The sequence below is a fragment of the Lygodium microphyllum genome, chromosome 11, assembly GCF_053477565.2.
Source record: "Lygodium microphyllum isolate KBCC chromosome 11, Lygodium_microphyllum_v1.1.10, whole genome shotgun sequence".
NCBI lineage: Eukaryota > Viridiplantae > Streptophyta > Polypodiopsida > Schizaeales > Lygodiaceae > Lygodium > Lygodium microphyllum.
Window position 1 is genome coordinate 17,864,245 of NC_141145.1, and position 144,179 is coordinate 18,008,423.

General features: G+C 41.0%; 1 protein-coding gene and 2 pseudogenes across 1 annotated transcript; 1 reads left to right on the plus strand and 2 right to left on the minus strand.

The window, feature by feature from the left end:
- Nucleotides 1–10,264: 10,264 nt before the first annotated feature.
- On the plus strand, nucleotides 10,265–11,838 carry LOC148028584 (3-oxoacyl-[acyl-carrier-protein] synthase, mitochondrial pseudogene; annotated as a pseudogene).
- Nucleotides 11,839–48,290: 36,452 nt separating this feature from the next.
- On the minus strand, nucleotides 48,291–49,625 carry LOC148028585 (uncharacterized). Its single transcript, XM_087688578.1, has one exon. It carries the CDS (start codon nucleotides 49,509–49,511, stop codon nucleotides 48,936–48,938), a length of 576 nt encoding a protein of 191 aa, XP_087544704.1. The 5' UTR covers nucleotides 49,512–49,625; the 3' UTR covers nucleotides 48,291–48,935.
- Nucleotides 49,626–72,380: 22,755 nt separating this feature from the next.
- LOC148028586 (TOM1-like protein 1 pseudogene) lies at nucleotides 72,381–104,367 on the minus strand (annotated as a pseudogene).
- Between the last annotated feature and the right edge of the window lie 39,812 nt (nucleotides 104,368–144,179).

The following is a 144,179-nucleotide window of genomic DNA, read 5'->3' on the forward strand; positions in this document are numbered from 1 at the left end:
GCATTTCTATAGTTAGAGCCCTCAAAAATGATGCAAAAAAGGTTCAAATAAAAATTCATTGTATATGAACAACATTTGGACCATGAAACAACAAAAACAAGCAAATTTCTTCATAAAATTGGAGCATACCGCACGTGTCTTGCATGTTGCGGGTTTTTTAATAATTATTCTGGGCAACCCATAGATTGATCAACAACCATTATTCAGTGTTGAACCTCTTTCCTCAGCCTCCTCTTCATCTTGAAGCAATCCGATCACTGCCGGAGACAAGCATTCTTCAGCCCCTCTTCTTCTTGATTTCTTGCACATTAATAGCCTCTATGTAGGAGAGAGAGGGAGGAGAGAGAAAGATTGGTTTTTGATCTCCACAACCAGGGAGCCAATTGAGGAGCAGAGACTGGTAATGGAGAGTGAAGATAGGAAGAAGAACATCCATGAGATCAGTTGGGGGGTTGCTTGTAGGTGCCACAATCTCCCTTCTCATCAAACGTGGATATGGCGCTTTCATCCCTGTCACATGGCGAAAAAAACACACACACCCCCCCCCCCCCCCCCCAAATACTCACGAAAATTTTGGGGGGATCCCTCAAGGGAGCCCCCAAAGGTCACAACCTTTGGCATTTCTAAAGGTTATTCCCACTTGACTTTTTTGGCCTTGGCCTCCTAGGCACTTCCTTTTCCACGTCCGGTGTCCGATTCAGGATCCGAAAAATCATGGGCGTCCATCTTAAAGTCCTCCACTGCCGGACAGCTCCCAGGCTCTTGTCTCGCATGCGAAAAAATTGTGAAAAATCACCAACTATCGTTCAGTGGCTCTTTTAAGCATTTCTGGGCATTGCCGCTTAAAATCGTACTGATTGCCACCACTGCCTTTGACGAAGTCTATTTTTCCCCTGAAATTCGTAATTTTTGGCTATTTTTAAGCACTTCTCGACATAAAAAATCATCTGTCACATGTCTCAAGTGCCGGTCCCCAACAAACAAAAGAAAGCAACCCTTACATGCACGTATATCACTAATTGCTTAAGGGAAAAGACTCGAAAAGGGGACGAAACCACCTGGAATGGCCACAAGAAGCTCCTTCACAACAAAGGCTCCCTCCAATGACTTCGTCAACCTGTATGATGCAATCACTACAACAAAAAACCATTAATTGTACCTGCACCAAACAGACATAGGGCCCTCTTGGCCTAAAGAAATGGCACATTTCACTGCAAACTAGCTGGCCCTCTTAGCCTAAAGAAATCAAACATGACATGACAAAACTAACTGGCCCTCTTAGCTTAAAGAAATCAAGCAAACTAGCTCCTATAGATCCCTCCTTGAAAGAAGGCAGATATACAAAATTATGCTCCATTCCAAGGGGAAAAATAGGGCTCTCAGCCCTAAACTAAATGGATTAAGTTGTGATCTATACCTCCTGCATATATAGCAAGAGGCGTATGCATAACATGTCATCTGATCAACCTATGGGTCCAGGATAATAGTGATAGATGGGTCTCGGCCACCCTTCGCATTACCCATATCAACCATCGTCTGCCATATAACGCGTGGTCTGATAACATTCCCCACAAGCAACCAGGTCCCATCTCGTTATCAAGAGCGACATTCGGACTAGGACCACAGTTGAAGAAAAGGTCCTCTTCATAACAAAATTAGCTAAGGAATCAATAAACTGATTCCAATAATGTGGAATGAGTTGAAGAGATATACTCTCAAATTCATCAAGTAGGGTTATAGCAGTTTGATGATACATATGAAGGATGGGATTCCGGACTATATATGTCCCATTAAGTTGATTTAAGATTAGCTAGGAATCCCTCTTTACCAACAACCACCGAATACCATCTTTCTTGGTCCCATAATCAAGGCTTTATACTCTGTCACGTTGTTAGTGAATCCTACCTCGAGATAAATAGCTAATTTCATTGCAACCCTACGTCGGGGATCTCGGATAACTACTCCAACACTCCCTTTTTTATTAGGCCCTTGGGACGCTCCATCAAAGTATAACGTGTACATCCATGATGGGTTTACATAGCCAGCCATCAAGAACTCCCCTATTCATAATTATGATACTCGAAATTCAACATATTGAGAGGATGAATTGACGGCTCCATCCCACCTTCTTCATTAAACTCAATAGGGATGCTTGTCAAAATTTGCAAATAGTGATGTCAGAAAACTTTGATCTCCCACACAAAGGTGCCGTCTTCTTGCTCAATCACTTTGTATCCCTTACTCCACCAGATAAGCTTCCCCTGATGATATCTTTGCTCGAGATATGGGTGCTCCAAATAAGGGATCAACCGCCCCATCAACTAATTTAAGCTCTCATGCAGGTCTCAATCAACCCCAGCATAGACCTGTAATGCATTTAGCGCATTAGCATATTCAAAAATAATAAAGTTTAATATTATTAAGATTAACCTTATTCTTGAATTCCACTCCCTCTAGATCAGCTAATAAAAGCATGGACGTATTTTTACCTAACCGAACTATCTTCTAAGGGCCATCCCATCTAGGTTCCAACTTTCCTGGAAATAGCTCCCTACACGCATCATAGTATAGAACTAACTGTCCTTTCTCACTACAAGATATAGGCCTTATACCGACGTTAAAAGCGATAAAAATGTAAATAACAAAATTTGTCCCAGTCGTCGCAAAAAGCATCGTTATTGGCAATGCCATAGAACAGTCGGTATCAATATCATTATCAGCATCGGTATCAACATTGATATCGACGCAAATAACGACGTTGATAATGATGCTCTGTGATGCTAATAACGACGCCAATAACGACGCATGCAGGTAAATGTGCAACACTAATAACGACGGTAACAGGAAAAAAAAAATTGTGGCTTTGATATCGACGCAAATAACGACGTTGATAATGATGCTCTGTGATGCTAATAATGACGCCAATAACGACGCATGCAGGTAAATGTGCAACACTAATAGCGACGGTAACAGAAAAAAAAAATGGTGGCAGGACAGCACATATAGCACTGTGTGCTTTATTTGGGCCATACAAAATAGTTTTTGCACTATGTACAATGCTCGTATAAACAAAAACAAAGTGTACTTAAATCATAACACTGATACATGAAATAAATACATGATCGCATAATGAAAGTGACTGGTACAATCATGACAAGATATCACTACTACATAGAAAATGTCTACACAGATCAGGCGATCAAAAAAGAAGGGTGTGTGAGCTCCAAGGATCCAAGGGCGACCTATATATTCTCACATTCGAAAGCTCATCTCACTGTAAAGGAGCATCGAATGGACTCTGCAAAAAAAGAAACAACTACACATTAGTGCACCATACAATAATGCATTCTAATTAAACATGGTAACTACGGACAAGAAAGATGAGTGACTTATAGGGCCGCCGTGTCTATACAATCGGTCGATCAATGCATTGAGACCGTGCCTCTCTGCATATCAAGTCTCAAGGCCGTTCGGATCGTGATTTGTAATGGAGTGCTGCAAAGAAAAAAAATACTAACTGTTAGAAACATAATTGTCAGTACAAAGGATATTGCAAAAAATAAGCAAGCAAAACAAAAGAAAAACTTACAAAGTCCTCTAGATATGTCCTGTGGTCACCACTCCCAAGATGATGGACCACTCCGGCCTCTCGTCGTGGCCTCGCTGCCTCGCGCTCCTAACTCCAATGTCCCGGAGAATCTGTAGCCTCTTCCCCCAGTCGGCACCTGTCGTCCTCATCTAGCCACTAGGGCTTTGTAGGCCCACTCTTGAGTGCCTTGCATGCGTCCCATCGTCTGTGTGACATATATGCATGCATGCAGTCCATCATCTAGCCCGTAGAAAATCTATCTGCTGTGGCTAGAACCAGAAACTCCTCATACAAGGATGCTACTATGTAGTCCTTACTCCCCTCCGGTATGTTTTTTCAATGATCTAAGACGTTGTGCTAAAAAACTTGTTGGCACAACTCTCTCATGTGAGCCATCACCCTCCTCCCTTGATCATTCATGATGATGGCTCCTGACCTATCATCGACAAGATAGGCATATCCTTATGGGGTATGCCTAAGATGGGTCCTCTCCCACCTGCGACCACACTCTTGGGCATATCCAAGAGACCCCTGTACATCTGGTGTACCGATTGGGGTAGTATCTATTGGTGTAGCACCCATAGGGATGCCACCTGTAGACGACTAAGAAAAAGCCGGGGTAACTGGAGTAGACGTCCCCACAGGTTTGACAAATCCTGGAGGTGACACAACTCCAGTAGAACGACGAGACGGAGACATCGCGTCCGTGCCTCCACAGCAACCACCTGAGCTACGCTCCCTGGAACTGCCATGAGAGTGAGGAGTCGCACCTGTATCTCGTGCTGACTCTGAGCTCATTGCTTCTGTATCTCTACAGCATCCCCCTAACCCTGAAGCACTCCCTCCCTTTGGCCCAAGACTGGAGCGTCGACCTCATCTACTCAAAGCTGAAGCATCTGATCGCGCCGAAGTAGATCTAATAGAGCGGCCTGATGATATCCAAGACAGCTCCTGGTCCGCCATGTCTCTAAATCTCGCCATCTGATCTAGAGATATGCATGGGAAGATATCCTACAACTCCTTATCGCTCATCCCTCGACTCTGAAAAGGTCACCTGCACACAGACAAAAAATGATGTTAGCATAATCAATTTAAATCATACAAAGCACGATAATATAAATCCTAAAAAAATGATCTCACTTAAAATGCATATCTTATGTATCCTTATAAGTGATTAGTCAACGAATTGAGTAAACGGATGCTCCAAGTATGAACTATCCTATGGTCCCATGTCAATCTCCTGACACAACTTTGCATACACTGGAAGGTCGATAGACATGTCACCACAAAAGGATGAGTCCACCTCGTTCTCAAAGAATTCTTGGACTCCTGTATTTCCATCATTATTAGCCGATGTTGGCTCCTCTACATGCTCCAAGCTTTCGATGGCCTCCACCCCTTGCAATATTGACCCCTCTATTTGCATATTGTCCTCATCTATGCTCGGAACATTGCTTTGATCATATACTCTCGCACTTCGGGGAGCTGAAGGTATAACATACCACCATCGAGGTTGTCAAGGGTTTGGATAGAAGATTACATGTTCACAAACACGTACAAGAGAGATTAAACTATTGTGACATGTACCATGTCGTAATACAATTAACAAACAAATGAGTTCATGCACTTGTTCACAATGGGTCGGCAACACAAAGGTTGCGCAAATCCGTCCATTTTTTTTCAGAATCTATTTCTAGAAATCCAAATGGACCTCGTCGAACTATTGCTCCAGCTCCTTCAAGTACCACTTTTAGCCACTGCACATCGAATAGTATCATGGAGAAGCTACGGTAATCCATCGTAACAATACTTTGCAAGTTTCCAAAATACTCCATCTCATCTATAACCATGATTAGATCCGTTGCTCGTCGTCGGCTCTCCTGCGAACCTTGCCATGATACCACAGTCCATTGTGGAGCGCATTTTGTCAATATGCTCCATGCGGAAATGCCTTCCATGCGACCACGATGCACTATATATTTTGTACTGTACATTGAAATACTCAAATTAGTTGTCATATATAAAATATAGATACGACAAATCCTAAACACATCATCACCTTTGGACTACATCCCCTCGAGAATTCCCGCTCCCCAATTGAGACCTCTGCCCCTTCGCGAGATGCTGCGGTCAAAGCTCCATGCAACCATCGCATTGACATGAACCGCGGCATCTCCTCCATGTCCTCGAGATATCGAATCGGTCGATGGCGTGTACTATGTCGAAATTCAGATCATGCTTCCTCTCGATTTTGCCTAGCGATCTGGTACTTGGCGAGCCACGTCTCCATAGAGGCATGGTGCAACATACAAAAGCAATTCACCTTCTCCTCCATTGCAGCATCCATTCTTTTTTCTACCCCATTTCCAACCACCACATCTCCGGTCAGTCTATCATCATCCTTCAACGACCATAGCATTTTGTTGTTTGGATCCATCATTGGTAGCCATTGTGAAATATGCACTAGTGCCTCAGACACCAACCAATCTTCAGCCATGCTACCTTCTGGCCGAGCTCATTGTCGCACAAAGCCTTTCAAGGTTTTCATAAAGCGCTCCAAGAAGAACAACCATCGCGTATGGACACGCCAGCAATCTCCACTTCATCTACAAGACGCAGAAGAAGGTAGATTTGTATCGTGAGCATGCTGGTAGGCAGGTATTTCTCAAAGAGACAGACCGTCTTCACTACTCCCCGCCTCATGGATTCAATAGAGGAAGTCTTAATCTCCTTCTGTGAGATCCATTGCACTAAAGTTGACAACTTGTAAATGGCCCCCCGTATTTCTGGAGTAAGGCATCCTGCGATCGCGATCAGTAGTACAAACTGCCACAAATGAGAACGCATTATGAACAATGGCTACACTCCAAATAGCAAAATGTGCATGCCAATTACAATCCATTCGTAGTACAAACTTGACATATCTTATGCCAATCATGGGATTCTAGCCCTGATAATTGGTCGTCTTTAGAAAATGTAGACATCATACCCGTCGAAGTGCGGATAGACTTGACTACTTGCTTCACAATGCGCTCTTCTTTAGTGGACAAAACCCAAGGAGCATGAGGTAGCTGCACACGACCATCAGCACTCTCGATTGTGGCCAAAGTGCCTCTATCTTGCCTACCTCCTTCAAATCCATTCCTGCCCCTATAGTGTCTCTCTTTCCTGTGATGTGGTCCCATAGCAAGCTGCCCACATTCTTGAAAATATGCATGGGATTCAACAAGTGGTTGATCTATAAGTGCGTCTAATATGGCAACTCATAGAAAACTGAGAACCGTTGCATTTCGTTTGGATGTGACTCCGCGTGGACCATTTTCAGCTCGTACCAGCTTGCGGCATTCATACGTGTTGGAGGTCATCCAAGAAAACCTTCCTTGAGTTCATGACCCTCTGGCAAGAAAGCGGCGTGTCCTTGATGTACCATCTTCTTCATGGTTCGTGACCTTCGAGAGTCTAACTGTGGCCCGCACAATGGACATGCATGATAACCTGAGGTAACCAGACCTGTTCCAACACCTCTATCCAGTGAATAGAAACTTGAACGAGATAAAATATAGATATTACCAATGAGAATGGAAGCCTATTTACCTGAGCACTCTCCGAATCCTGAAAAGTCATGCATTGTCCACATGAGAATGGCTCGAATATTGGTGGACCTCGACCATCACGCTTGCTCATATCTTACACAGTGACCCCCTCCTCCCATAAAATCTTAAGCTCATCGACTAATGGACGAAGGTACATGTCCATATTTTTGACTTTGTAGTGGCCGGGGACGAGTAAGCTAAGGATGAGATGTCATTTCTTCATAGAAAGCCATGGAGGGATATTGTAGTTGACCAAGACTATAGGCCACACACTGTAAGAAGTTGAGTGCAGACCGAATGGGTTCATGCCATCCATTGCAAGACCAAGCTGAAGATTCATTGGCTCTCGAGCAAAGCCTGGGAAGGTAGAGTCAATGTGGCTCCATGCGCATGAATCCGCTGATATTCATTGAACTCCATTTGTGGACCTATTATGGGCATGCCACATTGTCAAGCTCGCCATGCCAGACGTACTAAACATGTGGTTTATGCTGGGGATAAGCAGAAAGTGTCTAATAACTTTTTGAGGGATGGTTTGCCCTTGCAAGTTCTGTCAATACCTGTGAGCACCACACTTTGGACATGTCTCCATAGTCTTATATTCTCCTCAAAACAGTATGCAATCGTTGATACATGCATGGATGCTATTGTAGTCCATGCCAAGCTTTCGTAGAACATGTTGTGCATCATCACAAGACTCGGGCATGGTATTTGTAGGTGGTAATATATGATATTTCAGTAACCTGAAAAAAAATCATAAAACACCTTGAAAAAACACAATTTTTTTTAATGATAGTGCTGAAAAGAAATCAACGAAGTGTACGTACAAGGTACCTGAACAACTCGGCCAAACTCGCATCACTCCACCCATATTTTGCTTGCACACTTAGGAGTGCAAGCAGTATCTTCAGGCGAGATACTCGGCACCCATCATATAATGGTATAGATGCTTCCTCTCTAAGCGGATCAGAAGTCTCGACATCCATGGGAATCAATGCATTAATCATTGCCCCCATCTCAGGCTCCAAGATTGTAGGTAGGTCTGGAAGGTTGTATGTCTCCTCTGGTATTGACGGTATAGATTCGATAGTGCCTTGCAAGTGGTGGATTGGCTCATGCACTCCATCCATCACACACATCTCTCCCAACTCTTTGACTTGGCGCTCCACGTTTTCCCTCTCAAACATAGATAAGTGATAGGGAGGTTTGTTGATGGGCTTTGTATTGGGCAACAAGTTGATAGGATAGTCAATCTCTTATTTAGGAGGCAAGGATGATGGTGGCTAAAAAAAATCCTTATATTCCTCCAATAGCTCTTCTAATATTGGGTTCTTTTTCTTTGAAGAAGAAGATAATTGATTTGATGGTTAATCTTTATCTAATTTTGCAAGAAAAAAAGTGAAAATGCATAACTTGGCATTGATTTCCTTCTCTAATTTCTTCAAGGAGATGAGCTTTATGTGTTTGTGGCCAATGCCCTTCAATTCTATGTGCTACCCATGCCAATTAAATTCCATATACTTTTGTTCCAAATCCAAAGTAAAATTGCTAAGAGTTTTCAGCCAATTACAACCAATAACAACATCAATTAGCCCCATATCCAAAGCAATTGAATCCACTTTTATGGTGCAATTAGGAGACAATTCAATAGGAATACATGGACACACTTATTTACTAGACTTACAGATACCATTTGCAACTTGTATCCGCAATGATGATTCCATATCAGTGGAGTAGTAACTTCAGTCCCCCTCAAGGAGTTGGTATTGACAAAGTTATGAGTGCTACCTATATCCACAACAATATGTGGAATGTTACCATTAATGATACCTTTGATTATAAGTGTATTTTCTCCTTTTTAGCCCATCCATGCATCATGTGAAATCACACATAAGAAAGAATGAGAATCATTGGTGCCACCTAGATTGAATGGAAACCCATCCATAGGATCATAAAATTTCTCATTGGTGACATCATCTTATTCATTCATTTCTTCCACCATTGGATAAGCATCAAATGAAATAAATTGTCCTCTTGTTCCTCTTCTTCTTCAACTTCCACATCTTGAGTAATAACCATGGTGATTTTGAAATTTTTGGCTTTGCACTTTAGCTTGTTAAACAACACAAATCTTGAGTATGGTCTAGCTATGGAGGATAGAATACATAGACATGAACCATGATGACATATACAAGAGACAATGACTATTACTCAAGTGAATTAGTTCCAAGATTAAGTGCTTGTACTAATAAACACAATCTTGAGTAGAATATGAAAATGATCAAAAGGATACAGTACAATAACATTGCATTGAATTAAGAACCAAGTACATGCTTATGTAGCCTTTGGGTTGTTCCATTCTCCTCACTATGCTTATGGGACATGGAGCATCTCTTCCTAGAGCATACATCATTTGTCATATCTTTCAACACCCCTCCTATTGAGATATTTACAATCACACCTAGTGTAGCCTCTTTGTATGAGGCAGTTTAGGCTTAGGGCATGCAGGAAGAGTGAATCCCATATGACAGAGAGAGGGAAAACTCCTACTCATCCAACAACTATAAAGAATTGTACTTGACTACCATTTTTCATATGGAATGAATACAATGTCATGATTCTTTGTACTTTTAGTTAAGTATCTTGTCTTTGTCAGTCCTACACAAGATTGTGTTTATGAGTCCAAGCTACCATCTTGGAACTTGATTCACTTGTGTAACAATTTGTATCTACTTGTCTATGTCATCATGAGTTTGGTCTTCATCTTCCATCCGCCATAGCATCTGCCATGCTCTAGATCCATGCCTTTTGACACGGTATCAGAGCCCAGTCAGCATTGCATGACTCCTTTCTTTGATCTCTCAGTCCCTCTTAACCTCAAGTTAGCTCAAAGAGATTATCTCTCAACTCATCTCCACCTTGGCAGCCATAGCCAACAAAATGGTGAGGCTACAATGAGGGTTTAATTAGTGTACATATCTCGATCTTCGAGAAGAAGTGAACTGATCAGGAAACTACATGACGCCTTGTTTTCCATGATCAAGCGGTATATCTATCTTGCAACCCCTACTACTAAAGAGACATGAGAGGTCATCTATTGTCCCTCCACAGGCTATGCTTGGCTGTCAAGAAGCAATTTTCTCTGAGATGCACAACCAGAATCTTCGGTGAACCTCCTTGCCTTCCCCACCATAGAGTCATTGTGAGAGGAGTGTCGATTTGAGGTGGAATAGGTTGCATAAATGAAATAATGGAAGCTTATTTTGTAGTAGTGTATGAAACTTCTAAGCCCCTTTTTTGTCCCTCACATGGCAGATGGATATGTGAGTATGAAGTATGGACTTGAGGGTTCAAATCATGTGGTAGTCACTACCTGTGCAACTAGTGCACATTCAATAGGGGATGCCTACCGAATGGTTAGTTTTGGTGATACAGATGTCATGGTTGCTAAGGGAACATAGTGCAGCATTGATACCCTTTTTAATTGCAAGATTTGCACGGGCTAAAGCATTAAGCACAAGATTTAACGATGATCTAGAACATGCTTCAAGACCATTTGACTCTCAGTGTGATGGATTTATCATAGGTAAGGGTGTTGGCATAATGGTTTTAGATATTTGAAACATGCAAAAAAACACGTGGCACAAAAGTGTTGTTGAAGTGAGAGGCTATGGCATGTTAGGTGATGCACATCATATTACCGAGCCTACTGAGGATGGTCAGGAAACCTTATTGGCTATTCAACGAGCTCTAAAACAGGTAGGGTTGAGGCCAGAACAAGTGGACTATGTCAATGCACATGCAACATCCACATTGTTGGGGGATGCTATGGAAGGTAGAGCAATAAAAGCATTATTTGCTGAGCACGCACTCTCTGGAAACTTGCTTTTATCATTTATTTATAAGGGCACAACAGGTCATTTAGTAGGAGTAGCTGGAGCTATTGAGGCTAACTTTTCAGTGCCAATTGTTCATCATGGTGTTACTCCTCCAACTTTAAATGTGGAAATCCCTGATCCGGTCTTTGAAAGGGAGTTCACACCATTGACCAAAGCAACAAAAAGGCCTGTATATGCAGCATTGATGAACTCATTTGGTTTTGGGGGGATGGATGGATTTCCTTGTTCTAAAGAGCTATCAATGAGTCTATTAGAAGATTTTGAAGTCATTTCTGCTGCCTCAAAGATGATACCTTTGCTTGAGGGGGTAATGGACATGAAGACTAATGCAACTAATGCAAGCAAAGTCAATAAAGAAGATGACCAGGAGAACCTAGAGGACCAAAAGATCAAAGCGGTGGACATTGAAGCTGCAAGCAAAGTGAAGAACAAGTACAACATCAAAGAGAGCAAGCTGGAATACATCGACAAGAAGACCTACAATGAATTGAATATCTATGTAAAAAGAAATGTTGAAAACTGCAAGGACATGACAGTCCTTGACCCAAATTTTTTACTAAGCAAAGTCAATAAAAAAGATGACCAGGAGAACCTAGAGGACCAAAAGATCAAAGCAGTGGACATTGAAGCTGCAAGCAAAGTGAAGAACAAGTACAACATCAAAGAGAGCAAGCTGGACTACATCGACAAGAAGACCTACAATGAATTGAATATCTGTATAAAAAGAAATGTTGAAAACTGCAAGGACATGACATGACAGTCCTTGACCCAATTTTTTACTAGACCTTTTTAGCCTTGTAATGCCTAGCCCTAATGCTTCTGACATAAGATTGTAAACTCCTCATGTAGCCCTTGTACTACAGCCTCTGTACACTTTGTGAGGCCCCTGTTACAATCTCTAGATGACCATCATGTTTGTGGTACCCACACTTAGCCTTTTCTATGCAACAGCCTCTAGTGTTTTGCCATGTTTATGGTGTGCCCACACATTGCAGGTGTTACTTTCACTAAATCCACTACATACTTTGTACTTTCTAGTTGTGATTGAGGAGGGGTGTTGAGATATTTACAATCACACCCACAGTGGCCTCTTTGTATGAGGCAGTTTAGGCTTAGGTAATGCAAGCAGACTAAATCCCATATGCATAGAGAGAGGGAAAACTACTACCCACCCAACAACTATAAAGCATTGTACTTGACTACCATTTTTCATATGGAATGAATACAATGTCACGATGTTTTGTACTTTTTGTTAAGTATCTTGTCTTTGCCATTCCTACACAAGATTGTATTTATGAGTCCAAGCTGTCATCTTGGAACCTAATACACTTGTGTAACAATTTGTATCTACTTGTTTATGTCATCATGAGTTTGGTCTTCATCTTCCATCTTCCATAGCATCTGCCATGCTTTAGATCCACGTCTTTTGACAACCTCAAATGATGAGTTTCTACAATTGCTACCTTTTTCCTTGCTACATGATGACATGGCTCGTTAGGCTAGCTCATTAGCAGCCTAGTCAAGTTAAAGCTTGAAACTATACATCTTTGGCAAGGGTTTTTACAAAACATCATCCACTAAAGGAAACAAAATCCACTATGGAAAACAAAAGATCCACTACGGGAAAGATACAATGAAAAATTCTTCAAAACAACCTATCAAAGTTGTTGATAATGGAAGCATATTCTTCATTCATGAATTGATTTTGATGGTTACTATTCTACACCTATTGTGCTCTTTTACTGTGGAAACATTCACTAGTCATGTGGCCACTCTTACCACAATAATGACATGTGACCCAGTCTTTTTTGTCGGAGTTAAATCCTCAGCCTCGGCCCTTTGCTCCATAATTTCCTTTGGTGTACAACAAACTATTTCTTTATGTTGAGACAAATCCCTTTGTATCTTTTTTTTAATGTTTAGTTTCTTAATTGAGTATAGAATGCTCAATGTCTTTAAGTGATAGTTTTGGAACATTACTGAAGGTAGATATAAGGTTCTCATAAGGCTCTTGGTTTACACTTGCTAGCAAAACTGCTATGGTTTCATCTTCATCAATGTTATTCTTGAGAGTTGCAGGTTGAGTTTTTAGGCTCTTACTTATTAATGTGCATGGTCATAGAAGAATTATCTTTTACATCCACCTTGTAGAATTGCATGAGTAATTTTACCTTGGAGTTTTTAGCTTGAATCCCAACAAAATTTTCAAGTTCCTTCCAAGTTGTTTTAGCATCTCCGATGCCAAAGATATGCTGCAACACATCATAACTTAGTTCCCAGACAATGATGTCTAGAGCCATGTTATTCATCCTCTTCCATTCTTTGGTTTTTGGTGGAGCTACTACAAGGATCCCACTTTTTGAATCTTCTTTCCTACCATTTGTATCACCTGGATCATCTTCAAAGAGATCCTAGAGGTCTTTCCTCATGAGATGGTACATGGTCTTTTCCTTCTAGGCATGAAAGCCTTCACCATTAAATTTTGCTATTTGTTCAAGTTCAAACATTTTGCGAGAATGAGGTCTTACCATGATTTTACGAGATACTCAAGCAGTTTCTATCCATTTACAATGTCCAATAAGAGATTTGGAATTGATTGTGTAAAGGACACAAGAGCATTCGTGTCAATCAACACTATTTGAGTATCAAGAGATACTATGCATAAAGCTTGATGTTGATGTTGACTCTTCTTGTTGAGCTTGAATCTTCCCCTCCTTTCTAATTTGATGTGGCAATCCTCAATGGTACACTAGATGAGAGTGGTAGGGGTTTCAATGTACCAAGTAGATGAGAGAAATGAAGAGTTTTAGGAGCTTGAATGAAACTATTATGGCTTCCTACATTAGGCTTTTGTAGGTGACTAGTCTTTTCCTTACAACAATGTGTAGAAGTGATCATTCAAGGAAATATTTTATGGGGAGAGAGCTTGGATATGGAGCTTCAAAACTTATGACCGCATGACAAAAGGTGGCCTGTATGCACATCGATGACTGTATGACCACAAACTAGCAGAATCTAATTAGCAACCACAAATTCTTGCAATGCTAGGCAAGAGGGAGGCCAACGTTCCACTATGATGTAACAAGGAGAAGCTCCACGAGTAGAAAAGAAATATTTATAAGAAATTTGAGTGAGATATACCCTAGTTTAGGAGATCCAACTCATGCAATGTAGGCAAGGTAGGTGCTCACTACGGTAGACAAGAGAGAGTGTATAAAAATGAAGTAAGAATCATGTCATGAGCTAAAATTTTGAGTTGAGGAGAGTTGAAGCAACAGATAATTGAGCTAGAATCATGTTCACCATGGCTCTAATACCATGTTAAACAACACGGATCTTGAGCATGGTTTAGCTATGGAGGATAGAATACATAGACATGAACCATGATGGCATAGACAAAAGACACTGATTGTTACTCAAGTGAATTAGGTTCCAAGATTAAGTGCTTGGACTCATCAATACAATCTTGAGTAGAACATGACAATGATTGAAAGGACAAAGTACAATAGCATTGCATTGAAATAAGAACCAAGTATATGCTTATGTAGCCTTTGGGTTGTTCCACTCTCTTCACTATGCTTATGGTGATACAGAGCATCTCTTCCTAGAGTGTACACCATTTGTCATATCTTTCAACACAACTTGTGATCTTGGAACCAATTCTCTCCACATTTAGAGAACAATCATTTGTCATGCATTTCCCTAAACTTGCCATGAGAGGGAGGAAGTTGCTGTTGGAACTATTCTGGGTCAATTTTGGAGCACTTTCAGCCCTTGAAAATTTTCCTTTTGCCCTCAGCCATATTTTTGAAATTTTGTCATTGTTTGGAGCATAATTTCCACCCTATTTAGAAGCATAAACAGTGGGAAAAGTTGGCACTTTACTGTAAACCATTGTTTTCTCGCTTGAAATCCTCTCTCATTTGGCTGAAAACTTCTCCACATCTTGTAGGTTAATTGGAGGAGTTACTCCCCTAACTTCTTTGTTGAAAATTCCTTGCATCTCTCGTGTATTTCTGAGAATATATTTCAGCCAATTGAACTACTTCATGTAAACTTTTGGGTCGTTGAGCTCCCACTTTCGATGACAAGGTTGAGTCAATACCAACATACATTCAAGTTTCCAAGAGAGTGAAAATCCCTTCACAATATTGATGATATACCTCAATGTTGGCCAAACCTTAGTGGTGTGGCTTTACTCCCACCTTCCTTGAGTTGAATAAACCATAAACCCCATGTTGGAACCTCATTCAAGCAAAAATTTGAAGAAATTCTTGGTTGTCCTATTTTCCTCCAAATTGGAAGGAAGAAATTCCTTCAAATCTTGTCTAGAAGTTCCAATGTTAACTCAATGATGAATGTAGATGATTGTATTCAACTTCCTGAGGCACCAAGGAGTACAAAGCCCTTCTCAAATCTTCAAGAAATGATCAAAATATATTTGTTGTCCTAAATCTGCCATAGCTAGGGTTTTTATAAAGTTTCAAAGACTCAAGAGAAGAGAAGGAGCTTCAATATAGCTATCAAGAGCTCTTTATTAGAGAATATAGAGCCTAACTATAGCTCAAATGAAGTTGCAGGTGACATGTCTTGCTAAAGATGAGGCATTTGTTGGCTGAAATTTAGTGCAAATTGCACTGATCCATCCTAATATACATGTGATCTTATTCTCATCTTCCATAGCATGAATGGTGCTCAATGGGTAGGAGATAATGTCAAGAAGAATCCTATCACATCTTTAAAGGATAGAAGGAAGAAGGAAGAAAGATTGAAGCAAGAATTTCCATGAAAGCTTGTGAGAAAACTTGAGAGAGAGAAAGGTAACTCTTGATTAGTGAAAAATAAACCTGTTTAATCATTTTCCTAATCTTCATTAACCCCAATTATACCAAGTACCTCCACCATAATGGGCCTCTTCTTGACCAAAAATGGTCAAAATTGTTGAGAGTGGAAAAATACTGAATGTTTGACTGATTTTTTGTTGTTTTTGAGGTCTGAATGGTTGATTTTGGATAGATTTAGAGTGATGTATGGTTGATAATGGAAGTGTTTGAGAGTGTTTTGGATGATATTGATTATGTTTTGGAAGTTCATGATGATTCTTAGTAGAAATATAAAGCTTTGTGATGTTCTGATAGGTTTTGTTGAGGTTCTGCTTGGTTCTGATACCTTCTATATAGCTTCTGTTTTGTTCTAATTTTCTTCTCTATATGAAGTATGGATTGATGATTGATGAAGGTTGAAATCTTTTGAAAGCTTATTGAATAGTTTTTGATAGTTTGGAATGGTTTTAGCATGAGTTATGAGGATTTGATGTTCTCTGATGACCTTCTGTAACCCTTTGTAAACCTTCTGTAGAGCCTCTATCTCTATTCTGTATCTGTTCTATATCTACTCTGTTCTTGTTCTGTAGATCTTCTATAAGTGTTTTGTAGAATGTATGTGTGACTTTGGAAAAGTTTTCTAACTTTTGGAAATGATGAATCTAAGTTCAAAAGAGATAAAACAAATGGAAGAAGCAACTGCTGAAGCCTGGAGTGACAGTGATAGTAGTGAGCTATGAAGAGACACTGTAGTGGCTCTGGTGCCTCTTCACACTAGACATACCTCTTGGGAGGTGTATCCACGACCTAAGAAGGATGATTGAGAGTCATTATTAGAGTATTGTAGTGAGGAGATGATGTACTATTGAGAGAGAGAGAGAGAGAGAGAGAGAGAGAGCCAGAGATAGTCAATTTCTATCAAAATAGTGTATCTGTATATGAGAGATTGAGAGAGAAAAATATGAAGACATTGAAGATGAATACTATGTGACTTATTTCCATTCAAAAATGGTGTATTCTTTTATGTTCCTTTTTCTATTGATGGATTCTATGAAGAAGTTGAAGATTATGATTGATTTTATAAAATCCGTGGGAGATATCTACTATGATGTTGCGTGAAGATTTGTTGTTTTCTTTGTTTTGGTCATCAAAAGAATGAAATAAGAGCTTGTTGATGTTACAAGATAGATTTTATTGTAGTAGAATCACCTTTTCCTTGGTGTTCCTCTTGGGGCTCCATGTTTTTGGTGCGCAGCCGGGGAAACTTGCCATCAACAAGCATCAGAAGAGGCTGAAAATGAAGGAAATGGCATTGCCAAGAATAGAAGAATTCAATGGATGTTTGCAAAGTTCCTTCTTCCATTGAAGAGTTGGAGATTCTTATTGCCAAAGCCTCTTTCCACAAGAAGTTCATCCCACAATGGAAGAAACATATTACCATCATCATGCATGTTCTATGCGGTGGACTGTTTCCTCCTCCTGTTGAAGCAGCAGAAACTTGCATCTTGGTGGAAAATTGTTTGGGAACAAACTGAAGAGCAGAAGCAGAAAGAATGACTATCCATTGAAGATTTGGTATTCATTGAGAAGTTTCCAAACATCATCAAGTGGGAGGTCATGAAGAAGCTTCAGGGGTCGTGGTCTATGGAGGTTCACAAAAACAAGGAAAAGAGTTGGAATTTGTTCATGGATGCTCAATAGCAAGATATGTGGGATGCTTGGTGCACTGATAATCTTCTATTTATCCAATTAGCAACCCACTGGAAGTTGGTAGACAGAGTGTTTTTCACAACAACCTTCCAACGAGTAATGATGGCTGCCTTCTAGAATCATTTGCATGATTTCATTGAGGTGTATCTTGATGACTTTTGTGTCTATAGTTTGATTTGAGAGCACTGGGGACACCTAGAGCAATGTTTTGACAGATGCCGAGAGTATGGGATTTCTCTCAACCCCAACAAATGTGTCTTTGGCATCTCATCAGGAGTTCTTTTGGGCCATATTGTCTCTGCGCAAGGGATTGCAACCGACCCGGCGAAGATTGAGAAGAGTGCCGCCTTAACAACACCAACAAACCTCAAGTAGTTGAGAGGATTTCTTGGCCATGTGGGCTACTACCTCAGGGGGTTCACTATATATATATCCTCTACATAACGTGCGTTCATGGCCTATTTATAAATATCCTAATCTATGAATTTTTCTTGAATAAAACACAACCCTTTTCTATTCAATCTGTAAGTAACCCCTTTATATGACACCCTTCTGTATGTAAAAAATGTATAAAAATGGTGTTTTTAAAACCCTTTATTTTGAACTCATGTTATATATACATATATTTATGAGTGACCCCCCCGAGGCTACTACAGAAGATTTATTGCACATTTTTCAACCAAGGCAGCCCCTCTGCACAAGCTCCTAAGGAAAGATGTGGATTTCCTTTGGACTGATGACTGTGAGGAAGCCTTTAATACCCTAAAACAGTCCCTTATCAAAGTACCTATCTTGCAGTCTCTTGACTAGAAGAAGGAGTTTCATGTGCACACAGATGCATCAGTTAAAGGGCTAGTATACAGTGATAGAGCTTGAGTGCTTGGCAATGGTATTTGCACTAGAGAAGTTTAGATACTATCTATTGTCAATGCATTTCAAATTCTATGTGGATCATGAAGCCTTGTCCTTCCTGATGAACAAAGCAGATGTTAAAGGACAACTGATGAGATGGTTGCTCATACTATAGGAGTTTGATTTTGAAGTGGTCACTAAGCCTGGCCGTTCTGAGAGCGGAATTTTTGAGAGTGGAGTTTTGAGCCCAGAATATGCCTAAAATTTGCCAAAAAATCTGGAATTTAGGAAAAAAATATTCGACATCGAAGACGGCGGCTGCAGCTAGGACGATTTTAAGCACCAAGTGAAAGACGGCTTTTCAAAGGCGCCCGAGCAACACTTGTGGATTTTTGATAATTTTTCCGACTACCGTGCAGAATGCCGGGAGCTACCAGTCAGTGCAGGATGCCAAGATGGACGTGCAGGATTTTTCAGAGGTCGAAACGAAGCCGAGACGCGGAAGAGGCCAAAAATTGGCCAAGCATGAAAAGGTGGACAAAACATAGGCCAAAGGGGGGGTGCCCTTTCGGACCTTAACCCCCCCCCCCCCCCCTCCCTCAAATTTTTTCATGTGGATATGGCGGCAGCATGTCGTGAGTAGAATGGCGCCGAAAATTTCGCTACCCCCCCCCCCCCCCCCCCCTCCCCCACACAAATCGAATTTTGGGCTGTAAGCAACCCATGGATCAAACATTGGCCACCAACTTCTCCTTCTTTCCTGATCATATCACCGGTTTTCGCATGAGATATGGCTGTTTGGATGAAGAGATCAGAATCTAGTATTTCTCTCTCCTCCCTCTCTCTCCTCTTTATGGGCTATTCATGTGCACTATCTTGAAGGAGAAATCGGGAAGGAGATTGAAGCAAACAGTAATGGAGATTGATGGAGATGCTAAAGATTGATGTGCAGAATTGGATTGAGAGCAATGGAGGCTTCGTCCGCTTGTCATGTAGTCATTTAATGCGTCTCGGGTTTCGTAAAAACACGGTATGACCATTTTTATGAAGGAAAATGAAGTTTTTTGATAGTTTATGATGGTAATGATATTCTTATTGGATGAAAATTTGTTTGAGTGCTGGTTACATAATTATGAATTGCTGTTTATCAAAAAAATTTGATTTTGCAATGATTTACACACGCTATTTAATTCCTATAAACTCGAAATGCGGTTTTTAAGCGGTAAAATTGTAGTTTTATCGTTTTGGGTGGGTGAAATGTATTCCTATAGGGGGGAAATGGAAAATAAATTGAATGTTAGCATGCTAAAGTGATTGGAACAAGAAAAATCAGAAAATAGCATATTTTATTGTCAAATAAATCAAGAAAATAGGGAAAATAAGGGGAAAAATAGAAATACGCTTCACAAAAATAAGGAAAAATATAATGATTGTTTGTGGATGTATGGTAGTGGAAAAGCATCAGGTTTAGCCCAGTTTGCCCTATCTCCTTGTCAAAGTTTGTGATTTATCACTTTTCATACATCAAAACATGACAAAATGAACCTCCACATCTATGCAACGAAAGCAATACCTAAACGTAGGGGGTTTGGGATGTTTGAATGGTGCGATTTGCACGTTGATTATTGCTGATTTGCTGATGCATATCATGACATAGAGGTTGTGTATTTTAATTAAGAGGATAGTAGCACGAGTGTTGTCTCCGTGCTATCCTTATATCGCCGTAACGAGTTACTGAATGAGCATTGGAAAGCATGGTTGTACACAACATGTTTCTGATTGAAAATTATGTTTGAGCACTTTAGGATAATCCACTTTTGCATGTGCATGTCAACCATGGTATCAGAATACAAAGGACTGGATACATAGCACATGTTTTCGATTATGATGACCCACACTTGAGTGTGGAAAGGCAACCTAAGCCGTAGGATAGACGTTCGTTTCTTGGGGAATTATTTGGTAAAGACACATGGTATCTCCTAGAATACTTTCAAAATGAAAGAGTGGAGTTTGTTGGTTTGTTCTATATGTTGAGCAGCGCATCAAGGGGCTAATCCCTACGATGTAGGAGAGCTGCAGTAAAGCCGTGGTGATTCCACCAAGAGTTTGCCTCCCATGTATGTGATTATCATGGCATTTATTGCCAATGTGTATGGGTTCTCCCTCTGTGGAGTTTATAGAAAGGAAAACGTTGGACTACAAAACTATAAACGCATAGATTAGGCTTTAGGACAGTTCGTCTTTTAGCAGCAGATAGACGCTCCTGGCCCGCGAGGCCGTGAGGGTGTATTTGTTTGTTATGAGCATGAGGTCCAGCTAGTACCATAGCCAGTGCCGTCCCATTTGAGATCCCATCAGTGGTGCGTCTGTCGAGAGCTGCCAATAAGTGGTGATTCTCGAATCTAGGGTTTTTAGGGACCAAAAAAGTTGGTTTATGTCCTCTGACAAGGACCATCAAGCCAAAATACAAAAACCAGAATGTGCTGAGAGGGCTAGACGGCGGTTGGAGATTGTAAGTTGCTATTCTCCTCAAAGGAGCAGCCCGATACGCAAAAAGGCAATAGTCTTAGTAACCCAACTCCTGCACATAGTCCTTTAGGTGCAGGAGGAAGCGCAAGTTCTTCCTCTCTTCCACCAAGTCAACCCACTTCAAGTGGGGGTGTGATTCCATCAGTCCAAACTCCTATTGTCAATCCGATTGTCGTCATGGCACAACCCATTGCAATTCCTGCAGGGACGTCGGATCTGCTAGCTTTAGGAGTTCCTTTGCCCATTTTTAATGGGTTAGCCAAAGGAGATGCAGAGTTTTACATTTGTGAATTCCAAAGATTAATGTTTAATTACCGCATCCAAGATGAGGGACATCTTATGATCTTTAACATGACATTAAAAGGAAGGGCGGTAGTATGGTATCATAGCATAGAGACTGGAACCATAACCACAATCGATCAATTTTACGCAGCTTTTCGAGGAGAATATGCCCCTGAAAGAGGTGGCCAATACTGGTTGCGTGTTCTGAATGTAACACGCCAAGACCCCCATGAGAATGTGAACGCCTATGCCAAGAAGCTTAAGGAAGTGTTTCGTAAGTTACAAACTTACATTCCCATTCTGCCGGCTGACCAATTGCAATACTTCTTGCATGGATTGGATTTCAATATTCAGGTACAATTAAGCAGTGTGGCTTTGGCTGATATAGACACTGCCATCATGCGGGCAGAAGGATTAGAGTCACGATTACAAACGACCTACTCCTCTCAAATAAATCTTAATGCAGGTCTAGTACTTGGAGGCAATTTACCATTGATGAATGGAAGTCAAGGGATGCCTATGAATAACCCTAATGGGAGAGGAAGCATGGTTCAAAATGTACCTTTGCTGCTAGCTCCTCCCAGTGTGACTATGCCTATGGCTAGTCAACTGGCTCCACCAAATGTTGGAGGCCAAGTTTCAAACCCTAATATTGTTCCTGTGAGTCAACAACCAATGCCCAATCAAATTGTTAGGCCAATGGAATGACGGATAGACGATCAAGGCTATGAGTTGAGTGCCTCTAATGTCCTTGGCAAAGTTAAGGATATGATGAAGCACTACACCGACATGATTTTTGAACAATATCGGCAAATAGCTGTTGACGTTAATTTCCTGAAGAAGCAGCAGAATATGATAGGGAGTCGACGCCCTGAAGAGGGTGGTCCCTCAAGATTCAGTTGTAAGTGGTGTGGCGGACAACATTTCCCTAGAAACTGTCCAAATGTTAAATGTGATATTTGTGGGAAGTCGGGCCACTTAGCCGCTACCTATTGGAGTAAGATTAGTTCCCTCCAACAAGGGAGTAAACAGCCAGGTCCAGTTAATCATAGAGCGCAAGGTAGTAACCTCCAGCAAAATGATGGACCGAGACAAATACTGCAAAGGGAAAAGACCACTATAAAGGAGTTGCCACAAGGCAATGGAGTCAACCTTATCGAGGTTGTACGCATCAATGGCGCTGAAACCTCTAACCTACGAGCCGTGACAAGAGGCCAAAAGGCTAAAGAGGGTGATAAAGATAATGCAAAATTGGTCGAGGAAAACCCCAAGCAAGGGGATAAGGGGACGCAAGTCCTGAATCCTGGCGTGGAAGGTGGACCTCTAAGGCCTGTTAACAAAAAAGTCAATCCTAAAAAGGATGAGGAAGTGCCAAGAAAGAAGGCAAGAGCTAAAAAAGAAGCACCAAAGCCAGTCCTGAGACCAAAAGAAAGGATGGTTTGGCGAGAAAAGAGAGCTTTGGCTACCTATCATGATTTTGATTTAGCAAGTTCTCTTTGCGAAGTCAAACCAAATGTAAACCTCTTACAGTTGATTAAATTATCTCCAGGAGTACGCAAGGAATTCAAGAAGATCCTGCGTATTGGATATATTGTAGAACCTTTGGGCATAGCACGAGTAGGGGAAGATTGGTTTGATCATGCTGAAAATAATTGCCCTAGGGTTCTAGTATACGTGGATGGAATATTAGTGGAGCATGCTATCGTGGAAACTGGGTCCTCTGTCAATATCATGAGTTCAGAGTTGATGGAGAGATTGGGTCTAGGCATAAAAGATAGCTCCACCCTTCTTAGAATGGCTGATGATAGTCTAAGGCAACCAGAAGGTTGCGTTACTAAAGTCCATGTTACAGTTGCAAGTGTAGAATGCTTCTTGGAATTTAGGGCAATAAGATTTGCAGGACGTCCTAGCTATCGAGTCTTGCTAGGCAGGCCTTGAGTCGATATACCCGCCGGTCAAGTGGTTCTAGGTAGAGGTGCTAATCGAGTAATAGTCGATGCTTACCCTGAGTCTCCTCAGAGTGAGAGAGCTCCTTTATCCTCTACTGAATTAGAAACAACAGATGATCCATCTGGTAGTGAGACATCATCCAGCGATGAATCTAAAGAGGGGTCCACTACAGAGGATATTTATCAGATAACTCTAAATGAGCCAATAGAGCCTCAAGATAGGATAAGAGACGCAGATGTGATTGAGTTGGACCTTGGCACGCCGAATGATTCGTGACCAATTAAATTAGGTTCCATGCTCACTTCAGCAGAAAGGGAGGACTATGTGTCCTTGATTCACGAATTCCACGACATCTTTGCCTGGAGTTATGATGAGCTGAGAGGTATTCCTCGCAGCCTGGCTGTTCATACTATTCCTGTAAAAGAAGGCAGTCATCCTGTGCATCAGAAGGTAAGGCGTATGCCTTTTGAATTGAGGGACAGGCTATTTGAGGAGTTGCAGAAGTTACAAAAAGCTGGTTTAATCTTCCCTGTACAGCACACAGAATGGTGTTCACCAGTTGTCATCAGGAAGAAGAAAAACAACTAGATCCGACTATGTGTAGATTTTAAAGAGCTGAATAAGCAGACGATTAAGGATCACTACCGGTTGCCATTTATTGACCAGATTTTGGATCAATTAGCGGGTAGGGAAATATATTCGTTTATGGATTGCTTTGCGGGTTACAACCAGATGGCAATTGCAAAAGAGAACAAGTTGAAAACAACTTTCATTACTGTCTTTGGTACTTTTGCGTACCATGTGATGGCCTTCGGTTTGTGCAATGCACTTGGATCATGGCAACGAACAGCAGGCAAAACCTTTGTGACATCTTCCTAGATGAGTTGAAAGTATTTATCAATGACGAAAGTGTGTCTTTGGAGTGCCTTATGGGCTATTGCTAGGCCATGTGGTCAGTTCAGTAGGGATCGCAACTGACCCTGAAAAGATCAAGGTTATAGTCACTATGAGTCCACTACGCACTCTGAAAGAGGTACATAGATTTTTGTCATCGGTAGGGTACTATCAAAGGTTTATAAATGCCTTGGCAGAAAGGACGTTGCCATTAACGAACTTGTTATCCTTTAGCTATCTATTTGTATGGAGCGACCCTTGTAAGGTAGCTTTCGAGGATGTGAAACAGGAGCTAGTAAAAGCACCAGTTTTAAAAGCACCTAAAAGAGGCGAGGTATTTTACATATTTTCAGCAGCCACCATGCATAGTATCAGCTCTGCTGTTTAGCTCAAATCTGGGAGGAAAAGTGGTATCATCCGATAGCTTTTGCTAGTCGAAAATTGGGCATATCAGAAATCAACTAAACCTACATGGAGAAGTTGTGCCTTGCGATGGTCTTTGCGACCAAAAAATTCAGGCACTACATCCTCTATGAGAAGGTAGTTTTCTATACAAAGGCGGAAGGGCTTAGATTGCTTATGAACAAGCTGCAACCGCCTAATCGTTTGGCAAAGTGGTTAATTACTTTGCAGGAGTTCGATTATGAGATTAAGAGTAAGCCACCAAGGTTGCAGGGGATTGTGGAATGCCTTGTGGATTTCGAGGAGCCGAAAGTGACTCTAGCTAAAGGAAGTGATATCGAACAAATCCTTAAAATTGATACAGCTTCTATCCCATCTTGGTATGCTGCTATCACACATTATCTATCAACGGGAGAGACTGGAGTTGGTTTATCAAATTCAGAAAAGAGGAAAATCAGACAACAGGCTTTGAAGTTTTCTTTGATTGCAGGAACACTATATTGGCAGGGTGTTGATGATATCTATTGTCGATGTGTGATGCCTGACAAGGTTCCTTTCATCTTGGAAGAGTGCCATAACTCTGCGTGTGGAGGGCACTTCGCTGGATGGTTGATGGCACAGAAAGCTTTAAGAGCTGGATATTGATAGTCGTCCATCTTCCAAGATTCCTTTGAGTACATTAAGAGATTTGATACCTGTCAAAAGACATGACAGCAAAGAGAATAGGAAACGCCCACTTACACCTATCATGGCTATCATTCCATTTGAGAAGTGGGGCATTGACTTTGTGGGTCCTATCACCCTGTCGTCTACTACTCATAAGAGGTACATTATAGTAGCAATTGATTATTTTACAAAATGGTTAGAAGCGCGGGCGACGAGGCAGGACAATGCAAAAGAGACTGCAAGTTTCCTCTTAGAGCAGATTATCTGCCACTTCGGTCCACCAAAGAAACTAGTATCGGACCGTGGAACCCACTTTTTAAATAAAGTGATCAAAAGCCTGACTGAAGCTTGGAAAATCATGCATAACAAAACGACCCCCTATAATCCGCAAGCCAACGGGCAAGTCGAAAGTACTAATAAGTAGCTTATGGGTATCTTGTCTAAAATAGTCTCGGAGAAGAAACGAGACTGTGATAGAAGTTGTATGTGGTGTCAAGAATTGTGTGGTGGAGGGGGTTGCTCAAGATGCTGCGCCGAACACACACAGAATGCACAAGGAGAAGCTCACTCAAGAGACAATAAGAGAGATGGAGGCCAAAACGTTTTCTTGCTGATTTCTTCTTCTTCTTCCACCCTCTTTACAATGTGCACAAAGTATAGATAAGATACAACATAAAAGGAAAGTGGCCTACTAAGTCAAACAATGCATAACCGACTACACTAGTCGAATGGCGCTATAACTATTCCAGCTGTAAATAGGTGTAACAACCTGAATATAATAAGTAATGAGTCAGTGGCCATGTGAGAGTCATAATGACCACCGACGTGCTAAGTGTAGACATGTGGACCCATCTAACCAGGCGGTCCATCATCAATGTCCGCATGTGTTGAGCTTGTCATCTCAACACTCCCCCTCAAGCTCAACTGCATCTCTGCAACTCCAAGTAAGCTTCGAAACTTTTGAAGCTTCTCTTTACCCAAGGCCTTCGTGAAGATGTCAGCTATCTGATCCTGTGTGCTGACATACACCAAGTCAATCTCACCTACTAGTACCTTCTCTCTCACAAAGTGGTAGTGTACCTCAATATGTTTTGTCCTAGCATGGAACACAGGGTTCCTAGCCAACTGTATACTGCTCATGTTGTCACAATAAATGACAACTGGACCTTCCACCTGGACATCCAAATCAGCCAATAGCTTTTGCAGCCATACTACCTCACATGCTGCAACAGCAGCACCTCTATACTCAGCCTCTGTACTCGACAAAGCAACTGTAGATTGCTTTTTGCTGCTCCAAGCAACTGCTGCACTACCAAGAGAGAACATGTATCCGCTGGTAGATCGTCTATCAGACATACTACCAGCCCAATCTGCATCTATGTATCCAAACACCTGTACGTCTGTACCTGCCTCATAGAAAAGCCCATAATGTAATGTGGACTTCACATATCTCAATATGCGTCTCACTGCATCCAAATGTGACTTTCTAGGTACTTGCATAAACTGACTCACAAGACCAATAACATAGCTCAAGTCTGGCCTTGTAATGGTCATGTAGATCAAACTCCCCACTATCCTCCTGAACATAGTAGGGTCTTCTATCTCATCCCCAACATCAGCACTCAGCTTTACATTCTGCTCCAACGGGACTGAAAGTGGTTTGCATGCAGTCATACCATACTTGGACAACATATCCAAGCCATACTGTCTTTGGGACAGCCATATACCATCATCACATCTGATCACCTCAATGCCAAGGAAGTACCTTAGCTCACCTAAATCCTTCATCTCAAACTTCATCTTCAAACAGCCCTTGACTTCAGCAATCCCACTATCACTATCACCTGTAATAATCAAGTCATCCACATAGATGACTATGATGACCAAACCTGCATCTCCCTTTCTCACATAAAGTGAGTGATCAGCATCAGAAACATAAAGGCCAATATTGACAAGATACTCTCTAATCTTGTCAGACCATGCTCTAGGTGCTTGCTTGAGCCCATAGAGTGTCTTCTTCAACCTGCACACATACGTGGGATGCTCTAAATCTTCATAACCTGCTGGCTGATCCATATACACTTCTTCCTGCAAATCACCATGCAAGAAGGCATTCTTTACATCCATTTGCTGCAACCTCCAACCTTTGGCTGCTGCCAAAGCAATCACACATCTGACAGTTGCCATCCTAGCAACTGGACTGAAGGTTTCATCATAATCTATGCCATATGTTTGGGCATAGCCTTTTGCAACCAGTCTAGCTTTGTACCTGCTAATAGAACCATCTGCATTGTGCTTAATCTTATAAACCCATTTACATCCAATAGCTTTCTTTCCCTTTGGCAATGATACTAGATCCCAAGTCTTATTGGCCTCTAATGCAGCCATCTCCTCATCCATTGCTGCATCCCAATGAGCATGACCAACAGCCTCCTCAAAACATGTAGGCTCAACATCCTCAACTAGTTTCACCATATAAGCATAATGGTGAGCTGCATAACCCTCAAAACCAAATCTTTTAACAGGGTATCTCACCCTGCTAGACCTGCGTACCACTGGATCACTCAATGGAGTCTTTGCATTAACACGTGCTCTCTGCACACCTGGAGTCCTCACTGAAGGAATGCCAAGCTCATCATCCAAGCTCTCTGAGCCACTGGAGTCTCCATCAAGAACTGCATCAATGCCTTCTGACACCTTATTCTTTCCTTTGTCTTTACCTGTAGTGCTACTAGATGCACCCGAAGATGTAGAGGTACTCCTTAGTCTCCCAGACCAAGGACTACCAGATGATGTCTTTGGTCCACTAAGAGTTCGTGATTCTTGCTTTTCAGCCTGCACATGAGTGTCATGATCATCATCAACATCCAATGCATCACCACTAGATGCATACCAACTGCTCATTTAATCAAAGATGACATCTCTGCTCACTCTGAACTTACATGTGACAGGGTTGTAACAGCGATACCCTTTCTGCTCTAAAGAGTATCCAATAAAGACACACTTTTCAGCCTTTGGATCCAGTTTCTTCCGCAACTCATCTGGCACATGAACATACGCAATGCAGCCAAATACTTTCAAGTGTGAAACATCAGGCTTCTTACCTGTAAAACATTCTTCGGGGGTCATACCATGAACTGCAGCTGTGGGAGTTCTGTTCATAATATAAACAGCAGTATGAACAGCCTCAGACCAAAAATGCTTAGGCATATTCTTTTCAGCCATCAAGGCGCGTGCAACTTCTGCAATATGCCTGTTTTTCCTTTCTGCAACCCCATTTTGCTGTGGGGTATACCTGCATGTGAACTGTCTCTTTATCCCATGAGACCTCAGAAAATCACTGAACTCATTTGAGAGGTACTCTCCCCCTCCATCTGACCTCAGGCACTTTACTTTCAAGCCTGTTTCTCTTTCAACTGCAGCCTTGAAAGTTCTAAAGTGCTCAAAAGCTTCACTCTTTTCCTTCATAAAATATACCCACAGCTTTCTAGAACAATCATCAATGAATGTGACAAAGTATGAACTACCTCCAAGAGATACATTTTGTGTAGGCCCCCAAATGTCTGTATGCACAACATCAAGGATATTTCTGCTTACATCTCTGTCATGTGAAAAGGGTTGTCTTGCCTGCTTACCAAACTGACATGCTCCACATACCTTCTGAAATTCTGCAACTTTAAAAGTAGGCAAACCTGTAACCAACCCTTTGGACTGCATTAATTTCAGCCTTTGTACATTTGCATGTCCAATGCGTTTGTGCCAAATTTCAATGTCTGCAACAACACCTTTTCCTTTGGCATACATAGCCGCATTCATAGTAGGAATTCCAGCATCTAGAGTGAACATACGTCCAACTCTACTTCCCTTTGCTACCAACCTGCACTTGTCATTGAAGTCTTCTACAAAACAGCCCTTTGCATTAAATCTGACTTGCAGCCCTTGCTCTACCATTTGACCGACTGACACCAAGTTCTTTGTAATAGATGGCACATGTAATACATCTGAAAGACTCTTTGTCTTACCATCATGCAAGGACAAGGGAACTTTTCCAATGTGTGAAATTGGGTGGCATGAGTCATCACCCGTCTGCACATAACCTGCATTCTGCAAATCTTGCATCTCTCCAAACCATTCTGCATGGCTGGTCATATGATTGGATGCACCTGAATCAACATACCAAACATCTTCATGTGTTCCCTTTCCTGTAACAGCATTCAGCATATGCTGCATAACGAACAAACGTTCATTTTTATCTTCATTCTGTCGTGAAGACGATGCATAGTTTCCTTGCTGCAACTTACCACTGCGGATATCATCTCTCTTAACATAACATTGGGCTGCAATATGACCTGTTTTGCCACAGTAGTGGCACACAATACCAGAGTTGTTAGAACCTCTATTCTGCCATCCACCTCTTCCTCTAAAGCTCCCCCTGCCTCTAAAGTTACCACGACCTCCTGAAACCTGCATATCGCCAAATTGCTGATTCAATCTGTTTTGCTGGTTGTCACTACCACGTCCTGTACCACGGCCTCTTGAAGAGAACCTGCCACGTCCCCTTCCTGAATTGGAGTAGAAAACTTGGACCTATTCACCACTTCTTTCAGGTGTCTCACTCTGCATGTTGATCTCTTCAGTGATCATAAGGGAGACCAACTCATCGAAATCTGGAAATGGCTTTCTGACATATACAGAAGTTACAAAAGACTTCCAAGCCTTTTCATTGTTAAGTCCACCCAAGGTAGACGACACCAAATCATCATCATCGGGCATTGCATTAATCGCTGCCAATGCATCTGCAATGCTTCTTACCTTCAGTGCATACTCATTGATAGACATCTTCCCTTTCTTCAATGTATTCAACTCTTGCTTGAGTTGAATCTTTCGTGCCTTTGTATTTACAGAAAACATACTTTCAACTATGGTCCAAGCTGCATATGAATTCTCTACATTTCTAATGTGTCCCAGCATATTATTGTCAATTACTGCAGACAACCAATACATGACCTTTTTATCCTTTGCATTCCATTCCTTTCGTGCCTTTGTCTCTTCTACAGTTGGAGGATCACTCACCTCCGGCTCCTTTTCTTCACCTGAAACGAACTCGTAGAGGCCTTTTCCAATAAGGAAGTTCGTGACACGAAACTTCCATGATGGGTAGTTGTTCTTGTCGAGCTTCTCAATGATGGGGCTTCCACTGTTCTCTGCCATTATCACAAAACTAATACCAAACAGCAAGCAAATCTTCTGCAACCCTTGACCTGTAGTGCACAGCAATACACCAGACAGCCTTTTTTACTGTCTGCTCAACAATACATGCAATCTGCAACCAGTTTGCAGATAAACCTTGTGTTTACTCACTGATAAACACCTTTGAACTTACAGATCTGAAATCTGTAACCTGCGCACCCACGTTCGGTCAATACAGTCGAAGTCACAGTGTACCCCGAAACTGCTGTCCGCAACCTTGCGGCTCTAAAACGGGCCCTGAAATAGCCTCAAATGCCTCAAATGCCCAAAACCTCAAGAGCGCACACCAAATCTCACTGCAATCTGAGATTTTTGCTCTGCCCGGCTTCCGGTGCCTCCACAGGCACTATCCAAGAGAAGGAGTGGAAGAATGGGAGAGATTCTTACCCGTAGCTTGCTTGCTCGAACCTTGCTTCTTCTCCTTCACTTCAACCTTCGAAATCAGCCTCTCTCAATGGCGCGGCTCTGATACCATGTCAAGAATTGCGTGGTGGAGGGGGTTGTTCAAGATGCTGCGCCGAACACACACAGAATGCACAAGGAGAAGCTCACTCAAGAGACAAGAAGAGAGATGGAGGCCAAAACGTTTTCTTGCTGATTTCTTCTTCTTCTTCCACCCTCTTTACAATGTGCACAAAGTATAGATAAGATACAACATAAAAGGAAAGTGGCCTACTAAGTCAAACAATGCATAACCGACTACACTAGTCGAATGGCGCTATAACTATGCCAGTTGTAAATAGGTGTAACAACCTGAATATAATAAGTAATGAGTCAGTGGCCATGTGAGAGTCATAATGACCACCGACGTGCTAAGTGTAGACATGTGGACCCATCTAACCAGGCGGTCCATCATCAATGTCCGCATGTGTTGAGCTTGTCATCTCAACATGTGGCAGTATGGGCGTACAATACAACGTTCAAGCGAGCTACCGGCCATACTCCATTTAAATTAGTTTATGGGGAAGAGTGTGTGTTACCCCTCGAAATTGAGTTGCCAACCATACGGTTTGCAATTAACCACTCTTTGGGAGATGAGGATGCACTCTTTGAACGGTTCACGACCATAGCCCACCTGGATGAACTGAAATTGCAGAGCTTATTATACTAAGAGGTAGCTAAATGTCGGATGAAGCAATTGCACGACCTTAAAGCAAAGAAGTATACATTTAAAAAATGGCAATTAGTTCTGTATTACGATGTGCGTAGGGAGCTGTTTCCAGGGAAGCTAGAACCTAGATGGGATGGCCCCTACAAGATTATCAGGATAGGAAAAAATAGGTCTATGGCTCTACTAGCTGATTTGCAGGGAGTAGAATTTTAAAATAAGGTTAATCTTAATAAGATTAAACCTTATTATTTCTAAGTATGCTAACACAGAGAAATGCATTGCAGGTCTATGCTGGGGTTGACTTGAGACCTGCAAAAGAGCTTAAAGCTGGTTGATGGGGCGGTCAATTCCTTATTTGGAGAACCCATATCTGGAGCAGAGATACCATCATGGGAAACTTATTTGGTGGAGAAAAGGATACAAAGTGATTGAGCAAGAAGACGGAACCTTTGTGTGGGAGATCAAAGTCTTCTGCCATCACTGCTTACGAATGTTGACAAGTATCCCTGTTGAGTTTAATAAAGAAGGTGGGATGGAGCCGTCAGTTCATCCTCTAAACATGCTAAATTTTGACTATCATAATTACGAATAGAGGAGTTTGTGATGGCAGGCTATGGAAACCCATTGTAGACGTACACATTATATTTTGACGGAGCGTCCAAGGGGCCTAATAAAAAAGGGAGTGTTGGAGTAGTAATCCGAGATCCCCGACGTAGAGTTACGATGAAGTTAGCTGCTTATCTCGGGGTAGGATTCACTAACAACATGGTGAAGTATAAAGCCTTGATTATGGGACTACATATTGCCAAGCAAGGTGGTATTCGACGGTTGTTAGTAAAAGGGAATTCCCAATTGATCTTGAATCAGCTAGATGGGATATACACAATGCGGAATCCCATCCTTTGTATGTATCATCGAACTGCCATGACCCTACTTGAGGAGTTTGAGAGAGTGTCTCTTCAGCTAATTCCACGTTACTGGAATCAATTTGTGGATTCACTGGCAAACCTTACTTATGAAGAAGACCTTTTCTTCAATTGTGGTCCTAGTTTGGATATTGCTATCAATAATGAGACAGGACCCGGTCGCTTGTGGGGGATGTTATTAGAGCATGCAATATATGGCAGACGATGGTTGATATGGGTGATGTAAAGAGTAGCCGAGACCCATCTACCATTGTTATCCTGGACCCATAGGCTGATTAGACAACATGTTATGCGTATGCCTCTTGCTATGTATGCAGGAGGGATGGGTCATAATCTTATGCATTTAGCTTAGGGCTGTGAGCCCTATTTTTCCTCCTTGGAAAGGAGCATATTATTGTATATCTATACTATTTCAGGGAGGGATGTGTTGGTGCTATTTTGTTTAATCTCGTTAGGCCAAGAGGGCTAGTTTTGTGAGGTTTTAAATGTTTTATTTCCTTAGGCCAAAAGGGCCTATCAGTTTTGTGAGGTTTTAAATGATTTATTTCATTAGGCCAAGAGGGCCAATCGTCTGTTTAGTACGGGTGTGGTTAATGGTTTCTTGTTTTAGTCCTGTGCTAGACAGGTTTAAAGAAGAGCTTGGAAGGAGCCTATGTTGCGTGGGAGCTTCTCGTGGCCCTATCCAGGTGATATCTCTCCTTTACGAGTATCGTGATTTTTATGCTTTATGTGTCTGTGTACTTGTAGGGGATTTTCTTTTCTTGTTGGGGACTGGCATCCAAGGCATGAAGTCCCAGGTTTAGGTTAGGTCTATTTGAGGGAGGGCTAAGTAGTCGTTTCCTCCTGTAAAGACATTGCCGGGCACCGAAAGACCTGTTTTAGAAGGCCATTCTAGTGACCCTGTTCTGCTAGCCTGCTAGGTAGCCATTCTAGGAGTTCTTGTTAGTTGTGAGGCAGTTAGGGAAGCCTGCCGAAGGAAAAAATGATGATGATAGAGAGGAAACAAAACCCTAAATATCTCAACAAAAATAAATATATACAAAGGTGTGTAAAAAGGGGTTCTAACCCCTATAAAAATAGAAAAGAAAAGAAAGGAGAATTTGGAAGCAATTGATCATCACCTTGTAAAGGCCTGGTAGGTTCCTGGGGACGAGTCAGACCCGCAGCTGATGCCTTGTCTTCCTAAGGGTAGCGTCTCGCTCGAAAAGAAGAAAGTAAGGAAGGTTGGAGCGAAAATAAAAGTGAGCATCAAAAAAGGATTAAGTGTCGCCTTGCGAGGGCTTGGTAGGTTCTTGGGTACCAAGACAGGACCCGAGGCCGATGCCCTGTCCTCCTTGGGTCACTACGCTCAACTCCCTCCTTTTAACACCCCTGAGTATGGAAAACTAAAAACCTCAAAGAAAAAATGTGCTAAAAGAAAACATTTCTTGATCAGGCTATAGGAGTCCTCGCCTAGTAGGAGCTCATGGTTGTGTTGTCCTTAGTTAGGTAGGTAGTTCAGACCACCACTTAGGGCGACCTCTTTGATAGTTCTTTTTAGTTTGGCCGTGTTGGAACAATCGGTTAGTGACTAGCTTCGGACCTTCTGTCAGATTACACTAGGCCTACTCCTTGTGGATTTCATGCCTTGGTTTTGTCAGGGGGTAGGGTGAGCATTGTGTTCGCACTCAACGGAGAGACCTCTCGCGGTGGGTTCGGTCCACTTTCTCAGTGCGGTTAATAACCCCCTTGGTTAGGGTCAGGCAGGCAGTCGGGGGTAACTAAAGTTGCCTCTCCCTTCAGGCCTTCAACCTGAAGTATTAGATATCCATTTATCCTTTAATTCACTGATCAAATAAAGAAAAACATTGCTCTTAAATCTGTAACAAGCACAAACATTTCCATTGGTCATTTATTGTTGGCCAACTGCTAAGGAGTGTTTAATATGTATCTATTTTGTATCAACTTGATGCTTTCTTTGGTTGTTTTGTGCAGATCTGTTGTGGGATTCGACGGGCTGAGTCGCCCTATCTCGTGGTCGCCAATGAGAGCGGAGTTTTGAGCCTAAAATGTGCCTAAAATTTGCCAAAAAATCTAGAATTTAGGGAAAAAATATTCGACATCGAAGGCGGCGGCTGCAGCTAGGACGATTTTAAGCACCAAGTGAAAGATAGCTTTTAAAAGGCGCTGGAGCAACACTTGTGGATTTTTTATAATTCTTCCAACTTTCGTGCGGGATGTCGGGGGATGCCAGTCAGTGTGAGATGCCGAGACGAATGCGCAAGATTTTTCAGAGGTCGAAACAGAGCCCGGACGCGGAAGAGGTTAAAAATTGGCCAAGAATGAAAAGGTGGACAAAACTTAGGCCAAAGGGGGGGTGCCCTTTGGGACCTTAACCCCCCGCTCCCTCAAATTTTTTCACGTGGATATGGCGGCAGCATGTCGTGAGCAGAATGACGCTGAAATTTTCACTACTCCCCCCCTCCCCTCCCCCCCCCCCAAAATCGAATTTTGGGTTGTAAGCAACCCAAGGATCAGACATTGGCCACCAACTTCTCCTTCTTTCCTGATCATATCACCGGTCTTCACATGAGATATGGCTGTCTAGATGAAGAGATCAGAATCTAGTCTTTCTCTCTCCTCCCTCTCTCTCCTCTTTATGGGTTATTCATGTACATTATCTTGAAGGAGGAATCAAGAAGGAGATTGAAGCAAATGGTGATGGAGATTGATGGAGATGCTGAAGATTGATGTGCAGCATTGGATTGAGAGCAATGGAGGCTCTGTCCACTAGTCATACAGTCATTTAATGCATCTCAGGTTTTGTAAAAACACGGTATGACCATTTTTATGAAGGAAAATGAAGTTTTTTGATAATGTATGATGGTAATGATGTTCTTATTGGATGAAAATTTGTTTGAGTGCTGGTTGTATCATGATTAATTACTTTATATCGGAAAATTTTGATTTTGCAATGATTTACATGCGCTATTTAATTCCCGTAAACCCGAAATGTGGTTTTTAAGCGGTAAAATGATAGTTTTGTTGTTTCGGGTGGGTGAAATGTGTTCCTATGGGGAGAAAATGAAAAATAAGTTGAATGTTAGTATGTTGAAGTGATTGGAACAAGAAAAAGAAGAAAATAAAATATTTTATTGCCAAATAAATCAAGAAAATAGGAAAAATAAGAGAAAAAATAGAAATACGCTTCACAAAAATAAGGAAAAATATAATGATTGTTTGTGGATGTATGGTAGTGGCAAAGTATGAGGTTTAGTCCAGTTTTCCCTATCTCCTTGTCAAAGTTTGTGATTTACCCCTTTTCATATATCAAAACATAACAAAATGAACCTCTACACCTATGCAACGAAAGCAATACCTAAACGTTGGGAGGTTGGGATGTTTGAATGGTGCGATTTGCCTTGCTGATTATTGCTGCTTTGTTGATGCATATCATGACATAGAGGTTGTGTATTTTAATTAAGAGGATAGTAGCACGAGTGTTGTCTCGGTGCTATCCTTACATCGCTGCATTGAGTTAGTGAATGAGCATTGGAAAGCCTGGTTGTGCACAACACGTTTCTGATTGAAAATTATGTTTGAGCACTTTAGGATCATCCACTTTTGCATGTGCATGTCAACCATGGTATCAAAATACAAAGGACTGGATGCATAGCACCTGTTTTCGATTATGATGACCCACGCTTGAGTGTGGAAAGGCAACCTAAGCCATAGGATAGACGTTCGTTTCTTGGGGAATTATTTAGTAAGGACACATGGTATCTCTTGGAATACTTTCAAAATGAAAGAGTGGAGTTTGTTCGTTTGTTCTATATGTTGAGCAGCGCATCAAGGGGCTAATCCCTGCAATGTAGGAGAGCTGCAGTGAGGCCGCGGTGATTCCACCGAGAGGTTGCCTCCCATGTATGTGATTATCGTGGCATTTATTTCCAATGTGTATGGGTTCTCCCTCTGTGGAGTTTATAGAAAGGGAAATGTTGGACTACAAAACTATAAACGCATAGATTAGGCTTTAGGGCAGTTCGTCCTTTAGCAGCAGATAGACGCTCCTGGCCCGCGAGGCCATGAGGGTGTGTTTGTCTGTTATGAGCATGAGGTCCGGCTAGTGCCATAGCCAGTGCCGGCCCATTTGAGGTCCCATCACATTCCCATGTCCCAGCCGATTATCTATCACGGTTCCCTCAAACTTCAGAAGAGGAGTAGGATGATCCAGACCTTCCCCATGCTTCCTTGTTTCTAGTTGAAACAGTTACTCCCTGGTATGCAGACATAGCCAAAATCCTAGAAACTCAACGGTATCCTCCTAGCATCTCAAGCCGTGAGAAAAAGAAGCTTTTGTTAGAATCAGCCCCCTACACCTTGCTAGGCGGTGCACTGTACAAGAGAGGCAAAGATGAAGTGCTGCGAATATGTGTTGCAGGGGATGAAATTGGCATAGTATTGAAAGCATGCCATGACAAACCATGTGGTGGACACTTTGCAGGAGAAGCGACAGCCAGGAAGGCTCTGTTAGCGAGATACTGGTGGCCGACCCTCCACAAGGATGCACATGACTACTGTAAGAGATGTGATGCTTGTCAGCGCATGGGGAAACCCACTAAAACAAGTTCCATGCCATTGCAACCTATTCTTCCCCTAAAGCCGTTCGAGAAGTGGGGGATTGATTTTTTGGGTCCCATTGATCCACCCACCAGACGGAAGCAGAACAGATACATCTTAGTATGTACGGATTATATCACAAAGTGGTGTGAAGCTAAAGCTCTGAAGCGGGACGATGGTAACAGCATAGCCCTCTTCATATACGAGAATATTATCACCCGTTTTGGCAATCCCCTCGAGCTGGTAAGTGACAGAGGTACTCATTTCCTTAACAAAATCATGGAGGAGCTGACAAGTCCACTCCTTATTACCCCAGAGCCAGTGGCCAAGTTGAAGTCACCAATCACATCCTTTGCTCGATCCTGACAAGAACGATTGCCACACATCATCGCGACTAGGACGATCGACTTACAGAGGACCTTTGGGCATACAGAACCTCCCATAAGACAGCTACAGGACAAACCCCTTTCCAGCTAGTGTATGGTACAGAAGCCATCTTCCCTGTTGAACTGGAATTGCCCTCTTTGCGAGTGGTACTTAAAGAACGCTTGGGAGATGATGAGTCACTGCAATGCCATCTCCTGCACTTGGAATGCTTGGATGAGATATGGCGGATGGCCCTATAGTGTATGGAAACCACTCAAGCGTGACACAAGGCCTATCATGATAGTTTCATCAAGCACAAGGAGTTCAAAGAAGGTGATCTTATCCTAGCTTATGATTCGAGATTTGGCAAGTTTCCTGGCAAGCTTCAACAACGGTGGATGGGCCCGTACAAGGTACTTGCTCTTCCTAATGGCTCTATAACACAATATTAGTGAGTTTGGGAATCTTCCAATTCCCATTTTTTGAATATTAAAAAGGTGGCACCCGGATAACATGCCCATAAGTTGCTCAAAACCATGTGATGTGACCTATCTTTGGAAAGCGCTTGAAAAATAAAATCTATTGAGCTATAGAGTACTCGATTTGGATTTATAGTGTTCAAGTGATGAAAAATCCAAAGATTTGACCACGTGTCCCAAACTTATGGGAAATTCCCATATTCCCCAATATGGTGTTCTATTCAGGTGTAGACCGTTGATGCCTCTAATGATCCTTTCCTAATCAATTGCTATCGTCTGAAGAAGTACTTCCCTCCCTGGGGATCTTGACAATTACAGTCGACCTACCCTTCCCCTTTTGGGTGTCGCTCCGTCATTCTCTTCATGCTTCTGATTGCCCTTATGATTCTCCTCATGAGGCAATCTCAATTTGTTAGCCCCTCACAGATACCTCTCAATCCGACCTTGTTCTCTTCTCGTCTGATCCAACAACGGTGGCAAGGTTGGTCCTGACACATGGTATTTCTACCATTCTCTTTTTTCACGAAAAAAAAGAAAAAAAAACAAACAAAACTGTTATGGGAGAAAAGGAAGAAATTCCGTGTCATAACAGGCCTCGTTCCAAGAAAAGGTGGAAACACCCTTGGGCGGGAAGCTGACTGTAGAAAAGGTGGTAATACCCCGTAGTTCAGGATAGCTGACTCACCAGCAGAACCTTTCCAGCAAAGTAATTTGAAGCCACCTCCCTTGGCGTATTGTCGCTGCAATATCAGTCCGCGTGCCCTTCTTAACAGACGACCTTTCTTACAAATCATTGAAGTACAAGACTTGTTGGCTGCCTCCGTGGCTATGCCTCGTCTTCAATATCCTGATGACAACAACAACCGACATGATCTTCATCACCAACCCTTTGAGTGATGTGAGCTTTCATCCTAACAGGATGGGGACATGAGTATGGGCTGCCCTCTGTATCTTTCAGCAGCGAGTGAGACAGGGGGTGGGGTGAGTGACCAGTTTTTCCCTTCAAATCAAATGAGAGGTGAGATGTGTGAATGGAGTGCTGCATGTACGGGATGGGCCTCTCAATGCACAATGCATAAATTTGTTTTTGTACACTGTACCATAAGGCTCCCTGGCCTTCCTTCTTGCACTGTTTGCTGGCATAGGGCGGATGCACAGTTGCACCATCAAAAGCGCACAAGGCATACAAGCTCTGTACAAGTGACAGTGAGGATTATATTAATGGATTTCAGGAATGGGCTACCCTCTGTATCTTTCAACAGTGACGAGTGAGACAGAGGGTGGGCTAAGTGTGACAGATGTTTCTTCAATCAATTATTGAGAGGTGAGGATTGAGGGATGTTACGACACTTGGAGTCAGGTACATTTTCGTTTCCCTCTGCACCCACGGGATGGGTCTCTGCCATCAGCACATGACACGTCACTCTGTTTTGTACACGGCACTACAAAACTCCCTGGCCTTCCTGCTTGCACCTATGCCAGACGGGTTGGATGCACTAATGCACCATCAATTGTGCACCCTGGCATACTCCCCCTACACCACCCGCTTGTCGATTCCTAAACTGGGTGTGAGATCTGGGTATCTATCAATATTACCTCGAGTGATGTAAGTTATGGGATGAGTGAATGTTTTTTCATTCCAATTGAGTGATCGTGAGTTGAGTGCAATATCCCTCGTCATCAACGAATTTCCTCCGATTCCTTTAACCAGCTATCTCCTTGGGTGCTGTCGCGTGGTCCCTGCCATGAAGGACGTGTGCTGTGAAGCCACCTTGGTACTTCCTACAGCCGACAACGACACAAGACGCAACCTCGATAGTCGACATTACTCCTCGACAATATGGGCCAAGTTTTTCTAACCCTACACCTTCTATTTCTCAATGACGGTCATGTCTTAAGTGTGGGGATGTTTGTGGTTGGTTTGATGTGTGGTACTAGGTACTTGATGTTCGGTTTACCCTTCCTGTTAAGGTCTTAAGTGTGGGGATGCGTCCCTACACATCAGTTCTGCGTATCATCATGGAAATACATCTATCCACCTCCAAATGCGAAAAATTCATTTTTATGCTCTGATAGGGTCCCTTCCCCACTCCTTCGTTTTATTTCACCCTGTCCTCGGGGTTGTTCCTTGTATGTTTGTCTTTATCCTTTGTTTTGCGATTTTTTCATGAGAACGCACCCTACGTTTACTAAAACTCACATCCAACCTTACAGCCATGTTCGTCCTTTCGAACTGCCCATTTTTTCTTTTTACCAACCCTTATTCCGACAAACGGTTCTAACGTTATTAATTTTTGAAGCAATTCTTGTAAATTGAATGGTTTTCCATGTGAACGTACTTTTATTGCTTTGGAACACTGATCTGATATGCCAGCCCTACCCTACCCATTCCCCCTGATAGTTTTCCTTTTTACTCCTGGTCATTCCGATGCACGGTTCATTCGTTATTCATTTTTGCGGGTTTTCGGGTCCTTTTCGTACCTATTTTTCACATTTTTCCATGTGAACATACCCTATTTTCACCAGAATTCCAGTCTAATTTGACAGCAGTGTCCCGCCAGCCTTTCCTCCACTTTTTCCTTCCCGAGCATACACAGCTATTCACACGCAGTCGGGCATCTCTTTTGATTTTCCACAAACCCGCTAAAAATACATTTTTAAAAAACCTAAAAATACATAAAAACATTAAAAATTTCATAAAAATTAAATTAAAAGTAAAAAAATTATAGAAAATTCCTTACTAAATTTGATAAAAAATTTTATTGATCTTGTTGATTATAATATAAAGAATAAATTGCAAAAAGTATTTATAATCATTTTAAAATTCACTAAAAATTGAGAAAATTTTATTAAAAATCCATAAAAATTAGAATTAAATTAAAAAAATCACAAAAAATTCCATTAATACATTTGACTAATTTTGGAATATTTTAAAATAAAAATATGCCCCAAAAAAAAATCAAGAAAAATCAAAGAAAAAAATACACAATCAAAACACACCTAAATTACAATAAATAGATTAAAAAATAGTAATAAAAATCTCACCCAAACATTAATCAATATTATCTAAACCAAATGTGATAATATTACTTTGATATTTATTTTGTTTTAAAAAAGTAAAAATTTAAAAAACAAAACACTAAGGTGCTTTATTTTTTCCTGTCAAAGGTTTTTACTTTTTTGATTGGATTCCTTGCATTTGGGACTACTCAGTGCGCCTTCAGTCTCTTGCATAAACAACCCTTTGTTACAGCCAGACAGTTATTCTCAAATGACAAGATTCTCAAGTTGTTACAGAAGCAGACCAAAGAGGTCCTTGATGTCAAGAAGGTGATTAACACTTCAGGAGTGCCTTTTTCCATGATCACCGATCCTCTCTGGAAGCTAGTCTGCCAATTTCTCCAAGACAGGTTCATGCGTGGCAAAACACCATCTCATTATTTGTCCAAAGAGCTTTTCACAGGTTCTAGGATGGTGTTAAAAGGGGTTGCCATCGACTGGAGTACTTACCTGTTACGAAGATGGACCAACATTTTGTCAAAGTGACCAGAGGGAATGTTACCAATGTCACTTATGGTTCCTATTTATATACTTTCTTGACATATTCCGGCCTTAAGAAGGGTGTGCTACCTCCTGCTCCATCAGATCCAGTTCCTCCCCCTCCACCTTTAGAGGATTCAGAACCCATTGACATAGAGGATCTTGATTCCCCTCCTCCATTGGTTATTCAGCGAAAGCACTTGAAGAGTGTTGCCGAGAAAACTCCCTTAGCCATTCCTTCAATACAAGTTCCTGCTACCTCTGGAAGTAACCTCCTTGCCTATGTCACATGCACCAATTTATTCAGGGCACATCGAGAGGGTTTTTTGGAAATATCAGTTCCTTCACTAAACAATTTAGTATCAGGGGATGCCATTCCTTTCCTTTGTAATGACATCCAGAGTTCTATTGAACTCTCAGTGACAACTTGTGTTCTACTTATGTGCAGAGCACTAACCAACTGAGGGTGGATCTTCTAGCTTATCTTTCCAAGAACCATCCATTTGATTCATCCTTCTTTGATGCCTACCATCGACAATCTATTTTAGGTCCCTTTGTTCCTAGCCTATTGTACTATCAACAAATGGCCCATCGCTATGATGCTTATTTTTCCCTTTATCAATCCAACTCAGGAGTTATCTTACCTCTCCTTTTTCAACCTCAGGGTTTTCCTCAAATTCCAATTTTTACCTATTGTTCTTTCATTGAATATCACATTTTTTCCCCTTCTTCGCCATGCCCTTCTTCATCTATCCATATACCTTCTACTTTTTCTGCTTATCAATTGACACATTTCCTAACTGATTCTCTTAAATTTTCAACTACTCCTTCTTTAGCTTATTCCTCATTTTATGCTTTTGCATACCCATCTCTTCATCCTCTTTTACTTATTCCACTTCCATCTCCTGCCACTTGTATTTCTCAACCCCCTCAGTTGGTTAGTGGGTACGAAGGATTTGATCAGCAGATTTCGAGAAGAAGAGGATGGAGCTCAACTGATTCTCTCACGGGACCACAGATTAATTGGCCCTTAATTCCAAGGGATTAGACAACTGCTAGTCAAGCATACCAGCATTACCTCCATTTTTCTCACCAATATTCACAATCTCTAGATCCTTCAGTGAGATTGACAGATCATTTTTCTTGGTACTTAGCATATATGCATAGGCATTCCCATAAAGATCAAAAGGCCATTCCAAAGCTTTGTATGAATGTCAATGTGAACATTGATTCCCAACAGTTGGATGTCCTATATTTTCATGCCCTATGTCTACCTAGCAGATACCTTGTTTTACTGGAACGGATGTGCTTCCCTCAAATCTTTCAAAATCCTCCCAAGACATTTGTGGATGAGTCCTTATCCATGGATCATTTTCGTAATCACCAAGCCTTCAAGAGGGATCACTTTCATTGATACCTTTGCAATGTATTTTGGATGATTCTTAATGAGATGTATCTCTCTTTTTGGAGGTGTCATTTAGATGGTTATTTTGTGTTTAGTGTTTGTGTTATGGGTTAATCTTATGTGATGAGATTGTGGTGGTTGCCTATTCGATTTGCTTTCGAGAGATGCATTTTTGGAGAATTACAGTGGTGGTGATGCTGGTTGGATAGTTCAATATGCTGAAGAAAAACCTCTTATATCCTTTACAAATTTGTTATGACTTTTTATTGATGATCAGATGTGTTAATGAATAACGAAGTTTTCCTTTAGTAGTATTCTTTTCTAGAGATACAGGTAATAAGTTAGGGTCGTGGTTTGGAGTGATTGTTGAAGATACTACAGAAGATTAAATTGAGCTCTTTACTGAACTTATATTCTTGTTTTCCTTAGGTCGCAAGGACGCTTCTTTTCTACGTGTGGGGATATATTGAGAGTGGAAAAAGATTGAATTTTTGACTGATTTTTTATTGTTTTTGAGGTCTGAATGGTTGATTTTGGATAGATTTAGAGTGATGTATGGTTGATAATGGAAGTGTTTGAGAGTGTTTTGGATGATATTGATTATGTTTTGGAAGGTCGTGATGATTCTTAGTAGAAATATGAAGCTCTGTGATGTTCTGATAGGTTCTGTTGAGGTTCTGATTGGTTCTGATACCTTCTGTATAGCTTCTCTTTTGTTCTGATTTTCTTCTGTATGAAGCATGGATTGATGATTGATGAAGGTTGAAATCTTTTGAAAGCTTATTGAATAGTTTTTGATAGTTTGGAATGGTTTTAGTATGAGTTATGAGGATTTGATGTTCTCTGATGACCTTCTGTAACCCTCTGTAAACCTTCTGTAGAGCCTCTGTCTCTACTCTGTATCTGTTCTATATCTACTCTGTTCTTGTTCTGTTCTGTTTTGTAGATCTTATGTAAGTGTTCTATAGAATGTATGTGTGACTTTGGGAAAGTTTTCTAAATTTTGGAAAGGATGAATCTAAGTTCGAAAGAGCTAAAACAAATGGAAGAAGCAGCTGTTGAAGACTGAAGAGAAGACTGGAGTGACAGCGACAGTAGTGAGCTATGAAGAGACATTGTAGTGGCTCTGGTGTCTCTTCACACTAGACATACCTCTTGGGAGGTGTATCCATGACCTGAGAAGGATGATTGAGATCATTATTAGAGTATTGTAGTGAGGAGATGATGTACTATTGAGAGAGAGAGAGAGAGAGAGAGAGAGAGAGAGAGAGAGAGAGAGAGCCAGAGATAGTCAATTTCTATCAAAATAGTGTATCTGTATATGAGAGATTGAGAGAGAAAACTATGAAGACATTGAAGATGAATACTATGTGATTGATTTCCATTCAAAAATGGTGTATTCTTTTATGTTCCTTGTTCTATTGATGGATTCTATGAAGAAGTTGAAGATTATGATTGATGTTATCAAATCCGTGGGAGATATCTACTATGATATTGCGTGAAGATTTGCTGTTTTCTTTGCTTTGGTCATCAAAAGAATGAAATAAAAGCTTGTTGATGCTACAAGATAGATTTTCTTGCAGTAGAATCCCCTTTTCCTTGGTGTTCCTCTTGGGGCTCCAAAAATGTCCAAGAGCCCACCATTTCCACTTCATATCTTCTCTGAGAGCTCTAAAATTGGTCAAGGCTAAATGCACGAAACCCGACTAGTCATAGTTTGAACTGTACCAAGTCCTGTAGTCAAATCTTGAATCCTAGTTACTCAAAATGTTGTTAGTAACTAGATTTGGACTTGAAAACGAGATTGCCAAGAATCAAAATCAAGGCTTTGATACCATTGTAAAGAAGCTAGTTTCCACAACATGTTAAAAATATTGAAAATAAAAGAAATACACTAAAATGCCAAGAAAGCCATAGCTAAGGTAGCTAGATTGTCATGAATCATGTTACCACTTGAATACAAAGGCTAAGAATAATTCATAAGAGACTGTAGTATGATATCCTCCTCATGCTATTGAGGGGCATGGAATCCACCCCAATACCATGGTGTCCAAAGAGTATGCACCCTCAATGGATGGTGGGAGAAAGGTGGAAACCTCAAATAAGAAATGTTTACAATTGGCAAAGATCCTTGGCAAGTTACAACATAGCCTTTTATATCTAACCCTAGAACTAAGGCTAAATATGGGCAAATGTATTAGTTTTTATTTATTACACTTCCAATCTATGATGTTGTTATATATACCATTAAAAAGAAAAGAAGATGATTGAGATCCTACCAACCTTTGTATGACTTGATTCTGAGGTGGTATCAGTCTTGCCCATAGTAGGCTAGTATCCAATTCTCCTTTTCACAAATCTAGAAGGAGTTACAATCTTAACTTAAGCATGAATGCATGTGATAAGATACACGGGAGTGACTAAGTGAAAAGTTGTAAAGCAAGGTTGCATGACCCATCCCCTTATTAATAAGAAATAGCATCTCAAACAACTAGATATTGGAAGCTTATGGGAAAAACCTATTTTCTTGGAATAAATTGTCATGTAACCAGTATAAGGCAACACAACTACATTTTTTATAAATTAAATTTAGTCTATGAGGTGCAGTCAAGTAGGATGCTCGAAAGTAGGCATGCTTAATGCAACCCTTATTGATAATGAAATACAATTTGAGACTTGGAACTAAGTTTGTTGGCTTTGAAAAGGCAAGCCATAGTCTTGGGTACCATCACCCTATAAGGGCCAAGCTATTGTAGCATAGTGATCTAGGGATGTTTGAAAATTTGCTATAGGAAATTAGCTTTTAGACATGTCAAAAAGTTGTTATGAACTCCTTTTGACAAAAAGTTAATTAACATCATTATTTTGCATCTCTGAAAATGGATCAACAATCATGACCAACTAGACAATACATTTTCCTAAAGTAGAGGGATTTCCACATTTTGGCTCTATGTGAGTTAAAAAGAGAGCAACAAACTAGTAACAAAATAACTAGGATGGAAGATATTGGCATAAGCTCATATAACAATGATTTGTGATGCAATTTGAATCAAATCAAAGTAAGTAATTTTATGTTGAAAGATAACTTTTAAATAGTTTACACATGACAAATATCCACATTTGCTACATGAATGTGTTGCAACCACCTTCTTTTGTTAGAGCTACTCAAAGGAAGTAATGTGGCTAAAGGTGTTGCAGATGGAGAGGAAGCACCCCTTTCCAAATGATAGCATACCAAAAGTGGTAGATTCTCATGGATAATCTTAAACATATAGCAATTTCAAAAATGCATACATCAAAGTTTTTGCGTTCAAATTCATTGTAATGGGCAGATGTAAAATTCATTGCAATGGGCACATGTAAAATTAATCCTAAAGCCATGCAAATGTGCATAAAGACATAGTTGGAGAGTTTATTTAAAATCAACTTGATCTAAACTGGATCATGCTATTATCTCAACAAAAATTTCTTCAAGAGGTGTTCAAACTTTACAAAAATATAGTGAGCCAAGTTTTAGTTCTAGCATATTGTGAGCTTAGTGTGATGCTTTGGTAGATATACAAATGAGCCTCTACTGCCTAGACTATATATTATAGCAATTACTTTTTGAGTACCTCTTTATATTTATTAGGATAAGTTTTGTAAATTGGCATTTCATTTACTAATTCTAATCATTAATTTTGTGAGTCCCTGAGAGGAAAAGCTACCATTACTAGAGTGATAGTGGTTATCATTATTTGTATTTATGAAGGATAGTAGCAGGTAGTGTTAATCATAGCTAATAGCAATTAGCATTACATTAGCATAAAGGTTAACACCAATCACCGTTGCTCCTTGTGCTAGTCCATTGTTTCGTTGAATTGTAGCATTTGCCAATAACCTTTTGTAGACTTCAAAATAGTTTTAGCTAATTCACCCTATTGTAGCAACATGGAATTTCATGGATGACCACCAATTTTTTCCTATTTTACATGCATTCCATGCTTAAGGACTAGTGTATTTGAGCATCTCCACAAACAATTAAAAGCTTAGAGCCCATTGATGTATGACCGCATGCTTAATGAGTCATTCCATTAGTTTTTCTTGTCATGTGTATCTTGTTTTGTTGATTGTTATTAGATATCAAAGTGAGATGGTATATTTATGAAGGTTTCTTTCATATCCTCTATGATTATTTGGTTGTCCACATTTATTTTTCTGGTAAGCAAGCAAGCCCAAACACAAAGATATAAAGTCTTTTCAATGAAGAGAGAGATGAAGATTGGACATTATGCAGATTTCTTGTGGAGCCACTCATTTCTCATCATTGTGTGTCCTTGACCAACACTTCAAAAGGATTCTCACATGAAATTACTCACAAACATTGTGGCTTGAGGTGCACTATAATGGATTAGAGTTGACTACTTGCATCATTACTTGCCTTATTTGGATTGCAACATGTAGCCTAATTGTTGTTGACCTTCACCTTCCATATGTATGTGTTGCAAGGACTCCCTCTAGGATTTGGACACCTAATATTTGCACACTCTATGAGACACAGGAGAAGTTGCATGGTGACTCTGAGGAGATGATTTTGTGCAAATATGGGAACTTGGCACCTTCTTCCACTAGTGCCACATAGGTTATGGCACTGCAACCCACCAAATTGGTTTCATTCGACCATTGTACTAAATTAAATGGTGTATTAGCAGTCGTGTATATAGTAGTCGTGTATAGTGCCTTTTCTGTACTTGGTATATTACCTCAAGAATTTCTCCCAAGGTACTAAATCCTTTTTTCCTTTGAAAAGGATATTAAGTCAGGAATCTTATCTTTGTTATTGGCCATTTGAGTTATTGTGTATGAGACAACCAAAAACATGGGAGCAATGACTTCCGTGAATCGCATGGTCTTGTTAATTCTACCTTCATTCTACATGATTGCGGTGGAGATTAAGGCGAGGACTTATGGCGCTGCTAACTTCTATTTGTAATGCTATCATTGATCAACCTTTTGTTTTGGCTGTGCATGAAGTAGCCCCTCGGGCCTGTTCCAAGGCTCTGGAGGTGATTATGATCAACCACATCTCGCGCTTACGATTTCAAAAGATGCTATCGGGCACATGCAATATGATGCAATTTGCAACTAACATTAGGCATGCCGTTTTGATCTGACGAATCTGCAAGCATGCTCTAACTAAGCTTTTCAAGCTTCTAGTAATGGCTTCGAGAGTCCAATTATTCTTGTGTCCAGACTCATACGATACATTAGATGAAGGGATTATCGATGCTACGTTTGAGCATGTATCCATGCTACTAATCATTAACAAACTAATAAAAAGAAAACAAAGTAGTGCAATTTGGTGCACCAAGTCCAGTGTTAAACACACTTACGAGGAAATTAATGGAAGGCGCTGGCGCTCTCGGCCCAATGAAAATGCGTAAATAGAATAGAATTGAAATGGAATGGAATGGAGTGGATTGTGAATTTGCAGGCCACCATTGCTATGCCCCTTCATTTTCTGCAGGTAATGTACCTGCATGCATCTCTTTACAAGTCATGACATACTAAGAAGCAACAGGAGGCTTTTCATTGCTGCACTCTAACGTAAATGGCCAGTTTTACAAATTTTGTACAGAAGAGGCCTTATTTGTTGCTCCATTTGCATCGAGCTCAACATTGCAGCCACTGCGATGTTGTGGGAGGAGTAATCTCTGGTCCACAGCACCTGGTTATATGTTAATAGGCATACATATACTGGTTTGGGATATGTTCAGGGCACACTGTCATATGTCTCATATGTTCAGGGCAACTGTTGTAGTAACATTCATATCGGTTAGGCTCAGAGCAATCGTTGTAGTAGCATTCGTATTGGGATATGCTCAGAGCAACATCCATATTAGGATATGTCCCGAGCACACTGTCATATGTCTCATATGTTCAGAGCAACTGTTGTAGTGAGATTCGTATGTCTCATATGTTCACAGCAACTGTTTGTAGCAATTATGTCTCATGTCAGTGCATATGTCCAGAGAGCAACTGTGATCTCCCTATGGACATGCTTGTTTGCTTGACCAGTGGGATGGTGCAGTCACAGAGAATGGTTGATGTGGGAGGAGTAATCCCTGGTCCCAGCTCCTTCCCAGCCCATCCACTCCTCCCAATCCTCCCAACTGTCGTCATTCACGCCCATCATGGGCTCAGGCTGCACGGGCGCATCGGCGCAGCCGCGGTCGACTGCGAATCGGGTGGAGCCACTGCCATATTCGAAAAGAAAGCGATCCATGATGGCGCGGTAGGCATGGTTGATGTGGGCAAAAGAGGGAGAGGGGGAGGGGGAGACATCCGGGTGGAAGCGGAGGGCGAGGCGGCGGTAGGCTTTCTTGATGTCCTCGCGGGAGGCGGTGGAGCAGACGCCGAGAGTGCGGTAGGGGTCAGGATCCTCCTCCGGCCTCACATTCCCACTGTGATGGTGGCCATGATAGCTGCAGTTGCATCTGACGATTGCTGCTGGGGCAGCTGTTGTTCTAATATCCTTCCATGTGATCCTGCAGAGCTTGACACCACATCTGCTGCTAAAAGCACAACTGCTGTGATGATGATGATAATGATGATGGTGATGGGCGCGGATAAGAGGAGAAGCGATCAGGGCGGCACCAGCTGCCATTCCTGCTCGTTCGGTTGACTGATATTGTTGCTTCGCGATCTGATGAATTTATTGGGCTATACTGGCAGCTAAAACGCACTCAGTGCCTGTACACGTCTTCACATTACACGTGTACACCTCCTCCTGTTTTTCTTTTTAAACGAGAGGGCGGTAACGTATATACCTTTATCATTTAATTTAAAAAAATCAACATAGTCAAGGTGGAAATTTGAAAACATGGGCCAGCCGGCTGCCGCCATGCAGCCCACAGCTTTTCCAACTCGTTTCCACGTCATCCCCCCCCCCCCCCCCCCCCCCCCCGTCTCTCTGGCGCAGATGATTGGTCCCTGGGGAACCTTCCCTTAGAGTTTTTTTAGTGCGATATATTTTAGAATGCTTCCCTTACACTTGAAGAATTAAATTATCATTAATAAGCATACCTCGAGGCTCGAGCTCGTAAATAATACATCTCTTTGGGAACACGCTAGGCACAAGGAGTTTAGAGTCCACACCGTGGCGAAGGTTCCCCCCACCCCCCTTTATTTAAATGGTATACCACTAAGTTATCTGCAATAAGCAATTCTTGAATTTAATTAATAATAAGATCATTTTCACTCCTCCATTAAAAGCTGATCCGTTAGCAAGTTAATGCCTGAGTTCTCTAAAGGTTACTAGCGTTCTGCGCGCGCAGAACGCTAGGCTGCTTCCCGTCAGCTTCGCTGCCTCGAAGTGGCAAGCAAACTTCGCTCAACAATCCATTTCTCATCTTTCTCTCTCCTCTTTTTCCTCTCTCTCTCTCTCTTCCTCCCCAAATTCCCTATGTCTAATTTTCTCTCTCTGTCTCTCTCTTTCTCTTTCTTTGCCTTCTATTTTAGTTTATTTTTTTCCTCTCTTGGTTTTCTCTCTCTCTCCTTTTTTTCTCTCCCCACTTTTCTTCTCTCTTTCTCTCTCTCTCTCTCTCTCTCTCTCTCTCTCTCTCTCTAATCCCCCCCTCTCTCCTCTCTTTTCCTTCTCTCTCCCTCTCCTTTTTTTCCTTTTTTTTCTTCTTCTCTCTCTCTCTCTCTTCATTCTCTTTTTTAAAAATTTCTTCTCTCTCTCTCTCTCCTTTTCTTCTCTCCCTCTCTCTCTCCTCTCTTTTCCTTCTCTTTTTCTCCTCTATTTTTTATTCTCTCTTTTTAAATTTTATATTTTCTCTCTCTATAATTCTCTCTACATGTTCTCTCTCTCTTCTTCTTCTTCTTTCACTTTCTTCCCCCCCCTCAGTCTCTCTTAAAGTATGTAAATTTTATATTTTTCTTATATATAATTCTATCTTTATGTTTATATTCTCTCTCTTCTCCTCTCTCTCTCTCTCTGCATCCCCTTTTCTTCTTCTTCCCTTTCTCCTAATTTTTCTTTTTTAATTCTCTCCCTCTCTCTCTTTTAAATTTTATCTTTTTATTCTCTTTTTCTCTCTTTTAAAGTTTATATTCTCTCTCTCTCTTCCCTCCTCTCTCCTTCTCTCTCCCTCCCTCTCTCTCCAAAAAAATATTTAAATTTTAAAAAGACTTTTCTCTTTTTTCTTTTTCCCCATATCTCTTCCTCTTTTCCTCTCTCTTCTTCTTATTCTTCTTTTTCTTCTCTCTCTCTCTCTCTCTCCCCCTCTCCTCTCATTTCCTTCTCTCTTCTCTTTTTTCTTTTTTTCTTCTCTCTTTAAATTTTTTTCTTTTCTTTTTCTTTTAAATTTTATCTTTCCTCTCTCTATAATTCTCTCTGTGTTCGAATTCTCTCTTCTTCTTATTTTCTCTCTCTCATTTTCTTCTCTCTATCTCTGTCCCCCTCTCTCATCTTTTTTCCTTTTTTCTTTTCTTCTCTCTCTCTTTCTCTCTCTCTTAAATTTTATATTTTCTCTCTCTATAATTCTCTTTCTCTATGTTCCCTCCCTCTCCTCTTTTTTCTTTTTTGCTCTTTGTGTGTGTGTGTGTGTATCCCTCCTTATTTTAATTAAACAAAAAGTTTACATTAAAAAGTTTAATCAGAGAAAGAGAGAGAGAGAGAGAGAGAGAGAGAGAGAGAGAACCTAGGCCCTACACATGAGAGACAGGGGGCAGGGGAAGAAGAAAAATGTTTGATTAAAAAAAGACTATTCTCTTTCCTCTTTCTTCCCCTTCTCTCTCTGTCTTCTTCTTTTTATCCTTCTTCTTCTTCTTCTTCTCTCTCTCTCTCTCTCTCTCTCTCTCTCTCTCTCTCTCTCTCTCTCTCTCTCTCTCTCATTCTATCTTCTTCTCAAAGTGTGTGAAAAACTATGTTTGAAAAATTTTAAATTAAAAAAATCTTTTAAAATGTTTAATTAAAAAAGTTTAAGTTAAAAAGTTTAATCTAATTGTGAGAGAGAGAGAGAGAAACTTTTGATTTAATTAAAGGAGAGAGAGAGAGAGAGAAAGAGAGAGAACCTAGGCCCTACACATGAGAGAGAGGGGGGGAGGGGGGAGGAATCTAATTAAAAAAGGAAGGGGGTTTTAATTTTAAAAAGGAAGGTGAGGAAAGGAGGCTTTAATGAAAAAAGGGAAGAGGAGAGCAAATGAGATATTACACGTGAGAAAGAGAGGAGGGGAGGGGGTTTTGATTAAAGAAAAGAGGTTTGGAAAAGGGGGTAGGTTTGGGAAGCCCTCTGGAGGTTCTAGGCTTTCCGAACCTATAGCTAAAATAATATAGTAGTAAGATGGATTATAAGAAGGAAGTGACTATAGTCAAAATTAGGAGAAGTGATTACAAGAGCTACTAGGGAAGAAAGCAAAACAAGAATATAAATCCAAGGGTGCGTGCTCTCTCTCTCTCTCTCTCTCTCTCATAGCTCAAGCGTTATTGCACCCATAGATATTTCCACGATAGCTTGAGGAGCGCCTACCATGATTCCTGGGTAGGACGACAATGATGATACATAGCTTCTTATCGATATATCATACGACCTACTTTAGGCTAGAAAGGGCAACCAAGACTAAAAACTCAAAATTAAGAAATGCTACAATCCCAATGTACTTACCAATCCTGAATGCAATCTGATATCGTCCGCTTTCTCAAAGCCATTGGAATCTTTTGGTTACAAGGCTCTCATTCCGTCCGCTCGACAATCAACTACTGAAGGTGCCATACAATAGAAACAAGAGCAATTTTAATTTTTCCTCTAATGCAGACCATCTTGTCGGCCCCCTCAATTCAAATTCTTCATAGCTCATGCAAATCATTTGTCAATAAAGATTCAAATCTCCAACCTTTGAATCAACACATTTGGTACATCGTTTCATTGATCTTTGCGTATTGTGGATCATGAGTTAATTTGTCTCAATCATGTTAATCAAAGTAAGTACCAAGGTTGGTCACTTAGTTTGTGCCAATTATAATACACAATCACATTACAATCATGTTGGTCAAAGTAAGTGCCAAGGTTCATCAATTAGTTTGTCTCAATCATGATACACAATCACATTATTTAATATGCAATAGTTAGTTCATAAGCTATAGTACGTAAGTGATGATAGGATAGCAACCCTAAGGAATCACAAGTGATTAATCAATCATAAGGAATCATGATTAGTGAGATTGCAAAGGTTGATGACCTGGCCAAGTTGAGTCCTAGCAAAGCACACCCTTAGCACTACCTTTGATAGCTGGCATGCCATGATAACCTACCATAGCTAGACTTGATCATCACTATATTGAAGCCACCACTAGATTTAGCACCACCACTAGGTAGAGTTGGACGAAATGAAGACCTAGGCAGGCAAATGCAAAGCAATGAGTTGATGACTTGGGCAAGCTGATGGTGGAGTGTACTAGGGCTTGTAAAAGATGAGTTGAGGCAAAGCAAGGCGAAGCTAGTGGACGGCTTGGGAGCTAGCAAGGAGCTCATGCATTGCTAGAGGTAAAGAAAATAAAACTTTAAGTTAGTAGGGCAAGACACGAGAGAGAGAGAGAGAGAGAGAGAGAGAGAGAGAGATTGTATTATTATTAGCTAATTAGTTAGACTTATGTAGTATTACAAGTATTTGTAGTAGTTAATAGTTAATTATTAGTTGTAGTATTAGTAGTTAGACTAATTATTAGCAATATAAGTAGTAGTTAATTAGATAGTTTAAGTAGTATTTATAGTAGTTAGGAGTTAATTAGTAGTAAAATGAAAGGAAAAGAAAACAATCTTTTGAACATATGGGAAAAACAAAAGCGTAACGATATTTCAAATATACTTAGAAAAATAAAACTGTATATCTTAAACAAACGGGATATTTTGAATGGACGGGGGAATGGCACCTTCCCCCATAATTATTCAAATACGAAGAGACCTATGCCAACTCTTTGGCATGCTATATAGCATGTTTTTTCATTTTATTCATTGTTTGAAGTATTTTTAATGTTTATTGATATTATTTATTTATTAGAATTAGCATTAAGAGAACAAATAAAAATCATCATTCTCACATGTAAAAGAGATAAACTGGCTATATATATATGTGTGTGTGTGTGTGTGTGTGTGTGTGTGTGTGTGTGTGTGTGTGTGTGTGTGTGTGTGTGTGTGTGTGTGTATTTACGAAGTATAGCATGTTGTTTTCATAAACAAGTATGGTGTAGTTGAATGATAAAAATGTATTGTTCACATTTGCATTAATGGATACTATACAAAAACAAATTCATAGGGCATCCTTCAAAACTTTTAGAAAAAGGAAAACTATGGCTTGTAGAAAGGCATCATTAAAACCCTTTGCTACAACTTGGTATGACATAGATAAATTTGAATCATCTAGTGCAACAGAATGTGAAAGCATCATTGGAAGACTAACAATATGTATATCCAACAATATATCACAATGCAACATCATGCTGTCATATTACAAAAGAACAAACCATCCACATAAGAAATACGAGTAACAATAGCTTTGTCAAGCACTATTCACCTCCCTACAGCCATCAACATGATGATAATGAAATGCCAACCATGTGTCTTGCGAAGAAAGACAAAAACAAATACGTGGCCTCACTATTACTATAGTACACAAAATGAATTCTCAATGCAAAGTCGTTACAACTTCAACTATTGAGCATCATTGATACATCCATCTCAATCTCCAAAAATGACAAGAGTAATTGCCAATAAAACCCTCGACCGTCAATGATCTATTCTCGACAACCCTCTAGTCTCTTGGAATGATGGATCGCTTTCATAGCCATCTACTAGAATTGACTTGACTACATCTGATATTGCTAATGTATTTGCTTTTAACATGTTACATAATCCACTAATCCAAAAGTACATGGCTATAACAGAATATCCACATCCAAGGATAGGGCTTTGTATCCTCAGCAAGCAATCCATCGAAAGGATTCTAGGGCTCTATCATGAAAGCTATCCATTCAACCCAATGCTCCAAGCAAAATATGAGAATGAAAGAGGTTATAGTTTGCTTGACAATATAGTCGAGCCAAGCTGACGACAAGCATTCCAAAGAGCCTATCAACACAAGCTCACATGCATCATATTACAAAATTATAACCATCTTGTAAAAAGAACAACAATGCTTAGGATGGATAGCTTGTCTAGAAGAAGCTTGCCTTGCCTAGATATCACCTTGAAAAATGCAGTGTTTCCATGCATGAGCCTTACATTTTGATTCCATACCAGCTAAAATAGGATGTCTTGATCATGAATAGCATAAGCACAACTTGACTACAAAATGGCATCAACAACTACATGTATACAAGCATAGTTTAGATGAGGAGGTCGTTGTCAGAGCGTTTGGGATTGAAAGTCTACCACAAGGGTAAGAGATAGTAGGGTGAAGATAGATTCAAGGAGAGCAATTGATGAAAGAGAAGGGGTTCAAAGCAATAGAAGAATACTCATAGAGGTGAAGCCTATCAATTTATTTCTGAATCCTAAGAAGATAAATCCCTTGTAGACCAAAAACGGGCATAAAACAATAGCTTTCTCTCTGCTACTCAGACGGCCAATTATTTGATGCTTCCATTGGCTTCCAAAGGGGGATAAAATACCAAGATACCTGGTCAAAACTCTCCCAGATCACTCCTTTTTCTCCTAGTTTGGAGTATTCTTTGCTACTTGTAAAATGTGATCACGCGTCACGCGATTTTGCCAATCCTTCTTTTTGCATAAAATCCTTCAAAAATGACTTTAAGCCACTTTCTTTTTTTTACATGTCATCTTGTTCTAGAATTTTTCTACAACTTTTGGATATTTACAAGAAATAATATCTAAAATATAAAAAATAGGCTAAACTTGTCTAGAAATGTAGTATTTTGGAACCATCCACACTACGGACACTGACACTAATGACTAATATGGCATTGACTCTCTACATCAAATGTAGTATTTTGGAACCATCCACACTACGAACACTGACACTAATGACTAATATGGCATTGACTCTCTACATCAATAAGAAAGCCAAATGATGATGCACTCTAGAGTTTTTCACACTGTGTCTGGATAGTGGTACGATATCCACCCCCTCTTAATCTACACATCTTGTGGCATGTGCCAAAGTCTTATGGATCTGCAGTGTTAGAAGAAGTATCCTCTTTGCCATGTCAATGTCTTCATCTTCTACCTCTTTTTTCTCTCATGTTCATGCTCAGTATCCAACTTCTTCAACTCATATGCTAAAGACTCCCTACGTTTGAAGAGCTTGATATGTTTTCCAGCCACTGGAAACCTTAGAGCTTGATATGTTTTCCAATCACTGGAAACCTTAGAGCTCTCCCACCCATCTCATTTAATGCATAGATAGCATTGTCAGAAACAAACCTTAGCACATATGGACCAAACCACTGCTTTGCCATCTTCCGATTGGCACTATGCTGATTTTCCAAGTTGTTGTCATAAACCAACACCTAGTCCCCTTCTTGTATAGCTCGTGGTCAAAGTCTGTGTCGCTTGTCAAACCTCTTCTTATTCTTGATCCTTGTAGTCTTCAATTTTTTCATGGCTGTCTCAATGTCTTCAGGCCTTCTTTCTAATTGTCTAATGCGTAGGATCAATAGCTCTTCTCTATTCAAACTCTCTTCCCATGGTGGAACACTCCAAGTAGCAATAGTCTCCTCAATAGGCATGATTGGCTATTGTCCATACATTAATTCATCAAGCATATACCATGTAATTGCACTATGAGTGGTCCTATCAACCCATAAAGTAAAGGGTAACATTCTTGGCCACTCTTTCATCTTGCCCTTGAATGACTTTGCTAATGCCTTAATAATAGGTTGATGACCTCTTTTACTTTTACCATTTGCTTTAGGATTGTAGGCTAAAGTTAAAGCCACCTTGATATCCAATCATGAAAAGAAGTCACAAGCCTCATCCGCATCCAATTCTCCTCTATCTGCAGCCACTTTACTAACACAACCATACTTGCAAAAGACTTCTTCCAATAAGAACATGCAAATTGCTTGAGTAGTCTTTGTATTAAGAGGTCGACCTTCCACTTGAATTTTCAATTCTTCTCATGCAAGCATAAGATATCTCATATTCCATAAACATGCAGGCATGGTAACCAAATCAACTACCCATTTGTAATGCATAGACAATAGATAGGCCAGTTGTAACCCATCTATATGCTTTACCATAGAATATATCTGATAGTACTACATGATTCCACATAATTCTCCACATCTTTATACATGTTCTACCACCAATACTTCCCTTTGATCTTGGCAAATGTGCCCCAAACTCTTCTATGTCCATCCCATAAACTTTCATAAAACTCCTACATCACCTATTGTTGGGAAGCCCTATGTCCCAATACACGTACTAGAGCTCCTCTCTTTTTCTTTGCATGCTTCCATAAATATTCATATTTTAAGATAACCCCATAAGCTTTTCTTTTAAACCTTTTGAATTTAGCTTCAAACCACTCAACCTTCTTTGTCATGAGGTTGAGATATTGGCCTATTTTTAGCCAATCATCCTCATACAACTCTTCCAAAAACTGTGTTCTCACTGAAGCATAACACTGATGATGCTTTCTCTCTACTGCCCATCTCTTCTCCATGGTTGTAAGTTCTTTTCTTACTGGTGAAATTCTTGTTACAATAGTTGTACCTATTGTATTTGCTGTTATGACAGTTGTATCTACATTAATGACAATTGTACTTGATTTCAAATCTGTGCCTATAGTAACATAGCCGCATACTAGTTCCACGTTGTCATAAAGTTGTTTTTAGCACCTATCACATCATCCTCTTCATATTACACTAGCTCGTCTTCATCTTCAAACCTTGCTCGTGAAAGCATGTCAGCCCGCAGGGTTTTCTCTACGTCCTGCAATATGCTAAAAATTAAGATTAAGTGACTTTATATATGCAATCCATTGTAACATGGCAATATCGAGAGTTGAGAAATTTACTGTCATGCCCAATAGAGGTAGACAATTAGTCTCTCTACCACTACATGAGCTCCCATAAAATACTCCCTATCACACTTAAGGACTTTCACTACACCCCAAAGCTCTATTTTGACTTGAGAATATTGTTGTTGCCATTCATTAAGGACCTTTGCTCCAAACCGAGTGACATACCTATTCCCATCAGCATCATCCTGATCCACTACCCAACCAATGCCAATTGAGCTTGTATCCGAGTTGTATCCATGGTGAGAATAATAGGCTGCCCATTCTCATAATTTGCTCTCTTTAGTGTTGGGGTTGAAATCAATAAGCTCTTTAACTTTTGAACTGCCTTCATATGCTATTTACCCAACCAAAACTTTTGCCCTTTTCTCAAGAGTTGATATAAACTTTTAGTCACATGAGCAAAATGTAAAATCCATATCAAGTAAAAGACACATGCACCCAAAAATCTTCTCACCTCGGATACATTTGAACATGTCTCCTGCATCCTACTTATGGCATCGGCATGTGCCCAATAACTAATACTTCCTCCACTCCAAAAAATGACTTTTCTCCTGATAGAGTCAAATGTACTTCTTCAAGATAGCTCAAAATCCTGTCACAATCACCAATATGATTAGCCACAAATCTTATGCATCCCTGTTCATTTAGCTCTTCACTTTTCTCATGGATATCACATCTTTTGATCGGCACATCATCAAGAAAGGGTAGGGTTAACTGAGGAATATACTCCCTCAAATTTTTATTCATAGCATTCATCATGTGCGCCATTGAATTGGTTTCTCCTTGTGAAAGTGTACATATCCTAACTAATTTAAGTGATGTCTTCATGGTAGTGATATCCTGGCTTTCCAATGCAAGCTGAAACTTATCATATCCTGAATATAAATCACCCATAGAGTAAATTGCCTTTTCTAAAAATGTTTCTACAAATTTATCCACTATGTGGCTTGATCCAACATTCCTTATGGTGGTAACTCCAAGATCCGCATCCTGATCTTCTCATTCAAAAGCTCCAATAGCTTAGGCAATATATGCCCGAGGCATGGGAATAGGATTTAAATTCCATGACACATGAGATACTGTAAAGATCACCGTAGGTGCAACTATGGTTGGATCACCACATCCAATTTCATTTGGTTGAAATGTAAAGGCTTTCCTATGCTTTGCCAACATCTGTAATAAACAAGCTCTTTCTATAGGCAAAAGGAAGCTTGTATCACCAATTTTCAGCTCTTGTAAAGTTTCAGCTATAAATTTACGTGCTACTCCATGTGGATCTTGTAAACTAGGTTGTTGAGTCACTTTTTCAGCCAACCCGTCACTTTCAGGTGGTAAAGGCAAAGCCACAAACTTAACCTTCTTTGCAACTGTTTTGTACTTTGTATCCACCCTTGCTTCAGTCCTGTTTTTCAACCCATATTGTAGCCCATAACATTCATGCTTAGCAAACTCTTGAATGACTTCATACATCTCTAAAGTGTCAACATAAATAACCTCTTTTTCTACCCTGTTTTCAGCATTAACTGCTATAGAAATTTCAGTCGTATCAACGTCAATCAGCCCTAAAAATAGCCTTGAAACACCTTTATTTGCAGCCAACAAACTATATGTCTTTAGCTCTTTTTCAGCCCATCCTACATATTTTTTTTCAGCCCTACGCATGGCTAAAATATTCTTAAAACTGCCAAGACTACATGCTATCCAATCTTGCAATCTAGATAAACATAATTTTTCCCTTTCTTGGAGGTATAATTATATTCCTAGAGGCACTGCCATAGCCTCCACTTATAGCAGTGTTGTCTAAAAACCCTTAAACTCTCGTGCATTAGGTGGCATGGGATTATCCAACAACACATCCCAATTGTGGGGATGATTCACACAAACAGTGAGAAATTGTATTGCCTTTGTATTGTCTTTACTCCGAAGCTAAGCATATGAAGAACCATCATCCAAGGCTTTTGTTTCTAGCCTTGATTTCGAAATATAGGGCTACCCCAAAATCAGTGGATAACTACATGAATCCTGCACAAAAAAATAATATTCATCCCTAACATCTCCAATAGTCACGGGTATATTCGGACAAGCCACATAAAGATCCCCTAATGAATTGTTTGCTGCCCACATACGCCATCTTGGATCTACATCAATTGGCCAACCTCCATTCTCATACAAGCTATGTGCCATAACATTGATTTCGGAACCATATATGCAATGCATCTCTCTTTCTCCCACTTTAACAATTGTCTCTGTTGTAGCATGAGCCCAATGCATTCGTGAATAATGATTGCTTGGAATAAAATGAGCATCTTCTTCTTCATGTACTTGTTGATGGATATCCCCATTATACATAGCCTTCTCTCTATGCTTACTTCTATCATAAGACCAATTTCAGCCCACAAGCTTGTTGTCTACACTCCCATTTAACCCATTTTCAACTTTACCTGCTCCAAATCAACATTACATGCATCATCATATTCCCTCTGAAGTTGTTTCTCTATGTATTTGTCAACTTGCATCAATGCTTGCAAAACTTCACCATCAAAATATATTTTTTGTTTTAGCATATCAATGATTGCATCATGCAATTCATGCTTTGCAATTCTAAGAACTTTGCCAAGTGTGAATTCCACTCTACTGCCAAGTATACAATCTTCCAAGACCGTTTTTAAGGTTTTTGGCAGTCTTAAGATCCGATTGTAACCTGTAACAGGGTTGATTACCCCTTTTCTTCCCTTCTAGTTTCTTCTCTTGAGGTGCATTATCCATAACATGCTCAAGTATGGCTTTTTCAACCTCTTTCTATTGCTCCATTTTACTTTGTGTTATGCATTTAGATGGGCCTCAAGAGGAACAACTAGCAGTGTGGTCATCTCTTCTTCTCTTTTCTTCCACAAGAGCTTCTTGATTATGAACCTTAGCCAAATACGCATCACTCCATAATGTTCTCCCTTGTTTACTCTAACTTACATCAGCCAATTCATACTTTGTTGTTGTGCCTTTTTCCATGCAATCTAATGCCTGCATGCATCCAAACATGAGATTTTTTTTCAACCATGCCTTCTTTATAAGCTTCTTCGGTCCTTTCAATTCTCAACCCATATGTGGCTACATCTATGGCAACAAATGTTGTCCTTGTGCTGCCATCTCTTCCAACCTCTTCTACATGCCACCATTTTCAAAATTTGGCTTTATTGAAAGACCATTTTCTGTTGCATGTATTTTGTCATCTTTCCAAAAGATTACCCTTTTCACTTCCACTTCATGGTACTCTATATAGTCTTTCTTTTCATGTTGTAAACTGTCACACCAAATGCATCTCCTCTTGTATCCTTCTTTGTATGGTCTTTGGGCTATTGCTCGACCCTTCTCTTCTACCTTAACATCCAAGTTTTCGACCTTTGCATAGATTTTTGTCAAATTCAGCCTCAAATCACGCGTGCCTTTGATTAATTCATCCACAACATCACCTTTAAGAGCCAGACCAAGATGTATAACCAGTTGTTCTCCCATAGCCACATGTACTTTAACTGCAATTTCAACCCCCTTTTGAGCACTGGGTGTGGCAGGTGTGGAGCCAGTACACCATCTTAGTTTCATCCACTCTCTCTTTACCAACATATGCACTGTCTCAGTTATATTAGCCCAATCTGATTTCAAGACCATTTTAGAAGAGGCATCTTCTAAACGATCAGTCAGCTTCTCCTGCAATATAGGATCTGCAGCCTTAAAAAACAAATCAATTTTTTGACTCTCCAATGATTGCTGCTCATTGGCATCCAACTGTGCATACGGACTTTCAAATTCATGGAGCAAAGTTGTAGTAGCCAACCCTTTATTGGACTTTTCAATCAAATCTGTAAATGTCTTTTTAGTTACCAATCCTACATCTCCCAAGAAAAACTCTTCTCTCAAAGCTTTCTTAAAAGTTTCCCAATCAGCATCTACCAAGAAAACATCTTCTCTCAAAGCTTTCTTAAATGCTGCTCAATCAACATCTCTTCTATGTAACTCATCAATCCGATCATGCAATGCATGCATAGCCAAACGGGAGAAATACTGGCTCCATGCATACTGTAGTACCCCATGAAACAACATCTTTTCTTCATACAATCGAATGAGGGCTGAAACATTTTGATCCTTAAACTGCTTCAATTCTTGTCCCACTGCCTACAATGCATTCACAATTAAGGAATCAATTATTTTTGCTTCCTACCGAGTTTGCATCTGTTGTTGTAGTAACACCAACTGCTACTATTAATGTTGCTGCAATAAAGCAATCATCTATTGTAAAGCATCACCCACTTAAACCTGCAAAACCCCCCATCTTTACACACCTGCTATTGACTTTCATGTTGGGTTTACCACTATTGGAGCATTTAGGGTCGAAAGTCTACCACGAGAGCAAGAGACAATAGGATGAAGGGAGATTCAAGGAGAGCAATTGATTGAAGAGAAGGGGTTTGAAGAAATAGAAGATATAAAAGAATACTCATAGAGGTGAAGACTATCAATTTATGTTTGCATCTTGAGAAGATAAATCTCTTGCAGATCAAAAATATGCATAAAACAATAGCTTCATCTCTGTTGCTCAGACCGCCAATCTGATGCTTCCATTGGCTCCGAAAGGAGGGTCAACTACTAGGATATGTGGATAAAATTCTCCCAGATCACTCCTTCTTCTTCTCCCAATTCTTGGAGTGTTGTTTGCTACTTGTAAACCACAATCATGTGTTGTGCGATTTCGTGAATCCTTCTTTTTGCACAAAATCCCCCAAAAATGGCTGAAAGCCACTTGCTATTTTTTACATGTCCTCTTGTTCTAGAAGTTGTCTATAGCTTTTAAATATTTACAAGAAATTTTATCTAAGATATAAAAAATAGGCTAAACTTGTTCTAAAATGTAGTGTTTTTGAACCATTCACACTACGAACACTGACACTAATGACTAATATGGCATTGACTCTCTATATCAATAAGAAAGCCGAATGACGATGCACTCTAGAGTTTTTCACACCGTGTTCACATAGCAGCACGACATCGTCAAACACATCCTCCACTATAGTATTCCCATTTCAATACCGAGATCCCTATCTTGGCACCGATGTAACTTGAAGGACCTTATCATAATGGTCGGTATATGGGACATGCCTCATTTCTTGCTTGCATTCACTACAAATGAGGTCACTAGTACAAGGTGGGCCAAGATCAACAAGTTGGAATGCCTTGCAAACAAGTTCAATCCTGAATTCTTATGGAAAGATTGTCCCATCGAGTGCATCATCCTCTTCCACACTAGGTTCCATCTTTTCTTCAACCAATACATTCTTGGCGAAGCTTCTTGCATTTGGACACATCCAGCATTATATCATTAGGTATGAGATCCAACATAGGGGCTCCTTACATGCACATGTCATCCTATGGTTACATCAAGTAGATGTTGCAAATATGATAAATGAGATATGTGCACACATTCCATCCATTGATGATCAGTGTAGTTCGACAAGAAAACTAAGATCCCTCATTATGGAAAAGCAAATTTATAGGTTCCATTGTGCTTGCTACATAAGCAAAGGTAACAACCATGGTAAATGTAATTATGGATTTCCATATGCCTCACATGATGATCCGAAACCAACAATAGACCCTAAAACTCAACTATACATCTACTATTGTCCTGGAGATGAGCACTGAAATGTTGTGCCATATCACCCAATGCTATTGCTCCTCTGGGGAGCTCACATGAATATTCAACGAGTAACAAATGCTTCCAGCTCTTAGTACATGCTCAAGTACACAAAGATGGTGGAGTCCATTGGAAAGTTAAACATTCAAATAGAAGATGCCAATAGACTTGGACTTAAATAAGAAAAAATCAATTTCTACTACAATACTGTGCAAGCCAGTGTCACCCATCGAAGCAATGTTAAATTTCTTATAGATTCCAATAGCCACACGAAGCCATCCATCAAGTACATCAATACGATAGCTCCCCTACAAAAATACGATAGCTGAAGCTCACAAGAACAAGGAATATCATCATGTACCCTATAGATCTTTATTATGCCCGACCATTGATCTTAAAGCATGTAACATTCTATCACTACCACAAAAACTACTGTATTACCAAAACCACCACAGCATTTGATCTTGACCCCTCTTTGTGACACTTATGGCAATACTGTGAAGCGACATACTAGACTGGTGCAATTCACCGATTTTCACCTAGGCCACAAAACTGAAGATTTCTTCTTTAACACATTATTGTAATGAACAAGATTTAGGTTAGAGAGAGAACTAATAAGCACCGATAACTCGGCACAATCATACTACATTGAGTGTGGACTTTGTGGTCCCATGGCCAATGAGGAAGACCTCAAAACGTTTATCACAAACTACATGCAAAGAAACTTGCTCACCTCAGACCAAACCCACCAACTAATGAAATGATTATTCAAAAGATTCCTTTAATTAAAGACAACCCAATGACATTCACAATACCTCCAACAACTTTCGATTGCGAAATCAGTGTTGCATCAATATGGATAAAGATGTTATAGCTCACAAAATAGTTCCAAATGATTCCTAACAATAGTCTAACAATAGAACAACAAGATTTTTATAACCACCTCATCGATGCGACATATGGTCTACGCGTCGTTAGCAGTACACCAACAGTAGCAGGTAGTGGAAAGAGCTTCCTTATAAGTTACTATAGTTACAATCTCATTGCCAAGAATAAGAGCATATTGTTGATAGCAAGCACAAGAGCAGATGCAGCTAGACTATGCAAGCCTATCCATGATGGTCCACTACAAGTTTAAGATACCTGTACTTACGTGCACAGAAATATCCAGTGTAGTTACAAGAGATGGACGAAGTGCTACATTGCAATAAGAGAAGTTGATGCAATCATCATCGATAAGCAATCCATGTTAACAAAGCACAATATTAGTGAGTTTGGGACGAGGTTTGGGAGTCTCCCAATTGCCATTTTTTGCATACTAAAAAGGTGGCACCCGGATAACATGCCCATAAGTTTCTCAAAACTATATGATGTGACCTATCATTGGAAATTTCTTGAAAAATAGAATCTATTGAGCTATAGAGCGCTCAATTTGGAGTTATAGTGTTCAAGTTATGACAAATCCAAAGATTTGACCACGTGTCCCAAACTTATGGGAAATTCCCATATTCCCCAATATGGTGTTACAAGGATAAGATTTGATATAATAGTGTGCTAGATAGTCAGCATCTACCAAGGTTCACTACTCAATCCATTCAGCAAAAGCTCATGATACTATTTGCCTATCTTGCATAGTTGTTGCCTATTTGCAACCATCATATCAATTTCTGTGAACAATGTCACATCACCTCCTCATCATACTGGCCATATGGAAAGCAATACACTCCAAAACTTAGTTTGGCATACCATTCCTAAAATTTCTACATATGATTAGGCAGCATCATTGTCTAACAAAGCAAGAGATACATGAATTCGTACATCATTGCATGATCGATAAGAAGGATGTCCTAGATTTCATAGACCATAAAACAATAAGTCTATGCACACACAAGGAAGATGTTCACAATTGCAACAAGTAGATTCTACACAAATACTACAAAACTAAAAAGATCCACACCATCAAAGTTCAAATGAATGCAATGATGAGCCAGTATTGCAAACCTACATGACAAGAACTTCCATGAGATAGACAAGATAGTAGTTGGGGCGATTGCAATGATAAATGAGAACATTGATCTCACCATAGATGCAGCAAACAGTGCGATGTGTAAGATCAACCATATCTACACAACAAACAATAAAATGATATTAGGAATCCAGGTCACGACAAAATGATATTAGGAATCTAGGTCATTTTGTCAACAAACCAACCCAGGGGGTCCACCTATAATAAATCCTCTTTATAATGTTCGTTCAAAAGATATTAAGAAATACCATTTCTTTACATGCTATAAGGCCTTAAAATGACCCCTTTTACTTTACCAAACTTACGATTTTTTTCAAATTGTAATTAAAAAACCCCTTTTGTTAATATAATCATGTACATTTGACTAAATATAATACCCTTTCTTTTGAACTCACGTGGTATATTACATGTTTTATAAGGTGGACTCCCCAAGCAAACCAACAACTCACCTTGTAGCACAGCAAACACCAATGCAAGGCACTGAATAGCAAGTGGTACCATGTATCCACATTCTCTTTGACACTCACATATAGGATCACCAATCACAAATCACAATGAGCCACAATCAACCAAAAAGACCTTCTATACATAAGAAGCATGTTTGCACCCGGGCTGGTCTACGTAATGCTCTCTCACATAATTGAAATAAGATAATTGCATATCTTCGGCATTCCAAATCCATCTTCCTTTGCTCTAACACCTTTCCTGACACCATGACTCAAGTAGAGAAACAACACAACTATTAAAAAAATCGACAAAATTAAATATAAGACATTCCATCACACAACAATCTCATATGCTTCTTCTAGCAAGTAATAAAGAAATCTTCAAAACCTTCCTTCAAACATTGTTTATTAATATACTAATGTGTTTGCCTAAATTTCTTCTTCTACTAATAGATTTATTAACATAATAATGTGCTTTCCTCATTTTCTCCTTTACAGACACACATCACTCGTGAAGGCAAAGATGAATCTGGATGAGATATGCACAATCCAAATGATATCTAGTATGTATAAAAATACAAATACATTACTTTCCCTAACCACATTGACCTTTGCATTTGCAAATGTTCCAGCTATACATCCAAAACCATAGGTACACCCAATGGTAGATTGAGAACCGTCTTGCAAATACACAAAATTTCTAAGATGTAATGAAAAACCAAATGACAATGGCAAACGTCGTTGGGAAAAAGCCATCAATATACATAAATGGATTCACAACGTACAACGAACCCTAAAAATTGATGGCCACATACACTCAAATTCTTGACAATGAACAATGTCTTGCATTAGATAACAAGATCCCAATTGGTACACAAGCTCCTACCAATTTCTCAACCTTCATTTTTACTTGAAACAACAATACTAACTCATATGCACTTAACATGCAGGACTCCTCAAAGACATATTTGACAGACTTGAAATTGAGTACAAAGACTCAGGACAATCTAGTACAAAAAGCATGGCCCAAGCACTTCTAGACACAAGAACAAATGGCATCGAACATACCCAATGGAGCTGGTGCACTACGGATTTTAAATCTCACTCAACCACTTGGTAGAAGTCATGAAAAAAGAAAGCAAGGACATGATAGAAGACTATATGAAAAAGATCCACTACAATCATGGTCGTAACAATCCTGTAATGATGATCGAGAAGGTCACATACTTATTGAGCAAAGAGGTTTACACCCAAAAATATGGTTCCAACTCTGATCCATTCAACAACATAAACTGTGTAATAGGCAAGTTCTCAAACATGACTTCTTCTCAAACATTTTAAATATTACTAATAATGAAAACTTCTCTTGTAGAAGTGCAGACAAAAGCAAACTAAGAAGAAGCCAAACTTCTGTCACCAATGCTAAATGTGCAGTCTCAACCACTGCAAGTCCTGCCACCAACTCAAGTACTTCCATATCATTCAGCACCATCTACAACTAAAATCCATGAGAAAGTCCAAAAGTGCCAAAGTAGAGACAAAAAAGTAAGTACTTCATCTACAACATAAGATGTAAGAGAAACGACAAGGAGTACGTAGGACAAATGACCAACATTGAGAAAAGAATCCAATAACAGTACAAAGAAATCTTGTCAAGAAAATGAAGAAAGACATAGAAACACTCAAACCATTTGAGGATAACTTCAAGGTTAACATAGAAGCAATAGTTGATAGCATAGAGAAGGCTACAAATTTTGAGCAAGCTGCCATCCATAAGAAAAATGCAACCATGATAGGGTACAACAACCTATATGAACACCCATCAAGATGTAAAACATATTATTTTTTGAAGAGAAAGAACCTCATTTAACATTGAAAAAAAAAAAAGGAAATTTCAACTCACGATCATTGACTCAAGGTACATAAGTATACATATTCTCCTTTCGAGATTCTCCATATATTTAAATAACGCTAAATATTATATGCAAACGTGCGTCTCTTTAAAGCACATCACATGTCTAAAAGCCATCAGTAAAACTGCTACATAAACATGCAAGAAATGCATATCAAACTTCATTCTACCTTACTTAGTTGAGCATGTCAACCTAGTTAAAGTTATGGATTATTGGAAGAAAACATTCCCTAAAATGAGGATGAGGACTTGGAAAAGAAGATTGAGAAGAGTGTGGAGGTTGACACCTTCCAATAGGCTTAACTTGGTACTTTGGAAGGTCTTTCTGACTAGGGAAAGATTACAAAAAAGCATGAAAGTCTATTGGCTATGGCTTGTTTACCAAAGGGAGGAGGAGATGGTTTGCCACGTGGTATGGAAATGTAGAGAAGTGAAAATGATTTGGAAGAAGATGGAGGACTGGATCAAAGCCACTAGATTTTATGCTAGATTTAGACTTAAGAGTGTCCTTTTTGAATCAAAACCCAAGCTCGATGAGGACTCTTTGAAAAATTGTAATGTTTGTTGGGTAGTAATGAGATAGGAACTCACTTGTCTTTGGGAGGAACTCTTGAGTCTAGGTTCATACCAATGAGTATAGATAAGTGAAAGGAAGAGGTTTTGGTATCCTTTAAAGGGATGGGTAGAAAAGATTTGTATTCAAGGTTGTGTTTAAAGCTTTAAAGAAAGTTGAACTATGCTAAGGTGCATCATTTGTTTTTGGCTAATGTAAATATTCATAATATGCAACTACATTATTTAAGAAAAGGTTAATGTCAGAGTATGTGCATAGTCTTTAGCATGGTAAGAACAACCTTACGATGACTTAAGCATATCATAATCCCACAACCCAAGTTTTGAACACAGATAGCCTCAAACTTCATACACGTGCATGTCCAATCACACACACAAAAAGGAGGAAGAGGAGGAGAAGATCACATAATATGAAAGAGAGATTCAACATGAGTTTTATACAAGAACTTTTATGAAGTAAATCATATGTGAATATTATGTATATTTATATTTATTTTTATATAGGTTAGGTAACTACAATAAACTATACTAGTAGTAGCCTGGTTGGATTTGCCAACCAATCCTACAAAACACAAATTATGCAGTTTGTGAGCTATAGATTTTTGCGAGTACTCACAAAAAAAGGAGGAACGACACACATTTGTGAACAAATAATATGCAAGTTTGCACTTAATATATCTTTCTCTCTCTCTCTCTCTATCTCAATAAATGAACTACCTTTCATAAATAACCTATCTTTTGTAACATCATAAGGACATCACATGGTTGGTCTCCCTTTGTTATCCACATCTATATTGTGTCTGAACATTCCCTAACATGACCCATGACTTGGCTTTGAAAATGATAAACATTAGCTATACTATTATCATTGTCTCCAATAATAGGCCATTTTGGAGATAATCACTCGGTCATCCAACTTATCTATTGCTATTACAAAAGAAAAAAGAAAATGTTGGTGCCAACACTTTTCTTATTATATTATATGTAAGGCTAACAAATATAAGATTTCCAAAAGCCAATTCGTTTCACACAAAATGAAAAGAGACTTCATGTTCTTGTTCTATTTATGGACCGATTTATAAGGACCAAGGCAATAATCTTGAAGATTGGATAATATGTGGATGGGAAAATAGGCAACATGTGCTTCAATGGTTTTTTCTAAATGAGACTTGAGAGATGAAAGTCATATGCACCCATTCATGGATATCTACCTTGTGTGACTATGAGTCACTATAGTCATACATGGAATTCTATCCCATTCTAAAATTCTACCAACACATTGTGCTTTGACTAGCCCTTACTGGTAATAATAGCAAAATGAGGCTAAGCTCAATCCAAAGACTGGAGAAACAATGCTAAGATTTTTATAATTATCTTTCCCACCTAGGCTTGCAATCATCTTCTTTGCAATCTATACATAATACCACATCCCATGCTATGAACGAAAAGCTAGCCTTGATCCCTCTATTCACTAAATCCAAGGTAATTTGTCTTCCCAAGGTTTAACTTCTACTTCACCAACACTTTGTCTGATCTTCAATATGGCACATGTCACTTCCTATACTTACAATTACATCAGTTATTCATTCTTTCAAACAATTCCTTCCCTCTCCAATCGACATGTCACTTCCCCTTCGTATAATCACCTTGGCTCAACATTCTAGGAGATCTTTACTTTCCATTTCCTCTCCTTTCACTCTATTCCCTCCATATTATGAGACTTCATGCCTTTTGATCTAGAATAAAAAATGTTTGAACTTGTAAGTATACTTGCCTTTAAGATACTAAAACGTACTATTAAGATGAAATGATTTTCATGTGTTTCTTTTGTTTAAGAACATTAGGGGATATTTGAGGTCTCAAAATGCCCTATAAGAGATCCTAGAGAGATAAAATATTTTATATACAAAGTATTTTTATTTTTTTATAAAAAGTACATTTTGATAAATAAATATATCCAAAATTGTTAAGAATTGATAATATTTTTGTGGATTGCATCAAACCTAGAAATCTAGGCCTCCATAAAGTGACAATGATTGACTTAATGAAGATCCTACCTTCTCTTGATAAAAGTGAAAGTGAATATTCAATTTGAATTTTTTCAATGTTTGGTTACCTCCCTCCATTCTTATTTTCTTATTTCTTTCTTATCCTCCTTACTAGTTATTTTCTCATTCTTCTTATTTTTTGAATTCACACAATTTTCCTACTCAAAGTTGCCGATCACATTCTTAGCTACCTTAACTATGGATCAATCATCCAATGATCTTTGTACCATTGGTAAAATAGCTCTCTATTATCTTCACATTGAGCTAGAATATGAGGATCAACCAATCAAGAAAAAAAATAAAACAAAACATTAATTTAGAGTCCTTTAAATATGTGTTTAGGTTTGAAGGAAAGGAAAAACTTTATCTTCGGTTGGATGGAAGTTATAAAGATCCTATTAAAAATAGTACTTCTCATTTTCATAATAGCTCTTCATTGATGAGGTTTATTGGTTATGGTTGTAATGGATTTTTAGGATATAAACTTAATCTTGTTGCAAAGAAGGATGTTCTTAGAATGGAGAATCACCTATTAACAAAACATAGAGATCAGTTGTTGCAAATAGTACATGATTATCAAAACAAAAGATTCATTCATTGGAGAAACATATCAAAGCATACCAAAAAATAAATAAATTAGACCTTTAAAATCGACAAAGAAATCTCATGAATATTTAGAATCTCAAATGAGGATGTAGTGGCTACAACAACGAAAAAAATCCAAGTAGCAAGCTACACCTTTTTACTTATGAATGTTGAATATAACTTTGCTTATAATAGTATTTGATTCATGATATTGATATGTTTAGGTCTCTTCTTTAGCCAAATGCAAGTGAGAGAGATGCTACATGTAATAGAGAGTAAAAGTGCCTGAATGCCTTAGCCAATATTTAGTCTACTAGGTTTAAATATAAAAGGCTAAGTTGTAACTAGCCTAGGATCTTTTTGCTATTTTTACAACATTACATATTTGAGGTCTCTACCTCCCACCATCTAAGAGGGTGCATACTCTTGGCCACCATAGCTTGGGGTGCATACCATGCCATAGCCTCTCATCATTTGATTCTCAGTCACAAAGGTAATTATCATTTCATGCCTAGCCACCTTGGCTATGGTTTCTTGGCATTTTAGTTGATTTCTTTGTATTTTCAATTTAATGGTTTCATGTGGGAATTAGCTTCTTTACATTGGTATCAGAGCAATAGTTTAGATTCTATCAGAATTCATTTTCATGCATTAGATCTAATTGTAGTGACTAGGGAGTGGAAATCACAATTAAAATTTAGTCACAAGAGTTAGTTCTTCCATAACTATGGCTAGAGATGGAGATTTGTCACAAACTATGACCAAGATGGAGGTTCTTGGCATGAACTAGTGGATAATAGTAGGCTCCAACTATTTTAGCATGTCATCATCAGATTTCAGCTTATTTTGAAGGATATTTGTTAAAAAGAGCTATGGGAGACTAGAGGCCACTAAAGTTACCTCATTTGAAAGTAGGGCTTATCTTCTTCTTCATTATCTCTCTCAAGCCTTTCTGTGAGCTTCAATGGTGGATTTCCTTGTATATTTTCTTTATTTTACATAATGACTTGAATCCTTATCGAAGTCTCATTCTACTTGACACATGGAGTATGGTCATAACCATTCTTGGAAAATTTGATGCAAAATGTGGTGGTCAATAGGATACGATCAAAATGCATTGTCGTCTTGAAGCTGTATTTGATAAACATAGAAGGTAAGGCTAGGAGGAGGGTACAATGCTACCCGCTACTATAGGATCTTGTTAATCTTTATAGAGGATCATTGTACATTAACTTGAGACTGTCTGCACTACTCTACAAGTGTGGAGGTTAGCTCCTCCTTCAGTACTTCCTGCTGTGGAGATGAAGCTAGCATTCTAGAGATAAGTTCCATGGAATTCCTAGCAACATAAAAGATCTCTTTTGATTATTCACATGTGTAGGCCTTGCCACTATCCCATGCTGACACAGCACCAAAACTTGCTCCTATCCTTGGAACAAGCTTTGTACTCTGTGTCCTTGGAGGAGTAAAGATTGGGGCTAAGCTCTCCACATCTCGGCTAGGAAAGTAAACTCCTCTTGTTCTTAAGCTCTTATATGTCTTTTCAAATACAGAAAGGTAACACAACTCCTCTGTTGATTCTCCCAAGATTCGATAAGCTCCAAGGCCTTCTCATGAATAATTGTAGGAGTTTGGGGGTCATCATTGGCCTTAACCATCTCATCTAGCACTCTTTTGGGTGCAACCTTAGAGAACATCTTCTCACAATTCTTAACACATGTCTCTAAGGGGACTCACATGAGTAGCTGAACTCGAGGGCTTCTTCACTCTAGACCATGGCACTGATTTCTTTGGGAGTTGAACTAGAAGCTGCTATGAACAAGCAAACCATACTTCATCAAATTTCAATGATAAACCAATTGTTAAGAACTACAAGAATGACAATGCAGATATGATTGGAGTTTCTAGTATGCTAGATTTATGCATGAATCTCACAACCCTAAGGGAAACTGGTATACTTATTCATGCTTGGATCATTAGGAGATTGTTGCCATGTGAGTTCAAAAGCCGCTGGAGATTGGGAGAGAGTCTCACTATCAAAGAGAAATCAAAGCAATAGTATTGCAGATGCACCACAACATGAGTGTAGTCTTGTGCAAAATCAATTGCAAGTTATGGTTGATAAATTGAAAGATACAGAAAAAGCTTGGTATATTTGAGAGTGGTCTATGCATCATCTTGTGGCAAGTTTCTTGAAAGAATCAAAGAACCACATTGAAAACAAAACATCCTAGCACATTGATACTTGGTATAGAGGCTGTTGATCAATAGGTCTTCGTTAGTGAAATACTCTATGCACACTTGATGACTTCTTTCATTGTTAGAAATCAAGGATTTGAATACCCTTAAGTACCTTAGAAGAAGGAGATATTCAATCCAGATTATACCAGCCGTTTGGAGAAGTACTTGAGGTAATATAAGTGTGGATTTATGCAACAGATTTCATGGACAAATGTGTTTTTCTCTAGGGTAATTCTTCTTGAGAATATGACATGCAAGATAGCACAAGATTGCAAGGCAAAATGTCATCATGCTGTTGAAGAAGGCATGAGTTGGTGACAGTGCTTCTATGAATACTTTTGGCTTTGGAGTATTTTGCAAGTTAACAAATTTGGCAAAGCTACTGTGAACAACTCATACTCTCCATGGAAGCTCTGCTCTTGAGGATTCCAATAGCCAGAATGCTTTGTCTTGCAAGAGGGTGAGGGCTTGACAATGGCCTTTGAGTGAGTTTTGAGCAAAGCAACATCCCACTTTGATGATGGTTCAATTGCAATAGGCTATTGTGTGCAAGGGAAAAATGGAATTTATCCAATTCAACTTTCTGATCCTTCATCATCTTTTCATATGGAAAAGATAGAGTGACAAGAGACGCTTGTTGACAAGAGGGTTAGCTTTGCTCTTTGACAAGAAGGGTTTTATAGAATGCAATAGAAGCATTTACTATCTGAGAGAGTTGTCATGATCATGCTGAACAATATCCATACTATGAAATTATTGCAGTAGCCCAAATCACTCCTCCCAAAATTACTCCTAAAATTGATGCATGGTACTAGGATCCTTAGTATTCATATACACAAATACAAACCTCTTACTACCCATGCTACTCAACTTCATATCAAAGAAAAGCCTATTGAGTTAGCTGCAATGGAGCTTTTGTGTAGAGATGCAGTTTGAGAGAGAGAAGAGATAGATACACATGATTAGTGGTACTAAAGAGTGTACATCAATAATGTTTTAGATAGGTATATGTACTATGTAGAACCTAGCCCTTATGGGAAAATACATGCACTGCCCTTTATCCCAACAACCTCCCCCCTAAAGGCAATGTGCCCAAAGGTAGAGGAAAATTTAGCTAAGTCTAAGTATATAGAAAGATGAAGAGAGTATACCTATCCAATACCCATCTTCTGCCTACAATGGGCAAACCTCTCTACTGGAAGAGCCTTCATGAGAAGGTCTACAGGGTTATCATCATTGTGCACCTTGACCAACTCAATGCTCTTGCTATCAAGTACCTCTTTGATGAAATGATACTTCACCTATATGAGTTTTGTCTTTGCATGAAAGATAGGGTTCTGTGCTAACATGATAGCACTATGACTATCACAGTGGAGAACAGGAACCTCAGTAATCCCAAGCTCAACAACTAAACATGACAGCCATAAGGCCTCTTTGCATGCCTCAGTGTGGCAGCCATATACTTTGCCTCCGTAGTAGACAGTGCAACACACTTCTGCAGCCTGGATATCTAAGAGACAGATCCCCCTATGAAGATAAACACATATCTTGTAGTGGAATTCCAGCATTCCGCATGTCTAGCATAGTCTACATCTATAAAGCCAATAAAATATGTATTTTGCTTACCAAAGGAGATGCACAAATCCTTTGTGCCCTTGAGGTATTTCATAATACCTTTCATAATACCATAGCATACATCAAACTGCCAACGGCTAAAGCATACAAAATCTTGGCCATTTTAGTCTTTTTATAATCATATGTAGGGTTGTCCTCTACACTGAGTTTCACATATGGAGGCAATGAAACTCCAATTGCTTTCCCCCCTCCATTTTGAAACATTGCAAAATCTTGGATACATACTCCTGCTAAGATAGATAGAGTAACCCCTTTGATCTATCTCTGAGTATCCACATCCCAAGGATGTGATTGGCATCACCAAGATCCTTCATGTCAAAGCTACCATGAAGACTTTGCTTCAATGAATCCAAGGCATGAGTATCCCTGCCGACAATCATCATGTCATCAACATATAGAACCAAGATAATGAGGCTGCCTTCTTAGTGTACAAGCAGTAACCAACTTGACTTGTCTGAAATCCCTAAGGCTGCATGAAAGTATCAAACTTATGACACAATTCTCACGGTGCCTATTTCAGCCCATAAAAACTCCGTTTCAATTTACAGACCATCGTCTCTTTGCCTTTAGCAACAAAACCCTCAGATTGCTACATATATATGTCCTCGTGCAAATCACTATGTAAGAATGCAATCTTTACATCCATCTGTGTATGAGCTCCATATATTGACTTGTCTGCAAAACTAAGCTAAAAATAGTTCTTAGAGTGGTCATCTTGACTGCAGGAGAGAAGATCTCATCAAAGTCAATTCCATGTTCCTGCTTGTACCCCTTTGCAACCTCTTAAGAGAGACAGAGAGAGACAGATAGAGGAAAACCAAGAGAGAGCATAGTCATGCTCTCATCCTTCTATCCATTATTCCATTACTCAAGTGTAAGTCATACATAAGGTTTTAACTAACCATGACTAACTCTAGTTAGGTCACACTGACTAACCCGACTTATTAAATGTCCCATATATGTTGATACAACTGGACACAGCTAAGACATTGTCGGTCACACAAGAGCTTGAAGTCTCAACACTCCCCCTCATGCACAAGATAAAACCTATACACCAAGTAGCTATCAAAATTAACTGAACTTAACTTTACCCAGAGACTTTGTTTGCTACTTGCTCATCTGTCTTCACATGCATAAGATCCACTTTCTCTACAAGAACCATCTCTCTAATAAAATGGTAGTGTAACTCAATGTTGTTAACCCCAAGTCGAGATGGCAGAAAAAGGAAGGAAAAAGCAGAAAAAAACATGGAAAAAGAGCAAAGACACGCAAGCGACCTCCAAAGCTAAGCCGGGGCAAAAAGCATAATTTTAAATGAAAGGTGCCTCAAAAAACTTGGAAAACTCTTGTAAAAGAGCGCCAGGCTCTCTCCTGTGCCAATTGTAAAATATTAGACGGATGTAGGCTAGAGGCATAAGGCTAGAAGAGGGAAATGGAAAAAGGACCTTGTCACAATGGCCGATCATGTAAAAAAGTGATGGGTGCCCATGGGATTTTAGGGCTTGTATATAAAGTTCAAAAAATGAATGGAAGCTCATTCTTTGGTGTGGGGCTAACAAGAGATCTCTTCTTCTTCTCTTCTCCTCATCTTCTTGCTTGTGTGTGCTCTTGAGAGAGGGAGTGTGAGAGTTAAGGGATTGAGTGTGTGAGAGTGAGGGATCAAGAGGGGTGAAGCTCTTCACCATCTCCTCTTCTCTTCTCTTTTCTTGCGCGCGTGGCTATGGAGGATGGAGCTTGGAGATGCAGGAGGCTTGAGGATTCTTGAGCTTGCATCTAGGATCGTGGAGCTACCGGGGTGTGCAAGAGAGGAGGCAACTCGTATCGGCATCAAGGTAAGCTCACTACACTCATAGGATCGACGGCACATCAGTTAGGTGAGAGATACCCATTAGAGCTCGCTTGAAATGCTTGAAGCAATAAGCGGTCCGTGGGTCTTGGCGATTGAGCGTGAGCTCCCACTACATTTTGGTTCTGTTGTCGGGACCAACGGATTCAAGCTTGAGCACTTGTGCACCTCATATCGAGCATCGAAGTAAAGGATTCATCCCCGAAACGGAGCTTGAGATAGGTAAGAAGTTTGGGTGTTTTTGATCTTCAAAACAAGTAAGTATTTTGGGATATTTTGTTTGTTTGATGATTGGGAAACATGGAGAAATTATTTCAGTTTTTTGCTTTCGATTCTTGTTGCATTTAGCGTAGGTTAGGATTAGGAAATCACACCGAAGAAGGGTAGGGTTTACTGTTGCAAAACAGGGCAAAAATTGTGCAAAAAATGGTAAAAAGCTCGCTTGTGATACCTAAGATCAGCGAGTGAGTGATTGGGGGCATCAACACCATACCCGAGAAGGGGTATAAGAGCCAAGAGGCCAAGGGAGAGCTCATTTGTGACCATTTCAATGAGAGAGAGAGAGAGAGAGAGAGAGAGCCATCGCATGATTCGATCCGATCGCACCATAGACGAGTCTACTACTCTATTCAGGTATATGAATCCCTTCCCCTATCCCCCTAGATAGGATCTGGAGGTTTATGCTTGCTATGATTGATTAAATCGCAAGAATCGAGCAAAATCGACCTCTCGCAGTCGTCGTCGCGCCGCGTTCAGCCCGTCCGAGCGGTCGCTTCTGGGCAGAGTCCCAAAATCGACCCTCGGTCCTCTTTCTTCGGCCCACTTGGCCCAAAACCCTAATCGGCCCTCAGCCCCCAGACCTACTCGGCCAGTCCAAGTCGACCATTTCGACCATCGACTAATTCGGCCCTCGGCCCCGTCCGAGCCAACCTGTCCGAGCGACTTTTTCCAAGTCTGCGCCTCAGCCCGTCTGATTCTACCCTGTCCGAGGCACGAATTTAGCCCTCGGACCATGTATCTCAGCCCGTTCGAGTGACCCACTCGGACCCTGCAATTTGGACTAGCTGGGTCGAGTGTACATTTTTATCAAATTCTCAGAAATTTGACTTGACCCGGCTAAGCAGCGCAAACTGTGAAAGTCTTTCTGACGCTCAAAACTTGATTCTGGCACACGGAATAGACAAAATCGTAGGGAGTAGCCACTTAGAAGCTTGAAGTAGGCAGCAGTGAGACCCAGAGACCTAGATGTAAAGCACTGAGCAGTTAAAACTTGATTGGCCAAAAACAAACGAGGCACCATATTAGAAAAACCGTGAACCCTGTCAAGGCGGCTAGAAAATTGACCAACAAGCCTATTAGGCCCAAAACAAAGCGAGAGTGCGTAAGACGCTTCAAGATTGTTTGCTGCACTCACCTTGAATTTCCGCACCTGAATGCACTTAAGGAAATTGAAAGCCTGATTGAGCACAAGTGCACGAGAAGCGACATGCACACTGAGTGACCCTAAATTGAGGATTGTATTCAATAATTAAAGGAACTCACTCAGATAAACCACTCAAGGAACCCACCCATAGGATAGGACCCAAGACATAGACAAACCATCAATGCGCGAAGTAGGACCAGCAGGTGGCATCAACGATGTGGATTTGACAAATCTACTCAACCTGATTGATAGCTTGGTGGAGCATGACAATACGACTATGGCAGAAGGAGGCTCAAACCATAGGTCTAATGAGGAACTCGACTTGAAAGTCTTCCTGGAGGCTATTCAGCAGAAGCTGGTCAGTAGCTACGATGCACATGCTCGTACGAGCACCGTGGCAGGACGGCAGACGATATCATCGCAGACCTAGAGGAAGAGAGAAAACTAGCCCACAAGGCTTTGCAAAGCATAGTTGAATACAATAGGGACTAGTAGGCTAGGAGCCAAAGGCAAAGCACGGAGTTGCGTGAGGTAGAAGAGTGCTGAACTTAGCAGGTAGAAACTGAACAGATCACGAGAGAGCCCTCGAAGGAGACTTGACATTGAGTGAGCTTTTCATGAAGCGACTTCTAGATAACATGGCAGCAGAGCAAAGTGCCGCAGCACTAGCGACATCGTGGCTGATTGTAGGATTAGGAGCGAGCCAAGGCTCAAAGAGCCAGTCTAGAATCCCTATTGTTACCAAGCAACTCGACAAATACCAACCCCACGATGATCCATACAGCTTTGTAGAGTAGTTCGAGCAATTTTGCGAAGCCAACGGCCTCAACGACCTGACTCAATGCTCTCAAGTGTTCGGGCTCTGCTTAGGTGATAAGGGAAGGACTTGATATACAAGCCTAGATGCCGCAGAATGAGCCAGCTTCAGTGGCCTCAAGGATCTCTTCATTAAGAGATTCGCCGAGCCTGGATACTCCGATAATCTACTAGTACGCTTGATGAACGTCAAGCAGAAGGAGAAGGAGGACATTCGCGACTATGTAACCCACGTGAGGAGTCTCTTCAAGAGAATCCCTATGGGCCAGTGACCGACTGAAAGAGCAGTTTCGACTGTATTCATCAGCGAAATTCGAGACGAGGAGTTATATAAGGCTTTGGCAGGCAATTCAAGCTTGTAGCGCGATGCACTAGCTAGAGTGTTCGAGGAAGCCATCAGAGTCGATGATCAGCTGAAAGAGCGGAGCTCCAGGAGCTCGAACCTAGAAGAGACCAACTCGCGAAGCTCAGAGAGAGCATCAGCCTCTAGTGAGCAATCAGTACCATCATCCCAAGATAAGGGGAAGGCCACCGAGATGACTTGGCTGATGTAAAGAAGGAGTTAGCCAAGTTGCAAGACATGTTGAGACGACCAACGTGCCCACACGTCCAATGCGTGTACTGTGGCAGAAACCACTTGCCAGCCGAGTGTCAAGACCCTAGGTCAAGACCTTGTGCTAACTGTAGTAGGTTCAGTCATGACGTCGCGCATTGTAGATTACTAAGAAGACTTCCGTACTCGCAACCCTACGGCCAGCCTTACCTAGCGAACAGGCTGCAGCCATTCTTCGGAAGGGGAGCCCCATTGGCCCTTCCTGCACCTAACGACATTAAGCCAGCTATTCCTAGGATGGACATAAACCCTACTGGCATACCCAGACCACCTGGTCCTTACGTGACCCATCCACCGAGCGATGCTCCAATCCACTACGTGGAAGAACCAAATGAGGAAGAAACTTACATATGCCCTTACGTCTCGCATGACGATGAGGGAAACGCTATCCTCATGGATTATCGCCCCGTGCCAGTGATGGCATTAGGAAGAGGACAAGGGAGAGGCCTAGGAGGGCAGATGCAGGATCCAATCACCTGTTGGACTTGCGGTCACCCAGGTCATGTCTCATCACGCTGCCCTGAAAGGGAGCAGCAAAACAGAGACGAGGCTGACCAAAGGTGTGTTGAGTGCGAAATCACTCATCTCTTCGTTGATTGCCCAAAGTGAAAGCCGTCTTCTAGCTCAGCCAATGTACCATCTGTCCCAATAGGGCTGTTTGGTGTCAAGAACCTCGATGGGGAGGCTACACCTATCCCATTGCAGGTCATGACCCGTGCCCAAACAAAGCAGGCCGGCATATCACTGCCAGGACCTAGCAACCTTGATGCAGCTTTGATAGGGAAGAAAAGTCACAGGCGGAAGAAAAGAAGAGGTCAGAAGCTAAAATTGCACTAAAAACGGAGAGTGCTACAACTCTACCTGCTGGAAAGAAGGTCTCTGACGCAGAGGCAGAGACTTCAGTCCCTAAGATGACTGAAAAGGAAAGTGCTAAGGTAGGGGAATACCCGCATCCGAAATGACAATTAGAGGCTATAGAAAAAGTGAAGGAATGGGTGAAGGAGGCTCAAGAGCATCTAAAAGATGCTGAGCCCATCATAGAGGATGAGATCGATGATCTCTCCAACATAAGCATGCCAATCTCACCTCCTCAACCAAGGTTGGGAGAAGCAACTGCACCACAAGCAGTGCGGCCAAGGCCAAGCCTTGATGCTACAGGGCCGCAGATCAGTCACAGCCCATGGCTAGGACAATCCAGATTAGGAGAAAGATGAGCACCCAACGATCTCCTGACCACGTTGGTGACTACCCCTGTAACACTTAGCCTGGGATATCTGCTTAGGCAGTATCCCACCCTATGGCAAGATCTTAAGCAGTGGGTTGAAGGGTCACGAGAGCAGGTCACGGCAGACCCTCATGACCATGATGTAGAGATGCAAATACTGAGTTTGACGCTGCACTCTATGCCTAAATCCTTACACGTTAATGCCTTCTGGGAAGGTTCCGAGATGCATGCGGTCTTACCGGTTCTAGCCCTAGGCAATACAACGAGAAAGGGAATCGTGGACATGGGAGCTAGGGTTAGTGTGGTTAGCCACACAGTGCTTCAGACTTGGGGAAACCCGCCTGTCGAAACTGCTAGGTTTAATGTCACATTAGTAAATGGTATGAGAGTCAAGCCATTCGGGGTGCTTAAGAATTGGCTAGTGAAGATCGCAGGTGTCCAATTCTCTATGGACTTTATAGTCATGAAGGGAGTGGACTACGATATCCTATTACGCCAACCCTGGATGCACAACGCTAGAGTCATCGAAGATTGGGGTAACGGCTTGATCTTCCTTGGCAATAGAACGGATGCCATGAGAATAGAGATGGATACTTGGAAGACCTCACCAGTCGACTTAGATGCCATCTTTGCTATGCTCAAGGGTAACACCCAAGTCAAGAAGTCCTATGGGCCCTTGACCAAGTATATCCCATGCCCAGAGGATGAGCAGGATTGGATGCACGTCCTTGCTACAATCGACTTGCCGTTCTCAGTGTCAAGATTGTGGGAGAGAAAGAAGGAGTCTCACTTGTAGCTTTCTTGCTTGCACAATGGGGGAATACACACAAGGGTGGAGGCTGAAAACAGTTTTCCTCTTCTTAGTTGTGTAAGCCAAAAGAACTCTAATACAAAGAAATAGAAGAACCCTATATATGGGTCTCAAACCAAACTCAACTAACTAAGGTGGCATACTAACTGAGCCACGAACTAGAGTAGATAAGGATAGCTATCATGTAGCTATTATTCATGGGCGGTGTACCAACCGCGTCTGGAACTGACAAGTCGGTGACATAAATACACAACGGTCACCCTGGCGTATCACGAGTGGAGCTCGATATCTCAACACTCCCCCTCGAGCTCAATCCCAATTCCTGCACACCAAGCAGGTCTCTGAACTTGCGCAGCTTCTCTGCGCCCAATGCCTTCGTAAATATGTCAGCTACCTGATCCTCTGTGCTGACATAAACTAGATCAATAAGACCTAGTAAAACCCTCTCTCGCACATAGTGATAATGCACCTCAATGTGCTTTGTTCTAGCATGATAGACTGGGTTATTTGCCAAGTGTATACTACTCATGTTGTCACAATAAATGACAACTGGCCCATCTGTAGACTGATGCATATCATAAAGTAGCTTATGCAACCAAGCTACCTCACATGCAGCCATTGATGCACCCCTGTACTCAGCCTCTGTGCTCGACAAGGCAACTGTAGGCTGTTTCTTGCTGCTCCAAGTGACTGCAGCACTCCCAAAAGAGAACACATATCCACTGGTAGATCGTCTATCAGAAATACTACCAGCCCAGTCAGCATCAGTATATCCATGCAACTGTATCTGAACCCCAGTCTCATAAAATAGTCCATACTGCAATGTGGACTTCACATACCTGAGTATGCGTCTAGCCGCATCCAAATGCGATTTCCTTGGAGCCTGCATAAACTGACTTACCAATCCAACAGCATAGCTCAAATCTGGCCTGGTAATAGTCATATAAATCAAGCTTCCTACTATGCGTCTGTACATAGTAGGGTCTTCCAGAATCTCACCTGCATCTGCGCTCAGCTTCACATTCTGCTCCAAAGGAACTGAAATAGGCTTACAGCCTGTCATCCCATATTTGGACAGCATGTCCAATCCATACTGCCTCTGCAAGAGCTGTATCCCACTTGGTGATCTAATCACCTCAATGCCCAAGAAATAACGCAGCTCTCCCAAATCCTTCATCTCAAACTTCTGCTTCAATAGTATTTTCACATGAAGGATATCTTCATCACTGTCACCTATCATAATCAAATCATCAACATAAATGACAAGGAGCATAATACCTTTCTCTGTTTTTCTCACATAAAGTGAGAAATCTGCCTTGGAAATCTGAAAGCCAATAGTGACAAGATACTGTCCTATCTTGTCAGACCATGCTCTAGGTGCTTGCTTCAAGCCATACAAAGCTTTCTTCAACCTGCAAACAAACTCAGGATGAACAGCATGCAGATAACCTGGTGGCTGCTCCATATAGACCTCTTCTTGCAAATCACCATGCAAGAAGGCATTCTTTACATCCATCTGATGTAAAGACCATCCCTTTGATGCAGCCATAGCAATGACTGCTCTTACGGTTGCCATCCTTGCAACCGGACTGAATGTTTCTTCATAGTCAATGCCATATGTTTGTGCATACCCCTTGACTACTAATCTTGCCTTGTATCTGTTCACAGAACCATCTGCATTGTGCTTCACCTTATAAACCCACTTACAGCCAATTGCATTTTTACCTTTAGGCAAAGGTACCAATTCCCATGTAGCATTTGCTTCCAAGGCATCCATTTCTTCATCCATGGCTTTCTCCCATTTTTCTTTTCCCATGGCTTGCTCAAAAGAAGTGGGTTCTGGTTCCTGTATCACCTTGACCATATATGCATAGTGAATGGCTGTAAATCCATCATATTTCAGCCTATCCACAGGATACCTAACTCTGGTAGACCTGCGCAAAGTGGGTTCACTCCCAGGTGCTCTCAAAACATCCCTGGTCTTCCTTACTCCAGGTGTAACAATAGAAGGAATACCCAACTCATCATCAATGCTCTGTTCTGAGCCACTGGATTCACCATCCACATAAGAGTGACCTGCATTCACATCAAACATGGGCTGATCAACCTTCTCTTTTCCTTTTCGTGATACCTGCATACCACTATCTGCATTACTTTGAGAAGATTCTCCTGATCTCACTCTGCCTGTCCATGGCGAAGAATGTGAACCACTGCTAGAGGACGCTCCAGGTCCACTAATATTTTGTGGCCGCTGCTGTGAATTCTGTGCAGCATTACCATTTTGTGCATCTACATCATCAATCACATTTACTGGTTTATACCAGCTACTCATCTCATCAAAAACAACATCTCTGCTCACTGTAAACTTACGAGTAGAAGGGTTATAGCATCTATACCCTTTTTGCTGCAGAGAGTAACCAATAAAGATGCACTTCTCAGCTTTTGGATCCAACTTGGATCTCAACTCATCTGGCACATGTACATAGGCAATGCAACCAAAAATTTTCAAATGAGAAATATCTGGTTTCCTACCAGTATACCTCTCCTCTGGAGTCATTCCATGTATTGCTGCAGTGGGAGTCCTGTTCATTATGTAGACTGCTGTAGCAACTGCTTCAGCCCAATAAAAATCTGGCAGGTCTTTTTCATTGAGCATGGCACGAGACACCTCTCCAATATGTCTGTTTTTTCTTTATGCAATTCCATTTTGCTGTGGGGTATGACTGCATGAATATTGCTGCTTTATGCCATGCTCCTGCAGGAACCTTGCAAACTCATTTGAGAGGTACTCTCCCCCTCCATCTGACCTTAGGCATTTTACTTGCAAGCATGTTTCTTTTTCAACCATAGCTTTAAGAGTTTTGAAATGCCCAAAAAATTCACTTTTCTTTTTCATAAAATACACCCAAACTTTTTTGCTATAGTCATCAATAAAACGGACAAAATAATGACAGCCTCCAAGAGATGCAGCTTTAGTAGTCTACACATCAGAGTGGATTAATTCCAATGGCTTCTTACTCTCTTGAACATGTCTAGGAAATGGTTTCCTTGCCTGTTTTCCAAACTGACAGGCTTCACATACCTTATGCATTTCTGCAACCTTGAATTTAGGCAATCCAGCAACAATATTTTGGGCCTGTATTGATTTAAGTCGTTGTACATTAACATGACCAATGCGTTTATGCCAGATATCAATATCTGCAACTACACCGGTCCCATGTGCAAACATTGCTGCACTCAATTCAGACATGTCTGCATCCAACGTAAACATTCTGCCCTTCTTCTTTCCTTTTGCTATCAAGCTCGATATCTCAACACTCAGATCATGAGGCGTATGAGCAAGCCATCAAAACAATCAGCAAGTCTAATGACACACCCTCCGTACCAGTCTGCATGATGGCAGGAATGACTTGATCGAGGAAGAAGAAACGAGTCTTGTCACTCTCTTGTGAGAGTACATAGACGTGCTCGCGTGGTCCTTAGAAGAGCTTAAGGGCTAAATCTGAGTGTCATGACTCACAATATACCCATGATGCCCGACGCAACACCGATCAAGTAGCGATCATACCCTATGAATCCAAAACACGCTTATGCTGTCAAAGAGGAGATTGATAAGCTAATGAGAGCGGTGTCATAGTTTTCGTATAAGGGCTGCACACGGAGTTCTAGTTGCAACAAGGAAAGAGACTAACAAGAAGAAATCGAATTTTTGATGCCAAAGTTCACTATATTCCTTGTCAAGTAAATTACATGAGGTCCATGTTCAGAAAAATCTGTAGTATCTCATAAATTGTTATGCATTCAGGTGTTTGAAGACAGTTATGCCTTTGGCACATAGGCTTGAAGAGACTTGAAGAGTTCTGCTGGAATGAGTTCTGCTGGGCAGCAATTTTGAGCCTTTTCTTGATTTAATCATTGAGCAATCAACCCATAAATCTGCCCAACATTCAGCACCAGTTCAAGGCTATTTTCAGCATTCAAATTTCAGCAAGTCTGTGTGAAGGAAGGTCATTGATGTCTTTGTAATGACGAAACTCGGGATCATCAGCACAAACAGCTATGATTTTGTCATCTTTTTCACCCTGATCTCTTTATTGTTTAACCATTTGATTTGTTCACTACCAAACTAGTTGTACAAAAAGGTCACTGTTTTGAAACAGAGAGGTTTCTTTGCAAATAACTTTGAACAATGGCCTGCTTGCACCAAGTCCATGCTATCTCCCAAGACACTGAACTGTTGTAGGATCTTTTGCTGTCTAAATTGGCTTGACCATATGAAGATACTGCATCAGAAATGTCCAAAATTTGAGCAAAAAACTCAGGATCTTGAGCACAGAAATTCTCTATTGATTTGCATGGAATTCAAAGGCCCTCTACAATCATGATGATTGGTTAACGTGCTGAAGTTCCACAGATTGTGCCTTCCCTGGTTTGTAATTGCTGTTCAGCATAACTCTGAAGTGCTACCATCTCTGTTATGTTGCAATCACACCTTAAAGTTCCACAATACTTGCAAACATTTGGTTCATCAGAATCAAGTCAAATAAACTCCACTGGATGACCAAGAGCTGGATTTGGGCCCCCTATGCATGCCACAACACGTCCTTCCATAGGTATGGGGGGTACTTCACTGATATATTCCATCGGTGATTTTCTATCTAGTTTCTGCATCCACTTGGCTGTGTGTTTTTCGATCGAAGGCAGAGGCTTCAGTGAGTGACGAAGACGATGAACTGGAAGTCAACGCATTTCGTATAATGATCATGTTCGCAGATAAGGCGGCAGACCGTTCCACAGAAATGCCATGAGAAGGGCCTAATGAAAGGTAAGCGTAGGCACAAACCCTTCAAAGGAAGCTCCGAGCCATAGTCCCTTCGCGCGTCTGTGTATTTAAATTCCGCCATTATCTCGCCTTTCAAGCACAAATTATCATATACGGATACAGAGGATTATTGTATGATATGATCAGGATCATTCTGAGTTTGTTAACTGAGTATTCTCCGTGTCTCGTTTCGTCAACCAGCCATTAATCATTCTGAGTTTTAACTGCGTATTCCATTAACCTTCAACCTGCGTATTTCATTCGCTGGTTGACAGACGGACCAGTGGGGCTTAGTCTCTCCCCTCTCCTCTGCTTTCGTCCTCCACTTCCCTTTTTTAGCTGAGCGAAAAAAACTCCTCTTTGACAAGAATAGCTTGACAAAAAAAAAGCCCAACAAATTTAATTACATCCATCTTTATAAGTAAGGGTCAATGCCTTGAGACGCTCTTGTTTGCTAGTTTCATTTTTCTGTCTCACAGACAAATCTTCACCATTCCCAGTAGCAAGGGCCTATCCTTTGGCTCAGACCTGGTTTATTGATGACTGAAGAAGCCGCTGAGCCTGAGTTTCCACACCCTTTTAGAATGATATCACTAATATGTACCTTTACTCGCTCAAGCAGCTTTTGAGAGACTTCCTTCAACTCTATTTCATGGGAACTATTGAACTTAGATGATCGGCTTCCACAAAGCTTCCTTTGATTCCACGATTTCTTGCACTTTTCTTAGAGCTCATCATTGAAATTATCAGCTTGATAATGTCCTTTGGCATCAGTTTTTCATATTTTTCTGTCACACCATACAAACTGAAACACACATAAACACAAACACACAAGTGGAGTATGTACATTGGATGCTGGTACTGAAAGGACGGATTATCGTAATGCATCAATCACACACAATGAATCACACGTGAAAAGATAACACAAATGCACAACAAAAATGGAGGTGTTTACGGCTCGGATGCGCAGCAGCACGGCATCCACCCCCTCTAAACCTGCACATCCTCCGGATGAGCCAACTATCGAGGATCATCCAAGTCCACAAACACGTCGAGTCCTTCATCAGTTTCTAGTAGACCTGTTTCTCCATCAGCTTCATCATCCATATTCTCTGCTTCTTCTGCTTGACTTTCTTCTACCTGCTCTTCTTCTGTCAATGCTTCAAGTGAATATTCTTCATCTTCTCTTCTCTTGAAAATCTTGACTCGTTTTCCAGCAATGGGCACCCTCAATACTGTTCCATCTAATTCAGCCAACTCATAGGTAGCATTGTCAAAAACCTATTTCACCTCATATGGTCCAAACCATCTTTGAACCATTTTTCTCATGCTACTATGCTGATTCTCTAGACTACGGTCGTAGACTACAACCCAATCTCCTTCTTTTATGGCTCTAGGCCTCAAGCGATGCCTCAAATCAAACCCGTCCTTGTTTCTGAGTCGGGCTGCCTTCAAACGATCAACTGCTAGCTGCACATCTTCTGTCCTTCTCTCTAGTTGACGAATCCGAAGAGCTAGAAGCTCCTCCCTTGATAAATTCTCTTGCCATGGAAGAGCACTCCACGTGAGAGCACAGATTTTTGTAGGCATGACAGGTTTTTGCCCATACATCAACTCTGCAGGCATATATCCAGTAGTCATGCTATGTGTAGAGCGGTCTGCCCACAATGCAAAAGGTAGTAATCTCGGCCAATCTCCAATCCGACCTCTACAACCTTTTGCCAATGCTTTAACTATCGATGGATGTCCTCTTTCGCTCTTGCCATTTCCCTCTGGATTATAGGCAGTAGTAAGAGCCAACTTAATCCCAAGCCGTGAGAAAAATTCTCTAGCTTCGTCTGCATCTAGCTCTCCACGATCAGCTGTAATCTTGCCTATACATCCATACCTGCAAAATATTTCTTCCAACAAGAATTTACATACTGTAGTGGTGGTCTTCGTCCGCAAAGATCTGCCTTCAACATAGTTTGTAAGATCCTTCCTAGCCAAGACAAGATATCTCATCTACCAAAGTCCCACTGGCAAAGTAACCAAGTCTACCACCCACTTATAATGCATACATAGTGGATAGGTCGGATGCAACTCATCATGATGCCGCACTAAAGAGTAAAGCTGACAGTCCCTGCAAGTCTCCACAAAGTGGGAAACATATTTATACATCCCTTTCCACCAGTATCTTTCTTTGATTTTCTCATAGGTAGCCCACACACCTCTATGACTAGCCTATGAACTCTCATGAAACTCTCGCATAATCTGTTTCTGCATCGCTACCTCACAAACTACTCTCAAGTGTAAGCCGCCTCTCTTCTTTGGATGCTTCCAAAGAAAACCATCTTTCAAGAAATACCCATAAGCCTTTCTTCTGATTTTCTTGAATTCATCATCTGTCCAATCAGCTCTTCGAGTCAATGAACTTAGATACTATCCAATTTGCAGCCACTCGTCAACATAAAATTCTTCAATAAAGGCTTCAATAGTAGATACATGACAATCATGAACAAGGACAGAAGCTGCAAACTCTGTCTCATCATCTTCTGCAAGCATTGAATCCTCATCCTCATATCTCGCTCTAGATAGCATGTCAGCTACTGGATTATCTTTCCCTGCTATGTGTCGAAATTTTGGATTCAATGATTTGATGTAGGCAATCCACCGAAGCATCTTTATATCTGGAGTCAAACAGCTAGTAATCATGCCAAGCAAAGGCAAACAATCTGTTTCCACAACAACTGAAGCTCCAATAAAATACCCTTTATCACACTTCAGTGCAGTGACTACTCCCCACAACTCTCTTTTAATCTGTGGATATCTCCTCTGTCGCTCATTCAGAACTTTAGCTCCAAAGCCGATTGCATATCTATTTCCATCAGCATCATCCTGTCCCACTGCCCAGCCTATGCCAATAGGGCTAGTATCAACTGTCAACATGATTGGCCGTCCACACTGATAATCCGCCTTGCGAAGAGGAGGAGTTGACTGCAACAGCTTCTTGAGTTTACGCATGGCTTTCGAATGCTTCTCATCCCAATGAAATTTCTGCCCCTTTCGAAGCAGCTGATAGAGAACATATGCTTAATGAGGAATCCAAATCATGTAAGATACACAAGCTCCCACAAATCTCCGCACCTCTGAAGTAGTCGAGCAATACTCTGCAATCCTGCTTATGGCATCCACCTTTGCAGGTGAAGGCTTCCTGCCATAATATCCAACCATATGCCCAACTATGATGACTTCACTAACACCAAAGACAGATTTCAGCCCTGAAAGAGTCAAGTTCACCTCCTCTAATCGTCTCAATATTCGCTCACAAGCAACTAAGTGTTCAGCCACAAAATGTCTACATCCTCGCAAATCAAGACTTTCATTCTTTTCTTCTTCTGCACAACCCTTAATAGGCACATCATCTAGGAAAGGCATGGTATACTGCGGAATATAGTCTCGTAGAACTCTATGCATAGCATTCACCATATGAGCAACTGAGTTGGTGGCACCTTGAGGCAAGGTACACATCCTCACAAGACCAATAGGTGTCCGCATAGTAGTAATATCCCTGCTTTCCAAGGCAAGCTGAAACTGATCATAACCTGAATACAAGTCACCTAGAGAATAGATGGCTCATCCTGCAAAAGCCTTAGCAAATTCATCCACAACTGGACCTATTCCCACATTCCTGATTGTCACTTTGTTCACGGGCTGCATATCCTGAAAAAATCTCAAAGTACCATTCTTCTTTGGTACAGTAAACCACCTGTTAGAATAGGGCACAGAAGAGGGTTCCAAAATCCCCATCTTAATCTTCTCATTCAGCAACTCTATTAGCTTTGGCAAGTGTGCTTTAGGCACAGGTATAGGACGTATATTCCATGGTACATGAGGGACAATGAAGATGACCATAGGCGCAACCAATTCGGGACTAATGCGGCCAATTTCCTGAGGAAAGAAAGCAAATGCCTTACCATGACGTCCAAGTATCTCTCTAAAACATTCTTTTTCCACTGGAAGCAAGAAATCATCATTTCCAATCTTCAATTCTGCAAGAGTTTCAGCTGTAAATTTATGTCCAATATTTGCAGGATCTCTCAACATAGGCTGCTTCATAGCTTTTTCTATCTGCTCATCACTATCAAGAGGAAGCGGCCCTGCAACCGGCTTAACCTTCTTATCAACTGTTTTATACTTCGTGTCAACCTTGGCATCAGTTAGGCACTCTTTTCTTTGCTGCAATTTTTGCAAATTTTCAGCAACTCTCAACTCTGTTGGCTGAAAGATTTCAACCCTTTGCTCTATGGACTGCATGGGTGCAGCCTGAAACTCTGTATGCTGAAATTTTTCAGCATTAAACTCTGTTAGCTGAATGGATTCAGCCCTCGGCTCTATGGACTGCATGGGTGCAGCCTCATACTTCATATGCTGAATTTTTCCAGCATTTAACTCTTCTGGCTGAAAGGTTTTAGCCCTCTGCAATTCTGTAAGCTGATCAAGATCAGCCATAAATTCAGTTTGCTGAGTTTTCTCAGCCTCTAACTCTGTTTTCAGCATAAAATCAGAAATTTCCTGAAACATATTCAAGGTTTGCACAGGTATGATCTTTGAACCCTTACATACATCAGTTTTCAGTATTGTTCCCATCTCAAACAATGTATTTGCATAAGACATCCCTTCATACAGTTCATCTACATGCTCTTCTGCTTGCAAAATACCTGCAATCTTCAACTCTTTCTCCTTACGACCAATGTACTGCCTGGTAGCTCTAGGCAAATCTGAAATTTTCTGATAGCTCACTGAACTATCTAAAGAAAAACCAACAAAATTAGTGGGGAAAGGCTGGCTGCCAGGAGGCGAGATCTCCTCTTTTCTCCGCTCCGTACCACTGGCGTCTTGCAAGACAGCGGTACCTAATGAAAATCCAACTCCTTCGTAGGTAGTGATGCCTCACACAAGAAGTCCCTGTTTCTCGGATGATTTACCCCAACAGTCATAAACTGAACAGCTCGCATACCATCCTTACTACGTATCCGTGCATAGGCTGAGCCGTCATCCATCATTTTCGTCTCCATTCTTGCTTCTGTAATGAAAGGCTGTCCAAGAATAATCGGATAAGAGCAAGAATCCTGAACAAAGCAATGATAATCCTCTTCAACATTACCAATAGAAATTCTGATGCTCGGACAAGCAGCATACATATCACCAGAAGTATTATTGGCGGCTCTCATGCGTCAGCCATGCTCTGCATCCATAGGCCACTTGCCACTCTCATAAACACCTCGAGCAATAAGATTAATCTCGGAACCATGATCGACTAAAGCGACCAAAGGAATCTGTTTCTCTCCAATCCTTACCACCGTCTCAGTGGTTGCTCTAGCCCAATGACTACGTGAAAAATGGCTACGAGGATGAGGATAGGGGTATCATCATCTTCATACTGCATTGGCTGAACTATTTTCTCCAATTGCGGATTGATAGAAGCATTCTCAACCATCACTGCATCATCATGCTCTTTTCCAAGAGCACCATGCCATAATCCCTGTAAAGCAGGTCCTTCCATTGCATGTCGTTTCCTCCGCAAAAGATCCTACATCTGATCCTGTATTTCTCTTCTAGCAATCCCAAGAGCTTCTCCAACAGTAAAAGTGACTTCACTATTCAAAATTCTTTCATGAAAAATCTTACTCATATCCGTCTGCATATCAAGGTCTGACAAGAGCTTGAATCCTAGCTCCTTTCTTGGTTGCCTCTTCTCTTTCATCTGCTTGTCTCCCATAGGTTGTTCAGGACCTGATTGAGCTGGAGAACTCGTCATAGGTGGAGCTATAATAGGTGGTGAAACAAAGTCACCCCCTCTAGTCTTTTTGGAGGTGCTGAGACCCTCCTCATCTCTTCTTCTCTTTTCCTCAACCATGGCATCTAAACCCTGTGTTTTCGCCATATAAGCAAAAATAGAATACCTGTCAACAGGTGAATCCCATCCCGTTTCTTCTCGAATGCTGGAGCCCACACAACTCATAGTGGATGCCTAAACTTTCCCTCTTCTCGCTATCTCCAAGGTAGAGGACCATAAAGCAGAGTCTCCATCTGATTTCTACTCAAGTTGGACTCCATAAGCTGAAGCATCTCCTCTAACACTCACATAAGCTGATCGCGCGGCCATATCATCAACGAGCTTCTTCATGCCTCCCTTACCAAAGTTCGTGTCAAGAGGAGCACCAGTCTCTGTCAGCCATATCTTCCCATCTTGTCCCCAGAACACTACATTCTTCTTACGCGCTTCGTGAAAAGCATCACAATCTCTGCAGTGTTGGTGCTCTATACTATCGCACCAAATACATCGTCTCCCTTTTCTTTGACCAGCTGGAAAAGCAGTCGCTGGAGCAGGTGCTACAGCAGGAACTGACATAAGTTGCTCCTTTAACTTTCCAACTTCAGCTTTGACTGCTTCAATCGTCAAATCTGCCAAGCCTTTAATAACATCATCTACAGATAAGGGCACTGGAGCAGCAGGAACTGGTGGATTTACAACAGGAGGAGTAGGCTTAGTCATAGCACTTGCAGTAGGGGTAAAAGAAGAGGTCTCCAAGGATTTTTCAGAAGCAGATCCTGTATTACGATGCAATCGTACTCTCCTGCGCTGCTTCTTAACAAGAGCATTCACAGCATCAATGACATGTCTCCACTCGGTCTTTAAACCTAAATCGGTAGCTTGATCTTCCAAAAGATCATCCAACTTTTCTTGTAAATCAGCATCAGCGGCTTGTAAAAATAATTCCACTTTTTACATCTCCAAAGCTTGCTGCTCAGTTCCATCCAACTGATCATAGCGGCTCTCAAACTCTCGCAGAAGGGCGGTAACTGAAAGTCCCTTATCAGGCATAGAAACCCATGCTAAGAAATTCCTGCGGTTCATAAGACCTGTATCCTCCAGGAACTATTCATCTTTTAATGCCTTCTTAAACTCTGCCCAACCAGCATGTGTTCCTTGAATTTCTGAAATTCGGACTTCAAGAGCGCGCACCACGATCCGCAAGAAGTAGCGGCTCCAAACATCTTGAGAAACCCCAAAAAACTTCATCTTTTCTTCATATAAATGCAGGTAAGTTGACACTTGTTGGCCATTGAAATGCTTCATCTCTTGTTGGACAGCTTTCAAGGCATCCATGGCATCACTATCACGTTTCGCATGAGCTTGCTGCTGCATATAGGTTGTAAATGACTGAAACAGGTTCTTCATGACATTGTCATCTGTCATCTCTTCTTGTGAGTCTCCCATCTTGCTGAAAATTGACGCAGCACTTTCACGTCAGGTTCACCAAAAATGTCGTAGATTTCGTATAAGGGCTGCTGAACACGGAGTTCAAGTTGCAACAAGGAAAGAGACTAACAAGAAGAAATCGAATTTTTGATGCCAAAGTTCACTATATTCCTTGTCAAGTAAATTACATGAGGTCCATGTTCAGAAAAATCTGTAGTATCTCATAAAATGTTATGCATTCAGGTGTTTGAAGACAGTTATGCCTTTGGCACATAGGCTTGAAGAGACTTGAGGAGTTCTGCTGGAATGAGTTCTGCTGGGCAGCAATTCTGAGCCTTTTCTCGATTTAATCATTGAGCAATCAACCCATAAATCTGCCCAACATTCAGCACCAGTTCAAGGCTGTTTTCAACATTCAAATTTCAGCAAGTCTGTGTGAAGGAAGGTCACTGATGTCTTTGTAATGACAAAACTCGGGATCATCAGCACAAACAGCTATGATTTTGTCATCTTTTTCACCCTGATCTCTTTATTGTTTAACCATTTGATTTGTTCACTACCAAACTAGTTGTACAAAAAGGTCACTGTTTTGAAACAGAGAGGTTTCTTTGCAAATAACTTTGAACAATGGCCTGCTTGCACCAAGTCCATGCTATCTCCCAAGACACTGAACCGTTGTAGGATCTTTTGCTGTCTAAACTGACTTGACCATATGAAGATACTGCATCAGAAGTGTCCAGAATTTGAGCAGAAAACTCAAGATCTTCAGCACAGAAATTCTCTATTGATTTGCATGGAATTCAAAGGCCCTCTACAATCATGATGATTGGTTAACGTACTGAAGTTCCACAGATTGTGCCTTCCCTGGTTTGTAATTGCTGTTCAGCATAACTCTGAAGTGCTACCATCTCTGTTATGTTGCAATCACACCTTAAAGTTCCACAATACTTGCAAACATTTGGTTCATCAGAATCAAGTCAAATAAACTCCACCGGATGACCAAGAGCTGGATCTGGGCCCCCTATGCATGCCACAACCCATCCTTCCACAGGTATGGGGGGTACTTCACTGATATATTCCATCGGTGATTTTCTGTCTAGTTTCTGCATCCACTTGGCTGTGTGTTTTCCGATCGAAAGCAGAGGCTTCAGTGACGAAGACGACGAACTGGAAGCCGACGTGTTTCGTGTAATGATCATGTTCGTAGATAAGGCGATAGACCGTTCCACAGAAATGCCATGAGAAGGGCCTGATGAAAGGTAAGTGTAGGCACAAACCCTTCGAAGGAAGCTCCGAGCCATAGTCCCTTCGCACGTCTGTGTATTTAAATTTTGCCATTATCCCGCCTTTCAAGCACAAATTATCATATACGGATACAGAGGATTATTGCATGATATGATCAGGATCATTCTGAGTTTGTTAACTGAGTATTCTTCGTGTCTCGTTTCATCAACCAGCCATTAATCATTCCGAGTTTTAACTGCGTATTCCACTAACCTTCAACCTGCGTATTTCATTCGCTGGTTAACAGACGGACCAGTGGGGGTTAGTCTCTCCCCTCTCCTCTGCTTTCGTCCTCCACTTCCCTTTTTTAGTTGAGCGAAAAAAAACTCCTCTTTGACAAGAATAGCTTGACAAAAAAAAAGCCCAACAAATTTAATTACATCCATCTTTGTAAGTAAGGGTCAATGCCTTGAGACGCTCTTGTTTGCTAGTTTCATTTTTCTGTCTCACAGACAAATCTTCACCATTCCCATTAGCAAGGGCCTATCCTTTGGCTTAGACCTGGTTTATTGATGAGACTGAAGAAGCCGCTGAGCTTGAGTTTCCACACCCTTTTAGAATGATATCACTAATATGTACCTTTACTCGCTCAAGCAGCTTTTGAGAGACTTCCTTCAACTCTATTTCATGGAAACTATTGAACTTAGATGATCGGCTTCCATAAAGCTTCCTTTGATTCCACGATTTCCTGCACTTTTCTTAGAGATCATCATTGAAATTATCAGCTTGATAATGTCCTTTGGCATCAGTTTTTCATATTTTTCTGTCACACCATACAAACTGAAACACACATAAACACAAACACACAGGTGGAATATGTACATTGGATGCTGGTACTGAAAGGACGGATTATCTTAATGCATCAATCACACACAATGAATCACACACGAAAAGATAACACAAATGCACAACAAAAATGGAGGTGTTTACGGCTCGGATGCGTAGCAACACGACAGTGGGATTCATTTACGAAATTGAACACACAGACTAGGTATCGCCCATAGTCATCGTGATGAAGAAGAATGGAAAAATCCGAGTGTGCGTCAATTACAAGAAGGTGAACGCTGCTACTAAGAGGGACAACTATCCATTGACGTACACCAAGCACATGCTTGAGAGAGTGGCAGGCAAGGAAGCCTATAGTTTTTTGGACGGATTCTTAGGGTACAAGTAGGTGCAAGTGCATCCTGCGGACAGGTACAAGACTGCCTTTGCCAGTGAGTGGGGTGTCTTTGCTTACATAGTCATGCCCTTCGGGTTGACTAATGCCCCTGCCACCTTCCAATGCCTCATGTGCACCATATTTAAAGACATGCTTCGCAAGGAGTTGGAAGTCGTTGTCAATGACCTCTATATCCACTCGACCTGGGTTGAACACGTAGACAAACTCTGTGCAGTCTTTGAGCGGTGTTGCTTATATCGTCTCTCCTTGAACCCCTTAAAGTGCCAGTTTTGGGTAAAGCATGGATGCATCTTAGGGCACGTGGTGTCGAAGAACGGCATTGCCACAACTTCTCAAAAGTCAGGGTTATTGTTGACCTTCCACCCCCAATCAACTACAAGGGAGTTCAATGCTTCCTAGGCCATACGGGGTACTATCGGCGGTTTGTACTGAACTATGCAAACAACACTACATGGCTGACCATATGTTACGCATTCCCACGGGAGAAGCCAATGGATAAGGCATTGTTGATGAATTACTTGACACCCATCTATTTAACCTGTCCAGCGAGAGAGATTTATTCAAGGCTGATCTAACGCCATATTAGACGGATGACATAGTCCAAGTGCTTGAATACGGACTGCCTGATCGACCGATAGAAAAAGCCCGACTTAGGCAATTAATCCTTAAGATCCAGCCCTATCAGCTGATTGCAGGCCAACTTTATAGGCTAGGGCAAGACGGATTGCTGCGCAGATGCGTATGCGAACATGAGATGCACAATGTGCTCTCAGAGGCACATAGCGGCATTGCTGGAGGGCACTTTAGCAGAGATACAACAGCACAAAAGGTGTTGCAATCTCAATTGTGGTGGCCCACGCTTTTCCGCAATGCAGCGCGATTCGTCAACAAGCATTGTGACGAGTGCCAATGGACAAAAGTCCCGATTTGCAAGGATCAGATGGATTTGACCCCAGTTATTGCACGACAAGCCTTCGAAAAATGGGGAATTGACTTTATAGGACCCATCAGTCCTGCGGCACAGTATTCACATGCCAAGTACATCATTGTGGCCACGGACTACCTCACGAAATGGGCAGAGGCAAGAGCGACGCGAAAAAATGACGGTAGGACGACTGTAAATTTCTTATGGGAGCAAGTGATCTCACGATTCGGCTGCCCCATCGAACTGGTTAGTGACCAAGGCACGCACTTCATCAATGAAGTGATAGTGCATCTCCTGTCCATCTTTCTCATCATCCATCACAAATCCTCGCCATACTACCCTCAGGCAAACGGTCAGGCAGAATCCACGAATAAGATTCTTGTCAATGTCCTAACCAAGGTGGTCTCAGCCTCACGCAGTGACTAGGACAACAAGCTGATGGCAGCTTTGTGGGCTTACCGCACAGCTTATAAAACGGCTGTAGGTCAAACCCCCTTCAGGTTGACCTATGGAACTGAAGCGATTCTATCATTAAAATTCTTCGCTCCTAGCCTGAGAATAGCACTTCAAGAATGATGGGAAGGGAAGGAGGCATGGACGCAACGCCTGGTCGAACTCAAACACCTCTCAGAGACTCACCTTCTAGCCACCCATGCGCTTATATGTGAGAAGGCCTGATGCAAGAGTTGGTTTGACAAGCGTGTCAAGCAGCGCGACTTTGAATAGGGCGACTTAGTGCTCCTCTACTCAGTTAAGGGGCATAAGCACAAAATGAAATTTAGAGGTCTTGGACCTTTCAAAGTTCGTGCGATCAGCCGCACAGGCAATGTCGAGCTCGAGACCTTAGACAGTGAGGGCATAGGCTTCTTCAATGGCAGTCGTGTCAAGAAGTACTACCCTCCCACCCATCCTTTGCATGAGCCCCCAATGTTAGAATTGCTTGTCAAGATACGAGTGGCCACAATCATTGAGATTGATGGTGAGGATGAGGAAGTCATACACTTAGAATACAACCCCTAGTTCTATGATTGGCTCCTTCACAAGTAACTCCTACACCACCATGCCGAACGCCCTTGCCCTTTTGACCCTAAATCCTAGGAAGGATTCTTCTCAAGCTGGAAGGGGAGGGGATAAGGTGAATCAAATTAGGCCAATCAAATCAAAATTAGTGAAACACATAAACATATATTATGAAAAACGGATGGGGTAGGAAAAAGGGCATGGAAACTTTGAAGTAAAGGGCAAAAAGTCAAAGTCTGAAAAGGAAAATATACATTGGTTCTTAATGAATTCATTCAAAAAGCATAGAGTTTTTCTTTTTTAGCAATCAGCAAATTACTATATGGAAAGCGCTAATGAAAATTACGGTTTAGAGGAACATAAAATGTCACAACAAGACCGTGCCCAGCGAGTCTCGTTCATGGAGGAGAAAGAGCGCAGTATGGCATATACCTAAAAAACCGTGCCTACAATCAACTGAAGTTTCGGACCATCCAAAACATCGAAGAAGTAGTGTCGAAGGAGAAAGCAGCCAAGAGAGTCGTGAAGCAGTGCAACCTCACCAAGTACCTGGAGAAATTTGCACAAGAGCATGACCGCACGAAGTGTGTGGAGTTTCTCAGGACATACAATCCCGACCAGGAGTGCAGCACTGTGATGGTGGAAAGGGGAGAAAATGCTAAACAGGTACATGTGCACTTGAACCCAGCCTTGGTGGAGAAGGCATTGGGATTGGAATCGAAGATAGAGAAAAAACAGAAAAGGGATGTCTACACCATGCTGAAAATGAAAAGAGAGGAGGTGCTAACCAATGACTTTATTAGCATCCACGACATCCTTGATGCTGAAGCCAGGCTATAGGCAAAGCTAGTGCATGCGCTCTTCTCCAGCCAGCGCTACAATGCCTTAATGCATCGAATCAGTGTGCCTGTGCTGGAGAATGTAGCGGTCCACACCTTAGATGAAGTCGACTGGAATGGATATGTCCGCAAAACCATCGACCAAGCGGCTAAAGCACTGGCTTTGGGAAGTACGCCAGGAGGTGGAGAGTCTCCAGCTTCCAAGGCCATAGAAAGGAAGAAGGCCTCGTCCAAGGCCTCATTTATCGGCTACGGAAGCATTTTGACTGCGCTCATCTAGGAGGCAGTAAAGGAGACACAGAATGCAGAAGAAGGAGAAGGAGAAACGTCGGATAGGTCACCCCCTCACCAAGACAAAGAAGGGTCCACCGACAGAACTGAGACTGAGGAAGAAGGGGAAGAAAAGGAAGAAGACGACCAATAAACCCAAGAAGAAAATAGCCCAAAGGAAGAAAAAGGATGACGAAGGCTGCAAGAAGGAGAAAGAGGACTTGGAAAGGGCCAAAAAAGAATCCCTTAAGGAGGCCAAGGAGAGGGAGAAGAAGAAGAAACAGGAAGAAGAAAAGGAAAAGGAGGAATTATAGAAGGCAAAGAAGGCGTCAAAACAGGAGGCTGAGGAGAGAAAAAAGAAGAAAAAGGAAGAAAAAGACAAAAAGGAGGAAGAACGTCAAAAAACAGAAGCGAAAAGGCAAAGAAAAGCCGCTGAGGAAGAAGAGGAACTAAGAAGAAAGGAGGAAGAAGACCTGGCTGAGGCTACACGCCGGTCTATCGAACAACAAAGTAGGGTAGATGAATTGGGGAATCTGAGCCCGCAAAGAGAAGAAGGGCTTGGTTCTAGCACACAGGCGTCAGAAATCGTGCCGCCCACTGTCATTGAGGGCAAGGGCAAAGCCCCAATTCACTTTATTCCTCCCCTCATGGTGTCTCCCACCGAACCAACCACCATCACCCCCAGCATACCGACCAGTGTCGATGTTTCAAATTTCGTGGCATGGATGCAATACTTCATCAACAAAGAAATGACCCAGGGACAAAGCATCAAAACTACGGCCATAGGGCAAAAGAGGCCAGCCACTGATGCAGAATCAAGGCAAGACCCTAAAGGGCAGAAGGTGGAAGCCTTGACATCACCAATCCACACAACGACGACGCCATCAACTAACTACGACGAGTACGTCGCCGAGCTACTCTCCTAATTGGAGAAAGCTAAGGAGGAACGAAAGATAGTTGTGGCTGAGTTGGCGGTGGCTGAAAAGGAGTCAGTAGTTGCCTTCCAACTCGACAAAACTAGAATGATAGCCATGCAGCAAAGGGAGATCTCGGATCTCAAGCAAGAAGTGAAGGCTAAGGACGATAGGGAAGAGTACTGGAGGCATCTACTAGACAATGAAACACATGAACTTGTGAAAATGCAGAGAGAACACAAGCTCCTGATCATGCAATATGAGGAGCTCATTGCAAAAACTGCCAAAGTCGAAGCGCTTATGACTAAGCTCAATGCCAGGGACGAGAAAATAAAATAGAACATGGAGCAGCAGCAGAATGAGATCGAGTCCCTGACTGATCAAGTGTACTCCAAAAAAGAAGAACATGAGAAACTAGTCAGAGAACGGGAAGACCAAGAACAAAGGCTCACGACCCTGGCTCTATGGCAAGGAGAGAGCCTAGAAGAGATGAACAAGAGCGCAGAGGAGTGGGCCACACAGAATGAAAGAAGGGTGAAGACAGTGGCACGGCGCCTTGCTCTGGTGGAAAAAGAGAAGATCATCGCAGAGAACAAGGCAGAAGCCGCCCAGGTGGCCTTCGATGCTAAACAAAAGGCCTTTCTCAATACAATCATGGACACCATCCACCCAGAGGAGGGAGAATTGTTGGAGGTGGCACAAAAGAAGCTTAACATTGCATGCAGAGCCTTGCATGCAGAACTGCAGATGCCACCCCAACCTGCGGAGGTTAGACTGAGCCTGGAAGAGCAAAGGAAATACCTACTGCTGGCCGGCCTAAACCCCTAGGAAATAGATGCCATAGGATTTGAAGAGGGAGCACAACAAGGAGACCGGCAGGGGGAGGAAGTAGAACTCAAATTCGACATGGGCAGATTCAGAAAGGATGTGATCCCACAACCCCCCTCGCCGCAGTCTCAAGAGCAACAACAGGAGGACCCATTTGTAGAGAGACAAGCTGCACTCAAAGAGAGATGCAGGAAGTTAGTCGAAGAAGCTAGGAAGCAGTTAAGGGCCAAGCCAGCTGTGCAGCTGTCCGCACCCCTCCCACCTTGCCCTGATGACATCCCAGCTGGATTCCACGTAGAGCTAGTGGTTTGGGAGAGATAAGAAAAAGAAAAGGATCCATTCACCTTTAGCTTTCTCCTGCCCAACAGCCTGTGGAGGGTCTTGCCGCTTAAGGTAATGGAGGAGGTGATCGTGATTGGTAGCCGACTAGGGCAAAAGTGGCTAGAAGAGAGAGATAAGACCCCCACCTCTTGGGGAACTGAAGAGGTCGACTATTGGCAAAACAAAGTTTTTGAAGTTCCACATACAGTACAGGGCTATAAAAGCCAACCTCTGTGGAGGAGACGAGTATGCGACATTAGTATGCTCACTTGGATGGCGTTTTGTAACATGTGCCCTTCGAGAGGAACAACCCCACATACATGGCGTACCCTCGAAGGGTAGGTGTGGATTTTGATGCCACCCTCCACGGGCGTTACGACTTTCCCATTATCTATAACTCCAATGTAGTATCCTTCAAACATGCCCTCCTCTTTAACTCAGAAAGCCTAGATGGCTCTATGACGCGCTTCCTCGCAGATTTCTCTTCATGCCCCGATGCAGCTTTTGTAACTACATGTAACTACCTTAGATTACTTAAGCTATTACTTAAGTAGGACCCGACTCCACAAGAGCGCGGCCTGCCTCCCCTCTTCTTTGACCCTAACGCCATTGACAGTTGTGCCATGGCTCGTCTAATGATGAGGGCTAGTCTCCTCCCCTCTTTTTGCCTAGCCCTCCTCCTAGAAGACATGAATGACAGCCAGTTTACTAGGTGCAATCACCCTTTTCTCTCCACCACCTCTCTCCACGTCTGCATGAATCTGAAAGGATACATGCAAAGCTACCAATTTTTGAGCAAATCCATCCGACCCCCTTCCCGTCCTCACTCAGATGAAGAGAATTAGGCCCTGGCTATCATTCCACTACTGTAACTTCAAAAAAGAAAAGAAAAGAAAAGAAAAGAAAAAGCGAAGAAAAGAACAGCGTGAAAGGAAAAGCACGAAAAACACTCTCCACTGATTGGACAACATAGCCCATTTGAAGAAGCACTTACCACCACATAAAGCACGATCACTGCACCTAGGGGTTCTCAAGTTAGGCATGCCCGGTGGCTTCGGTCGGCTGGCTCCACTCCTAAGCCCCTATCCCTTTTTCTCCCCCATTTCACGCTTAGGGCACATTAAGGGTAGGACATACCTAGGGAGGTTACACTACCTATCACCCTAAGCCACTTGCACTGCACCTCCCTTGGCACAAATGGGATCCTCAAGTATGGGACATTACCCAGGCTTGCTTGCGGTTAGACCCACCTCCCCATTCCACTAGCACAAGCACAATGCACTAACACAATGAGGTAGGCACTCCCCTTAGGAACATCACCACACCTTCTCCTTTCAGGCATCACAAAAAGCAACAAACCACCAACTTCGGAGGCCCCCGTCAACCACGCAATATCCATTTGGCTTCTCCGACAAAAATCATTTCAGAGCTTCCACAAGCACCTGAGTCTCCAAGTGGCCCTCACCTTTACACCACTTGGCCAATTGCTTCCCAACCTATAACAACACAGAAGTGTCATGGGGCTGGCACCCATCTAGGAGGGGGATAATGTTAACCCCAAGTCGAGATGGTGGAAAAAGGAAGGAAAAAGCAGAAAAAAACATGGAAAAAGAGCAAAGACACGCAGGCGATCTCCAAAGCTAAGCCGGGGCAAAAAGCACAATTTGAAATGAAAGGCACCTCAAAAAACTTGGAAAACTCTTGTAAAAGAGTGCCAGGCTCCCTCCTGTACCAATTGTAAAATATTAGACGGGTGTAGGCTAGAGGTATAAGGCCAGAAGAGGAAAATGGAAAAAGGAACTTGTCACAATGGCCGGCGGTCATGTAAAAAAGGGATGGGTGCCCATGGGATTTTAGGGCTTGTATATAAAGTTCAAAAAATGAATGGAAGCTCATTCTTTGGTGTGTGGCTAACAAGAGCTCTCTTCTTCTTCCCTTCTCCTCATCTTCTTGCTTGTGTGTGCTCTTGAGAGAGGGAGTGTGAGAGTGTGAGGGAGTGAGTGTGTGAGAGTGAGGGATCAAGAGGGTGAAGCTCTTCACCATCTCCTCTTCTCTTCTTCTCTTCTCTTCTCTTTTCTCGCACGTGTGGCTATGGAGGATGGAGCTTGGAGATGGAGGAAGTTTGAGGATGCTTGAGCTCGCATCTAGGATCGTGGAGCTACCGGGGTGTGCGAGAGATGATGAGAATCAGCAATCACACTCACTAAAACAGCCTCTTTGTATGGAGCTTCAGGGTCAAGGACATGCAAGCTAACCTATCCCATATGCACAATGGTGCCTACTGCAGTTTCCTACTTTCCTATAAAGCATTGTACTTGCTTCCTTTTCTTAATGCAATGATAGTACTCTTTTCTTTTCAGTGAAGTGTCAATGTCATTGTCCACATACACAAGATTGTGTTTATGAGTCCAAGTCTCAATCTTGGAACCTAATTCACTTGTGTAACAAACAGTGTCTTTGTCTTCTCCATCATGAGTCCACACTTCTCATTTCATCCTCCATAGCTTCCGGTTTTGCCATGCTCTAGATCCCGCATTTCTCACATGGTATCAGAGCACAGTTGGGCATGGCATTGCTTCTCTAGCCTCTCTTGATTCCTCTCAACCTCAGTCTAGCTCAATGTCAGCTCATGACTTCATCTCCCAACTCTACTCTCTTTGAAGCTTCCATGGCAGCCATAGCCAGCAGCACCCTGTCAGATTGAGCTGCTTATATCTCACTCCACAGGTCAAATCTCTTGGAGCTTCCTTCTGGAAAAGTATTCCCCAACTCACAAAGCTTCCCTATATCACATCAATCCAGGAAATTGGACCATCTGGAGCTCAGCAGTGCTTCATCCTGGCATGAGAATCGCCGACATTACTGCGCCCTGACCCCAGCATTGCGGAAATCGCGGAAATCTGTCAGAATTGCATCTGCTAATGTTTGAGCTGCTGCCGCCATCGCTACAGGTCGCAATGTTGACGACCATGATAGGGCATTGATAGCCCATCATTCAAGCTTCATTTTGATAAAAAAAGTTTTGAAAATGATCCACTGTAGCTCCTGCAATCAGCAAAAGACCAGGCTGCCCCCAGAAACCCTAATGCAAAAGCCATAGCCAAAGCTTCAAAATTCTGACATTTTTCACTGTTTCTCTCACTGAAGTCATCAACAGTGATTTTAATCACTGAGCAATACTCTCTGAAGATCATTAAAGTACTGTCACTTAGATTTGAAGGTATCAGCATCAAATCAAGAAGGGGAAGATTACACTTGGATTTAAAAAGAGTAAAGGACTTTGCAGATTTGATATTCATTGACACTCAGTTAGTGTTTTTTAGCACTTGTGTCTCTCAACCAACTCTTCTGCTGCTCAAATCTAATAAGTTTGAAGTTGATTTGCTACTGTTCCCGTAAGTCTAACATGGGAAAAGACTCTCCAAATGCTCGATTCAAAGGAGTCGGTTTTCACACCTGGCAAACCCGCATCAAGCTCATCTTGATGAAAAAGGGTCTCTCGGCCATCACAAATGGCAAAGAGAAGAAACCTCAGGACGCGAACCTTGCAACTACTTGGCAAAAGAATGATGACAGAGCCCAGGCCATTATCAAAGTGGAGCTAGACGACAGTTATATCCACCATATGGATAACTATGAAACCTCACATGATACATGGAAAAGACTTGACACCCTGTTCGGTGCACAATCTAAATCATCAAAGTATGGTCTCCTGATTGAGTTCTTCAGGCTTGAAATAAAGTCCAGTACATCACTTGCCACACATCTTAATTACATGGAAGGACTCCTAACCCAACTTGCAGGAATCAACATTAAAATGGATGAAGATGTTTGCATCGGTGTTCTACTTAAGAGTTTGCCTCCTGAATATAATAATGTATCAACAACTTTAATCAACATGCCAAATCCTGAACTTGTTGATATCCAGGCATCACTGTTAGAAGAGGAAAAGAAGCTAAAAACTAAGGAAGAACCAAGTACCTCTAGAGATGAGCATGCATTATATGTTGGCAACAAGTACAAAGGCAAGAAGGATCAGCTCTTCTGTGACTTCTGAAAAAGGACCGGACACACCGAGAAGTTCTGCCACGCAAGAAAGAGATCCCAAAAGGCCTATCTAGTCGCAGTCAAAGAAGAAGAAGAAAATGGAGCAAAGGAAGAAGAAGATGAAGATGAAGACCACCATGATCGGAAGGACAAGACTCATCAGTCCTTCTACTCTCATAATTCTGATAGACTGTTTTAAAAGCCTTGTATTTCCTTGCCCTAATGCTTCCTGCCATAAGCTTTGTAAACTCCTTATGTAACTTGGCATTACAGTCCCTGTACACTTTGTGAGGCCCCTGTTACAGCCTCTGGATGTCCATCATGTTTTGGTGCCCACACTTAGCCTTTTCTGCAACAGCCTCTAGTGTCTACCATGTTTGTGGTGTGCCCACACTTTGCAGGTGGTTCTCATTACAGCCTCTACAGACTTTGTGCCTTTCTAGTTGTGATTGAGGAGGGGTGTTGAGAATCAGCAATCACACTCACTAAAACAGCCTCTTTGTATGGAGCTTCAGGGTCAAGGACATGCAGGCTAACCTATCCCATATGCACAATGGTGCCTACTGCAGTTTCCTACTTTCCTATAAAGCATTGTACTTGCTTCCTTTTCTTAATGCAATGATAGTACTCTTTTCTTTTCAGTGACGTGTCAATGTCATTGTCCACATACACAAGATTGTGTTTATGAGTCCAAGTCTCAATCTTGGAACCTAATTCACTTGTGTAACAAACAGTGTCTTTGTCTTCTCCATCATGAGTCCACACTTCTCATTTCATCCTCCATAGCTTCCGGTTTTGCCATGCTCTAGATCTCGCATTTCTCACAAGAGAGGAGGCAACTCGTATCGGCATCAAGGTAAGCTCACTACACTCATAGGATCGACGGTGCATCAGCTAGGTGAGAGATAGCGATTAGAGCTCGCTTGAAACGCTTGAAGCAATAAGCGGTCCGTGGGTCTTGGCAGTTGAGAGTGAGCTCCCACTACAAATGTGTTTAGTCCTAGCATGATAAACTGGATTTGTTTCTAGGAGTACACTACTGAGATTGTCACATAACAAGGTCACTGGAGCATTTACCTATATGTCCAAATCAGCCATAAGCTTGAACAACCATGCAATCTCACATGCTGCCAATGTAGCACCCCTGTATTCTGCCTTGGTGTGCTAGACAATGCAACTATTGGTTACTTCTTTTTGCTCCAACTGATCATTCCACTTCCAAATCCAAAATCATAACCATTTGTAGATCTATGATCATATGACCATCCTGCCCAATCTGCATCCATGTATCCAACCAGTGACAAGGGCTTACCTTCCACATAAATCAACCCATAATCTATAATGGAATTTACATATCTCCTCATAATCTACCTAACACCATCCAAGTGTGGCTTTCTAGGCTTTTTCATGAACTGACTTATGAGCCCAACAACAAAACTCAAGTCAGGCCTACTGATGGCCAAGTAGATTAGACTTCCAACCATCTGCATGTACATAGTCACATCATTAATTTCAGCTCTAATGCTAATGTCCAACTTGACATTCTGATGATCAAGAGGTGTATCCAGTGGTTTACATTCAAGCATGCCATATTTCTTTAGCATTTCCATGGCATAGTGTTTCTGCATCAATCATAAACCATTTTCAGCCTTGATCACCTCAATACCCAAGAAATACTTTAGTTCACCTAAGTCTTTCATATCAAATTTAGATTTCAGCATCCGCATAACATGCTGTATCCCCAAATCATCATCACTTGTGATAATCAAATCATCAACATAGATAACCAACACTACCAAACCTGTCTATTTTTTTCGTAAACAGACTATGATCAGCCTTGTGCCAACAGTAAATCCCAAACTCTTCAAGTAATTACTGATTCTTCCATGCCAGGCTTTTGGAGCCTAGTTCCATCCATACAATACTTTTTTATTTTGCATATATAATGCTGAAAATCAGGGTGTACATACCCTTCAGGCTGATCCATATAAACATCCTCTACCAAATCACCATTGAGAAATGGATTCATCACATCCATCTGCTGCAATTTCCAGCCTTTAGTAGTAACTGATGCAATCATTATTCGTATGGTTGCCATCTTGGCAACATGGCTGAATGTTTCCTCATAGTCTAACCCATACTACTGGCATAACCTTTAGTAACCAGCCTGGCTTTGTACCTCTCGACATAGCCATCCGACCTTTTAATCTTGTAGACCCATTTGTAGCCAATGGTCTTCTTTCATTCTGGTAGTGGTACAAGATCCCATGTTCTATTTTCAGCCAAGGCAGATATTTCCTCATCCATAGATGTGCGCTAATTTTTATCCATCTCTACTTCAACATATGTAGCAGGTTCCTTGACCTCTGTCACTTTTGTCATGTAAGCATAATGCTTCGTAGAATAACCACTGTAAGTCAGCCTACTATCCATAGGGTACCTAACTTTCTGTGAGCGTCTAAGTTGTGGTGCACTACTTGATTCCCCTCTCTCATGAGGCAAAATGTACTTGTTTTGCCTAGTGCCAGGTGTGTACACAGTCAGAATACCAAGTTCACTGTCTAGACTGTCAGTTGAGTCATAGCCTGAAGTCATCTGGCCAAGTATCATCACACTAGATGTATCATTAGAAGCTTGTTCTTTTCCTTTCCTATCTAGCATATCATATCTCGCCCTCACTGACACAGTGGTGTTAGTGGACAGTGAGCCAGCGCTTTGCAATCCCCCTATCCATGGAGATACTATCATACCATTAGGACCTATCAATGTAGTACTCTACTACAAATTTATTGTAGGAACATGTGTAGAGGGCATATCCAATGGCACTGTAGCCAGTGATGCATACCAAGATGCCATCTCATCAAAGATAACATCTCTGCTAACTAGTGTCTCCCAAGTAGAGGGATCATAGCATTTATATGCCTTCTTCTCCTACGAATAACCAATAAAGACACACTTATGTGCTTTTGGATCTAGCTTCTTTATCTTCTCATTAGGGATGTACACATAAGCAAGACAGCCAAATGCTTTAATATCACTGATATCAGGCTTGTAGCCGTATAGCTTCTCAAATGGTGTCATATCATGAATACCTACAGTGGGAGTCCTGTTCAAGATATACATGGCTGTCATGACAACCTCAGCCCAATAATAGATCAACATCTTCTTTTCATTCATCATTGCATGTGTAGCTTCCATTAAGACCTTGTTCTTCCATTCACCTACCCCATTCTGCTGTGGAGTGTAGTTGCATGTAAGTTGCCTATGTATGCCATTTTCAGTAAAAAATTTGACACATCCTCCCCACCACTGTCAAATCTCAAACAAGAGATATAGCAATCAAATTCCTTTTCAACTTGCTGCTTAAATTGCTAAAAAATAGCAAACACCTCATCCTTTGTTTTCAGTATATAAACCCAAGTGTAGTGACTAAAGTCATCAATGAATGTCACATAATACTTAGAGCCCCCCATAGATGCATTATTGATGACACCAAAAGAAGCATAAAAACAAGGCACAAAAATATCCATGCATATATCATAATTTCATCTTTTGTAAAAAAGATAACAAGTATATGGTTACAAAATCACTAAAATACACACCTATATGAGGAGGCCACATCCACATTCACATCCACATACACCATCATAAATAAATGGTATACACAAAAGTGTTACGTGCATGCATTGGTGAAGGGTAGGAATACTCAAAATTAAAGGCCAAAGGTCTTATAATATCAAATGTATCAAAGTTTCAAAGAAATAATAAAAATACAAAGGGGTGTGCTTTTTGGGGAAGAGGTGGGGTGGAGTGCACGAGTGGTTATGTGCCTCTTTCCCTTCCCTCTCTTGTCCAATTGCACATTCTCTTTTTGGTGGTGCAAAAAGTTGTTCTCTCTCCTCTCTCCTCTGTCTTTTGTGCAGAAATTCTTCTTTTCCCTTTTGTTCTTGTATAATGGTTGAAGCTATGGATGAAGATGATGAAGATAACGAATCAGTTCATTATTAAGTGGAAGATTTATGGTTTCTTTTCAGTTTTGAGATCAATGGCTCAGCCATGTGCATAGATTTTGCATGCTTCTACCTTGGTTTCATGTTCATTTCCTGCCGTGGGAGGGTTGCTGTCAATTATGGGCTGGCCCCCACACATTAGAGTGAAACAATTGCAAGGGTCGCATACTATTTCTTACATGCTTGACAAATGGAAACCTTGACTATTTATCAAACTGACAAGCATCACAAACATGACCAATATCCGTGTAAGCATACTTGGGTAGACCTATCACAATATGTTTTTTCTGCATCATTTATAGCTACTAAATATTAACATGCCCCACTCTTTTATGCCATATTTCTAAATCTCTAATTGTGCTAGAGCCATGAGCAAACATGACTGATTTCACTTGTGGTAAAGTGGCATCAAGAATAAACATCCCGCCATTCCTATGACCACGAGCAATCAATTTGCAGCCATTACCAAACTCCTCAATGAAGCAACTATGCTTATTAAACCTAACCTGCAAATTCTGTTAAGTCATTTGGCCCACAAACAATAGATTTTTAGTAATTGACAGGACATAAAATACATCATGTAAGTTCTTTTTCTTGCCATCATGGATTACCAAAGGCACTTTGCCTTTATGTTCAATGCTATGTTGCATGTCATCCCCTGTGCATACATAGCCATTCCTCTCACGCACCATGTAAATAAACCAGTCACCGTGAGGTGTCATATGATTCCATGCCCCTAAATCAATATGCCAAATAGCATCCTCGATAGACTTAGCAACCTTGTCTTTCACATATGTCATGGCAAACAATCTATCTCTAGAAGCATCATTTGTCTGACTAGACGATGCATAATGTCCATGTTGCTTGCCCTTTTGATTGTCTTGCTTCTTCTAGTAGTCCTTGGCAATATGACCGTACTTTCCACAGTAGTGAAAATCCTTATCCTTATTAGGATTGTCAGATGGACATTGCTGCTGCTAGGAGCCTCTAGCTTTAGGGCTAGATCTCCCCTTGCCTCTGAAATTTCCACCTCCTCTTGCATTTGAACCCTGTTGGTTATTATTGCCATAAGATACACTTTTATGGCCTCCTTTGCCAGAACCATAACCTCTACCACAGCTACCATAGCCGCATTGATTCAGATAGAAGACAACATCCTTGCTCTTGCAACTGCTAGAGCCTATAGCCAAGCTAAGTTTATCCTCCTGATGAATAAGCAATGTGACTAGCTCATTGAAATCTGGCATTTCAGCCCACACAACTATGGAAGTATCAAATGACTTATATTCAAATCCCAAATCATTTAATGTCACTACAACCATGTCTTCATCCTCAACTTGTGTTCCAATGGATGTTAGCTGATCTACAATAGTCTTAATCTCTGTGACATAATCCTATATGAATCTGCCTTTTCTCTCCATGTTGTTGAATTTTTGCTTTAACTTTATCTTCCTAGCACTGGTAGTTGTGCCATAATACTTGATCAATATGTTCCATGCATCTACTAATGACTTGTAGTTCATGATCTGCATTACCATAGCATCCAAGATACACAAAGATAACCAATGTAGCACCCTGTGAGCTCTTTCCAACCAAGCTTAGTGCCCTCGTATTTGATCAGCTGTAGGATTCCTCTTTGGGATTTCAGGTTCAGCTTTAACACCTATCATCAAGTTCCAATATCCTTTACCTATCAAGAAGTTCTCATGCGGAACTTTCATATGGCATAATTATTGCTATCAAGCTTTTCCCCCACTATTTGGGTTATGTTATCAATTTTGTTTGCATTTTCCATGTTGCAAACAAATCCCAACTACCTATTGCTGCAAACCAAGGCTTCTTAACTGATCAGTTTAAGCCTTCTAATGCAATGATAGTTTTCAGCATCAACCTCTGTTCAAATCAGTGAGTTTCAGTCCATGAACTTGTCAAAGACATTCATTGCCAAGTGATATAGGATGTAGGTACATCACTCAATACATAGAACATATAGCTGTTGTAAACTCTATGACATTCAACCTCACTACCAGTAGATATACATGCAGTCTGCAATCTACAAGCTGTAAATGACCAACAGTTCTTTCAAGGCCAAATTTGAGATGTATACATGTCATACATGCTCCAAAAACTCTCAAACATCTGCTAGTACATGTAGGAGTCCATACATGATCATGGAGGCACAGTTCAATGCATATACATCAAGTACAAGCGTTAAATACCTTGCTTATAGGTTGCAGTCAGCCAATAATCAAACAAGGTTTATCCAACTCCAAAATGTCCTCAAAGTACTTCATACATGTGCTATCAAGTGTAGGGGTCAATACATGACCATACAGACAACGATAGACACACTCTCTTCAACGGACAATATCATAGAATGCATTCCCTATTTGTCAACAGCCAAGACAATGTCAATGCATTTGTTTCCTGATAAAAAATTTAGCTTTCATGAGCATTCAATGCTCATCTCTATCCTCCAGACACTCAACAGACATATGCCATGTCATACATTTGAGAGAAGCTAACCAATGTTATCTAATGCTTCATGACCAATGAGTGCTTGCTATCCATAGTTTGATGACAACTTTTAGCCTATCATATACTTCTAGATCTGAGTATTTTCTTCAAGAAATTGCAAATCAAATGCATAAGCCACAGTACATATGTCTTCCAGGATGTATCTGCATTTCAATGGAGCCAAGAATGCATGTCACATAGCTTCAATGTGATGTCCAGTGTATACTATATATTCATTGTTTATAGTAGTTCATTCTCTATTCCAGATCTATGTAGTTATAGATCAGTTCATATCTCATCTCCAAGTTAAGCATTTGCATTGCACATCATCAAATTACCTTCCAAAGTATGTATGCAAGCTGTGGATCACTTAAGTAGTGATTATTGTGTTGATTGGCAGCCATGAGAAACCATCTGGACAGTAGACGCAATCACATGATGCAACCTCAGGGTGTATTCTAGCAAATATCTAGCCTAATGATGATCAGTGCCCTCTCTAATGTGGTCAATGAAGCCTCAAAATGCTCTAGACAGAACCCAGGCACAATCCAATAGCAAGGAGAAACATAAATGACTTGACACTTACTCGGCATGGACAATGGCAGCCTGCTCCTCTTCATTGATATCCTATATCTTCAATCTTCAGGCCTTCTTCACTTTGTCAAGCTACAAAGAGCCCATCCAAGATGGTTCCGATACCATGTGAAGAGAGACAAATAGAGGAATACCAAGAGAGAGCACAATCATGCTCTCATCCTTCTATCCATTATTCCATTACTCAAGTGTAAGTCATACATAAGGTTTTAACTAACCATGACTAACTCTAGTTAGGTCACACCAACTAACCCAACTTATTAAATGTCCCATACATGATGATATAGCTGGACATAGCTACATACACGATCAAACACAAGAGCTTGAAGCCTCAACACAACCAACCGTGCTTTGGACTTTGCCAAAGAACCAGAAGTAACCTTCATCTTGTAAACCCACTTGCATGGAAGAGTTTTTTTCCCTTTAGGCAGCTGCACCAAATCCCAAGTACCATTATTATCAAGTGATTCTATTTCTGAAAGCATGGCCTTAAACTACTTCTTGCTGTCCGGTCTAGTCATTGCTTCCTTGAAGCATGACAGCTCACCACAATCTATCAACATGACACAATCTGCAGTATACTGTGCACCAGGAACAAAGCTATCAAGTGGTCTCAATGGTGGTGGAGTCGACCTACGGAGTGAAGGATCAACATTTGTTAATGGTTGCTAGGCTTACAAATCTGCATTTACAGGTTGTTGTCCTGAAATACGGGCCTATAATTCTACATATACAGGTTGCTATCTTGAAATTCCACCATGCTATCTTGATAGTTCGGGCTGTCCTAACTACATGTTTTCAGGCTGAAACTATGGTGTATCATGGGCAATACCTTGTTGGTCATTTCCAACACCATTTCTTGCATTTTTAAGAGTATTTACAATAGGTATACACTGCTATCCATTGGGCACAAATGACTATCTAAAAGGTACATCCTCCCTGAAAACAACCCTCCTAACTTCCTTAGTCTTCTCGGGCTGCTTATGCATGTGATCTTCATAGAAGATGATGTCATTGCTACGTACTATCTTTATTTTCTCGAGATCCCAAAGTCTATACCCCATCTCACCCTCATCACTGTATCCTAGGAATATGCACTTACAAGACTTGGTTCCAGTTTCTTGCGTTCTTCTTTCCATATGTGCACAAAATCCTTGTAGAGCCAAACACTCGCAAATGAGCATAAGAAGGTGGCTTGCCAACCACTCTTCCTGAAAGACTCTCCCCCACAAAGACCTATTCAGTGACCTATTAATCAGATGAACAACTGTCATAACAACCTCTACCCAAAAACCATGGGGTAATGTAGCATGTGATAGCATCGTACGAACCTTATCATGTATGGTCTAATTCATGTGCTCTGCAACTCCATTTTGGGGTGGATTATGAGGGGCAGTGAGCTCCCTCTTTATCCCTTTGTTGTCACAAAATGCCTGAAAGACTTTGGACACATACTCCCCACTCTTGTCAAAGCGAAGACACTTAAGCGTCTTATCAGTATGGTTCTCAACCAATGCCAAGAATTTTTGAAATTTGTCAAGCACTTTGTCCTTGCTACGAATAGGGTAAACCCATACCTTCCGTGTAGCATCATCAACAAATGTGACAAAATATTACTTTTCTCCTAGAGATAACCCTGGCATCTGACATACATCAAAATGTACTAAGTGTAGAGGCAAATATTTCAGTGAAAGAGACTTTTTATGAGATGTCTGCACATGCTTACCATAAAAACAATGATCATAGTGCTCAAAATCAGCATAACAAAGACAAGGCAAGTAACCCAAACGAGAAAGTACTTTCATTCGTGTTTGACTCATGCATCCCAACCAGTCATACCACAAGGAAACACTTGGCTGCTCAGTCACGACAACAGCATGATCACACACACTAGATACATGGAGAAAATACAAAGTATCACTCTTTGAGCCTCTGGCAATAACCCTAGATCCTTTGCAAATCTTCCATTTCCCATCGCCAAATGTGATATGAAATCCATTGTCATCTAGCTGTCCAGTACTAATCAAGGTCTTCTTGAGCTGCGGTACATGCCTTTCATTTCCGAAGAGTGAAGACAGATCCATGTAGAAACTGCAGTTGCACATTGCCAATGCTTGCAATGGCACATGTATAATTGTCCCCAAGATGGACAACACCATGTCAACCTCCTGTATAGTCTGTAAACCACTCATGGTGAGGGGTAACATGAAAAGAGGCACCAAAATCCAAAATCCAAATGTGCATGTCATGATTTGTATTGACTATCAAAGCATGTACACTGAAACATGAAGAGATAAAGAGTACATCATTCCCACTGTCATGGCCGACTACATTCACCTCTTCAATCTTTACACTGCTCTTCTTAGTAGGAGGCTGACTCTCTTTCTTCTCTTCTTTGCTATCATCCATCTTCTTTTCCTCCCCTTTCTCTTTCTTCCATTTATAGTATTCATGTTTGAAGTGACCCTCTTGCCATAGTGATGGCATTCAACATCCTTACCACGTGATTTACTGCATCCCTTGCTATCAGATTTGCCTTTCTGTTGTGATCTGCCTCTAGTATGAAAAGCACTAGAAGAATTACTGGATGCATTGTTCTGCAAATTTATTTCTTCCATGAGTAGAGTACTCTCTACATCAGCATACAAAAGCATAGCATTAGAATTGCTCATAGTAGTCCTAAAGGTATCCCAGCTCTTTAGCAGAGTGCAAAGCAAGAACATAGCTTTGAACTTATCATCAATATTGAACTTCAAAGCCACAAGCTAGATAAAAATGGAGTTAAGCTCACTAAGGTGAGTAGACATTGTAGTACCCTCTTTCATATGCAAATCCATGAGTTTCTTTAGCCAGTAGACTTTGCTTGCAGCACTCTTTTGGGCATACAATTCTTCCAATCGCTTCCAAATGTCATAAGCAAAATCCAACCCTTCAATGTTAAATGGAAAAGCATCAGAAATCGATAGCTCAATGATCTAGCGTGCAAGCTCATTCAGCTCATCCCAGTCATCCTGCTCTATATCAGCTAGTTTTATTCCCTTTACTTTAATCGTCTTTGCTTGCTTCTTCTATAGTAAGATGTTATAGCACTATTTTTGCCAAACTACAAAGTTGTGTGCTCCTTCAAGCTTCTTGATATGCATAAGATGATTATCACTACTACTACCCATGATTCAAATCCAAATAATTGTATGACAGTAAATGACAGCTAATGCCAAGTAATGGAAGCTCCAAAATCCACTCAGTAGTATGTTAGGAATATCCACAAGTATGTAAATAGCAAGAACATACACAATTCATTGCCCAAAATGCCTCAAAAGCATTCAATGATAGTAAACATACCAATTTCTTGACAAAAACAGAGTGTAGTCCTGAAATTCCTGACAATACAAGCGGTTGTCGTGTAATTCAGGAGTGCAATCCAAAAATTCTTGACAATACAGGTGGCTGTCTTGAAATTTAGGTGCAGTCCCCCGGACATTCAGGAAAAATCTGTCCTAAAAATTCAGAACTAAAATAACCTCCAGATTGACTAAGATTGAACTCCAAAGACCATGCAAATTTGCTCAAAACATCACCATAATGTTCTTGCATAGAAACATATCAAATTTCCTGATAGTGAGGTATGATGTCTTGGATATGCAAGAAACTATCCTAAATGTATAGTACTAGACATGTAAGTAAAGCTGAACCAAAAATGACCTTTAATAACTGATCAAATGCATTCCGAAATCAAATCCAAGCATGTAACATCAACAAGGTATAGAATGCCTGAGACCAAGTCTAGAAGCAAGATATAATGGATACATAGTCAAAATGTCATTCAGTCATGTTATTCTAGTAGCCAAATTGCTATAAAAAATGAGTAAAGTCTCAATAAAATTTAGCCCAAATGCACTTCAATACATAGGTATATCATTCCTCAATGTCTTGACATCACTTGAGCATGTATACGCATCAACATGCATGTCCAAGGACCAATGTCATTAAAGGATAGAGAACTGCCTATAAATTGTAGGCTATAAACTGTGTATTCTAGCCACAAGCAAGTCTGTAAACTAAGAAAAATCCTTGCCAAGATTAGCTCAAAATGGCCTCAAGACAATGCCACATGGTTCCCAAAGCATCCATCATCCACTAACATCCAATAGCCATCAAATGAGCATGATCTGTATGCACGAGACACACAAAGATATGTGCTGCCCTATTTATTACAGATCTGAATATTGTGTATTTCAGACCTGAAGCTGAATGTATATCAGTCCCATGTGTAATACTACACTTTAATGCTCAATTTTAAGCATTAGATACAAAGTATAGAGCACAACCATGATGCCAAATGAAGAGGAGTAGCCTGTTATAGGTCCTGAGCATGTTGAAAACTAGATATGCATATCCATGTTGATGGCGCCTTCAGCCTTGAAGAGATTGGAATGCTCGTTCAAGTGTTGGAGATAATGGGGAGGGTCCCCAAGTGGGCAATGATGGCTGCCAACAAGCTCAAATGAAGAGGGAAGCTTCAAGCTTCAAGAAAAAGCTTCAAACCTTGCTGCCCTGCTCGCAAACTCTTCACAGTGAACTCTCCTTCAACTTCAAGCTTGTGCACCTAAAGAAATGCCAAGCTCATGATTTCATGAACCAAGCTCTAATACCACTTTGTTGAGCTAGCTACAATAGGGTTTCTGTGTAGAGATGAAGGTTGAGAGAGAGAGAGAGAAGAGATAGAGACACACGATTTATGGTACTAAAGAGTGTACCTCAATAATGTTTTAGATAGGTATATGTACTATGTACAGCCTAGCCCTTATGGGTGGGACATGAGCACTGCCCTTTATCTCGACAAAGCCTTGTATTCAAAAGGATTTTGTAACTCCCTTTTCCCCACATCAAAGCCTTGGTGTGTCACTATTATCTTTAGAAATATTCAGCTTTAATTCACCCTTTCCTTGCTCCTTCCATACTCCACCTGCAAATTCATATAGAGTGGCATGTGACGCATAAACTGCCTTTTCATGCTCATCTCCCGTCTGGATTTGCTGGAACTGAAAAGCTGTCGTGGATTGAGATGCTAGAACAACTCTAGTTGAGTTACCAAAAGTTGTCTTAGAGAGTAAAGAAGAGCCATGATTGGTGTTCACCAAAGTTGTTGAGGAGCTTAAAAAGTTACCATTGCTAGCTACTCTAAAGGAAAAGGTAGGCCCTAAATTTGTACCAAAAGTAGAACTACACCAAAATTGCTAAAGGAAGCAAAGCCTGAGACTCAAGCCAGGAGAAGATGTTCCAACAAAAGGGAAAATAGAATTGGAATGAACACTTCCAAAAGCTGACTCCAGAAAGTGTGGAGACAACATTCATAGATGAAACATTTTCAAAAAATCCAAAAGTGAAACCTTTAGCATTAGCAGATTGATTACCCATTGCATGAACTTTTGGGTTTCCCTCAGTTCTGGGGAGCAACTGTTAATCAAACAATCCAAAAATGCAGCCTTCAACATTAGCAGATTGATTATCCAGTGCCTGAACTTCCAAGTTTCCCTTAGTTCTGTGGGAGCAATTGTCAATCAGATAATTGGCATCCAAGATAATGGAATAAAGATGTGAATTAGTCAATGAAAACTTAGATCATATAGGGCTTCCATAAGAGATAAACAAGGACTCCAATATTGCAGCCACATATTGATCAATCATTACAATAGTTAAAACCCCTACTATATAGTGGACATTTTGTTCTTCCACTAGACAAGGGACACCAAGGAAAGCATGAGGAAGGTTTATAGGGAATCAGTAGTATTGTGTGGAAATTGGTGAAGATGGCATATTTCATATTTTGGAAACACTTATAACATCTGTATGATGTTAAGATCAATTTTAAAAAATTCTCCATCCATCAACAAGAGTGCTATTGAATGCAGATTTGACCATTGCAAAATCCACATGCAAACTAGATTTTGGGAAATAGGCAAATCTGAGAGGTGGATTATCCATACAAATGTTTGATAGAGAATACAAGACTTGGTAACAGATTGAGTACACTGCTTTGTTGAATATCTACTTCAGTCTCACAATTGGTTGCATACGATAGTGATGAGAACTCTATTGAGTTACAACATGCAAGTGATGGTCATAATATTTTTGGATAGCAACATCATGTCACTCATTATGTTTATGGTCAACCCCAAATTTGAGGACACCCTTGGAGTCATTTTGGGCACTCTCCCATGAATGAGAATCATGTGGGAAGGCCACAAGGATTTGAGAATGGTTTCAACTCTTTTGATATGCATACAAACGGATAGTCATACATGAATGGACAGCCACATGTATATGATCATGATCATGGATATGAGTAGCATTATGTTAGTGAACATGCGCAACATGTTGATCAGTACTTCTATGATGATCAGCCATCCCATAGTCAATATTATGATGATGATCAACCATTTCCTCGGGACATCAGCATTATGCTAAAAGAAATGAATGTGTTCATGACTATGGAAAACCATTTTATCATGAGAAGTATGAAAATCATAGTGGCCAGCATGATGTTATTCGAGGAAAACTCTTAATAACTAGTGATGATATTAGAGGAATGCATGCACAAGGCTTATGTTATAGATGTGTTGAACCAATATCTTCAAGATGGAGAGTCTTACAAATCCTTTGAAGTTGATCATGATGCCTATCAACTTTCTAACCTCCATCATTCTAAAGACTTTATTTGTGTTGCACAGGTTCCTTATGGTTTTTCTATCCAACAAGACTTTATTTGTGCCATTTGGACTCTTCTATCATGAGTTATGGGAAATTTTTATTAGCTACCATGTTTTATAGTTTAAGAAATCCATTGACATCTCTTAGTTATTTTCATATTTTGAAGGACTCTTCTTTGTGGCATGAAGACTTTTATTTTAGCATGGAGTCTTAGTTCAGCATGACTTCATCTATTTCAAGCTGTTCTTATACTCATCCTTGTATCTTGTCCCAAATTCAGCTTTAAGGATAAAGCTCACCTCGGTTGAGATGTCTTGTAATAGAGTAAGGTGTCTAAATACCTTAGCCAGTATTTAGCCTACTAGGGTTAAGTATAAAAGGCTAAGTTGTAACTAGCCTAGGATCTTTTTGCCATTTTACAACATTACATATTTGAGGTCTCTACCTCCCACCATCTAAGAGGTGGATGCTCTTGGCCACCACATATTGGGGTGCATACCATGATGCAACCTCTCATCATTTTATTCTCATCACACCAATGGTAATATCATTTCATGCCTAGCCACCTTGGCTATGGTTTCATGGCATTTTAGTTTATTTCTTTGTATTTTTAGTTTAATAGTTTCCTATGGGAATTAGCTTCTTTACACTAAAAAGGCAACTTGATTTTATTATCACCTTTCTCTCTCAGCAATTTCGAATGATATTCTTGAGAAGAATAAATTTAAAAAAGTAAAGAGACAATGCTTGGATTCTTTCATTAATAATCGTTCTTTGGATTTTGAGCTAGTGTAGGAGACTTTAGACAGCATCAATATTAGTCATGATGCATATACACAAATTAGCTAATACAATCAAATATGAAACAAGGTTAACTGCACAATTATTTACTTCTAAGGCTATTCATGGTGAAGACTATCGAACAAAGAATGAATGGAAAAGTGATGGAAGTTTTGGGTGAGCCTTTCAATATCTAGGCTAGCTAATTCAAGAGTAAGAATAAACAAGTTTTTTTAAATGAATTCAACAATATTTTTCTTGACATGCCTACCTTGCAACATTTTATGATCAAATTCTATGATTTGTGGCATAAAGAAAAGCTAGGTATGTGATTAAACTTAATAATAGTGAGATTTTGAAGTGTACAAAGTTAGGGAGGGTCTTCATTGCCTTGATGAATAGAACACTTTCATCAAGTCATTGCAGTGATTCAATGCTATTTATTGTTCAATCTAAACACAATATCTTGTAGTTAGGAGCATTTGAAGTAGACACATAGGATGTTAATATAGTATATTGGGTTTTCCACAAGACTTCAATATTTAATATGATTAAGAGCCAACAAGTAGGAGAAAACCTATTTGTTGAGGGATTTGGAAGCTACAAGGCCAAATGACACATACTTGGTGACATGAGATACTCAAGTGCATATATAATGTTTCAAAACAAGCAAACTCTAGATGTACCTACATATATTGCATGTCTTCAGGTGCATAGTAAAGCTTTGGCAACTGGAATATAGCCCTATCTAGGCATATCAAAGACCCATACTTCAAGCCAGTTTTAAATATTCCTTTGATCAATACTCATATTAGTATACTTCATGCACTTAACAAAATAATTGAAAAATTGGTTTAACTTTACATCGGGTTTTCTTGGAAGCTAAAACCCATATCAGCTACACACAATCCTATAATTTTTTGTGATAAAATTGATTGGAAAGATGATTGTCTTAATGACTTGAAAGACCAACTGAACCTTTTCAAAAATATGGTAAGGAGTTAGCATTGTTACACTTCTCCTTATTTTAACTCATATAAGTCTTTGTATTAATTCTCCTTTTTTTAAAACTATTTAGCATATTTTATACAACTATACTCTATATTTCATCAAATAACAAGGAAGTCTAATCTATCTAGTCAATCCAAAGCATGAAAAGATCACATTACCAAGCAAGAACAAAATTTTTCAAATAGTACACAAGACATGTAGATAAAACAATCAAAGCAAATAGTTTATTAAATGCCTTTCAATGATTCTAAGACAAATTTGGTATAAATTTTAAGCTTAAAGACAACCACTTCATGTAATATATCATCTTTGGCAAAAACCATACAAATGGTTGCCCAAAAAGGAAAAGAGGGATACCTAAACTCTTATGCAAAGTAGATATTTTTAGAATGGTTGGGTTCCAAGAAACCTTTGACTCTTTGATATCGTTCAATGAAATTCAGTTTGCATAGGAATATTTGGTTTCATCCCACTTTGTAAGGCCTTTGCATTTCAAAAAATCATGCTTTCTGTAGCATGGGAGAAGCTTTAAATCTTTTGCATCTCCTACATGAGAGAGTAAATAGGAGATAATAATTCCAAAGTATCATGTCTAGATCCACTATAACTAAGCATATAACTAAATACCCTTATGGCTTCTTCCTTCTCCACCAAAATTATATTCTCCACTCCTATGTTCAAAACTTTAGATCCAATGACTCTGAAAATGGCTTCTAAATCCATCACTGGTAAGCTTGGAGAGCTCAAAAATCTATTTTGATAAATTGCAATGGTTTGGTTATTCAAGTTTTCAATATAGTGGCCAAGGCCTTGACTTTTTCCAAAGCTTTAGTGGCCTAGAGCCCCAGGCTCTTCCAAGAAAGTTATCAAGGTTTCCAATTTCAATCTACATAATAACCAAAAAGGTTTTTCTGTCAATATATAGAAATCTTAAAGTCTCTTATGCATTAAGCATAATAAAATTCTAGCATTAGGCCTAATGAAGATATTAGAAATATCTTTCATGTCTTAGGGTTTTAATCATATTCAAGAAGGCTCTTTTCATAAAGATTTATTGAATTCTTTGGCTTCTCATGTTCGATGGAAGCTTTAGTGTTTTGTCATAGCCCATGTCTTCAATGCCAAGAATTTTTAAGACCTCTTCTTTGTGGGTAGCCCCTTTTTCTCATATTCTACAATCTAATCAATATGTGAATGACATGCTATGGAGCTATCTCGGAAATTGTCCCCCCAACATCAAGAGCTGCTAATAGTCATGGCTCATAACTTATGAAATCCTTATTAATCTAACCCCATGCTATGAGGATATCTAAGCAGTAATCTTCTCTAAGATAAAAGAAAGTGTTGAATATCATTGAGAAATGCATATCTTTTTTTTAAAAAATAAGGTCAGTAGGCAATGTAGGGATAAAATCAAGAGGGTCTTGTTTAGTCTTTGTACTCGATTCTATCTCCTTTTCTTCTACCTATGTGATGTTGTCACTCTTAAACACTACATGATCAAATCATTACACTAATTGGTTCTCAACATTCACTTGAAACATTTATTTTCTATTCAACCTCTTCATCTATGCATGCAACATCTTTTCCCTTCTTGTCTTGCACTTTTTCTAAAGAAGAATCTTATATATATTGGAGATACATAATAAATCATATGCCTTTTTTTAATCAAAAGGCACTATTGTTGATCTCTACAATAAGGGATATTTATTTCACACTTTCTAAATTGATCATCAATAAGATAATCCTGGTAAATAAACTTATTTGTGGAGCATTGGCTTCTTGAATCACATCATTAAAACGAGCATCAATTGTAAGACTCTCTACATGTCTAGCATAGTAGACCTAAGTTTCTCTTCAAGGTCTCCTAAGAGCTCTTCCAAATCAAAAGGAAAATCTTGCATATCCCTGATGTACATAAACTTAGATGAGTTTCCTATATTGTGAAGAAAATCAAAGAATCTATCATCACATGTGTCCTCCAATTCTTCTTGTTCCATTCCTTCAAGAGAAAGATTCCTTTTTTACATTCTAAACATACAACAACTTGCAACTACAAATAAGAACCTCATTTGAGAAAGAGAAATGGAAAAATACATGGTAACATGGAGCTTGTAATAGATTTCATTAGGGAAAAATTGAACCCACAAATGGGCCCTTAAAAATAATATAGTTTAAAATGTGGGCCTTTTGGATTGTCCAATAAGAAGGCTAGATGTTGACATCCATGGAGGGTGAATCTTCTCTCTCCAAATCTTGGGTTTTTTTAAATTAAAAAAGGGGTAGTGAGGGATTTTAAAAAAGGGAGAATGAATGTACACAAAATTTGAGTTTCTCTCACCTCGTATTTCTCCCTTCCCCCTTTTTTGGAGAATTTTCAATTTTGGTTTTTTTCCCTCTCACAAAATCAATTTGACCCAAAAGTTGAGAGCAGACCACTTTCCCTCTCTTCTCTATACTAGTGAATTTTCATCTCCATTGAAGCTCCCTGGTGAGAGTAATTAGGGTTTTGAGCGTTTTGCTCACCTCTACACTTTCTTCTCCGTGAAGCTCCAGATTTTGGGCAAAACATAGGTGCCCATCTCTCTTTGCATTTTCTCTTGTTTGTTATTTTTTCAATATGGTTTGATGTCCTTTCTTACTATTATTGTTGTTTTATTGTTGCATAGGTTGTTTTGGGCAAGAGGCATAGTGCTCATCTCTCTCTCTCTCTCTCTCTCTCTCTCTCTCTCTCTCTCTCTCTCTCTCTCTCTCCTTTCCTCCTCCCCTCTCTCTATGTGTTGTTTCTCTTTTATGTTGTGTTTTCAATAGAATTTGATGTTGGTTCTAATTGTTGTTTTCTTGCAAAGTTTATTTGGAGCAAGAGGAAAATGTGTTAATCTCTCTCTCTCTCTCTCTCTCTCTCTCTCTCTCTCTCTCTCTCTCTCTCTCTCTCTCTCTCTATTTGTTTTTTTTAACTACTATCTTTTCAATACATCATGATGTTAGTTCTAACCCTTGTTGTTGTTTTATTGCAGATAGCATTTTGGGTGACATTGGATAAGTGCTCATCTCTCTCTCCCTCTCTCTTTCCATCTCTATGTCTCCTCTTTTCTACTATTTTCTCAATATACCTTCATGTAAATACTAACTCTTGCTATTGTCTTTTGTAGATATCAATTTGGGCAAGATTGGATAGGTGCTCATTTCTTTCTCTCTCCCATTTACTCACACACTCTCCCTTTCTTTCTCTCCGTGTTTTCCCTTTTTACTATCTTTACAAGAGGGTTTGATGCTAGTTCTAACTTATGGATAAATTATGATTGCAGCACTTAATACAAGGTAGATCAGAGATTCTGTAGCTCGATTTATGGGTAAATATGCCATATTTTCTGGTGCCAAAATTTATTCATTTGAATGGGATTGATGCTTTCTTTTGTCCATCATTTGCAATGTGTTTTGATAAGCAATGATTCAATCTTATCTTCAGTAGATTAGCTTATAGGTAAATTAGCCCTATTTTGTGTTGTTTTTATTCATGCAATTATCTAGATACTTTTTGTTGAAAGAGATTCATGCATGTATTTTTTGTACATGCAGGTATTGTACAAGGGTTAGGTGAAGCATATAATTCTCGATTGACTATTTTGTTATGGTGAGTGATTCCTTTGTGCTAGATGATATGGATCTACTAGAAGTCGATGGTTCAACAATCCTCTACTTTATTGGTCATGTGTGTCCATTCGGATCTCCATGCCAATCGGCAATGATCCATGAAACTCTTGTATCATATCATCCATATAACACACAATGTGTTGAGTCATAGAATATATTAAGTGTCAATCAAATGTGCCTATTAAGATTTGCATGCCATGTGGCTGCTATCCTTGTAACAAGTACTCTATAATACCCACGTTTCATACAGTGTATTGAGTCAAATCAAACTCCTAATCATTATAATGAAATTTATTTTGGAAAATTTCTCTAAGTATTATTGTGCTATTCTTTCCATTATATTTCATGCAAATGGTATGATTAAAGTGATGCCTTGAAATTGAATCCATACTTTGTGTCAATGTACATATTCACATGTGTTTTGATATTGATGTTTGTGTTTGTTTACAAAAGTGTAAATATCTCTTAATGCCATATTGATTTGTATAGCATATTGGTGATTACTAGGCATACTTAAAATGCTTATTGTTTAGGAGTTAATACATACTTCTTTGCATCTAATACCTAAGTTATAATGCCTGAGAGAAGAAAAAGCATTCTCTCGATAGAAGTATGTAACAGAAAAGATGAAGAAGGGAATTGGATCACTGATATGTATCATTGCTCGTCTTGGGTACATATACGTCCAAGTATGAAGGGAGCTTTCAGGGTGAAAGCATCTACACTTGCAAATGTATCAAAGCATTGGAAGGGTAAAATTTTAGCTCTCAGACAAAGGAATGTTGGTTCTCACCTTGTAAACAAAGGCATTGATACAACATGTATTCATGCAAAAACAAATACATATTGTGCCCATTGTGCCCTTTCAACGAAACATTGCAAATAGTAAGTATTTGCAACTCATTAAGAATGAGAAATTTCATGATATCTATGTAACTACTTGTCTTGTATTTACAAAATTATACCCTTCAGATTACTGTGAGTGGCAAAATGTTGAGAGTTTCATAGGTTCTTTTAAGTGTTACCACCTTGAAATTGGTAGACTTATCTTTGAGGGGCATACAACTAAGGAGCTTGTAGGGGACCTTGTTTTTTCTATGACTCCAAGTACATATTGCCCAAGGGGGTTCAAGAATATGGAACACTTGAGTCTATGTATATACTGAATCTTAATAGTATAGAATGACCATTGTGTAGTAGTGACATTTCGCACATGTGTAGCATAAAAATTTCAGTAGACATATTGAACTCTATGAAGCCAAGCACTGGCTCAAAGAATGTACATCTAAGCTGGTTCATACCAATTGCAATTTTTGCACGTATGTTCAAGGAATGTAAGGGTTTGAGACGTACCAAAAGCATGTATGCCATAAAAAGTGCATCGGAGGATTATATAAGAAACATTCTAGGCAAAACTTGGACATTGAAAATGACTCACAGTCCTGACACAATGAAGTGTCGAGTCACAACAACAAGAGGCATGGATTTTAGGTAAAATTTTTCTCTCTTAGTTTACTGTTATCTTACTTTGGGATGGATCAGCTAACTTTCCTCTTGAATACACATTCTTTGTAGCACAATAGACTTTATGCCTAGTGTTCAAGTATCATAGATGGAGGATGCTCAAGGGTGAATGGTTGTGCCTTGATTAAGACACGCATGAAAGTGCAATTGTGGATGTTATTATCATTTGTGAGGGCCACGAGCCCCAAGTGTTGCAAATGGAGGATTATTGGCCCTTGAGTATAATGCATTAGGAAATTACAATGTTAATGCAAAATCCACCTGCTAGCTTCTATTTTAAACTAGATGGTAGGAAATTTTGAAGCTGGACTTGAGGATACTATTACTAGTGGAAAGTGCATGGCTGCACATATTTTAGAAATTGTAGAGTCTTCCTAAAAATCACAACATCACAAGTTTTAATATCCAATACTTATAAATTTTTGGATTTTTTTTTCCAATAGAATATTGTCACTTGTAAACTTGCAATATTTAAAAATTATGGTATTCATGCAAAATTACACACTTGCTATACACTTTCCACATCGACATATTTACATATGCATGTGAACTTTACAAAGACGTTAAGTCAAGACATAACTAAATATCGTATGCGAATAGCCCTTAATGGTTTAAAACTTAAGGTTTTTAAGGTAGAACCAATTTAGTTCTTATTTCATTGTTTCATTTTACACTTTTTCTCTTCATCTCTTTACATCCACCGCATCCCTCCTACCTACTAGGATGGATGCTCATGCACACTTTGATAAGTGGATCCACGAGACTATCTTTGCCAGCTAGGGTGACGAGATGTTTTAGGTTTTCTCTAAGAACTTCAACCTTGAAAGTGTGCTCTCATGTTGGATCCCCCCCTTCAATTTTTGGAAGACTTTGTGACACCATTGCTACCTTCACATACTCCATCAAGGGATTTGGGCGTCTTTGGAATAACTCATGGTATTTCAAGTAAGGAAGAATCACCAAAAAGTAATGAATAGGTGTCTTGTCCACCTGGATCCTTCTCATAGAGTATGCATTATTTCCATGGGCAATGCACCACGTGGATCCTTCGTATAGAGTATGCATTAATCCCATGGGCAATGCACCAGGTACAACACCTTTGGATCTCATGGAGTGTGATTGTGCATTGGAAATTTACCTCATTGCATTGGATACACCCTTAGAGGAGGAGAGTGATGAAGATGCAACTCAACAGGTTGTTGCTATCATATATATGGGAGAAGAGCCAGTTGAAGAGCTCATAAATGTTGAAGCGGAACATTGGGTGGTGGTGGTAGAGCAAGGGTTGGCTCTCATGGTGCCATCTTCTTCAGAGCAACCTACAAGTTGACAAACCCAACCTTGCCTCCTTGACACCCATTGAAGTAGATGGTGTGCAGTACTTGCTTCTATCATATGTGTTGCAATAATTGGAAATGAAGGAAGAAGAGTTGTTTTCCATCCTAGTCAAGAATTCGATGGAAGACGTGATCAATTATGATTACATGGATCTGCATCCAATGATGGTAGAGACGGGAAGATATGACGGCACAAGCTTAGACATAGTGAGTGCCATCATAGCAACACATGAGTAGATTACCTCGGTTGAAGAATATTACTTGTGCTTGATGCTAAATTTGAAGCACTAGAGCATGATTTGTTCAGACCAAGGCCCAAGCTTCCTACCAAGGAGTTTGTAGATCCCTCTTCCCAAAGAGGTGCCTTGCTGACACGCGAGTAATAGAAGATACAAGATTATTTGTAGAAGGTAAGATTTCTAACTACCATATATTTTTATGTAACGAAACTTGAACCTAGGGTGCATCGGGTCCGTCAAAGTCCACCAATGAGATCTTGGAAAAAAATGATGCATGTCTGGCTATCCTCTCCAAAGTTTGGCATTTGGCCTATCCAAAATCTAGCATCTGGCCCCAAATGCCAAACTTCGAATAGGATAGTGTATGCATCATTTTTTGCCAAGATTTCACTGGTGGACTCCAAGGGACCCGATGCGCCCTACGGTCAAGTTTCATTGCTTTTTGATAACTCTAAGTTGGTTGCTAATTATGTTGTTTGATTTGACTTTATCATTCAGGACATATTGTATATAGATGAGTTTGCATCAAGGCAAGGAGGAGCTCGGCATGTGGATCAACAGAAGGATTCAAATCTAAAGGAGTACATTGGCAACCTTGTTGTAGACTTGGTGATCTTCCATAAGAAGTGCTCACCACGAGGGCTAGAAACAATCATGAAAATTCAAGCTTTGACCAAGTTTGGACCTTTTTGAGCAATACTTGTGACATCTATCTTGGAGAAGGTAGTGCTAGTCAAGTGGTTAAAGCTTCTTTACTTGTTTGACCAAACGTATGGTGGAAAAAAGTGTGTGCTTGCTACATTAAGTGACCTTGTTAAAGTGTCAGATCCGCTTCTCTTGGAGAAAGAGCTAAAGAGGGAGTGTGTCATATTTGAAGCAAAGAAGGAACTTCTATTTTCATTGGAAGTTACCCCCTCCTCTCCACCGATGAAAAAGCTAAGGAATGAATGAGAGTTCTTGTTGGCTATCATCTTTTGTACCTGCCATCACTATCAGCCAATTGCATGTATTTTTATTGATGGATATAAGATATTTTACTTTGTCCCTATAAATAAATATTAATTTAATAAATGTGTGATTCGTGTAAGTGTGATAATAATGTGTGGTACGTGAATGACACATTCGCATACATTAACATAATCCTATTAAATTTTATCAATGCATAGTACTCCACTTGTGATTGTGCATAGACAATAACGTAACTCGTATCTATATGTGTATTACTACTTTCGATGTGTGAATACGTTAAGAAAAAATTAAAAGTCGTGCGTTTCAAGAAACAAAACAAAACAACTTTACACAATTAATTGAATTTAGTATACATCGCATGATATATATATATATATATATATATATATATATATATATATATATATATATATATATATATATATAATATATATATATATATATATATATTCAAATGTAACAGAGTATATAAAATATTTTGGGCTTCTAAGATGCTATGGTACTATAACACTCATTACAAAACCTTGCATCATTAATCTCATAAGCTAGGAGGAGTCCCCTTGTCGTATCAAAGCTGAACGATAAAGTTCATTTCTTTATTTGTGATTGTGATGCGCTTTGTATGGATGGCAGCTAGCTGTGCATCATTGAAGACATTTGCAGGGCCTCCATAGTTGTAGTAGACCACTTTCTTGTCAGTGGGCCATTGTGCAGTTGCACCCAAAATCTTCCCATCCCTTTCAACTCCGAGTCTTGCATAACTTTCCGAGCAACCTTATGAAAAGATCTTTTTGGGATGAGAAGCTTGTATCTATGCTAGATTCTCCTTATCTCTCTCAAAGGGTGACATTGCCCGGTTTTCATCTCCTCTTCTTCTATGGTGGTCCTTATGCTATGTGGGGAGAACCTACTGCTCCACTAGAGGAGACTCCACCTTGTGCTCCAGGTAGCGGGCCGTAGCGTGAGTCCTTCTCCAAGCTAATTTGATGACATTCTTGCTTAGTTTGTGCCATGCAAGCTTGAGGAGGGCAAGATGGAGAAGAGACAGAGGTTGGGGGTGTGAGAATGGAGGAAGCAAAGAAATCAAGATGTGAAAATGAGAAGAAGAATGAACTGTTAATCTATTTAAACCCCAAAACCGAGTTAATGTAGCTTCGTACACACTATCCATCGTATGATTGTAAATCCATAACCTTTTATCAAAATTTGACGAAAGTTCACACATGCACTTGTTGGATGGCCAAGAGCCCAAAAAAAAAAAAGGGCTCTTAGCCACCTAACGAGTGTGTGTGTGAAGTTTCATCACATTTCAATAAAGTTTAGTATTTTAAAAATTATCCCACACCAAAATTATGGATGGATTGATAATCGAGAAATCAACATCGCAACTACTAGCCCTTGGAAACTTCACACCACATAGACTATACAAAGGCATCAGGAGAGTAAAGCCTCCAACAAGAAATGGCAAAAATTTTCATGCTTTTTCTATTGAAATTGACAATGCTAGCAAAAACTATAAGTAAGAGTTGAAAATATAGTGAAGATGCACATTCAAAGTTGAGAGCGAAGGACAAGAGTAAAAATTTAATTCATATTTTAAGGGTGCGTACAATAGTTTTGCACTAGGACATAGTTATATGTCCAATGCATGAGGAGAACACTATGCTAAAAAAGATAACATTACAAACTTTGTTCACTCCATTGGAACGAATGCATCCTTTACTACTTGAAGATTTCTTATAAGTTGGAAGTCCTTGGGAGTTAAAGTGATGTGCTTCACATGTATTGCACAATGCTAAGTATTAGTTATCAAGTCAACTAAAAAGGCCTCTACAGCACACTATAGAGCATGAAGATATTCTTTTGTGAAGCGATCAGGTCTATTCTGACCTTGTGCCAAAAACCACCTCCTGCTTTCTGTGCTGTAGAGGTCTTGCATAATCTCGTGAACAAGTCTCAAGAAGCTTGCCTTTAGAATGATGAGATCAAAAGAGCATTGAAACCTCTTGATTTCTCTTAGGGCCATTGTACCTGGCTTTCACTTGCATTTCTTATAGGGATGCTGAGGAGGACCCTTATGAGGGCGGCTTGAGGAAGCTGGGTTAGGTTGAGAAGGGGGTGCATCTACGCTAGTAGATGCTCCAAGGGGCTGAACATGATATGGGGATCTGAGTGGAAGCTTATTTGTAACTACCTTAGGCCTAGCCATCTTTCCTACACAAGAGATGTGAGAACTCAATGAATAAGATAGAAAGTGAAACCCTCTTTTATATAACCTAAATTGTAAGACTCATTCACATAGATACAAATTCTCTTCTTCTCTCTTAAACAATGAATTGCGTTCACAGTGAACACATTGTTCATCTTACTATCTTAGCTCTCTTCGAACCATTTGTTGCCTTATCGAAGCCTTGTTTCTAGCCACTTGGCATGGTTCTCTTTGGCACCTGAGGCTTCATAACGCACTCTTTTAGTGACATAATGTGATTCCATCATGTTTTCACCCGATTTATAAACACTTTCATTTGCTCTCTTTTGTGAGATTTTAGCTTCATTTGCTACAATAATCATATACCACCAAGATAGAAATTGGATCATTGGATTGCTAGCATTCACCCCTCCACCATGATTGATTTTTCTTTGGTATGCACCATGCCCTATCTAATGTGAATTTTTCATCCCTTGTGTGGACCAAACTCCGATGCTTCCCTTTTTTGCAAAGTATGGCCCATGTGCCTCAAGGATATGTTACAAAGACACATATCACACATGAGTAAAACTATGCTCAATAGTTTATAGAATTCATATAATTTTAAAATATTCACTTAATACACACCATATAATGTGTGATAGAGCTTTTGCACCGTGCTTCCACCATGTTTTCATAGAAGCTATGTACATCATCAATAAATTATTGCTAATCTTCATTGTTAAACACCATCTTGCGAAGGAAGCCAATTCGTTAAGACTAATCCAAACCTTAGCTTTGGCCAACCTTTTTTTTCCTCCATTTCTTTGATCAGGAATTGAAAAATGCAACTTTTTCCACCCATCGTAGTCTTGCAGCCTACAAACCATGACATTTCCTTCCTCATTGATGGGTGCTGGAAGAAACTTCCTAACCTTTGCTCCTCCAAAGCAAGGATTTTTTGGCAAGTTACCAAATTTTTCTAATTCCTTCTCATAGTTTTCAATCATCAATTGATCTTATGTAGCCCAAAGTCTAATAGCACTCACTCCACATTCCTACACGTTACAATGGCTTCTATTTCTGGTTGCATCCTATAAGCAAAGCAAATATATTTGTATACAAGTTGCTCCATTATTCTGATAAAAGTATGCAATGAACAAATGTGAATATGATCCAATGGAATGTTGAAGATGGGCTTCCAAGTGGGATCTTCTCTATTGCGCGTAAGTGCAACACTTGTCACCTTTTTCCAGTTCTTCTTTTTGTTCTTTCCTTCCACCCTCTCTATCAAGCAACATAGGCATGGATTCTTTGTATTTACACCATTGGAGTTTCCACATATGCATTTTAAAGTTTTCAAGTCTCATGCAAGGTGCCATTTAATGAAGTATTGACCATACCCTTTAAACCGAGAGCATCTCACCATGTTCCTGATGATCGATGATGTTGGAAATGCTTATATGCATAAAGAATAGCTGCAGCACCTCAAATGTTTCCTTAGGAAGTTCAAATGAAGTGAGCCACTACACATGGCACTCAGAGTGAACACTTAAATTCCTTGGGTTGTTCTTGTCCAATTGTAAAGCTTTATTCATCAAAGTTACACTAACTCTTTCAAGCTTTACTCCTTTGACAACCTCACTTTCATCCAATTTTATAACAAACTACAATTTACCATTATATTCCTCAAGAGACATCTTGTAGTACATTACCATTGCCGACTGCACCTTGTACAAATCTAAATGGTAATTGTTGAGTTTGGTGAACTTCACCTCATATGCATTTTTTGTCCCAACCTTTAGTATGTGCACGCATTGAACATGCATGGGATCTCCTCTCAGCTCCAAAGCCTTTGCATTAAGTTGCTATCGGGTCTCTATTAACTTTGAAGGTTGAGGAAGAGGCACTATTATATTTCTCTTCAACACACGACCAAACCCAGCCTTCATGCCTTTGAATATCTTTGAGTAAGTTGATGTGATAATACTGGTCCTGTCACCAATGGATTGTGCATCCATAGTTGAGAAATCATTTGACACATCTTTTAATATGTAGTCAATCCCTTTTTCTTCAGAGCCTTAAACTTAGGATTGCTCAAAGTTTTTTCCAATGTACTTTCCTTCAACAATCTACTAATACATGATCCAACCTCACCCTCACCTAGGTTCTCATTCTGAGCTACCTTGCATGCTTTGATACATTGCTTCCACTAGCTGCTATTCACAATTAACACATTGATTGGCTTCTTCTTTCGTTTGCACTCCTTTGTTAGCTTGTTGTTGATCTTTCTCAGGTTGTCCAATTGTGCCTTTGCCTCCTCATATGAGATACCAATGTTATGGATAGTGTCCTACTGTTTACCGCAGCACAGAGGAGCGGAAAATGGAAAAAAGAAAAGAAGAAAAAGGTGCCTTAACTGGCAACTAGACCCTGGAAAAAATTAAATGCACGGGTACGACCCTCAAGAAGTCTTAGAGTTGCCCAAGGAGAGTAAAAGAATAAAAAGCGCACCATTAAGTACAAAAATGCTTCCAAAACCTTGTAAGAGAGCTCCAGGCTCACTCCTGTGCAAATTGTATGCATTAGTTGGGGATAGGATAGACTAGAACGGTGGGAAATGAGAAATGGGCCTAGGCTAATGGCTGGCCATGTAAAAAAGGGGGATGACCGCCCATGAAAAGTAGGGCATGTATATAAAGTTGAAAAGTGAATGGGAAGCTCATTCTTGTGTGTGGCCAAAGCTTCTTCTTCTTCTTCTCTTGTTTCTTGCCTTCTTGCTTGTGCTTGAGAGAGGGATTGAGAGAGTGTGAGGGAGTGAGGGAGTGATTGTGTGGGAGTGAGGGATCTTGGAGAAGAAGCTCTCCATCTCCTCTCTTCATCTTCCCCTCCTCTCTTCTCTTCTCTTGTCTCGTGTGTGGCTATGGAGGATGAAGCTCATGGGAGAGTATTGAGGTTGCTTGAGCTTTCCTCAAGGATCGTGGAGCTACCGGTGTGCAAGAAAGAGGAGGGTACTCGATCAAGCAACAAGGTAAGCTCACTACACCTGTAAGGTAGGCATTGCGCGTCGGCTATGTGAGAGGTAGCCATGGCCGCTTGGTTTGAAACACTTGAGCAATAAGTGGTCCGTAGGTCTCGGGGTAGAGCTTAAAGCTCCCCTCCATTTTGGTTCCATTGCCGGGACCGACGGAATCGAGCCTTGAGTGCCGTGTGCATCAAATTGCGCATAGAAGTAGGGTTTGCAGCCTGAACCAGTGCTCGAGATAACTAGGAGATTTAGGAGGGTTTAATCCGTGAAACAAGTAAGTATTTGGATTTTTTGGAAACATTAGATTAGGACTACCATTCTGCATTTCTGTTTTGCATGTTGGCTGCACTAGATTAAGGTTAGATTAGGTTAAGAAAAGGGAAAACAGAGGTTCTGGCCGCTGCTGGAAACACGGAAACAGGGGACCAAATTCAAGTTTCTGGGTGAAATAGGGAAAGGGAACTGGCTGTAAGGTTTTGCAGTGCTGGGAAAGGACCTTAAGAGGCTTGGGAGGCCAGGACAAACCTCATTTCTTTGGTTAGCCTTGTGAGAGAGAGAGAGAGAGAGAGAGAGCTTCTGGTTCATAGGAAGAGGAAACGCTACCACGATTCTAGGTGCCATCGATTCATGCTGCTCCAGGTGAGTCTGGTGTTTTTCAATAGTGCTCTAATCAGATATGGGAAGTCTGTAGTAATTGTGTGCAGCAGACATTAAGAGGGATTCAAACGCGTCGGAATCGCGCCCGCCGCCGACGCAGTCGGACCAACTTGTAGTGGTTCGATTCCCAGAATCAGACCACCCGAATCCTGGGGTCGGACGTCCGATTCCCAGAATCGGACCATCCGACTGAGGGAGTCGGACCATCCCTGTCTGATTCCCAGAATCGGACACCCCGATCGAACGTGCCATGTGGCACTCGGACTGCCCATTAGAGTCTGACCATTGTAGTCGGACCATCGTAGCCGGACTCGGACCAACGGACTCGGACCAATCCACTTTGAAGATAGGACCACCCTCCTGGTCCGATTCCCAGAATCGGACCACCAAGGTCGCGGACGAGTCCCAGAATCGGACCAACCCCGTCCGACTATTAGAGTCAGACCAGACCTGTCCGATTGCAAGAATCAGACTGTCCGACTCCTAGAGTTGGCGGACCAGCTCTGTCCAATTCCCAGAATCGGACCATCCTGCCAGAAAGAAAAGATAAGGATCTTTTGCTGGCCTTGCCACAGACCTGACCTCAGGACGCAACCCTGAACACCCCCAAGACCCAGTTTGACCATTAGAACCTCAGAGACCAATCGAACTTAGGGCAGAACCAAAAATGTAGCACAGACCTGCAGAAAGACCGTAGAATAGCCGGGAATCGAGTTGAGAACTCAAATTAGGCTGGGAATGTGGGTAGAAACAAGGTGGAGTTTGCATTAAACGCTTTCTGCATCGGCACTTCACTCTTGTGCTCCACTAAGTCTGCACAGCAAGAAAAGAGAAAAGCTTGTTTTCGCACCAAGCACCACGAAAGCACTAAGCACAACGTGTGAATAAGGATTGCAGCTGCTTTCGAATAACAAGGAACACACTAGGATATCTAATAACATTAAGGAACCCACTAGTAGGAGAAGACCCCAAGACTTAGACAGGTGCCTGAGTGCCCTACTAGTAGTACCTGGAGAAGACACGAAGACACGGGAAGCAACAAGATAGAGGAGTGGAAGCTACCGGAGCTGATTGGATTCATTGACAACCTCGTGGAGCTGGAAGCAGAAACAATGTCGGGATCAAGAGGCGAACAAGGGGAAGACCAATTAGACTTAGGAGAATTTCCAACCTCGGTCTAGGAAATGGTCCACGACTACGATCTACTCACCAGGACCGTGATCCAAGGCAAATCTATAGAGGAAGTGGTAGCTAACCTAGAAGAAGAGAGAAGAGCTATCAAGAGAGCGCTGGAAGGCATAATTGCCTACAACCATGAGCAAAGGGCTAGAAGGCTATAGCAAGACGTGGATATGTACGAGGCTAGACGAGTACTAGACCTAGTTGGGGCAGCCAAGTCCAGACCGAACGTAGAGAGGGAACGGGCAGCAGAGGCTGGCATGACATTGAGTGAACTGGTGGCAAAGCGACTCATGGACAATACATCTGTGGAACAAAGTGCTACTGCCCTAGCCACTGCGCTACTGTCAGGATTGGGAGTCACACAAGGGGCTAAAGGGCAGGCTAGAATCCCCATAGTAGCAAAAAAACTAGCTCGATACGAACCTAGCAGTGACCCGTACAGCTTCATGGAGCAGTTCGAGCAAGTATATGAGGCGAACGGTCTTACTGACCATGCGTAGCAAGCTCAAGCCTTTGGCCTGTGCTTGGGCGACAAGGGGAGGACCTGGTATTCTAGTCTGGATGATGCAGAACGTATAAACTTTGCTCGCCTTAAGGGCCTCTTCATCAAGAGGTTTTCGAAGGTGGGGTATTCAGATAACCTCATTGTTAGGTTGATGAATATCAGTCAAAGGGAGAAGGAGGATGTTAGGGATTATGTCACTCAGGTGCGCAGCCTCTGCAAGAGAATCCCTGCCAATGAGCGACCTACCGAGAGGGCAGTGTCTACAGTGTTCATGAACGGGATTCGGAGTGAGGAGCTCTACAAGGCTTTGGCCAGTAACTCCACCTTACAACGAGACGTGCTAGCTTGAGTCTTCGAGGAAGTAATACGCGTAGATGATCAACTCAAGGAACGTAGCATGAGGACTACCAACCGAGATAGTGCAAGCTAGAGGGACTTTGAGAGATCAACCACCTTGGGGGAAAAAGCAATTGCTAGCGTGCAAGATAAGGGAAAGAGTGTAGACCACGACTAAGGGATGGCAGAGATGAGAATGGAGATTGCACCGTTGCAAGAGATCATGAGAAATCCTGTGAGATCGCATGTACAATGTGTGTACTGCGGCGGCAAACACCTCCTAGTTGAGTGCCAAGATCCTAGATCTCGGCCGTGCTCAATTTGCGGTAGATTCGGGCATGATGCAGTGCATTGCAGAATGCCGAGGAGATTCCCATATACACAGCAGTACAACCCTCCATACTTAGGTAATAGGCCACCTAATTTCTTTGGCAGGGGAGCCCAGTTAGCTCTTCCAGCACCAACTGACTCAAGACTTACCGTGCCTAGGCTAGAGATGAACCCAACTGGTATACCCAGGCCACCAGGGCCTTTTGTGACTCACCCATCTAGCAATGCTCCTGTTCACTTTGTGGAGGAGCCTAATGAGGAAGAGACATATGTCAATCCGTACATATCCTATGATGAGGAGGACAACCCAGTCCTAATGGACTATCGGCCCACTGCCAGTGATGGCTTTAGGAAGAGGAAGAGGCAGAGGCTTTGGAGGGCCCAGCCAAGATCCAGTCACATGCTGGACTTGCGGCCACCCAGGCCACATTTCATTACGCTGCCCAGAGCAAGAACAAGCTAACAAGGACAAAGTGGATCTCCGATGCGCAGAGTGTGGAATCACACATCTGTTTCCTGACTGTCCTAGGCAGAAGCCATCAACCAGCTCTGCCAACATGCCATGGGTGCCTTTGGGGCTCTTTGGAGTGGAAACTTTTGGTAGTGAGGATATGCCCATCCCACTACATGCTATGACGCAAGCTCAAATGAACCAAGCAGGCATCTCCTTGCCAGGGGCCAAGTAACCTTGATGGAACCTCAATGGGGAAGAAAAGCCGGAGGAGACAGAAAAAAAGAACCGATGCAAAGATAACCCTTAAAACCGAGGAAATGACTACGCTAGTAACGGGAAAGAAGGTCACAGACGCAAAGGCAGAGACCTCGGCTCCTAAGACAGCTGAGCTAGGGAGTGCCAAGGTAGGGGAATACCCCCACCCCAAATGACAACTCGAGGCTATAGCCAAGGTCAAGGAGTGGGTCAAGGACGCCCAAAAGCACCTCGAGGATGCTGAACCCATATTGGAAGATCCTATGGACGACTTCTCCAGTGTTAGCACACCAGTCTCACCCTCAAAACCATAGGCTGGGAGCATACGTGCACCACTGGGAACGACTCAGCAGTAAGGCCGGGGGGAAACTTACCAGGGCAGACAGAATGCATGGCCTAGCTGTCCACTCCAGTAACTCTAAACTTGGAGGATCTGCTTAGGCAAAATCATTCCTTTTGGCAGGAGTTAAAAAACTTGATCGAGGGACACACAGGACTTGCGGGTGCTGATCCGTAAGATCATGATGCAATTACACGGATCCCAAGTCTAACTCTACACTCAAATCCTAAGTCTTTGCACATCAATGATTTTGGGAAGGCACTGAAATGCACGCAGTTTTACCCGTCCTAGCCTTAGGAGACATGACTCAAAAAGGAATTGTAGACACAGGTGCCGGTGTTAGTGTGCTAAACCATGCAGTCATAGAGGCATGGGGAAACCCTCCTGTAGAGACTGCTAGATTTAATGTCACATTAGCAAACGGAATGAGGGTAAGACCATTTGAGGTCTTAAAGAATTGGCCGGTAAAGATTGCCGGTGTGCAATTTTTGGTAAACTTCATTGTCATGAAGGGAGTGGATTACGATATACTATTAGGCCGACCTTGGATGAGGAATGCACGTGTCATAGAGGACTGGGGCAATGGATTGATTTTCCTAGGGAATAGAACTAGTGCAGTGAGGGTAGAGATGGACACTTGGACGATGACACCTGTTGACCTAGCTGCCATCTCGGCTATGCTTAAAGGCGATACTCAAATGACCAAACCCTATGGATCGCTCACTACATATATTCCTTGACCTGAGGATGAGAGGGATTGGATGCACGTTTTGGCAACCATTGACCTACCATTCTCGGATGAGGAAGAACCACATCAGTAGGCTGCTAAAGCCGCAACCATGCCAACTGAGGAGCCAGTTGTGCCACTTTGCATGATGGAAGGAAGCTCACTCAACCCGGGCAAACCAGCCTCGTCCCACATCCCCAACAACAAATTAGAGCTTCAGGAAATCGTAGAGTATTTGACCAATAAATTGGACGGCAATTTGGCTGCTAACTTAAAAGCTCTACGTGATCTTTTAGCTAAACCAGAATGGAAATGGACCAAGGTCCACGACCTGAACTTGTTATATAACTAGGCTTTAGTTACTGATGACAAGGAGATTGAAGAGGGAAGCTTAAGGGATGATGAGCAGTCAGAAGGACAGGACCCGGATGAGAAGGAGTATGAGGACTGTCACTCTACAGGAGAAGAGAGTGAAGAAGAGATAGACACAATAGAGTACGACACGGAGGGAAAAGTGATAGAACAAATCAGGGCAGACTCGAGGCCTAGGAAAAAAGGGATCAGTCAGAACGAAAAATGAGTCATGGAAATGGAGTGTGACAGATCCTGGCTAGAACACATAGGAGCCGTGGATTATGAGCAAGCCGGAGTAGCACAACCATGGGTAATCCCAATGCTCAAGACAGATGCACCTACAGAACTACGAACCCCTTGGGAAACACCTTCCTCAAGTGAGGGATGTGAGTTTAACTCATAGTTGGAAGTTAGCACTGAGAGTGATCCCGAGATACCGCAACCCTCTAAGGTCAAACGCACCAAGGGAGACTTGCCAGTCCACCTGAGGCGCAGGAGGCTAAAAGAGGAGGCTAGAAAGCAAGCAAGGGACTCAAAAGCAGAAAGGCAGAAGAAACCACAGGATCTGCCCAAACGGTTTACAAAATTTAAAAAGGGTGACAGAGTGGTGATTCTATTAGGTGCAAAAAGACAAGGTCAGACTAATGAACCGATCAAGGGACCCGCCAAAGTCAAAGAGGTTAACTTGGCTAAGGATGAAAAACCAAGACAAGTGTTCATTGCAGCTGACTTGGCGGAGGATGAAGAGACCAAACTCGTTGCGCTCTTGTAAGAGTACATTGACATATTTGCTTCGAACTTATGGGAGTCGACCCTAGGGTCGTGACTCATAATATCCCAATGGTCCCAGATGCAGTACCAACGAAACAACGACCTTACCCCATGAATCCCAAGCACGCCCATGCAGTAAAACAGGAGATTGATAAACTCTGGGATTCATATATGAGATCGAGCACACGGACTGGATATCACCTATCGTGATTGTCCCGAAGAAAAATGAAAAAATCCGAGTGTGTGTGAACTACAAGAAAGTGAATGCCGCTAAAAAGAGGGATAACTATCCTTTACCTTACACTGAGCACATGCTTGAGAGGGTAGCAGGAAAGGAAGCCTACAGTTTTCTGGATGGTTTCTCGGGCTACAATCAAATGTAAGTGCACCCCGATGACAGGCACAAGACTGCCTTTGCCACGGAATGGGGCGTGTTCACCTACATTGTCATGCCTTTTGGGCTAATGAACGCACCTGCAACTTTCCAATGCCTAAGGTGCACTATCTTTAAGAACATGCTTAGGCGTGAACTGGAAGTGTTCGTAGACGACTTATGTTTACACTCTAGTTGGGCCGAACACTTGGAGAAATTGAGAGCTGTCTTTGAAAGGTGTAGGCTATACCACCTCTCGTTGAACCCCTTAAAGTGTCAGTTTTGGGTAAAACATGGATGCATCTTAGGGCACGTAGTGTCAAGGAACGTCATTGCTACTGACTTTTCCAAAGTTAGAGAAATTGTTGACTTACCGCAACCCGATAACTACAAAGGAGTTCAGTGCTTCTTGGGACACACTGGATATTATCAACGCTTTGTACTAAATTACGCACTAATAGCTAGACCATTGTATAAGCTATTGATAGTGTTTGAGTGGACGGAGGAATGCCAGCGCGCATATGAGGAGTTGAAAAAGGCTCTTACGACTGCACCAATCCTACGAGCCCCAGACTGGAACATAACGTTTCATGTACACATAGACGCCTCTAAGTTTGCTATTGGAGCCATGCTATGCCAGCCTGGTGAACATAACTTGGATTACCCGGTGAGTTTTGCCACCAGGCAGCTCACAGAGACCGAGATGAACTATTCCACGACAGAAAGGGAGAGGTTGGCCATGGTATTTGCAGTAAAGAAATTTAGGCATTACCTATTGGCCACTCCCTTTGTCTTCTTTGTTGACCATCAAGCCTTGATGTATCTTGTGAACAAGCCTTGCGCTACGGGGCGCATAGCTAGATGGTTACTCCTCTTACTGGAGTTTGACTTCTCTGTTGTTGTACGCAAAGGAAAGCAGCATTACATGGCTGACCACATGTCCCGCATACCCACAGGAGAAGCCACTGGACAAGGCGTGCCTGACGATTTGCCGGATGCTCGTCTCTTTAACCTATCTAGTGAGAGAGAATTATTTAAAGCTGATCTGACGCCGTATTGGGCCGATGACATAGTCGTGGAGTGGGACAGGGTACATCCTCGGAAGGATAGACCAAAAAGGGACGAAGGTGTATAGGAAGGGACTACACCCTGTCTACACCATCAGAGTTGTTGGTCAAGGCCTCCTATGGCGGCAATATGGGTTGCATGCCCTTCACTTGGAGGTGGGGCTGGTCACACGACTTTTAAAAGTGTGATGAGAGGAGGACCTGAGGAGCTTAGCCTGTCAAACCCGACTCTTCTCCTTGCACTTGACTATCATTGCTTGTGTGTGTTGATATTGTTTATACATGGTGACACAAAAATCAGTGTTTATTTATATACATATCTATGAATCCATGTCACTTCACGAGGATAAGAACCAAGTGTAGAACTCGGGGTTGTACCGGAGCGTGGCACACGCATCTAGTATTCGTGGCAGCTGACTTAATACTGATAGATATTTTGCCACGTCGAGTAGCATGGAACCTTGACCGAGTCTACTGGCAATATGTAACTCCTCCTCAGTGAGAACCTTATCAATCAAAGGGCCCTGAAGCCTAGTCCTAGCTAAGTCCGTACCCCAAATGTTAGTGAGTACTCGAAGGGAAGTTGGTGCCATATAGGTTGGGTCCCTTTGGGATCGCCATTTGGCCAATCGCTCCTCAGAGACTGTCATGATCTGAGCCCCTAGTTTGGCCATTACAACGTGGCTTTCGCACCAACGCTGCTCAAATTGACTCTGGCCTGCTAACAGTCGCTTTAGTAGCTCTATGTCTACGAGATTCGGTCGGCAGAGCACTTCATTGAACATGACGGTTAAGCGTAGTTCGTCAGCCTCCTTGTCAGGGATGAGTCGCATATGTTCATGCAGGAGCTTGTCGTAGTGCCCATTAAGATGTTCTTGTTCTTCCCATGATAGAGGAAAGGTCAAGTAATCTCCAAGCTACTCCTTGGGGATCGTGCCCATGTCCGCAAGGACGTAGACACGTGCGACCACTTTGAGCTTAGCCTCCAACTCAGTTAAGCATTCTGTGACACTTCTATGTTCAACGAGGGCTTGCTCGGTTGCTATCTCATGCAAAGTTCTAAGAATTTCTTTAGGCTTTAGCATGGCTGGGGGCTCAGGCCCAGATGAGCAAGATTGGTCAACGCTAGGATTTCTTATGCTCTTGGGGTTCTCACGTTACTCCTGAGGTTTTGCTGCTATTTTGTCATGGTTCTTCTCGGATGTGACTGGTATAGATTTGTCGCCCTGTTGTGATAGCGTTATATCCACTCTTGATTGATCAATGTGAGTTGTATTGTCAGTGGATAGAGTGTTGCAAGCAACTGTTGATGGCAACTGTTGCTTTGGTTTGTCAGAGCACACAGATGTGTTTGAGGTTTCACCGCTATTAGGAGAGGCATCAGTGGGTTCATTGGTGGATGGACTCGATGCTTTATTCATCAGCTCTCTAGCGTCCTTCGTCTCAACATTCTTGGGTCTACAACCACCTGCATCTGTTGTTGTTTTCTCTGCTTTCTCCTCTTTTTCTTGGTCAATGAAGGTGCCTCTCTCAACGACTTAGGACCCTGGGCTATATCGACCGTTGATGTGCTGGATACCCTTGGTGGATTGCGGTGTCAAGTCCCTAGGGTGATCAGAAGTGGCTGCGTCTTTCATTGGCCTTTGAGCACTCATTTGTGTAGATCGAACATGATCTGATCTAGTCGCATTAGGTGGCTCAGGAATATCCTTGGGTCGAGAGGTACAGATGGCATCATGTCCCACCTCTTTGATGGTTGGAAGCTTAGATGGAGGTAGAGATTGGAATTGAGCAGTCGCCCTTGACAACTGCTGTGGTGCTTCCTGTGTCTGTTTGGGAGAAGAGGACGTAGGAAATCTAGGACTCTTAGGTGGACTTGGCACTCGCTGAATGATCTGCTCGAGGTTACTAGACGATTGTGCCATTTGCTTTGTTGAGCAATCAGCCTTGCCTTGAGCAATGTTGTGCCTATGATGCTTGTTCTCCCCTTGGGGAATCAAAGGCTCCTTAGGCGCTAATGATTTTTGTGCCTGCTCAATGGCTACGTATGACATCTGTCTATTTAGCATGCTAGGTTGGGGCTCTTTCCTTCGAACAGTCATGTTTGGTTTCTTGCCTTGAGACCTAGAGTTTCTCTTAGATTTCCTCATGTGCCATGCTTTTGAGGCACTCTGGCCTTCAGCTGTGCTGGAGGCGGTTTAGTAGGGGATTTTGGTACCCAAATCCATTGGTTACCTGCGTAGTATCCTTGAGCACATAGCAACGCTTTGGATATCCATCGCGGCGTTGTGCTGACTCTCCATCGATGCCTTCGTCTATAAGGCTTGGGTTTCTTTTGGGGTCTTCTACGATATTTGTAAGTCCAAAGCCCGTCCTTGGCATTGTCTCTTGACCTTCTTGTTTCAGGCCTGGCCTCACTCACTGGTTCTCGTTGTTCGACCTATGCTTGTATCAACTCTTCCAACAAGTCCTTGCCCTCATTTGTAGGCTTGACTGTTATGTCATCACCTTCCTTGCCTTTCCCTTGAGGTTCGATGAGGTCACCCTTGCTAAAGGTGGTGACTACCCTCACACCCGGTAGTGTCAGGTGTATCCTCTGTGCTACATAGTCAGCCTCACACTTGGTCACCCTTTTGAAGGGTCTTCCTAGGAGGGTTTCTTTCCTGCAGCTAGCACTTTTTGGAGGAACATGAATTAGGAATAGGCAAGCTTTCCGTTTCAATTGTCGCAAGGATTTTGCACTTCCCCATGAGTGCTTATGGGTGTCCCCCATAAGGGCTAAGAGTTGCACTAGT

What these genes read in the sequence shown, in the direction of transcription:
- LOC148028585 (XM_087688578.1), bottom strand. Translation starts at nt 49,511, where the DNA reads ATGGCAGCTGGTGCCGCCCTGATCGCTTCTCCTCTTATCCGCGCCCAT.